Source organism: Salvia miltiorrhiza, chromosome 2, assembly GCF_028751815.1.
Source record: "Salvia miltiorrhiza cultivar Shanhuang (shh) chromosome 2, IMPLAD_Smil_shh, whole genome shotgun sequence".
NCBI lineage: Eukaryota > Viridiplantae > Streptophyta > Magnoliopsida > Lamiales > Lamiaceae > Salvia > Salvia miltiorrhiza.
In genome coordinates, this window is record NC_080388.1 from 23,023,284 (window position 1) to 23,159,371 (window position 136,088).

General features: G+C 39.0%; 9 protein-coding genes, 3 long non-coding RNA genes and 1 pseudogene across 13 annotated transcripts in view; 7 read left to right on the forward strand and 6 right to left on the reverse strand.

Moving 5' to 3' along the window:
• The window catches only part of LOC131011625 (rab GTPase-activating protein 22-like), a 3,162-nt gene extending 2,746 nt beyond the window's left edge, over nucleotides 1–416 (forward strand). Inside the window, exons 11-12 of the mRNA XM_057939399.1 lie at nucleotides 68–151; nucleotides 229–416. Coding sequence (XP_057795382.1) covers nucleotides 68–151; nucleotides 229–243 — 99 coding nt within the window. The 3' untranslated portion in view covers nucleotides 244–416. The remainder of the gene's footprint in view (nucleotides 1–67; nucleotides 152–228) is intronic.
• Nucleotides 417–1,280: 864 nt separating this feature from the next.
• Nucleotides 1,281–4,979, reverse strand: LOC131011626 (uncharacterized). Its single transcript, XR_009097053.1, has 4 exons — nucleotides 4,721–4,979; nucleotides 4,519–4,631; nucleotides 1,627–2,327; nucleotides 1,281–1,537 (listed from the first exon to the last, which is right to left on the reverse strand). It is a non-coding gene; the product is annotated as an uncharacterized LOC131011626 (long non-coding RNA).
• Nucleotides 4,980–5,269: 290 nt separating this feature from the next.
• LOC131008147 (uncharacterized) lies at nucleotides 5,270–6,708 on the reverse strand (annotated as a pseudogene).
• A 621-nt stretch (nucleotides 6,709–7,329) lies between these two features.
• On the forward strand, nucleotides 7,330–8,395 carry LOC131008148 (uncharacterized). The gene is made up of 3 exons (XM_057935042.1): nucleotides 7,330–7,536; nucleotides 7,701–7,986; nucleotides 8,304–8,395. The coding sequence occupies exons 1-3, from the start codon at nucleotides 7,330–7,332 to the stop codon at nucleotides 8,393–8,395; spliced, it is 585 nt and encodes a 194-aa protein (XP_057791025.1).
• A 17,784-nt stretch (nucleotides 8,396–26,179) lies between these two features.
• LOC131011627 (polyubiquitin) lies at nucleotides 26,180–28,461 on the forward strand. Its single transcript, XM_057939400.1, has 2 exons — nucleotides 26,180–26,339; nucleotides 26,901–28,461. The coding sequence occupies exon 2, from the start codon at nucleotides 26,901–26,903 to the stop codon at nucleotides 28,272–28,274; it is 1,374 nt and encodes a 457-aa protein (XP_057795383.1). The 5' UTR covers nucleotides 26,180–26,339; the 3' UTR covers nucleotides 28,275–28,461.
• A 22,486-nt stretch (nucleotides 28,462–50,947) lies between these two features.
• Nucleotides 50,948–51,286, forward strand: LOC131008149 (uncharacterized). Its single transcript, XM_057935043.1, has one exon. It carries the CDS (start codon nucleotides 50,948–50,950, stop codon nucleotides 51,284–51,286), a length of 339 nt encoding a protein of 112 aa, XP_057791026.1.
• Nucleotides 51,287–51,629: 343 nt separating this feature from the next.
• Nucleotides 51,630–54,027, reverse strand: LOC131011628 (uncharacterized). 2 transcript variants are annotated; one of them, XR_009097055.1, is made up of 3 exons: nucleotides 53,902–54,027; nucleotides 52,471–52,531; nucleotides 51,630–51,893 (listed from the first exon to the last, which is right to left on the reverse strand). It is a non-coding gene; the product is annotated as an uncharacterized LOC131011628 (long non-coding RNA). The 2 variants fall into 2 exon arrangements; XR_009097054.1 differs by lacking the exon at nucleotides 53,902–54,027 and having other exon boundaries at nucleotides 52,471–53,030.
• A 2,333-nt stretch (nucleotides 54,028–56,360) lies between these two features.
• On the reverse strand, nucleotides 56,361–59,355 carry LOC131008150 (uncharacterized). The gene is made up of 5 exons (XM_057935044.1): nucleotides 59,016–59,355; nucleotides 58,084–58,934; nucleotides 57,536–57,978; nucleotides 56,659–57,490; nucleotides 56,361–56,390 (listed from the first exon to the last, which is right to left on the reverse strand). Exons 1-5 carry the CDS (start codon nucleotides 59,353–59,355, stop codon nucleotides 56,361–56,363), a joined length of 2,496 nt encoding a protein of 831 aa, XP_057791027.1.
• Nucleotides 59,356–66,094: 6,739 nt separating this feature from the next.
• Nucleotides 66,095–68,881, reverse strand: LOC131011629 (uncharacterized). Its single transcript, XR_009097056.1, has 3 exons — nucleotides 68,568–68,881; nucleotides 66,936–66,996; nucleotides 66,095–66,358 (listed from the first exon to the last, which is right to left on the reverse strand). It is a non-coding gene; the product is annotated as an uncharacterized LOC131011629 (long non-coding RNA).
• Nucleotides 68,882–92,582: 23,701 nt separating this feature from the next.
• Nucleotides 92,583–93,740, reverse strand: LOC131008151 (uncharacterized). Its single transcript, XM_057935045.1, has 2 exons — nucleotides 92,765–93,740; nucleotides 92,583–92,690 (listed from the first exon to the last, which is right to left on the reverse strand). Exons 1-2 carry the CDS (start codon nucleotides 93,125–93,127, stop codon nucleotides 92,583–92,585), a joined length of 471 nt encoding a protein of 156 aa, XP_057791028.1. The 5' UTR covers nucleotides 93,128–93,740.
• A 2,562-nt stretch (nucleotides 93,741–96,302) lies between these two features.
• On the forward strand, nucleotides 96,303–99,146 carry LOC131011630 (uncharacterized). The gene is made up of 5 exons (XM_057939401.1): nucleotides 96,303–96,537; nucleotides 96,673–96,770; nucleotides 96,943–97,042; nucleotides 98,129–98,311; nucleotides 98,851–99,146. Exons 1-5 carry the CDS (start codon nucleotides 96,481–96,483, stop codon nucleotides 98,971–98,973), a joined length of 561 nt encoding a protein of 186 aa, XP_057795384.1. The 5' UTR covers nucleotides 96,303–96,480; the 3' UTR covers nucleotides 98,974–99,146.
• Nucleotides 99,147–102,674: 3,528 nt separating this feature from the next.
• Nucleotides 102,675–103,499, forward strand: LOC131008152 (uncharacterized). The gene has a single exon (XM_057935046.1). It carries the CDS (start codon nucleotides 102,675–102,677, stop codon nucleotides 103,497–103,499), a length of 825 nt encoding a protein of 274 aa, XP_057791029.1.
• Nucleotides 103,500–113,615: 10,116 nt separating this feature from the next.
• On the forward strand, nucleotides 113,616–114,556 carry LOC131011631 (protein NDR1-like). Its single transcript, XM_057939402.1, has one exon. It carries the CDS (start codon nucleotides 113,827–113,829, stop codon nucleotides 114,415–114,417), a length of 591 nt encoding a protein of 196 aa, XP_057795385.1. The 5' UTR covers nucleotides 113,616–113,826; the 3' UTR covers nucleotides 114,418–114,556.
• Nucleotides 114,557–136,088: the final 21,532 nt, after the last annotated feature.

The following is a 136,088-nucleotide window of genomic DNA, read 5'->3' on the forward strand; positions in this document are numbered from 1 at the left end:
TTCATTACCCACACTCACACATTATATTATACTTTTTCTTGCTAACATTACATTCATTCATTCTTAGATACTCAACGACATCACTGGCAACATCGATGCTAAGAAGGCGTGCGCGGGCGCCATGAAGCTTCACAAAAAGTACCTCAAGAAGGTACTTCATCAATATACTTACTTATTTTGATTCTATCAATAATATGTTTACTGAGATATGTATTGAATTTTTTGAAGGCGAAAACCGGGTAATGGAGTGCGAAAGTAACAGCTCGGAGGAACAGGGTAGCAGCATGAAATTTTATGTATACTAGCACCAACACTGATCCGCGAATATGTAGTTTCTATATCAAAAATGTTTGTTGTACAATTATCTAATACATATACATGTATAATATATGAAAACAAATCTTGGTCATATTCAACCTAAAGCATTTTCCAAGTACAAACATAAACTTCAATGTCAAAAGATTCAAAATATAAACAAACCTCTGGAATTTAACGGATTGAAGAAAACTCGAATCAATAGAAACTAGGAAAAGATATTTAAAATGCCCTTGTGATTTTCAACAATTAATTGGAAAAGTAGATTCAACATTGGACATGATGATTGTAGTAAAAGAAGGAGATACCATAGCACTATAGGTGTTGTTGGGAGAATTTAAGCTTACGATAAAAGTTGACTAATATAATTAACTTCCTATATATAGCAAATGTAATACAAATAAAAGTTTGATAGGACATTATGTTGATTTTTAATGTGTTAATACGTAAAATAATCACTTTTGATCACAATAAATTAAAAATGTTTATTCTATAATCTTACATATAAATTACTTAATATTATAATGCATAATGTTAGATTTAAACCCTCACTAGTTTCTATCATTTCATTAAAGACAGAATCAGATTGACCAGCAATTAAAGGCTGAAGATACCATTAAATAGCCCCCAAAGTGGTAAACTATTAATTACTACTCCCTTCGTCCAACTTCAATTGACACTTTTACTTTGGGCACGGAGATTAAGAATAAAGTTGAGTGTGTAAAGTGGGTTGGGGCATTTGTTTAATGTGTGTAGAGAAGGTAGGGACCACATGCTATTTTTGGAAAATTCCAATTAAAGTGGGACAAACAAAAAAGGCAAATGTGTCAATTGAAGTGGGACGGAGGGAGTATAAGACAATCAGGAAGGTCCTAGCCGCTTTTACAGTCCTCTTACTTTAGTTTGTATAACAACTTGCTCATGATTATCGACTTAAGTTATACAAAGTCAACTATTTGAGGATATCTTAAAGTGTGATTAAATCAATGGACTAAACATGGTTGAGGCTAGGTTCAACATGATTCCAGCGAGCATATATAACTATTCGGTGGACGGATAAAACTTTACTAAACAGGGATCTGAAGAAGAATAAATGAAATGCTATACAAACACACAACAATGGCAGTTCCAGCAATAAAATTTTGGAATAGCTTATGGTTGTCTTTTGTTGGAATAAAAGCAACCTTGAGCGTATTGTCAACTCAAAAAGTCGATAGGATATCTGCAGCAATAAAATAGTAAACCATGAAAAATCCATTTAACTTAAAAAAATATATTTAGAACATGTGAACAACAAAAAGGGTCACTCACCGAGATATAAATAGCGGTTGTCAGCATGAAGTTGAGCAAAGGATCCTAATGTTCCAGAAAGTTGAATTTTGTGGATTCCCATAATATTTATGGGATTTAGTCTAGAAGCAATCTTACAAACTCAACTAACAAATGTCATAGAACTAAACTTAGAGCATCCACAATGGACTTACTTGATAGCCTACTTGATAGTGGGTTGTGTTATTGATTAAGTAGTGCTGCATTGGGGTTACTTGATAGCCTACTTGATTTTTTTAGTTTTTAAAGAGAGAGAGATTTTTAAAGAGGAGAAGAGAATTAAAAAAAAAAAAAGGAAAATTACTCGTGCATACTCGAAGACTCGAGTAGCACTCGAGTAACCCACCCCTGCAACGCCCTACTCGAGTGCAACGCTCTACTCGAGTAGGCACTCGAGTAGGTGCGTTACTGATGCTCTTAATAATGTCTGAGAAACTCTCCTGAATAACATCAGTTTATATAAGGAAAAGTTGACAATAAATTATAGTAATAGCCAACTAAAAAGCCGGACACCATAAACTTAACAATCAAAAGTGATTGACATTATACAAATGCTAGATGTTGTAAGGCAGCAATCCAAATATATAAACATAAGGAACATGTGCATAAAAAGTTAGACCACGGACCTCAGCCATATATGAAACTAGGAGATGTAAGTTTCCAATGTAATTTTTCCAAGCCACCTGGTATATAAGAACAATTGATAGTATTAATGAACCAGTAATATTTATTCATATAAGTTTAGCAAAAAACAGAAATTAACGCCTCCAATCATAAACGCCTCCAATCAGCACTATAATGCAACAAGCATATCAAACTTCACTGAAAGAAATTAATAACAATTTAGAACATAGCAACCCAAAACTTCCAGTTCGGACGCATATGAAATATCATATCATAATGGCACATAAATATCACAAATTCCCAGCTAATTCAACCCGCAGCAAAATTAAATCCCTGAAAATTTTGTATATTGATAGCACCCGAAAACACCACTGTCTAAAATTCCAACAGCAAAAGCTAGTCAGTCAATTACATTTATTCCAAACAATTCAACTACACAAAACCTTATGATTTACGAAGGTCCCTCCGTCGCCACATCCCTCGTTGGGAAGAGTGATCCCTAATATTCCTCCTACTTCTGAAATTGGGCAATTAACAAATCTCAAGACAGCCCCACATGCCACCACTGCTTTGGCATTCTTTGTTTCGTCAAACTCACTCTCTCTCCCTTGATGTATTTTTCTCTTAATAGCTCAACCAAAAATACTAAAAATGCAATTAATGATAAGGTTTGAGTTTTATTAGGCTAAGTTGAAAAATTGTAGTCCACATAAAGAAAGGGCTTAAAAAGTAAAGCCGAAATGTAAAGGAAGCGAAGTAGATGTGGACCATTCTCTACCTTAAAATCGCAGTAAATACAGTGTTTGAATTGTGATAGTAAATCGCAGTAAGTACGTACACAAATTAATTAGCTAGCTTCAAAACATTTTCATATATTATACAAGAGCTACATGTACAAATTCTTGATTCCGAACAAACGAAAGGTATCATGAGTATCGGCATCTATCGAAATACTCCCTCCATCCCGCCGAGCTTGAGGCGTTTGTTTTGGGCACGAGAATTAAGAAGTTCCCGATTAGTGTTTTAAGTGTGTAGTATAAAAGTTATAAAGTAGGAGAGAGAAGTTAATAAGGGGTGCAATTAGTTTTGTAAATTAGTGCTTTAAATTATCTAATTTTTGCCAAAAAATGAAATGACTCAAACTCGACGGGACAGCTCGAAAAGGAATACGACTCAATCTTGGTGGGACGGAGGGAGTAATTAATAATGATCCCATTGATGTGGTTCTGTACTTGCAACTAATTAAATTCTGAAGCAAATTCAGCACTCCCATTTACCCGGGCTCTTGATAGTAGCCTGCAGGATGTTTTTATGCATTTAATCAATATGAGTTGAGCTGAACGTCATGTTACAGCTTATCATTAGATTCTTAAGAATTAATTAGGACAAATCTTGCACATTTTAGTTTACGTCTTTACCAGCCAAAATCTGTGCGTCACAAATTACTAGTTGCATAGAAATATTTGTTACAATTAATCCAACAAACATATCATCAAGAAGAATCAGAAAGTTTCAGATAACACACAAATTTATGCACGGATTCGCTAATCATAATCAACCTTATTAGTAAAAGGTAAAAAAAAAGAAAAAGAAATTTGAAACTGCAGAGGAGCTTAATTTGGATTTACATAAAAAGAAATGAGATTAGATAGGTACAAGATTAGATTAAAGATTTTTTTTAGAGCAAAATTAAGGATTGCTGGTGAAGGATTTTGTTGAACGCGTTGAGTAACTAGAAGATAAATCAATCCTCTCTATCTACGCCTTCGGAGTTGTTTTAGAATTGGTTATTGAGATTGAGGTTTTCATCGGACGGCAAAGCTGGTAGATCTGCGGCTTGGCCATGGAGATGGTGAGGCTGATTTGGAACAACTTAAAGTCATGGCAGCAGAGAGAGTATTATTTTTGGTCTTGTTTTCTTTAGAGCATTGCCACTGAACTCGCCACATCATATTCAAATTAGGTAAAATATAAATCATGGTGAAATTATGATGTGCTAAAGTTCATGTGTTTATCGAGTTATGGGGGCTTCTAAATCGATACAAATTGGAAAGTGAAAAAGAAAAAACCAAGACGGAGAAAGAGCGCACAGGCAAAACCCTCAAAATCAAAGGTAAAAAATGAGTCTTTTCGACACAAATCAGAGCCCTTTCTCAACAAAAATCAATTCTTCACCTCAAACCCTCGTGATTAATCGCAAATACAAAGAGAAAAGGTGCTCAAATTCAAGAAATTACCCTAAAAAATTACCTGTTTTTTCTTTTTCAGACGACCACTGTTATTTCTCCGCCCAACTCTGTTCGTGGTGGCTGATACAGTTACTTCCTCTTTTGAAGCCCTTCTCTCTCTAGGGCGATTAAGCTCTATCCAAACAACAAGTAAGAAGACAGCTCGGAAGAATTATGCAGAGACAAAGAGAGGGATTGTAAAAAATTTCATCTGAAACGCTCACCTCATCGCCGGCGACAGCAGAGGGCTTCAGATGACGGCACGACGGAGGGCTTGGTGGCGGAGGCGTCAGGTGGTGCGACGAGGAGGTGGAACGGCAGGTGGTGCAACGGTGAGTGAGACTTCGATGGCGGTGCGACGGTGGGTGAGAAGCCGGTGGCGGTGCGAAAGTGTTTACTCACGGTGCTGTAGAAATGTGGTCTTGTGAGAGAACGAAAATTTAGAGGAAACTCGGACTCCGAGCATCTCCAAGGGTTGCTCTATTTTAGAGGGCCATTCACTCTATTATAGAGTTGAAATATAGAGTTTTTAAATTTTCATCTCCAACAATCAACTCTACATTTTCCTCTATAATATAATATCCTTTTTTTATGCTCTTTATTATTAAATTATTTTATCAATTCAATTATTATATATCATATATATTTATAAATAAATATATTTATATTCAATTAAATGTAATTAAAATTAAAATTGAAATATAAAATAATTTAATTTTTTTTAGAAAAATTAATTAATAAAGTGCTATATTTAAATATTATAGAACGATTAATTTATTTCAACAACATAAAAACTAAAATTACATAATACTCTTAGAATTAAACATTACACAATACTTAACAAAGCATCAATTACATGATAAAACTAACTAATTTTCTAAATTAGAAAACTCATCCCATATATGATCGACTAATGCATCACGAAGCGCAAAGTGAGCCACTCTATCTTTGATTTTTTTATAGCGTCCAAGAAATTCTTGGAAATGGTTTGTTTCATTTGGCATTGTTTCAACATCTGGAATTGGCACTTCTCTTGCAATTTCAATTGGTGCAGACAGGTCACGTTCATCCTCAACAATCATATTGTGCATAATAATACACGCTTTCATTATATTATCCAAATGTTTCTTTTGCCAGTAGCGAGCTGGATTTGCAACAATTGCAAATCGACTTTGAAGAACTCCGAATGCACGCTCCGCATCTTTCCTACACGATTCATGTCTCATTGCAAAAAACTTTTTTTTCACAGAGCGAGGCTCATGAAAAGTTTGTACAAGTGTGGACCACTTGGGATATATACCATCTGCTAAATAATAGCCCACATTATACTCTTTTCCTTGTATGACATAATGTGCGGGTGGAGTGATACCTCTAGCAAGGTCACTGAAAATATGAGATCTTTCCAACACATTAATATCATTATTGGATCCTGGCATACCAAAGAATGCATGCCATATCCAAAGGTCATAATCAGCAACAATTTCAAGAATAATTGTTGGAGAGCCACTACGACCGGCATATGAGCCTGCCCAACCTGTTGGACAATTTTTCCACTTCCAATGCATACAATCAAGACTACCTAACATTCCTGGAAATCCACGTTGTTTACCAATATAAAGTAGTCTAGCAACATCACTAGCATTAGGAGATCTTAGTTATTGATCAGAAAATATTTCCACAATTGCACGACAGAATTTCTTGACACATTTAATTGCAGTGGACTCACCAATATTTATGTACTCGTCAGTAGCATCTGTTGGTACCCCGTATGCCAATATTCGAAAGGCAGCTGTTATTTTTTGCAGTGTGGACAAGCCCCATCTTCCTGTGCAATCCATGCGTTGCTCGAAAAAACATTTTTGACAGCATCAACAATACGGAGGAATAGACTTCGAGACATTCGAAAGCGTCTACGAAACATTCCTTCGTTGAATGTTGGATTTTCAGAAAAATAGTCGTTGAAAAGACAATGAGCTGATGCTTCTCGGTCACGATGGATTACCTTGTGACCAAGAACTGAACCGCCATGAATTTTTGTAGCATTTTGATATTCAGCCAGTTGAGCTACAATAAGATTGTTATTCAAAATATGTTGACCCATCAATTGATGTTCAACATCACACACGTTGATTAATTGTTCAAGCTCATCATCAGATGAGCTTGAACTTGAATGAGAAAGTAGTGAAGAAGAACCAATATTATGATGATTCATATTTTTTAATTTTCTATTTTATGAGTGGAAGAGAAGAAATAGGTGTGGTGGTTATTGAAATCGTGTGTATGTCTTAAATAATAAAAAATCTCCAATACTATCTTATCTGAAAATCTTAAATATTGAATCGCCACCGTCCATTCAGATTTCATCAAATCTTCATCATCCACCCTATCACTCCCCTACTATACGAAAGGATTGATTTGACAACACCAATCTACACATGTGATAAAGATAAAGTGCAGACACATGCATTTGGTCCTACATGATATCAAATAATGCAGCTTGTGTCCTACATATCAATCTACACTTGTGTCCTACATATCAATCTACACTTGTGTCATGCAGAAAAAGATAAAGCATCGATTCAATCAATCTCATGCAGAAAAAGACAAAGCATTTGGTCAAATAATCCAGCTTGTGTCCTACATATCAAATAATGCAGCTTCAATTCAATCACCATCGTCCAACCAGATTTCATTAAATCTACACCATTTATTATTTATACCTTATCAATAAATCATCCTCTATATATATGAGCTATTTTTTCTATTTTAGCACACAATAACCCTCTTCCTTCTTTTACCAACTTGTCTTTCTTTAGCTGTTATTTCATTTTCCATGGCTTCTTCTCGACAGCCTAATTACACAATTGATGAAGATAAACATCTTTGTCTTGTGTATTTGGAGATATCTCAAGATTCAAAAACGGGAATACACCAAAGAAAAGAAAATTTTTGGGATCATGTTAGGGAGGTTTACAACGAGGAGAAACTCAATCCAAATATGTATACTCGAAGTTCAAGATCACTTAAAACTCGCATGCAGGTTATTTTGAGTTCGGTTTCAAAACTCAAAGGGTGTATACAACAAGTGGAATATCTAAATCCAAGTGGTTGTTCTGAAAATGATATTGTAAGTAGTAGTTATCTATACATTTTTTATAATTATTATTTGTCTTACTCATTATAACATTTTTATTCATTATGCAGTTCACTCGTGCAAAAGAATTGATGATGCTAGACACAAAATATAAGAAAGTCTTCAAGTTCGAGCATGTGTGGTCTATTATGAAAGATTATCAAAAGATTGATTGTCCTTCACAAAACTCTCGACAACAAATGTCTGCATCTCAGTCAGATTCACTACCACAATCTCCTATCTCACCTGATGGATTGTCTAATTTTTCTATCAATTTAAGCGATGGTAGTGGCAGTGGTTCTGGATCGTCACACCGTCCAGATGGTGTGAAAAAGACCAAAAACAAAAGAAAAAAAGGTGAAGATATGTCTAATTTTTTGAAAGTAATTGAACAAGGAAATAAACGAATTGGAGATTTAATGGAAAACTCATCAACCACAAAAGGGCAAATTTTGCAACTACAAATGTAGAAGATTGAAGCAAAAAACAAAGCTACTGAAGCAAAAAAAAACAAGCTATTACATTCCAAATGTGGGAATCAGATAATAAAATTCTAATGATGGACAATATTTCTGATCCTGTTCGACGAGATTATTTCAAAAGTGAACAAGCAAAAATCATTTTTAAAAGACAACAACATTCAAGTCCATATGATGCTTTCAATATGTTTGTAGGAAATTTTCATGATTTTGGAGGATCAGGAAGCGACATTGGAGGATCTGGAAGCGATGTTGGAGGATCTGGAAGTGATCTTAGACCTTACTAGCATTTATTGTATTATTAGTTTAATGTTCTTGTATTTTTATGTGGTTGTAATTTTATGATATTGTGTTTTTATGTTGTAATTTATGTTTTCGTAATTTTATGTTAATATGCTTTTATATTATATTTCATGTTATTGTATTTATAAATTTTATATAATATATTTTAAATATTATACTTATTTATGTTAATTTAAAAATATAAATAATATAGAGATTATTAAATTATATTTTACAGATTAAATCAAGCAAAGACAAGCATTTTCTAAAGATAAAAGAAAAAATAAGTATAATAAAACAACAAAAAAGAAAATAAAAAATAATATATATATATATATATATATATATATATATATATATTGGATGAACAGTGCCCGCCATATGAAGTGGTGCACTGTTCACCAACTCTATTTTAAAGTAGCGGCCAGGAGACTGTTGGAGAATGCTGCCACGCCAAATTAAAGTTGAACGCCACAATAAAGTATCCCTTGGAGTTGCTCTTAGGAATGAAAATTGAGCGGGACTTAGCGTGAATCTTTTTTTATTATTATTATTATAGCGTGAATCTTTTCTTTTGTTTACTCAAATCTTCTTCTTTTTTTTTCTTTTGTTTCACTTTTAATATTAATTATTTTTTGGTATTTAGGTTTCTAATAATATATTTTCAGATTTTAATTTATGAGTTTTAAATTTTCAAAGTCTATATTTACAAATAGATTCAAATTTTAGAATAACCAATTTAGTTTTTATTTTTAAATATAATATAATATAATATAATACAAATTAAAAAAAAAAATATGTTTATACATAACAGATTTCAAAGCACTTATATATAACGGTTTTATAAATGACACACATATATAACGTTTTTCGTAACGTCGGAATAACCGTTATAAAAATATGATCATAGATAACGGTCGGCTTAACGGTTTTGTAATACCGTTATGTATGTAATTAATAGATAACACACCAACATAACGGTTTAGCTCAAGAAACAATAGGGCCGAATGGCCCTATTCAACATACAACATCAAATTTTGTCCACCATTTGAAAAAACATAAATTTTGGCCATTTTTTGTATGTCATGACATTTCTACCCTTCTCTTTCTATCCTCTCTCTTTCTCATCTCCCTCTCACTCTCTCTCCAACGGCTGCTCTCTCTTTCTCATCTCCCCCTCTCTCTCTCTCTCTCCAGCGGCAGCAGCGCCGAGCTTGGAGAATTCGTCGGAGCTCTCGCGGCTTGGGCAGAATTCGTCGGAGTAGAGGATGAGGCGGCGGCGGTGGAGGAGATTCGGTCCTCTGAAATCGGCGGCGTGGAGGAGGGACTGGTCAGGTGGCGGAGGATGAGGCGGCGACGACGGATCTGATCTGATAAGGCGGCGGTGGATCAGATTTGATGAAGCGGCGGCGGTGGATCTGATCTGATCGTTGCGCCGCCTCCTCCATCGGCAGACCTGATCTCCGTCTCCTTCGATTTCAGCCATCGACAGATCTGATCTGTATTTGTGTTGCACGTGTGCCATAAGTGCACACTTCCCCCTAGGGTTTAGATATTTCATTTAGGGTTTAGATTATCCATTTGGGGTTTAGATGTTCCATTTATGGTTTAGATTATCCATTTAGGGTTTAGATGTTCCATTTAGGGTTTAAATGATGTTGTTGTTTCTGTATTTGTGCTGCACGTATGGCACTTATGGCACTATTAGTGCCATAAATGCCCAAATGACCATTTTACTTAGTTTTATTTTGAATTTCTGTTGGCACTTATAGTGCCATAAGTGCCAAAATGATTATTTTACTTGGTTTTATTTTACTAATAGTGTCAAAAGTGCCAACGAAAATCCAAAATAAAACCAAAGTAAAATATTGGCACGTATGACACTAATAGTGCCATAAGTGCCTAACCCGACCCGGCACGCGACCCGCGTGCCTGATCCTACCCGGTCCGCCTCATTAAGGGTAAAAACGTCCAAATCAATAAAAATTGTCAAATTTTGTATTTTTTCAATGTGTGACCATAAATTGTGTTTTATACTTCATTTTGGCTACTTCAAAATTTTACTCTTAGCTCAAACGGTTATCTAAGCGTATGGACAACACTACATAGATAACGGTTTTTTGTCAAAACTGTTATCGTTTCCTAAAATTCGCTCATACATAACGGTTTTTTTTAAAAAATCGTTATGTATGAGGTGTTATGTATGTGCATTTTTGTAGTAGTTTTAAAACATTACAATGTTTTTTTATATCAATAATTATTATTTTTTTACTACAATAATTACTTGACCCAATAACTAAAAGTACAACATCTAATGAGAAAAAATAATTGACGTGAAAAATATAATATTAAAACATTACATTTATTTATATCAATGGTTACTTTTTCTTACAATGATAATTACTTGACCTTTTACTTCTCTTTATTTATATCAATGGTTACTTTTTTTTTACAATGATAATTACTTGACCTTTTAGAGCATCTCCAGTGGGGTGTGTCTTAGGGGGTGTCTTAGATGGTGGTCCCCACCTAAGACACACCCCTCTCCAGTGCATCGTGTCTTAAAGGGTGTCTTAGATCTCCATTTCCACAAAATTCATATTTCTACACTTTTATTTTTAAATTCTCAATTTCATTGAAAATAAAATTAAACATTACAATAATTAAAATAAAATTAAAACATAATTAAAATACGATAATAAAATAAAAAATAACAATAATTTCCTAATTTAAATAAGCCCTCGATGCTTGAGCACTTCTTGGACTAGGTGGTTGTGCAAGGTCAATTGTGTCTCCGTCATACCCGTCGTGTCCTTGTTCAAGAGCTTCATATCCATCTCCCCCCGTTTCATCTCGGCTTGCATTTTTTTGACCTCGGCGATTTCCCCCGTTTTGAGAGCATGCTCCCTCATGCTTTCGGCCACCTTCTCGAGGGCGTCGGAGAACGTCGAACCTCCTCCCGAAGACCCTTCTCCCTTCTTCGCCTTGCCCTTGTCTCGCTTTGCCGCTTTTTGGCCTTGGGGTCTCGTCGTGACACTCGGCTCCGAAGAAGTGGTGGTTGCTCCACCATCAGAGCCCTTCGACTTTTTTGCGGAGCGGACATCCCCGGCTTGCGACATGAATCTTTCGCATTCGCCAAGCACTTTCCAAGCTTTGACGTAGGAGAATTGCTTCTTGAAATTCGCCTCGAACATCGTCTGGGTGAAGTGGGACTTGAGATGATCCGGCTTTCGCGACGGCGCTCTCGACTCATTGAGCGCGTTGAACTTCTCCGCGATTGCTCCCCAATATTGGAGCAACTTTTGGGAGGTCTCCAAAATAGGATTGTGTCCGCCCACAAGATTGCCATGAGCTCGGACTCCTCGCTAGAATATGCAGCGCGAGTGCCCTTGGCTTTCGGCTTCACCGCCTCCGGCTCTTCTTGGACGTTGGCGTTCGCCGCCGGCGTGGGAAGATTTCCCGTAGCCAAGACATTGGAGGCTTGTGAAAATGGAGCAAACTCCATCATTGGAAGCCTCGAACCGCCTTGTTGCTCGAGGTATTCATCGAATTCACGATCCATTTTAAAATGTAGAAGAGAGAATTGTTGTTGGAAAAAATTTTAAAGAGAGAATTGTAGTTGAGAAAGTGGTGAATTTGATATTGTGTAATAGTGGTATTTATAGAAAGGAAAAAAGAAAAAAAAAATAGCCGTTCAAAAGCAACGGTCGATTTAAAAAATATATACTATATATTAAAGCAACGGTCATTTAAAAAAAAAACGATTTTCGATTTTTTTTTTAAATTGGGCGCGTCCGAAGGATGCGCTATACACCATCGCCGCTCGCCCCGGATCGCTGCTTCGACACGGCCTCGCATCAGGCCGCGTCTCCAGTGTGGCGCCCCCCTCCTCGACCCGCCTCGATCCAGCGCTGGAGGTGCTCTTACTTCTCATGAATAAAAATAACAATTTGTTTCCTTTTACTTCTCATGAATAAAAATAACGATTGTCATAAACAAATGTAATATTTTTTAAACATTACATTTCTTCTTATAAATAATTACTTTTTGCACAATAATTACTTGACAAAATAACTAAAAGTACACGTTCTCAGGAATAGAAATAACTATTGTCATAAACAAATTAAATATTTTAAAAAAATTAAATTTCTTAATATAAATAATTATTTTTTCTTAAGACAATAATTAGTTGACTTTGATGGATTTTTATGGATTTTAAATATCTGGGTGTATTTTCAAGACTTTTAAAAGTCTGCAGAAATCTGGGTGTATTCGTTCAAGACTTTTAAAAGTCCATATAAATGTGGGTATATTCGTTCAAGACTTTTCCATATAAATGTGGGTACATTCGTTCAAGACTTTTTAAAATTCATACAAATCTAGGTGTATTCGTTATTCCATTGACTTAAAATCTGGAATTACTTTCATCCAAAAAATATTGACTTAAAATCCGGAATGACTTTCATGGATTTCATCCAAAAAATACACACGACAAAATCCGGCCAAGAACCACGAGAATTGAAATCCATGAAGTTTTAAACCAGCGCTGAGTTCCAGCGCCCGCGGCCAAGAAGCCAGCGAGCGCTGGAACTCAGCAATAGTTGAGAGTGTCCAGCGAGCGCTGGGTGTGCGCGGGCGCTGGGTTCCCAGCGGCCGCTGGGTTGCCGCGATCGCTGGGCCCAGGCAGCCCAACCCACCCACGCTTTTTAAATAGCGCTCTTTGGTTTTCTTCGGTTTCCAGCGCTCGCTGGGTTTCCAGCGGGTGCTAGGACTCCGCAGGTGGTTTCATGGAATTTAATTTCAAAATTATCCCGTAAAGTCTTCGAAAATCAGTGAAAATCGGGATGAAATTTAACCACGAATTTTTTGAAAGTCGTCTGAAATCTATGTTAATTCCATGGAATTTAAATTCCATGGACTTTTTAAAGTACGTGAAAATCCACAACGAATACACCCCCTAAATATAGTCCAAGAAAATGCAGTAAAATTGAATAAACAATGAATTTCAGCAGCAAAAGTGAAGAAAGAAAGAGTGAAGTGCTGAAACACACATCGGTTTTGCCTTGCTTGAACAAAAATCTCAACACAACAACTTCATAAATTGAATGCCAACAAAGGTCATAGATCTTATTCGGGATACAATTAAAGATTACTGGATGTTGTTGGGGCTAAGCACGGTGGTTGCATAGAAGGGGCGGCGCCACGCGATGATTACCCCGTCGTTAAAAAGAGAAGAGGACGCGGCAGAAAACAGGGAGATGAGGGGAGTTCTCGCTGCACCCGTGCGCTTGACGGTGACCCGTGCGTCAGCTGTTCGCCGGACGAAATCAGACGAGAATCCCTGCGACAAGTTTCAAGAGTGGCGAATTTGAGAGATGGAAATCAGGGCTCAATTTGGGGTGTAATTTGGAGTGAGATTTTCATAGAAGAGAGGCGACGACCGCCTACCGGAATTTCAGAGGTGGCGGCGAATAATGGGCTCTGGCTTAATTTTTGAAAAATGAGTGTACCCTAGGGCAAGAAATTGAGAGAGAGAGAGAGATGAGGAGGAGGAAATACAGCTGTTTTTGAAATTAGGGTTTAGGATAGGAAGGGAACACGGCGGGTTAGGATGCTAGGTCGGGGTGCGGGCCAAACCCGTCTCATGAGTGAGACTGAATATAGAGGAAAATTTATGTATATTCAAATACTATCATAAACTATTCGTATTTTTCTTGGTCAAAAATAAAAGCTCAAATGCAATTCAAATTCAATTTTTCCTTTTATCCTTTAGCTCGATTTTTTCATTTTTTTCCACTTTTTTTCACAACTTTGATGTTGAGAATTAAACCCACCCCGCACACCCCACATACTAATTTGAATAATAAAATATAATTAATGTTATATACGTGAAGCTAATAATTACTAAGTTTACACAAACAAAATTCATTTATTTCTTCAACATTAAAATATAGATTTGGAAACATAGAGGAATGATATATATGGTAGTCATCTTTCATGAGCTTCGTCACGTTTCATCTATATAATAATAATTTTATTATTTTATCTATATATCTTGAATTTAATACATTATACATAATTAATAATTCGAAAAAGTTAAAAATTGCATAAAAATCAAAATTTCGAATTATTGTTGTGATTAATTTTAAATAAAAGAATTAAAAAACAATAAGCTTTGATTTAATGTAATTCATAAAAAAAAAAGTTATGATAATAATTACTTTTAATGTACTAAAATCAAAATAAATATATAAAATAAAAAAATTGTAAACAAATTATAAATAATGTTTACGAAAGATGCTTGAAGGATGGGTAACATATCATTTTTATGAGAATATTTATAATCAGATAGGTGGGCGTGGATTAGTTCCAAGTTGCTTATATTAAATTCCAACAAGCCGTGAATTCAACGGCCGAAAGTGATAATTTTGCAATTAATTTATGGTACCTGACAATTTTGTAGTAAAATTATCGGTCACCTAATTTTTGTTGGCCGTACGCAATTATTTTCCGTCTAGAGCCGTTGGATAAATCCCAACGCTCTTTGCGCGCGTTGCCATCAATCAGATTTTTTATCTTCTTTTCTTTTATAACAACTAAATAATTAAATTTAAAGTCTATACCACGATACACTCTCAAACCCAATCTCTTTGATCTTATATATTACTATTTTATCATTAGATTAATGTACACGCATATTTTTTTCATAAAATCGCCTGTACACCCGGGTCGTACCCGACCCGAATCCTGACCTGGATCTGACCCAACTGAACTATCTTACCCGAATGTCAAGTGTTAGTGTCATTTCGATATAATGTTAATGTCATTTACATGTAGTGTTAGTGTCATTTTAATATAGTGTTAGTGTCCTAGTATTGGATTAAAGAAAGATAAATAGAAAATACACAAAAACTTGCGTACACCCGGGTCGTACCCGACCCGAATCCTGACCCGGATCCGACCCAATTGGACTATCATATCCGAATGTCAAGTGTTAGTGTCATTTTTGAAATAGTGTTAGTGTTATTTTCGAAATATTGTTATTTGTAAAAAAAATAGTGTTAGTGTCAGTCTAAGATCGTGTTAGTATTAGTGTCATTCCGTGTTAGTGTTAATGTCATTTCAAGAAAAAATAGGTCAGGATAGTTCAATTGGGTCAGGATTCGAGTCAGGTACAACCTGGGTGTATGATACACCCGGGTGTACAGGAGGCCACCTCTATTTTTTTTTCTTCTTAAATATGATTTGTGTTGCTCCAAAATATTTTAAAAATACCCTTTCCCATAAACCGCAACATATTGATTCTTGTTGGGAACTTAATGAAATATCCTAGTCCTAGTTTTGATGATACCAATATCCTTAGGTTTCACTTGTAATAGATTAGAACTGCTCGAACTCAACTGTTAGAGTTCTTTTTCTAGTTTAGTTGATGTTCTGAAGATTGAAGCCGGAGGACTGAAGACCACACACTTCAGAAGTACAGCCGCATTAAATGCAGGGATTTTAAGGATCGTCCTTTCTCTGCAGAGCCTTCTTTTTTGGTGATTACCTTTTTAGAGACGTCGTATCTCCTGCTCTCAATGTAGCCGTTCTCACCAAATAAAGGAACCTCGAAGATTGAAGCCTCAGCAAAGTTCAAATCTATCTCCAACGGATGAATTCTTGAAGACCGTTTCAGCCAACGGATCTATTCAAGACCTCTCCTATAAATAGAGCTCGATGATCACTTCAATCTTCACCGATTCAACTACATAAGCTGAAACGCTGCCGAAATCGTCACTCAGCAATTCAAAGCCATTCCAAAGTTTGAATCGAAGAAGAGAATTACAAAGCCAAAAATCAGTCACTGCTGATTACATACATTCTTTTAGAACTTAGGAAAATATTGTATATCCAAAGCCTAGGTATAACTGATTAAAGAGAACTTGTTCTTTGTAATCTAGTTGGGAAGTTTTCGAACCTCTTTTCAACCGACCGAATCGAGAGCTTGAGCCGAGAGGAGTTCAGACCAGTGTTCTGACTCCAAGAGATCTTAGTCTTTGCTGAAAGGCATAGTTTTGTCTCAGTGAAGCTAAGAGTGAGAAATCCAACCCAGTGTGTTGGTACTGAAGATTGGATCTTCGATTGTTTAGGTTTGTTGTGCACCCATAAGCACAAGCCCAGTGAAGTTGTCAGTCTGATCAACTGACCGTGGATGTATGAAGTGTTTTCCAAACCACGTAAAAATTCCTTTGTTGTTTATCGCTTTCAGTATTTACTTTCCTTATCTGTGCACAAACGTTTTATCAACTGAAACTGATTGATAGAAAAATGAAACACAAACCTTGACAACTTGCTTAATCACAAAGGCTATTTCGAAAGAAAAGTTTTCCGCTGCCAGTTATATTAATCTAACTGATAAATCTTCGGATAGTCAATAAGATTCATATTACTCCTCTGTTTTACAAACTCGACTGAAGCCTAACGTGTATCAGTTAAAGTCTTTGACTTAACTGATATCTCTTTACTGAAGAGTGTTCAGTATCAGTCGCCAACCAAAGTTTTACTAATCTCTTTTAACTGAAAAAGGTTGTGTCAGTTTGTTTTCGTTTGAAAAATAGCCTATATGTGTATTCTCCCCGCCCCCCATACACCTATTCGAGACCCCAATGGACCTAAAAATTCTGAATCTAAACCATCGATTTATGATTTACGATTTATTCTGGAGGTAAACTTAAGTCAGCCATTGAATAGAAATAGGAGTGTTGGGATCGGGGCCAAGATCGACAGTTCAGATAAAGTTTGAATCACTTTTTTTTATTATTAAAAAATGAATTTAGTATTATACTTTGTACTAATGCTTTTCATTACATTTAAATTCCATTGTCAAAGATTATAAATACAATAAAATCAATCAACTATTAAAGTACTAACAAAATTTGGTAACAAAAGAAAAGTATTCCTATATTTTCAGTAATAAAATTAGTTAACTATTAAATACAAAATTTAATTGTTTAAGATTTTAAAGTTTTTGGAGGCTCTATTCTCAATCCCAGGTGGCATCTTCTCAATTCTCCAGTCTTAACTATTTTAACTGAACCAAAAATTATGGTTACCCAAACCTAAAATTTCATAAATTATACTAACCGAACCTAAACCCAAAATTTATTCTATTACCTAAATAACTGATTACCCGAATAACCGAAAAACAAAGACATCAGCCGCTTGGATCAAGTTTAGAACCCTAGTCCAGAGCTTATCAAGTGCGAGACTCATCAACAGGGCCGACCCTTATGTTAAATTGGTGGGGCAATGGACTAGGGCCCCCAATTTTTGGGGGCCCCAAAATTTAGGCCCACTTGTATTATATAGCCTACCATAAAAAAAATTATTTACCTACTTTCTAAAGGCAACAACGGACAGCAGCAGTAATTAAAAAAAAATTATTGAAGATCTCGTCTCTCTCTCATACTCTCACAACGGCTCTCTGCCTTTCTCACGCTCTCCCTCTCTCTCACTCACTCAGAACTCTCGTCTCTCTGCTCTCAGTCTCTCTGACTCTCTCTCTCTTTCCATCTCTCAACTCTCTCCTCCTCTATCTCTCACTCTCAACTCAACTGTATTGAACATCTGCTATGTTCTGCCGGCGCCAGGAAGCGGGGAAGGGAGTCTTGTTCTTCTCATGTCACTGTGCTCCAGCCTCCAGTGGTCGCCGGACACCGGTGCTCCGGCCTGCTGCAGTGCTGCTACGTCGCCGATTCTACAGCAGAAATAAGTCGGTGTGTTGTGCCAATTTTAAATTTAATTGCCTTGAGGTTTATGGTATTTTTGGTGGATTTGTGTTGGATTGTGAAATTGCGATTAAAATTTATTTGTTATAGTGGATATTGTTAATTGTTATTGTCTTATTGAGGTTGAAATTTATTGTGGTTATGTTGCCTAGAAAATATGCATCGGGTAGTCAAAAAAGAAATAAAAGAAAACGAATTGATGAGGTGATTAAAACTAAAAAATGGGCCATTCATAAGTTTCTTATACCTAATTCTAGTTCTTCGGTGAAAGAAGTTGATGTGATTGAAAATGAAGAGGTTGATGCTACTAATGATAATGATAATGAGAATGATAATGAGAATGAGGTTGAGAATGAGAATGAAAAATTGCATATAGAGAAAGGTCCCCTAAGAGAGTATAATCTCGCACTCCCCGTAGATGAACTTGGTAGACATTTTGCATATTCTCATTACACTAGAAAATTACCAAATGGTGAGAATCAAGATAGAAAATGGTTAGTGTATTCAAAAGATGTGAACAAAGTATATTGCTTTTGTTGTAAATTATTAAAATCATGTCAAAGTAAAAGTTTGTTAGCAAATGAAGGATTGAACGATTGGAAACATATATATGATAGACTCAAAACACATGAGAATGGAGCATGTTAATAATATGAGAACTTGGATTGATTTGCATATTAGATTGAAACGCAATCAAACAATTGATAAAGATTTACAAGTACACATTAAGAAAGAGAAAGAACATTGGAAACAAGTTTTAGTTAGAATTATTGTTGTTGTGAAATGTCTTGCTACACGTAATTTGGCTTTTCGTGGGGATAATGAGAAAATTTACCAAAATAATAATGGTAATTTTTTGGGTTTACTTGAATTAATTGCAGAATTTGATTTGGTAATGCAAGAGCACTTAAGACGTGTCCAAAATAAGGAAATTCACTATCATTACCTTAGTCATAAGATTCAAAAATGAGTTGATTTCTACATTAGCCTCTAAAGTTAAGAATGATATAGTAAAAAAACCAAAGAGGCTAAGTATTATTCAGTGATACTTGATTGCACTTCAGATATAAGTCATAATGAACAAATGTCTTTAGTAATTCGATGTGTTGATATGATTAGTTCTAGCATAATGATAAAGAAATATTTCATAGAATTTATAAGTGTGGATGATACATCGGGATTAGCTCTTTTCAATGAAATACAAGCTGCTTTAGAATCACTTGGGCTTGATATTTAAAATGTGAGGGGACAAGGTTATGACAATGGTTCCAATATGAAAGGGAAACATAAAGGTGTGCAAAAGAGATTTCTTGAAATTAATCCTAGAGCATTTTATATGTCATGTGCTTGTCATTCTCTTAATCTAACAATATGTGATATGGCTAGTTCTTGTGTTAAAGCGGTTTCTTTTTTTGGAGTTGTGCAACGTTTGTATACTTTATTTGCAAGTTCTACAAAAAGATGGAAAATTTTATAGTGTTGGGAACTTAATGAAATATCCTAATCCTAGTTTTGATGATACCAAAATCCTTAGGTTTCACTTGTAATAGACTAGAACTGTTCAAACTCAAGTGTTAGAGTTCTTTTTCTAGTTTAGTTGTTGTTCTGAAGACTGAAGCCAGAGGACTGAAGATTGAAAACTGAAGTTGCCGACTGATCTAACGATTAAGGCAAAGTCAAATACTGATATTTGACTAACCAGTCCAAGAATTAGTTACGGCAGATTATTTAATGCGAGCCACGTGGATTCAGCAGACTGATACTAAAGTCAAGTATCAGTTAAATATTCTTCCTCGGACTGAACCTCTAAAGTTTAAAGGAAGCCACACACTCCAGAAGTACAGCCGCATTAAATGCAGAGATCTCAGGATCGTCCTTTCTCTGCAGAGGCCTTTTCTTTTTGGTGATTACCTTTTCAGAGATGTCCTATCTCCTGCTCCTTAGTAGCCGTTCTCACCAAACAAAGGAACCTCGAAGGTTGAAGCCTCAGCCCAAGTTCAAATTACTCTCTAACGGAAGAATTCTTGAAGACCATTTTAGCCAACAGATCTATTCAAGACGTCTCCTATAAATAGAGCTCGAGGATCACTTCAATCTTCACCGATTCAACTACATAAGCTGAAACGCTGCCGAATTCGTTACTCAGCATTCAAAGCCATTCCAAAGTTTGAATCGAAGAAGAGAATCACAAAGCCAAAAATCAGTCACTGCTGATTACATACATTCTCTTAAAACTTAGGCAAATATTGTATATCCAAAGCCTAGGTATAACTGATTACAGAGAACTTGTTCTTTGTAATCTAGTTGGCAAGTTTTCGAACCTCTTTTCAATCAACCGAATTGAGAGTTTGAGTTGTAAGGAGTTCAGACCAGTGCTCTGTCTCCGAATAGATCTTAGTGCCCAGTGTGCGCTAAGAGCGAGAAATCCAACCAGGTGTGTTGGTACTGAAGATAGGATCTTCAGTTGTCCAGGTTTGCTGTGCACCCGTAAGCACACGCCCAGGTTTGCTGTACACTCGTAAGCACATGCCCAGTGAAGTTGTCGGTCTGATCAACTGACCGTGGATGTAGGAAGTGTTTTCCGAACCACGTAAAAATCTCTGTGTTGTTTACAACTTTCAGTTTTACATTCTTAATTGTGCACAAATCTTCTCCAACTGAAAACTGATTAACTGCAAAGAGAAACTTAATTTCTGACAACGTGATTAATCTCACAGGTTATTTCGAAACAAAAGTTTTCTGCTATGTGTATTATTAGTCTAACTGATTTATCTTCGGATAGTCAGTAAGATTCATAACATTTCTCTATTCAACAAACTCGACTGAAGCTTTACGTGTATCAGTTAAAGTCTCTAACTTAACTGATAACTCTTTACTGAAGAGTATTCAGTATCAGTCGTCAACCTTGTTTTGATAAAACTTTTTTAACTAAAAAAGGTTGAGTCAGTTTATGTTTCAAGTTTCATCTTTAAGAATAGCCTATAGGTGTATTCCCCTCCCCCCATACACCTATTCGAGACCCTCCAGACCTAACAATTGGTATCAGAGCAGGTTGTTTGCAAGAACAATTTTGCTTTGACCAAGTTCTACTGAACTAAATCCTACTCCTAAAAGGTCTCAAAATCTCTTTCCTTTTCAAAAAGTGTTTACTGTTTTTCTTATCTGTTATTTTCTGTCCTCTTTTCTATGTAAACTAACCACAGCAGAGTATCATCACTACCTATGTTTAGTATTGAAAAATACGACATATGAAAGTTCCGACTTAAGAGCTTCCTGGTGGACGTCGTTTTCCACCAAATAATTCATGCAGAATTATCAAAACAAATTAGTATAATGACAAGCAGGGTCGATCCCGCAGAGAGCAGGTAAAATCATTCAATTCCCTAATCCGTTTGCTCTCACAAACTCCTCTCGAGACGAACTATAACTTCTATTTGAGAACATATTTCCAAATTCGATCTCAAGATTCCTGTAAATTCCATCAAAGTTCGGGCAAATATCATATTTCACAAGATAAAGCAATATGCGCACAAAACAACTATCAAACACTCAATTTCCTATAAAAGTATCATCATATGAACATTAAAAACCATGGAAATATGAGTGTTATCAACTTGTTAGTTGTAAATCACAAAATTTAAATAGTTAAATTATTCATTTGTAATTATTCAAGCAATATAATATGTTTGATACATTGTAAGAAGTATATATTGCTTCATAACATATGCTATAATTATTACTATTTGATGCATCTGGTTAAGCTACATTGTAACTTATCTTCCTTCTTTCGTTTCTCAGTAGTTTGTCGTCTTGCCTTTACCTATTACATTAGAAAACAAAAAAAATGAGGGGCAAAAATTGATAATTTTGTTGTCTTTCTTTTACTAAAAACAAAATAAAATAAATATAAAAATTGGGGCATGATTTATTAAAAGAAAGACAACAAAAAAATTGAGTTTTGAAAAAATAACAGTAAAAAGTAGCGGTTAATGTTGCGTTTTCATATACTATTATATATGTATATATATTGATATATGTATTTTTGTTATAAAGAAATGAAAATAAATTGAGAAAACAGAAGAAACTAAATCAAATTAAAAAAACCAAAGTACGAAAGGAAATATAGCAAATAAAATAAACAAAATAAAACCACAAAATAAAAGGTAATATGCGAAAATAATAGGAGTCGGAAAAAAAATAGTTTGAGACTTTTAACTTCTGTAATATTTTTATTTTATATATTAAAATTCTTGTTATGATCTTTAATTGAATATACATATTGAATATTTCATCATTAGTCTAACTATACAAATTTTAGAAAAAGAAAAGAAAAGAAAAGAACATAAAGAAAATAACAAAAAAATAAAATCAAATAAATAATTTTGATCAATACAATTAATATGCAAATGGACTAGATAGAATTTTGATTGATTTTTAAGTCTTACATTGTGATGTTTAATGAAATTTCGAAAGATTTACATATAGCTCACTTATACTTATTTAGAAAATTGTTATACATAGTAAACAATCAAATTAAAAATTAAAAATATTAATTTTAAATTGAAAAGTAGTTTTTCTAGTGAACATTTTTTTTATTTAAGTATATAATTGTACTAATATTATTAATTAATAATGGGTTAATTGCCCCTAAATACACCACCTTTCCTTGAATTCTACAATTGCACATCACTTTTAAAATCCGCCCCTAAATACACCATATTTCCTTGAATTCTACAATTGCACATCATCTTTAAATCCGCCCCAAAATACATCACCTTTATATTTTTTCTGTTTTTGCACATGACTAAATAATCCTCAAGAAATAAATTAAAGTGTTAATTTATAAATTTAAATATCTTTTTAGCAGCGGAAATATAATAAAATAAAATTCTTTATAAAGTTTAAAATCATATATATACACACACATATATATATATATATAAGTATTTCCGCTGCTAAAAAGATATTTAAATTTATATTTAACACTTTAATTAGATTAGGGTGTTACCACTTTAAATGACGTGGCTTCCAGATTGGCAAAACTGTGTCGTTTTGAATGTTGTGAATCTTGTGATCGTATGTGTTGCCATTTTATTAACGTGGACAATAATTGCATGTTCCCACACTAAGTATACTATGTATGCTTATCCCATATTTAATATTTCAGGTAAATGACAGTGGAGGCACGTGGAGAGTCGAATGGGCGCGTCGAACCTCTTTAAAAAAAATATATATTTCTTTCAAACTCATTATATTATTCATGTGGTACTTTTGATTATTGTAACTCTAAATTCCAAATTATATCGAATTCGTGTGAAATTTATTAAAATAAAAGTTTCATTTTATTTTCTTAATGTCATGACTTGTTTATTTTTTTTAAAAATACTTATATATATATAAGTATTTTCGTAAAGAAATAAATTCTCTAATAAATTTTTAGAAAGAATATATATATATATATATATATATATATATATAAGTATTTTCGTAAAGAAATAAATTCTCTAATAAATTTTTAGAAATAACTTGAATTAAAAAAATAAACAAGTCATGACATTAAGAAAATAAAATGAAACTTTTATTTTAATAAATTTCACACGAATTCGATATAATTTGAAATTTAGAGTTACAATAATCAAAAGTACCACATGAATAATATAATGAGTTTGAAAGAAACATTTTTTTTTAAAGAGGTTCGACGCGCCCATTCGACTCTCCACGCGCCTCCACTGTCATTTACCTGAAATATTACATATGGGATAAGCATACATAGTATACTTAGTGTGGGAACATGCAATTATTGTCCACGTTAATAAAATGGTAACACATACGATCACAACATTCAAAACGACACAGTTTTGCCAATCTGGAAACCACGTCATTTAAAGTAGTAACACCCTAATCTAATTAAAGTGTTAAATATAAATTTAAATATCTTTTTAGCAGCGGAAATACTTATATATATATATATATATGATTTTAAACTTTATAAAGAATTTTATTTTATTATATTTCCGCTGCTAAAAAGATATTTAAATTTATAAATTAACACTTTAATTTATTTCTTGAGGATTTTTTAGTCATGTGCAAAAACAGAAAAAATATAAAGGTAATGTATTTTGGGGCGGATTTAAAGATGATGTGCAATTGTAGAATTCAAGGAAATGTGGTGCACTTAGGGGCAATTAACCCATTAATAATTCCGGTTAATTTATTAATTAAAAGGGTTAATAGCCAGAAAATACACGAAGTTTCACCAAATTTGCATTTTGCACATGACCTTTAAAATTAGCTCCATAATACACGAACTATTGATTTTATTGCAATTTGCACACGGCGAGAACTCCGACCATAATTACAGTTGACCGGCAATGACGTGGACTACACGCGTGGCATTTTTATTGTAGGTGGCAATACGCGTGGCATTTTAATTGATTTGGCAATACACATGTCATTTTTATTAATAAAGAAATAAAAAAAAAAAATCATCTCTCTCAAAAATCACAGCCGCATCCTCTCCTTCCTCAAGCTTCTCCACCACCGCCGGCCAGCTCTTCGACCAAAATTAGTCCCCCATCGCTTCAAAACAAAATCAGCCCACCTTTCCCTCTCTTCGGAAACTAAAAAACGGACCCATCTCTCCTCTCTCTCAAGGCAAGCACAAATTAGATAAAAAAGTATCAAAGGGTGATTCACGGTGGTACCTCCAACCGCCGCAAGGCTCAAAATTAAAGCCACCGATCACCGCTGCCAAAGCCTAACGACTCAGCAACCACCGTCTCTCGGATCGAACGCCGGCGTCGATCTCAAGCTTACGCCGCTACGACTTCACACTCCGCCGAAGCCCTAAGCTGTCTGGAGTCTCCGCTGTTGCCTCTCGTCCCAGCACACTCACGACCGGTGCTGTTCACCACTGCCAAAGATTGGCGAATCAGCCGCCGTCGGTTCGCTAATAGACCTCAGGCGCAACAACAAAACCCAACTCAATGGCGATGGATCTAGAACCCTCCGCAACTTCCTGGAAAAGGCGGCAAATCTGAAAACAAGGCTCTCTCTCTCTCTCTCTCACGTTTTTTGTTCCCGACCATCTGTCCACTGCACCACCGCCTCTCTCATTTTTACCTCTAACCTCGCGCCGGAGTTGCAGGAATCGAGAGAGGCGGTTGTCGCGCCGCCTCACCTCCACCATAACCATCACTACAGATCTCTAGATTTCCAAATAACCACCACCACCGTTCCTTTGAATCGAAGAAATCAAACATCAAAATCAAAGAAATCAAAGAAATCTCCAACGCTCATTCGAGCATCTGCCTCTCCATCGAAAATCTGAAAATTGTGCCCTAGCCCGAAAATCTAAAAATTGTGAAGTAAGAGAGGGTGGTGAATCTCGGCAGCGCGATTGGATGAGCGCGGTGGTCGTAGTACAGCAACCGGAGTAGTAGTGGTGGTAGAGTTGCTCGGCGTCGGAAATCAAGGTCGCGCCTTTCGCGGTTGGCTGGGGAAGAATGTGGCGTTGGAGTGATGAGAGAGGTGGGCGGAGAGGCGGTGCGCGGTGGTCGACGGACTAAGGCCGTTGTGGAAAAACTGGAACAAAATGATTTTTCCATTTTTATTTTTTTTAATTTAAAAGAGCTTGACAAAATGACGTCATTTTACTATATCGGAAAATCGTCCACGTCAACAAAATTTGACGACCACGTCACCACCTATCAAAGTGTTAGTCAACGCGGATGCAAATTGCGATTAAATTGAAAAGTCATGTATTGTGGGACTAATTTTAAAAGTCACTTGCAATATGCAAATCTCAAAATAGTTCGTGTATTTTTCAGCTATTAACCCCTAATTTAAAAGAGAAATAGCCGTTGGGCGATTAAAGCGCGTGGAGAGGTAGACCTCGTAATTATCTTGGGCCACTCAAATCAAAGGAAAAGCACAAGTTGGAAGTTGCCGTATCCTTCAAAAAGAGATTGGCGTATGGAAGCAGTGTGGTACACGTCATCGGGACAGGTGGTTTAATCTTATACGCTACCGCCCGAGGCATTTTTCTCCTTAAGTCGGCTACCTCCGCTATATAATCCCTCCTTTCCGCCTTAATCTTCATTACTCAATTCTCTCCAGCTACAATTTCTTTTCTCCAAATCTCTTCTTTCTACGATTCTCTTCGTTCCGTTTGGTCAAGGTGCGATTTCTGTTATTCTTCAGGGTTATGATTCGATTATATGAAAATTTGTGTATTTTGTTTTGTGTTGGTTCTGTTTCAATTATCCGATTAATTGTTAGGGTATAGGTTTTTTTCGGTTTCAATTAGAGCTGTGACTTGTTAGTTCTGTTTGGAGATTTGTTTTATTCCATTCGTCTTGAGATCTATTATTTTTGTTTTCAATTTTCGGATCTGCTATTATCTGTTTCTCTTTCTGGGGAATTTTATTTTTTGTTTTTACTTTTGGGATCTGCTATTATCTGTTTCCCTTTTTGGGGAATTTTTGGGTAATCAGATGTATTATTTGTCGGATTTAAAAATTTCTTCTCGTCAAGATAGGCTTTTTATGCGATCTGCCGATAGCTGGATTATGTTTAGGTTTCCGGTCGATAATGGTTGCTAATTAATCACTGGTTCATCGTATTATGCTACGTCGGAGTTTGGATTATTGTCAATAATTTTTCATTGATTATTTAGGGTTTTATGTAGATCTGTATATTTATGTTGGCTGTTTTCTGACACTATTGTTTGACAATACAGATGCAGATCTTTGTGAAAACCCTCACCGGCAAGACCATCACCCTCGAGGTGGAGAGCTCTGACACCATCGATAATGTCAAGGCTAAGATCCAGGATAAGGAAGGGATTCCCCCGGACCAGCAGAGACTGATCTTTGCCGGAAAGCAGCTCGAGGACGGCCGTACCCTTGCGGACTACAACATCCAGAAGGAGTCGACCCTCCACTTGGTCCTCCGTCTCCGTGGTGGTATGCAGATCTTCGTCAAGACCCTCACGGGCAAGACAATCACCCTTGAGGTGGAGAGCTCCGACACCATTGACAACGTCAAAGCCAAGATCCAAGACAAGGAGGGAATCCCTCCGGACCAGCAGAGGCTCATCTTCGCCGGAAAGCAGCTCGAGGACGGCCGTACCTTGGCTGACTACAACATTCAGAAGGAGTCGACCCTCCACTTGGTCCTCCGTCTCCGTGGTGGTATGCAGATCTTCGTTAAGACCCTCACGGGCAAGACAATCACCCTTGAGGTGGAGAGCTCTGACACCATCGACAACGTCAAAGCCAAGATCCAGGACAAGGAGGGAATTCCTCCGGACCAGCAGAGGCTCATCTTTGCCGGAACGCAGCTCGAGGATGGCCGCACGTTGGCCGACTACAACATCCAGAAGGAGTCGACCCTCCACTTGGTCCTCCGTCTCCGTGGTGGTATGCAGATCTTTGTGAAGACCCTTACCGGAAAGACCATTACCTTGGAGGTGGAGAGCTCCGACACCATTGACAATGTCAAAGCCAAGATCCAGGACAAGGAGGGTATTCCCCCAGACCAGCAGAGGTTGATCTTTGCCGGAAAGCAGCTTGAGGATGGCCGCACCTTGGCCGACTACAACATCCAGAAGGAGTCTACCCTGCACTTGGTGCTGAGGCTGAGGGGAGGAATGCAGATCTTTGTGAAGACCCTAACAGGAAAGACCATCACCTTGGAGGTGGAGAGCTCGGACACCATTGACAACGTCAAGGCCAAGATCCAGGACAAGGAGGGTATTCCCCCGGACCAGCAGAGGTTGATCTTTGCTGGAAAGCAGCTTGAGGATGGGCGTACACTGGCCGATTACAACATTCAGAAGGAGTCTACCCTGCACTTGGTGCTGAGGCTGAGAGGTGGAATGCAGATTTTCGTGAAGACCCTCACGGGGAAGACCATCACCTTGGAGGTGGAGAGCTCGGACACCATTGATAATGTGAAGGCGAAGATCCAAGACAAGGAGGGCATCCCACCTGACCAGCAGAGGTTGATCTTTGCTGGAAAGCAGTTGGAGGATGGAAGAACCCTGGCTGATTACAACATCCAGAAGGAGTCCACCCTTCACCTTGTCCTCCGTCTCCGTGGTGGCTTCTAAATGTTGTCTGGTTATCTGTTGCCTGTTGTTGTCGTGTCGTAGGTTGTGGTGTCGGTGTCCGGTCTTGTTTTATCTGCCGTTGTGAACGGCTTGTGTCAAGTTGATAATTTCATTTAAATTTCTGTCATCTATTGAACAATTAGGTGGGGGTTTCCCCCACCACCTAAATAATTTTGTCTTTCAGTAATAGCGCCTTTGATTCCGTTGATGTTTAAAGTAATTCAACCATCTTCTGTGTTTTCTCATCATAATGGATGTCTTCTTATATTTGTGATATGGTGTTAAATTTCTCATCATGGATGTCATTGGGAATTTCTTTGTATTGATCGTATCTTGGACACATTGCATCTCATATTGGCTTGGATTGTATGTTGGTACTCCTATTTTTGTGTCGTGGTTCTTTTATTTCTGAACATCGGAGATATGTTGTGCGTTGTTTGTAATGATGATCTTGCCGGAAAGAATTGTGAGAGTAGCAGCCTTACATTGGTGGCATCAACTTTGGTAACTAGTTTATGTTATTCAAGATGCATGGTTTTGATCTCTATTTCATCTTCTTCTCTTCATTCCTCTCTGTAGGGTTCATGCTCCTACCAATGTTGTGCCTGCTTTTTCATTTCATTCCTATCCTTATATAAGATGCCTCTTCAACATGATTTTCTTGCTCGAGTCTTGTTTGCTCCTTTGCTGTGCTGCACAAATTGCCACTGCAACTTGGTTTTCTACTTTTCTTGTGGTTTTTGACTCAAGTTGTAATTATAAGTGGTTTCAACATTGCTCTTATATCTTATTTGATATCACTTTACGTTTTAATTAATTAATACAAAGTATAAAAATCACTTTATAATGGGATTCCGCCATTAGAAATTATAAGTCATAATAAAGCACGACGATAAACCAAAATAATAAGGATCCACACCCCTTAAAATCTGTGTACTTGTACTCATTCTAAACATGATTAAAAATTAATTTTATTAATTGTTAGATTCTCAAACATGAATAACACCACTCGCTAATTACCTAAATATGTTTGTATTTATAAATGTAATTCTTAAAATAATTGGATATATGTTGCAATAACAACTCAATTATTTTTATACAAAAATTAATAATATATAGAATAAATACAAATTAGTTACGAATTTTAAAAAAAAGTTCGCATATGCATGTCGATTTTCCAAACTTGTATAGTAATACCCACTAATAACCTAAACTCATTTAATTTTTCTAAAATATCCAATTATTAAACATAAATTATTACAATAATTGGTTATCTATCTCAATAAATTTTTGAACATTACAATATAAACATTAGTAATACATAATATAAATACCCAATAATTAGCCATTCTCATCTGAAACCCATACTTGTTTGAATTCATAAAATAAAGTTGTTATAATAACTATTTATTTGTCTCAATAGACTCAAAATACTCGTACGAGATGAAGAACACTGAAGAATTCAAATGAAGTTGCTCTTTGTATTAGATGATAGCATAAAAAATACTATGAAGATGAATTTCCTATTTATAGGTAAGATACAACAGAGGTAAAGGGGTAAAATTCTACATCTTACGTACACTGCATGTCGTCGTCCAACTCCCTATCCTTTTTATTAACCATATTGGCAGTAACTAACTAACAACCTTTGTCGGGTATTATGTCGGATGTTCAGGCAACGTTGGTCTTTCGTGCTTTGACAGAGTTGATTCTCTACACATTATCTCTGGCTCAATATGGTAGTAACAGTAACTTGACAGGAGTTGACCCTCTTTATCAAGTTTATGGCGGCTCTAACTGTTTACCTCTGGCTCTCCTTGGCAAAAACCAGCTCCGATACTTTCTCACTTCTATTGTATTAATATCTTTGTAACTGTCTCCACTATTCTCCACTAAATTAATAATCTTTTGATGTCCGTCAATGCTGACATATTTCTGTTAATTCCCTGAATTATATCAGTTATGTTATATAACGTTTTGCTTTCCATTTGTTTATCTATTTGTTTTCTATCCAAATGAATATTTAAATAGGCGATCAACGCTGATGTAAGGTTTACTCCTCATCACATGTGATTCCAATTTATTTATAATCTTCAATTTGTGAAGTTTATTAAAACATCGATAATACTCCCTCTGTTCACAATTTCTTGACCTATTTGCTAATGACACGAGTTCTAAGAAATTGGTGTAGTATGTTGTGGGTGGAATGGGGGTTCCACCTTATTCTGAGTGAAAAAGTTACTAAAGTAGAATGGATCAAGAATTGGTGGACGGACGAAAATGGCAAAATGGGTCAAGATTTGGTGGACGGATAGAGTACTAATTAAGTTAAGGTTCAACCACCCACACTCATTTAGAATATGTATACATGTACCCATCCTAAATTAATTAAAAATGATTTATTACTACTATTATCTCAGACTGTACAATATACTCGTTAATTACCTGAATATATTTAAATTTATGAATATACGTTATTATACTAATTGATTACCCATCACTATAACAACCCGTGGTGATTTGAGAAACCAACACCTAAACTAGAAAAGCAATAAATGACACGGATTTACGTGGTTCGGTCGAGAAGACCTACGTCCACGGGGTGTTGGGGGTTTTTCCACTATACTTCGAGAGAATTACATTTTACAAGAGATGAATGAATAATGAGATGAGATCCCCTCCTAACCTACTACTAAGTCTCTATTTATAAGCATGTAAATAAGCCCTAGGGCCTCAGGCCCATTTACTAAGATAATTGGGCTTAAGCCCCTTTAATACATTGAAGGGTAAGATAGTAATTTCGGTTTTACGCGGGAGACCTCCCCGCGCTTTTAGTGACTCCTCTGGTGAAAATGTCTTCTCTGGCGAGGGCGTCATCTCTGGCGAGGATGACTTCTCTGATAAGCACGACTCCTCTGGCGAGGATGACCTCTCTGGCAGATACACCTCCTCTGGCGAGGATGACTTCTCTATCAGATGCGATTCCTCTGGCGAGGATGACTTCTCTGGTTTACACCATTTCCCTACTATGCACATATCACTCCTCATCAACCACTCCCCCCCTAGTCTGGTTGAACCGGGTATTCTTCGTGTTCAACCAGCGAAGTATCGTTAAAGCCAGCGCTGTGCTGTTTTCCTTAATCCCTGCAAATCATGAAGACATAAGAGTTTTAATATTATAAGAAAGCAAAGATAAGCATTTTTCCCTTGACTTTGGAATTGTAGTTCCAAGTTAGATTTCCTTCTTGTTTGTTGAATGTTGACAAAGATAAATAATTTCCATTTCTTTGGGCGCATAAGAAGACCAGCGCTGAGAATACCCCATATTGAATACTTTGCATAGATAATCAATATAAATGCTTTGTGTTGGATGAATCAGAAGACCGTTGCAAGAATACCCGAATAACATAGGAAAACCCATGTTGAAGTGAGAAATATGATACTCTGATCATGTGAAAAAACCCGTCATAAATATTTGTCGAGTCTGAACAATATACCCTGTTGTTGAGCGCGTAAAAAATCCAGCGCGTCAGAAGACCAATAGATAACATTGGCACGCCCAAGAGGCGGCTTACTTCTCGCTGAGCAGTGATTAGAATAGATCAAAACAACCCATAAAGCGGAGGCGCAAAATAGTGTAATCCGTAGAGTAGAACAGAGAAATACCCCAGCCCGATCAGAGCAGAGAAATGCCTAGCCCGGTCAGAGCAGAGAAATACCTATCAGATCAGAGAAATTCCCATCAGAGCAGCTCGGTCAGAGCAGAGAAATACATATCAGATCAGAGAAATGCCCGTCAGAGCAGAGAAATGTCTTTTCAGAGCAGAGAAATGTCCCTCAGAGCAGAGAACTGTCCCTCAGAGCAGAGAATTGTCCCTCAGAGCAGCCCGGTCAGAGCAGAGAAATGCCCTTTCAGAGCAGAGAACTGTCCTTCAGAGCAGAGAATTGTCCCTCAGAGCAGCCCGGTCAGAGCAGAGAAATGCCCTTTCAGAGCAGAGAACTGTCCCTCAGAGCATAGAATTGTCCCTCAGAGCAGCCCGGTCAGAGCAGAGAAATGCCCTTTCAGAGCAGAGAACTGTCCTTCAGAGCAGAGAATTGTCCCTCAGAGCAGCCCGGTCAGAGCAGAGAAATGCCCGTAGAGTAGAGCAGAACATTGAAGTCATGGTGGAGCATTGAAATCCCGACAGAGGATTGAAATCCAGGTAGAGCATTGAAATCCCGACAGAGGATTGAAATCCCGGAAGAGCATTGAAATCCCGACAGAGGATTGAGATCCCGGTAGAGCATTGAAATCCCGACAGAGGATTGAAATCCCGATAGAGCATTGAAATCCTGACAGAGGATTGAAATCCCGATAGAGTATTGGGATCACGGACGGTGGTTGAGCATTGGGATCACGGACGGTGGCTGAGCATTGGGGTCACTGCAGAGCAGTGAAATCACGGTAGGGTAGTGAAATCACGGCAGAGCAGTGAAATCACGGCGGAGCATTCCTCAGCTGCTTCCCTCATTTGCTGCTTCCCATCCAAGCTTGAACACTCTGCGCGGAGCATGGAAGACCCGGGGGGTGCAACCAACTTTCGCGGCTTATGATTAAATAGTAACCCTCTGCGCGGAGCAGGGATGCCCGGGGGGTGTATCCGACTTTCGCGGCTTACGATTAAGTAGTAACCCTCTGCGCGGAGCAGGGATGACCCGAGGGGTGCATCCGACTTTCGCGGCTTACGATTAAAAGAACACCCTGCACGGAGCTTGGCAGACCCAGGGGGTGCACACCACCTTCCATGGCTTATGGTTAAATGCAACCTCTGCGCGGAGCATGGAGGACCCGGGGGGTGTAACCAACTTTCGCGGCTTATGATTAAGTGCAATCTCTGCGCGGAGCATGGAGGGCCCGGGTGGCGCAACCAACTTTCGCGGCTTACGATTGAATTAGTAACTCCCTGCACGAAGCATGGAAGACCCGGGGGGTACTACCAGCTTTCATGGCTTATGGTTAAAGGATCACCCTGCACGGAGCTTGGTAAACCCGAGGGGTGCACACCTTTTTCCGTGGCTTACGGTTAAGTGATCACCCTGCACGGAGCTTGGCAGACCCGGGGGGTGCACACCACCTTCCTGTGGCTTACGGTTAAATGCAACCTCTGCGCGGAGCATGGAGGACCCGGGGGGTGTAACCAACTTTCGCGGCTTATGATTATGTGCAACCTCTGCGCGGAGCATGGAGGGCCCGGGTGGCGCAACCAACTTTCGCGGCTTACGATTGAATTAGTAACTCCCTGCACGAAGCATGGAAGACCCGGGGGGTACTACCAGCTTTCATGGCTTATGGTTAAAGGATCACCCTGCACGGAGCTTGGTAAACCCGAGGGGTGCACACCTTTTTCCGTGGCTTATGGTTAAGTGATCACCCTGCACGGAGCTTGGCAGACCCGGGGGGGTGCACACCACCTTCCTGTGGCTTACGGTTAAATGCAACCTCTGCACGGAGCATGGAGGACCCGGGGGGTGTAACCAACTTTCGCGGCTTATGATTATGTGCAACCTCTGCGCGGAGCATGGAGGGCCCGGGTGGCGCAACTAACTTTCGCGGCTTACGATTGAATTAGTAACTCCCTGCACGAAGCATGGAAGACCCGGGGGGTACTACCAGCTTTCATGGCTTATGGTTAAAGGATCACCCTGCACGGAGCTTGGTAAACCCGAGGGGTGCACACCTTTTTCCGTGGCTTATGGTTAAGTGATCACCCTGCACGGAGCTTGGCAGACCCGGGGGGGTGCACACCACCTTCCTGTGGCTTACGGTTAAATGCAACCTCTGCGCGGAGCATGGAGGACCCGGGGGGTGTAACCAACTTTCGCGGCTTATGATTATGTGCAACCTCTGCGCGGAGCATGGAGGGCCCGGGTGGCGCAACCAACTTTCGCGGCTTACGATTAACAGGAACACCCTGCACGGAGCATGGAGGACCCGGGGGGTGCCACCAACTTTCGTGGCTTACGGTTAAAACAACCTCTGCGCGGAGCATGGAAAACCCGGGGGGTGCAACCAACTTTCGCAGCTTATGATTAAGTGCTATCTCTGCGCGGAGCATGGAGGGCCCGGGTGGCGCAACCAACTTTCGCGGCTTACGATTGACAGGAACACCCTGCACGGAGCATGGAGGACCCGGGGGGTGCCACCAACTTTCGTGGCTTACGGTTAAAGCAACCTCTGCGCGGAGCATGGAAAACCCGGGGGGTGCAACCAACTTTCGCGGCTTACGATTACGTGCTATCTCTGCGCGGAGCATGGAGGGCCCGGGTGGCGCAACCAACTTTCGCGGCTTACGAGCGCTTCCCTCTGCTTTTCCCTTGACTTGCTTAAAAGCAATTTTGAATTTGAAAATTGGGGACTACGGGTATACACCCTACTCCCCCCTCTGGTGACATGTGCAATACTCTGTTATGAACATGTTAAGTGTGTGTGTGTTTGGTGCTCATGCTTGTGATGATTGTGAGAGAGTTAGCATAACTACAGTTCCCAAGTAACATAATTCAAGTTGCAGTTCAAGCCCTAGCACATATGCAGAAGGTGTGCAGCTTCGTGTATTTAGTCAATTCATAATCCAGCCCTAGGCACATATGCAGAAGGTGTGCAGCCTCCAAGACATAATTATTATTGCATAAATCCCAGCATAGATCATATAAGTCATGGTTTTGCCCAATTAAGGAAGTAGAATATTTCCCAAATCCCTATCATGCTTACATGTTCCCATAAAATACCCTAAGATCATAATTTTACGTAGTGATAAAGCATAATACTCCCCCAACATGCTCACATGCTTCCACGAGATAAAGTTCAGCGAAGTACCTGAATTACCACTTACAAGTGGTTTACCGTTTTCATGTTATGGCGGTTCCCATGTTTTGTTCAAAGCTTTCCCAAATTTAATTTCCCTGTGCTACAAGATCTCTTAGGCACAGACATTAGTATAAATATGAAAGCCCCTTTAAGACAGGGCTGCAAAGAGAATTCGAACCCTAGATTACATAATCCATTGCCACAACTTGATTCCCATATTCATATACCGATGAATTCATTCAAATTTTCAAATCCCATCAAAGATCATATAAATAATGATTTTGCCCAAGTGATAAAATATCACATATCCCAATCATGCTCCTCCCATTGATAGAGTTCAGCGAAATACCTGAATTACCACTTACTAGTGGGTTACCCTGTTTTACATTATGGTATTTACCATAATTGTTCAAATCATTCCCCAAATTTGCTTATCCTGTGCTACAAAAATTCTTAAGCACATATATTAATAAAATATGAAAGCCCCTTGAGACAGGGCTGTAAATCAATTAACAAGTAAAAAAGTGTACGCTTTGCTTTTCCCAAGCAACAGTGCCGCCCTAAACATTTATTCCACCGAATAAAAGTTGTGAGGATCCCCAAAAATGACACATAAATTAGAATATTTGTGTCCCAATGGCTGAAATTCACAATCCTGAAATCACGAATCTCAAAGAGAAAGTATAATGGATAAACAATAATTATTTGTCAGTGCATATGATATGAAACCACGAATTCAGTAATGTCTTTAACCCAAAAACCCATGTCCCGATTAATCTCTTTTTTGTGTTGGATGAAACCACGTGTTCAGCAGCCCTGTTTTAACGCTATAACATGCTCCAAAAGTTGAGCTTAGGACCCGAGCAAGTAACTAGCTGAGCTGTCATTTGTTCCCTTTTGTCAAGAGCTCCCATGAATAAACCATATTTGGCTCAGCTAGGCAATCGTGGTGTTCTCAACAGCGAGCAAATGTTGAAATACCCGTCTTGGTGGTCCTTAACTCATCATGCGAAATCAGGGCTAAGTTAGTCCAACAAAATGATATAATTAATCCCCAAAATCAGAGCAAAAATCATAGCTAAATCACTCCCAAGTTCAGAGTTATACTCAACAAGAATTTTTGGTCAACGAAAGTAATTAAGTAACAAAGAATAGTTGCCAGCAATTGCTTAATTAAAAGGTAAAGAGTAAAGTCATAAACTATGGCACCAATTACGTCTAGCTCAATGATCATATGCACGTTTTTCAGAATGAATCTCCTCATTACAGCCTATTTAAAATAATCACTTACAGCAATCATTTGGGTTATGGCCAACTGCCCAACACTTTTAGAGATTATTGAGTTTAGCAAATAAATATATGTAAATTGTGATTCATCCCACATAATTATGGCTCAGTTTTCTCAACAGTCGTGTTGACAGAAACTATTCGACTTCAAACGTTGCATATATCTCCCAACCTATTTCATAGGTAAAGCAACATATTCCCACAAACCACAGCCTCTAAGATCATAAATCAAACACATCTTCAAGGCCAAAGCAATAACATGTAATTTCCCCATGAATATTCCATCCTATGTTCAGATTGAAAATAATATGAGTTCATATCGCCACTGCCACAAAAGAAACATCAATTTCTGATGAAAACATATACATGAGCACCACATAATCCCCAAGTAACATGAACCAGACACAGGGCGCTAACTGTTCATTAGACTGCGCATAACAGATATGTATATAGGTCAAATTTCCCATTATAATTAAAGAAGACAGATTTGGACTTAGCTTATGGTGGATAAGGATCAGTTCCTTGTTCAGTAGGCCTGATGGAACAACGACGGTGAGCTCTTGTCGTCTCGCCAGAACCCGAGCATAACAGTGGCGATGTATCTTCTTCTGCTAAAACCCAAAAATCGGCGAAAGAAGACCCCATTCTTCATCATTTCCCAGATATCCCAACCGATAGTGATCCCCGCATCGCCGGAGCACTGCTAAAGCTACGACGACAATCGTCGTCGAGACCCAAGGCGCTGTCGACAGAAGTGGCATTGGAATTTTATTAATCGTTGACCCTCACGGCTTTGTTTCTGCGATTCCCAAATTTGCAAAGGATGCAAGCTCTGCAACCCTCAAGCACCGCCCAGAGTAGCTTTGATCCTAACAGAAATTTGCTGGGCAACACAGGAAAAGATAACAAATCATCAGGGTTTACCAAGATTTGCAATAGATCGTTGAAAAATTCATATTGAGTAAGAGATTTTGGGGGTTTTCCCCTCTGCCCCATGGCTTATGAGCCTTCACTGCTCATTGAATCGAGAAATTAGGGACCGCGCCGGCGAAGCGAGCCGGCCTGACTAAGCTACATCTTAGAAAGAGGAACGACGCCAGAAAAAGCTGGTCGTTGGCCTCGCCACACCGGAGACTGAGTGAGGCTGGGGATCCTTTGCGAACGGTGACAGAATCTGGAGCTTCGGCACGACCGCAACCATCTGGTTACTGGAATCCTTGAAGATAAACGAGAGATCGAGCTTAGCGAGCTGCGCTGGGCTCCAGCGCCGCCTCCCCTGGCGCCGCTTCCACCGGCGCGGCGAGGCGAAGTCAGTCCCCATCTGTGACTCCGAATCTTGTTCGTGGATTCGGTTGAAGATGAACAGTATCGGGGAATAGAAGTTCACCCCAATTCGAAAAACCCACCAATCCTAAGATCCATTCACTCCTCCCCAGTCGATCCTCCATTTCTCTCTGAAATTGAAACGATTTTTTTTTCTTCGATGATTCCTTTCCCTAAACCCCAATCACAAACCAGCTATCAACAGTCGCCCCTACCCAATTGGGGAAGAACCCATGATGAACAGTAACTTTTTTATTATTCGATGAACAGTAATCTGATTCCCCCAATTTCTCCCATTTTTTTAATGATGAACATTCACCCCTCCCGATGAACAGTAATCGGCGATGAACAGTAACTCTCCCATTTTTTTTTTGTAAGCTCGTCGGAACTCACGACATAGCTCCGATCGGTTCCCACAGACGGCGCCAGTTGGTGATTTGAGAAACCAACACCTAAACTAGAAAAGCAATAAATGACACGGATTTACGTGGTTCGGTCGAGAAGACCTACGTCCACGGGGTGTTGGGGGTTTTTCCACTATACTTCGAGAGAATTACATTTTACAAGAGATGAATGAATAATGAGATGAGATCCCCTCCTAACCTACTACTAAGTCTCTATTTATAAGCATGTAAATAAGCCCTAGGGCCTCAGGCCCATTTACTAAGATAATTGGGCTTAAGCCCCTTTAATACATTGAAGGGTAAGATAGTAATTTCGGTTTTACGCGGGAGACCTCCCCGCGCTTTTAGTGACTCCTCTGGTGAAAATGTCTTCTCTGGCGAGGGCGTCATCTCTGGCGAGGATGACTTCTCTGATAAGCACGACTCCTCTGGCGAGGATGACCTCTCTGGCAGATACACCTCCTCTGGCGAGGATGACTTCTCTGTCAGATGCGATTCCTCTGGCGAGGATGACTTCTCTGGTTTACACCATTTCCCTACTATGCACATATCACTCCTCATCAACCCGATATTGCAAAATAAACATTAATATCAAATAAATTAAATAACAAAGTATTAAAAGATAGATAAACTTCCATGTATGCTTGTTGATTAATGTTAGGACTCCTTTATAATTTATAGACTCATATAAAAAAAAAAAAAAAAAAAACGTATTAGTCACTTCTATCATTAATGGTAATTAAAAGTTCGTTATAGTTGTCAATATAATAATATTGTTTATTTAACTATGAAAACTTATATTATATGCATATAGGAAAGAGATCATGTAGTACACAAGTTTTAGGTAGTATATGTAGTACCAATTTTGAATCACACATTTTATTCATGTGGCACACTAAGAACGTGACACATGACAGATTTGATTCACATTGTCAAATTTTATTCATAAAAAGTATTCAATATACATCCTAAATTTGTGTTCGTGACAAGATCTTTAATATGGTATAAAAATCATCGAATATTGATAAATTATAAAATTTATAATATTTTATTTCCTATCCCTTCATTAAAAAAAATTATACATTATTTTTCTCTCATTCCTATTAATTTTTGTTTGAGTCAATATTGACTCTAACTATGTTGGATTGAATATTGATAACATTCAATTGTCAATATTTCAGGGAACCAACAAATATTCCAGAGTCAATCTTGAAACTGAACTTTGACTCTCCATTTAATAACTGTAAATATTTAATCTTTGCTTTTATTTCACGTTTTTAATAAGTGATAAGGTGATTAATCATGGTTCAAAGTAATGGACAGTTTGTTCTTATTTTTCACAAATGATTGAGATTAATACAATTTGAACTGCTTTGTCAATTAAATTTGACCAAATTTATTTAATTAAATACATAATTTAATTAATTTAATTTTTAAAAATAAATTGGTGTGATTAAGTAAATTTGTTTTTGCAATTTAACTAGCATTTTCACCCCGTTCAATGCACGAAAAATATTTTTATATTCTATATTTATATAAAATTAATACGAACTCAATTATCATATTTATAAATGTAATAAAAAATTAATTTTAAGTAAATATATTTGAGTTAAATATTAAAAGAATAAGAAAAATTCAAAATAATGAAAATTGATATTATGAAAAGTCAAAAAGATATAAGTTAAAAAATGAAAATAAAAATAGAAAAGAAATGAAAAATAGATTTATTTAAAAAAAGATGAGACGGGAGAGAGAATGTTTTAAAATTTTAATCTTTAAATAAATATAACTTTTACATTTTAAATCAAACATTTACATAAAATTTATGAAATTAAAGTTCTTATCGTTATCTTTAATTTGATATGCATATTAAATATTTTATAATTAGTCGAATTTCATAATTGTAGAAAGAAATGAAACAAAACAAAAAAGATAAAGAAAAGGAAAATATAGTTTACAAATAAACTTTCAATTTTATTATAATTACAAAATTGCCACTCAATTTTGAAATTAATTTTCAATTGAAAATTGCCTTTTTAATATAGTATAGATTTGGTAATAAAATAATATAATTTGTATACATTTAAAAAAATAAAATTTGGATTCAACATTGAAATTTTATGAAAAAATTTCAATTAAAATACTAAATAAATGAATACAAATTGAATCTCACATTAACTTCTTTAAGCTTCACACGAGATGATTTTCAGAACTTAGGGGGGCGTATTAGTTCAGACTTATGTAGATTTTAAAAGTCCGTGAATTTTAAAAGTCTATAGAATTTTCACGGATTCTTCATGATTTTGAATGAATTCTTGATCGGATTTTTAATGAATTAGCAAGAATTTGTCGTGATTTTCTCAGAGTTGAAATCCACAAAGCCAGCGGGCATGGAGACCTCGCGAGCGCTGCAGGCCCCGCGAGCACTGGGTTCACGCGAGCGTTTGAGACCCAGCGCTCGCTGAGGCCGAGCGACCGCTGGCTTCAAGGAAAAAGGGAGCAAAGGTAATCAATTTTCAAACAGTTGCTATATGATTTTTGATTTGACCCAATACAAGTATACATTATTCACTAATTAATAAATTTACTTGCATTTTTTATGTTCTGAGAAATTAAAGACTATGTAGCACGTCAATACATACAGCTGGAATCTCACTTATAATACATTACAGTGGTAGGCTCCTGCTTAAATAATTAACCTTGTTTAGTTACTGCACCATTTAAAAAAAAAAGACTCATATATGAAGTATAAAACATGACAGAGGGAGGAGGCCACTTTCGGATGTTATCGCTCAAGCTCAGCGACCGTGGCTCCCCAGCAAGCGTTGGCATCCTTGACAACGAGCAAACGCCTGTCAACGCCATTGTTAACAACCTACTTTCGGCTAGTCTTGTTCCAGGCTCTACTGATGCAGCAATGCAAACTCTCAAGCTTTTACTCGCTAAAAAACTCATGAGCATGGCTGGAGCGTCTAGCTCTAGGCCTGTAATCCTAGATCCGTCCGCCAATCCACTGGAGAAAGATCCTACAGAACAATTGACAGCCGATCGAAGCAAGAAAACTGGAACTATCCCGGCGAAAGGAGGGAACAAAGGCGGAAAACATCATGTGGTCCCTGGCACTCTCACTGACAGGGAGAAATTTCATATAGAGGACGAGGTGGAATCAACTCAGGAAGGATCCAGGGATCCACATCAAACAAACAGGGCTGAAGTAGGCTTGATGGCGCAATTGGAGGAGATGAAAAATCAGGTGCAAAGGCTTCAGACAACCTCGAAAGAGAAGGAAAAGTATACTGAATTGGAAAATTAGAAAGAACAGCTAGAAACTTTGGAGAGAGAATGGATTACACGCAAAGGATTTAAATCAATGAAAGAACGCCCTGCCAAGAGAGCCGTCATCGACACGACAAGAAGATCGCGAGGAAGGAGGAGCCCTTTTGCAAATGAGATCCTATCAGACGTATTACAAGCCTCAGGTTCATATGTCTCATTTTGAAACCCCGAAGACCCTGCATCAATATAGTGATGGTGTACGATGCAGACTTTTTTCTACAAGCCTGTCAGGGCTGGCCCAACAATGGTTCTGTACTCTGGAGCCCGAGTCTATCCACAGCTTCGATGAACTTTATGACGCATTCATGTACCAGTTTGCTAGCTCTAAAAGGGCGGGAAAGATAGCAATGTCATTGATGGACATACAACAAGAATCTCATGAATCTTTGAGATACTATGTAGCTCGATTCAACATGGCAGCTTTGGAGGTGCCTGAAGCAAAATCCATGATCAAGAGGTATGCTTTCATGCGAGGATAAAAGCCTAGACCTCTTTTTGATGCGTTACAGATCGCTCCACCACATGATTTCGATGACCTATTATCCCGATGACTGGGGTATATACAATTGGAAGAATCTAAGGCTGCAAGGAAGGTAGAGGTTGAGAAAGCAGGGTTAAGAAAGCAAACAAGACAGAGGAAATGAGCAAAAACAGATACCCAAAGAGGCCACGTGTCCGGTCACCTCCGCTATAGGGTTCGGCCACATACAACATCAATACCGATCGCGGTTTTGTGTCAAAAGTAGAAAAAAAATGGAGAGAAGAAGCGAAACCCCTCCTTACAGGGAGAAACAGGGTTGATGATCGAGAAGATGACGCTGATTACAAATTTTGGAAATTCAATCCTTTTACGCCCCTAAATGGGAGTCAAGAAGAGATTTTCCACACTATCAAGAACAACCATTAGTTTCATCCACCAAAATCATACCGGAAGGGAGGCCTACTGATAACACTCATGTTTCCATGGTTTTTTATGTTCTTTTGATATTAATTTTATAGGAAATTGAGTGTTTGATAGTTGTTTTGTGCTTAATTTGCTTTATCTTGTGAAATACGATTCTTACTCGAACTTTGAAGGAAATTTCAGGTTTAATGACTTCGAATTTGGAACAATGTTCTGAAATAGAAGTTTTAGATCGTCCCGATACGAGTTCGCGAGCGCAAACGGATCATCGATCGTAGTTTGGACGAGAAAGTTATGGCAAAAAAAAAACGTCGCGCGCAGCAGTCAAGTTGGTCGCCGAAAATGGGCATTTTGAAGAAGAAATTCGGCGACCTAAACGGCGACCGCCAAGTTGGTCGCCGAAATTTCTGTTTCAGATTTGCACTGCGAGTGTTAAATTCGGCGGGCGCCGAATTTGGTCAATTTTTAGCACAAAAACGGCGGTCAACTCGGCGACCGCCGAGTTTGACCGCCGAATTTGGCGGGTTTGCGAGATTTTCCGATTTTTAGAGTTCTTCTGGGTTCCAAACACTGTATTTTACCCTGATACTTTAAATAGGTCTTCTTTTGACTTATCTAGGGTTCCTTTTTCAGTCCAAAACTTTATTTTCTCAGTTTCATAGCTTTAGATTATTATTGCTTTCCAGTTTTTACAGCTTGGATTGGATTTCCACAAGATTGAAGATTCAAGCCGCTACAATTGTTTTATTCAGAGTTTTATTTAATTCAGTTCTTTCAATTGTGTTCTTTTTAATTATGTTTATGATTTATTTTAGTATGTTTGGCTAGTTCGTTAATCTGAACCTAGGATTTGTACATAGCTGATTAATTATGTGTGTATGATTTATTGATATCAATTTGCCCTCCAACTTGTGATTCATGATTCCTGGTGCTTAATTTCTTGTGAATTATTTGGCCAATAATTTACATGTCTAGTTGTTCAATTTGAAGACTTGAATGCGATAATTGTTCAGCCGATTCAGGAATGCATGTTATGGTAGTAGCCTTGACACTTGAATGGGATAGGTGAAACTATAGGGAGCTATTCTTTGTGTACGCTTGGGAGTTAATTTATTCATTGGAGTCTTGAATGTGAAGGGGGGTAAATTAATCTACTTTAATAGGTGTTCGTTAGAGAAGCTTGTGAATAGTTCTGTGATCTCTCATCAGGGTTGGATTAAATTGGTAATTGAATCAATAGATTAAATGCATGTAATTAATTAGTAAAAGTACATCCCTAGGGTCAGAGTCTTTTAATATTTGATTTATTTATCATTGTTTTTCTGCTGTTTAGATTTTTTTATTAAGTTTAGTATTTGATTCACCGTCTTTTTTATTTTGCCTGTCTACTGTGAGTGTCTGTTTAGGGAATAGCTAAAGTAATTTCGGTTTTACAGTCTCTGTGGATACGATACTCGATTGCTTATTATTTGTTACAATTGCCTGTGTTAGTTGCAGTTTTTGTTGCTAAGAAATTAGTGATCAACTTTTTTGGCGCCGTTGCCGGGGACTGATTAGAAGTTGCTTTAATATTTCCGATAGGACTAGGTAGTACTTTAGGCGTTTACTGTTTCTTTTTATTTTTATTTTTCTATTTCTCGTTTTTTCAGGCACTGCATACGATGGCAACTATTGAGCAAATTCAATTTCAAATGTTGGATATGATGCAGCAGATGTTAACAGAGATGTCTAGTATGAAGACAACTGTTAATACAAGAATGACCAATTTGGAGTCTCAAGTGGGTCATATTGAAAATAATTTCTCAGCACTGTCCAAGCAAGTGCAGATGTTGGAGACTCAAATTGGTCAGATTGCCAACTGATAAACACTCATTTTGCATGGTTTTTATGGTTTATATTCTGTAGTTTAAGTCGATTTTACACCCGTTTCATTATAGTTTGGAGTTCATTTACTATTATTTCGTGATTTCACGGTTGGGTGTAGTTTTGACTGTTTGGATACAGAATTGAGTGATATTGGAGCATGGAGTGTACGGAACATGTTGAAGAGAAGAGCTATGCGAGAATCGAGCCCAAAAATCGAGAAAAGACGAAGATTCTGGCGTCGGGACGGAAAAGGAGCAATTCGGCGGTCAAAGGGCGTTGACCGCCGAATTCTGGAGTTTTAAAGGCTAAAAACGGCGACTAGAACGGCGATCGCCGGCCAGGTCGCCGAAAACCCTGACTGAATTTTGGCCTTCGGAGAAAAAAACGGCGATCGCCGTTTTTGTGTAGAAAATGCCCTGAATTCGGCGACCAGTTCGGCGATCGCTGAACGGGTCGCCGTTTTTAGGCGTGTTTTATTTGCTTTCGCGTTTTTACGATTTTTCAAGTTATTTTCGGTTTAGAACTTGGTTTTTCACCCTAAGACTATAAATAGGTCCTCTTTAGACCTATCTAGGGTTCCGAGCTTTAGTTTTTCAGTTCCCAACATTCATATTTCAGTTTTATAGCTTTAGAATATTTTAGCTTTCCAGTTTTCAAGGCTTGGATCAAGATTGAAGATTCAAGCCGCTACAATCGTTTTAATTCGGTTTTTATACAAGTTGTTTTTACAATTGTGTTCAATTTAATTATGTTTATGTTTGATTTTATTATGTCTGGCTAGTTCTTTTAATCTGAACCTAGGGTTTGTACATAGCTGATTAATTATGTGTGTATGATTTATTGATATCAATTTGCCCTCCAACTTGTGATTCATGATTCCTGGTGCCTGTTCTCTTGTGAATTATATGATCAATGATTTACATGTCTAGCTGTTCAGTTTGAGTCTTGAATGCGATAATTGTTCAGCCGATTCAGGAATGCATGATATAGTGTTAGCCTTGAGTCTTGAATGCGATAGGTGAAGCTATAGGAAGCTATTCTTTATGTGCTATTTGGAGTTAATTTATTCCTTGGAGTCTTGAATGCGAAAAGGGATTAATTAATCTACGTTCATAGGTGGTCGTTAGAGACGCTTGTGATTAATATAGTGATCTTTCATCAGGGTTGGATTAAAATTGGTAATTGAATCAATAGGTTGAATACATGTAGTTGATTAGTGAAAGTACATCCCTAGGGTCAGAGCTTTCCTTATATTTGAGTTAATTATCATAGTTTACATGCTCTTTAGTTTTTATTTAGTTAATCTTAGTTCGTAATTCACCTTCAAATTTGTTTTACCTGTTTACTGTTAGAGTCTGTTTAGGAAATAGTTATAGCAATTTTGTTTTACAGTCTCTGTGGATACGATACTCTGCTTGCTATTTGCGTACTACGATTGCACTGTTTAGTTGCAGTTATTGTTGCTATAAAAATAGTGATCAACTTTTTGACGCCGTTGCCGGGGACTGTTAAGAAGTTGCTTTAATATTTTTGATAGGACTTTATAGTACTACAGGTTTTATTTGTTTTTATTTTTTCTGTTCTAATTTTTAAAGTGTGATTTTGTAGGTTTCGCATGAACACAAGATCTCACGGTAGCCCTCTTTTTAAGTTTGATCCTGAAATCAACGCTACTTTGCGCAATATCACCAAGCAAAAGAATCAAGCTGAGCAGGATACGATGGCCACTCCTGAACAAATGCAAATTCAAATGCGAGCTCTGCAAGAGCAAGTGAAGAAGTTACTTGATGAAAAGGCGGCTACAGAGGCTCAGAAGCCTCCAATTAATGAGGCATTCATTCCGCAATATATTTACCAGGAGCCTCCACGAGTGAATGTTAACAACTTTGAGCTGAAAACGGGTTTGATCACGATGGTCCAACAGAGCCAATATGGTGGACAAGCGATTGAAGACCCTAATGCGCATCTGGCGCATTTCCTGGAGCTGTGTAGCACGGTAAAGATGAATGGTGTTCCTGATGACATTATCCGTCTTCGTCTTTTTCCTTTCTCACTGCGGGATAAGGCGAAGTCGTGGTATCATACGCTACAGCTGGGAGATAATATCGTGTGGGAAGATTTAGCTCATGCGTTCCTACGCAAGTTTCATCCGCCTGGCCTTACGCTGAAATTGAAGATGGACATCGTGCAGTTTCAACAGTACGATGGAGAAAAGCTAGCGGAAACCTGGGAGCGATATCAGGAGAAGCTCAGAAAGTGCCCAGGCCATGGATTCGATGAGGGCACGCTTGTGATAATGTTCTACAATGCCTGTGGGGAGCGTACAAGGATGCACATGGATACAGCTGCAGGTGGCTCTCTACTCCAGAAAAGTAGTTCTGACGCATGGAACATTATTGACAGTATGGCTTCTACGAGTTACCAATGGCCATCTGAGCGAGTACAATTGAAGAAGGTAGCAGCTGCGTCAAGTTCTGATCCTATTGCAGCAATGGTTACTCAACAAGCAGCGATGGCTACACAACAAACAGCAATGGCTACACAGCTGGCAGAGTTGACTACAAAACTTGGTGAGTTGAATGTTGGACATCCTGAGCAAGCTGTGATAGATCCGTCAGTCATGGAAGATGTTAATTATGTGAATGGCAGAAATTATGGGAATTTCCAGCGAGGACAGCCAGGAATGTATGGCAGAAGTCAACAATTTCAGCAGGGTCAGCAGCAGTTCCAGCCAGGAGCACGCCCGCATCCTAACCTTTCTTACGGCAATCCGAATAATGCTTTGCAACCTCCACCTGGATTTTCTGTGTCTAGCGGAGGAGTTATAAATGAGCCGAAGAAGGTATCATTGGAGGATATGATGCAGCAAGTTTTAACAGAGGTGTCTAGCATGAAGGCAACTGTTAATTCAAGGATGACTAATTTGGAGTCTCAAGTGGGAAATATGGGGAATAATTTTTCATCACTGTCCAAGCAAGTGCAGATTTTGGAGACTCAAGTTGGTCAAATTGCCAACCAAGCAGCTGCGCAGCACACACCAGGAAAGTTTCCTATTAACACTGAGATCAATCCTAAAAACCAGTGTAATGCGATTCATCTAAGGAGCGGGACTCAGTATCAGAATCATCCAGAGCTGCAGGATGGAAAGGAAAAAGGTGTAGAGATCATTGAGGAGGATGATTTGGAGACGATTATTTGCGATTCGCCGCCTACTTCTAAGGCATCGAGTTCTGCTGCTGTGAAGGAGCCCAATCCTACTCCTACGTTTCCCAGGCCAGAATACAAGCCTGTAGCGCCTTTCCCGCGTCGCCTGGCAAAGCCAAAGATGGATGAGAAGTTAGCCAAGTTTATGGAGGTATTCTCAAAGCTTCACATCAATATTCCTTTACTTGACGCTTTGAGAGATATGCCAGGCTATGCCAAGTTCCTCAAGGATGTAGTCTCCAACAAGAAGAAGTTGGGAAAATATGAGACGATTAATCTTTCCGAGGAATGCAGTGCTGTGTTACAAAGAAAGCTACCATTGAAGCAGAAGGATCCTGGCAGCTTTACTATAGCTTGTGTGATTGGAGGGCAGAATTTCTCTCGCGTTTTATGTGATTTAGGGGCAAGCATCAATTTGATGCCTCTCTCTATTTTCAACCGGTTGGAGATTGAAGAAATCAAGCCTACCTCTATTGCATTGCAGATGGCAGACCGTTCCCTTACATATCCCAAGGGAGTTGTGGAGGATGTCCTAGTGCAGGTGGAGCAGTTTATTTTCCCTGCAGATTTCGTAGTGTTGGATATGCCGGAGGACAAAAATACTCCATTGATCTTGGGGCGTCCGTTTCTAGCTACGGGCCGCGCGTTGATAGACGTGCAAGAGGGAGATCTTACTTTCCGCGTCAATGATGAAAAGATGACGTTGTCTATCTATGATGCGATGAAGAAGCCAGCTGAGCCACAAGTTGATGATTGCAATTTAATTGATACTGTGGTGGATTTTCCTGCAGCTGTAGAGGATCCTTTGGAGGAGTGCATCACACAGTCTTTATATCCTTATTCCGATCTTGATGAGGCGTGTGATGAGATCTTAGATTATATTGCAGAGCTAGAGGCCGTAGAGAGCCATCCCATCGATCCTGTGCCTTACATGGATATTCACAAACCTGTTGATGGGGGAAGCAAGTCCACGAAAAAGGGAGCTGATTTTCCTGCGCCAGCTGCAGCTGCAGCTGCACCCAAACTTGAGCTAAAACCGCTTCCTGAGCACTTGAGGTACCAATTTTTGGGTGAGAATGAAACGTTTCCTGTTATTGTGTCTGCTTATTTATCTCCGTTGGAGTTGGAGAAGTTGATGCGAGTTTTGAGGAAATACAAGTCTGCTATAGGATGGTCTATTTCTGACATCAAAGGAATTAATCCTTCTATTTGCATGCATCGTATTTTATTGGAGAAGGAATACAAACCTAAGGTGCAGCCGCAGCGACGTTTGAATCCGGCGATGCAAGAAGTTGTGAGAAAGGAGGTGCTCAAGTGGTTAGATGCAGGAATCATATATGCCATCTCTGATAGTGAGTGGGTGAGCCCAACTCAAGTTGTCTCTAAGAAGGGAGGCATGACTGTGGTTAAGGATGAGAGAGATGAGCTTATAGCTACGAGGCTGGTCACAGGATGGCGCGTGTGCATTGATTATCGAGCTTTGAATGCAGCCACACGTAAGGATCATTTTCCTTTGCCATTTATTGATCAGATGCTTGACCGTTTGGCAGGATATGAGTACTACTGTTTCTTGGATGGGTACTCGGGCTACAATCAAATTATGATAGCCCCGGAGGATCAGCATAAGACCGCTTTTACTTGTCCCTATGGCATCTTTGCTTTTAGGAGGATTTCGTTTGGTCTCTGCAATGCTCCTGCCACTTTTCAACGCTGCATGATGGCGATTTTCCATGGGTTGATTGAGAACATTATGGAGCGTTGTGAGGAGACGGCACTAGTGCTAAATTGGGAAAAATGCCACTTCATGGTTCGTGAAGGCATTGTTTTGGGGCATAAGGTTTCTGCCCAAGGTTTGGAGGTGGATCCTGCTAAGATCGTGGCTATAGAGAAGTTGCCGCCTCCTACTTCTGTGAAATCGGTGCGGAGTTTTCTTGGGCATGCAGGATTTTATAGGCGCTTCATCAAAGACTTCTCCAAGCTGTCCAAGCCACTTTGTGCTTTGCTAGAAAAGGATGTGAAGTTTGTCTTCACCAATGAGTGCCTCGTCTCCTTTGAGAAGTTGAAAGCTGCACTGACCACTACGCCAGTTTTGATCATGCCGGATTGGAGTGCTCCGTTCGAGTTGATGTGCGATGCTAGCGATTGGGCCGTGGGAGCTGTGTTGGGGCAAAAGAGAGATAAATTGTTCAAGGTAATTTACTACACTAGTAAAACCTTGGATTCTGCGCAGATGAACTACACTACCACGGAGAAGGAGCTGCTAGCTGTGGTGTATGCCTTTGATAAGTTCCGTTCTTATTTGATTGGAACTCATTCAATTGTCTACACTGATCATGCCGCCATCCGCTACTTGTTTACGAAGAAGGACTCCAAGCCCCGCTTGATTCGTTGGATCTTATTGCTGCAAGAGTTTGATATGGAGATCCGAGATCGAAAGGGATGTGAGAATGTGGTAGCTGACCACTTGTCTCGATTGGAGAATCCGATCGAGGGGGATGATCCGAAGATGGCCATCAATGAGTCTTTTCCCGATGAGCAGATTTGGGCGGTGCTATTTAAGGATCCTTGGTCTGCCGATTATAGCAACTACTTGGTTATTGAAGCTCTTCCCGAGGGGTTATCGCACTATCAAAAGAAGAAGTTCCTCCATGATGTCAAGTTTTATTATTGGGAGGATCCTTACCCATACCGGAGGTGCGCCGATGGCTTTATTCGGCGATGTGTTAGGGAGCATGAATGGCCGAAGATCATTGAGGAGTGTCATAGCTCACCTAGTGGAGGTCACTTTGCTGCCAACCGCACTGCCATGAAGGTAAATCATAGTGGATTCTATTGGCCTTCAATTTTTGCAGATTGCCATGCTTTCGTAAAGTCTTGTGATCGATGCCAACGCATGGGCAACATTACCAAGCGGGATGAGATGCCACAGAACATCATTGTTGAGGTAGAGCTATTTGATGTTTGGGGAATTGACTTCATGGTTCCTTTCCCTCCTTCATGTGGTTTTTCCTATATATTGCTTGCGGTTGAGTATGTGTCTAGATGGGTGGAGGCGATCCCAACTGTCACCAATGATTCAAAGGTAGTCATTAAATTCTTGCAAAAGAATATCTTGACTCGATTCGGAGCACCGAGAGCGTTGCTTAGTGATGGGGGTTCGCACTTCAACAATAAGCTGCTAGCAAGTGTTTTGGCAAAGTATGGAGTAAAGCACAAGGTGACGACTCCATATCATCCTCAAGCTAATGGGCAGGCAGAGTTGGCAAATTGAGAAATCAAACAGATTTTGGAGAAGAGCGTCGCCAACAAGAAAGATTGGGCAAAGCAATTGGATGATGCTCTTTGGGCGTATCGCACTGCCTACAAGACTCCAATTGGTATGTCTCCCTATCAACTTGTTTTTGGCAAATCCTGTCATTTACCTGTTGAGATTGAGCACAAGGCATATTGGGCGACGAGGAGAATCAATTTGGAGTTCAAGGAGGCCGGTCATACAAGATGCGATATGTTGACGGAGTTGGATGAGTGGAGGAATGAAGCGTATGAGAGTTCCCGTATCTACAAGGAAAGGGCAAAGAAGTTTCATGATTTGAGCATTCGCACAAAGGAATTCAAGCCGGGACATGAGGTACTCTTGTATGATTCTAAGCTTCGTCTATTTTCTGGCAAGCTGCAGTCTAGATGGAGAGGTCCATATGTGGTTCACAAGAGCAATTGGAATGTGACTTATGAGTTGCTTGCATCGAATGGGTCCACTTTCACTGTTAATGGCCATCGCCTCAAACCGTACTTCAAAGCAGAGTTGGACCACGATGTGGAAGTGGTCAATTTCATTGATCCATGATTGGAGGTATCGTCAAGCTATAGACGTTAATTTTAGCACTTGTTGGGAGGTAACCCAATTTTTATTGCTTTATTAGTTCTTGCTTGTTTTTTTTTTCTTTTCGTTTGTCGTTGTTTTTCCTCTCGTTTTTGTTAGTTTTTACTTTGTGAGTTTATGCTCGTTTTTCATGTTTGTGCTAGTGTGTTTGTCGCAGCCCGATATAGCCAGTGATAGCGTATACCAAGTATCGTACGACTAATAAAAGAAATAGTGAAAGAAATAGGAATACATCTTGTTTTAGCGGAAGCAATTGCAAACCTTACTCATTTTAAAGAAGGATTTCAAGACCAAAATAATTACTAGCTTGGGTAAACATGATTAAGCCATTGAAACTTAGCAAGGGTCTGAGAAGTATTTCCCTTAAGGGATATTACAGACATAAGCAAATTAAATAAAGAGTTTCATCAGAGTTATGCAGCGAGATGCGTTACTATATGTGTGAAGACATATAGCAGGGAGTTCAAATTCTTATAGAGTCAAAGCTTATAAAGATAAATATGAGACATAGGAAAGACACAGCCAACTGACAATTCCAACAGCTTTCACCCATCCTCGCGCCAAGCCAGACCTGCATATTTAGAAATACATGCAGGGCTGAGTACCAAAAAGCACTCAGTGGACTCATGCCGGAAATAATTGAAATGTTGCTCTTAGAGCTATATGTCAATCTTGCCCTTTTCAATGCATCAACAGGATTTAACTGAGATTAAAAATACCTGTTCATATTTTTCTGTCATAAACTCATTTGCATCATCATAATAATATCATTAGTCTGCAGACATTAAATATTCACGGTATGTGCCAACTATGAGAACTCATATAATATATATATAAGGTGAAGAGAAGGAGGCCTCCTTCAAATCACCGTGACCGGCCGACTAGAGACGGCTCACGATCACCTCTGCGCACAAAACCTTTACTGTCATATAAATCAGTCAAAGGCCGATATCTTGCATCATGATCATAATCATGTCTTTCATAGAGGCAACATACCATATCTCATTCTCATCAATAATAAATATGGCAAGTTGACAATTTTCATAATACTCATCAATACTGCTTCAACATGCTTCATTTTCATAAGAATTTGCATTTGAACTTATTATCATGGTAGCTAGCCATAATAGAGTTAGAATAAAGCCCACCTGTCTCAGGGGTCGATGACGTAACGCTCAGAGTCGTACTAACGCCGGCCGTCACTCGAACCTTTGGTGGCGCACGTGGTTTAGATTGCCATGTGACAAAATAAACTCTAGTTAGAATTTCATCTAACTAATATCTCAATACTTATACTTGCATCAATGCTTAATCTCATCTTATAACTTCTCCACTATTTACCCAATTGGACCTCCCAATTTAATCGGATATCTTATCCAATTAAAAGACTCTCAATCCTAGGTAAATAGCATTCAAAAATCACTTAATCATTCATGCTTCAAATAAACAAATATTTCACATAATATAAATGAATTATCTCAATAGTCAAATGACTTAAAAGTCATTCTATGAACTTGAAATCTTTTTCCTTGAAGGGAAATTCTCAAATATTCATGTAAGCCTTGAAAAATATTTATAAAACTTTCTAGTAGCATTTTCATGCCATATCATGGTGTATAATTCCACCAAAGCTCTTTAAAAATTCTTAACACAAAATCAAGGTAAAATTTTCGGACACTACCAGTTTAACATTCTGTTCTGTCTCAACTTTAACGAATAAACTGCTTTAACTCAGGAACCTCCTGGTTTCGAGACTTATACCGATGAAAACCTCTTTGAGTCTAGTTTCGTTTAAAAAACAGTAGAGTGAAAAACTCCAAGTGGTTTAAGAGATATAGGTGTTTTCCCACAGTCTACCAGATTCGGCAGTTTTGCACGATTGGAAGCTAGGATTTTTGAAAAATAGTAAACGTTGGCTAAAGAGTTTGAAATTTTACATGAGTCTGTATGACACATGTATCGTTCTATCATACAAATGTTGGAGGCTGAATGTTTTTGAAAGTTACTGAAACGTGTGACTCTAGGGACTGCCTTTCTAAATTTCCGGCGGAAATGCGCAGTAAAACATTTATATTTTAAAAAGGTAGTAAACGAAGTCCAAATGACTTGAAATTTTACCAACGTCCTCAAGACACATATATCTAAACTCTGTAACATTTTGAAGATTTTTGGACGAGGGAAACCTCGTCGACTGATCAGTCCAGAACGTAAGAAAACTTCTCAAAATGGTTGAAATTATCACATATGCACATATCACCTTAGATCTATACTTTCATCACCATTCTCATGCATCTTCACACTAATAACTCATCATGCTTCACTTATCATAACATATAGCTCTCTCAAGGGTTTTCAAGAACTATCTTCCATTCTCATGCATCTACATGAAGAAGGGTATGAGCATATGAAAAGTAGTGAAAGTTTTGAAGGAGTTCATAACACTTTCTTTCACCAACATTTTCGAAAATCACAAGAGTAGAGAGGGGACTATCATGCTTCAATATGTTTCAATATACATGCCTATATATATCATGAAAAAATATATATATATAACATAAGAGGAGGATTGAGGTTGCTACCAACAAGATCAATGGAGGTGGAGTAGAGGATGATGCGTAGTATGCTTGGAGCTTGAGCTTGAAGATGAACATTTTAAGAAACCTTAGTTCTTACTATATTTGGTGGAACAAAAAAGAAAGTAAGGTGAAGTGAAGAGGGGAGGGGCTGCGAAAATAAAGAAGAAGAAGAGAGGGAGGGAAATGAGAGAGAGGTGTGCATGTGCTTGTGAGCTTAAAGTGTGTAGGAATGTGTTGGCTAGTAGATTAGCCTTTTAGGTGCATGTGATCTTCAATTATGGGAAAGAGAAGAATAATGTGGGAGAGTGGGGAGGGAGTGTTGATTATGGGAAAGAGAAGAATAATGTGGGAGAGTGGGGATGGAGTGTTGCGTGAGGGTGAGAGAGTGAGAGAGAAAGAGAGATACATCTATATCTATATATATATATATATATATATATATATATATATCTATCTATCTATCTATATATATATATATATACTTGAATAATTATAACCTTATTTAGTATGTGGGAAAATATATTTATTCATGTGAGGAAATTTTTTCTCAATTATGATATAACTAATATCATAATAACAATGCATCAATAAATCATATGTGAATATTCTACCAAGTAAAATATTTATATCACATAGACATTTTAATAAAAATATAGGGCGAAGATAGGTTTCTCAATAAGAGAATTTATAAGACTCGAGAAAATAATATCGCCTCCTATTAAACTCTAAAAATTTCTTATCTCATTTATTCGCCCACGTGCATAATTCCTCTAGCTACTATTTAAAACTCAATTTAAATTCAAGCTAGGGCACAAATAGCTTCTCAAAACACGGGGTGTTACATCCTTACCCCCTTAAAAAAAATTTCGTCCCGAAATTTGAAATCTCACATTCGAGAAACAATTCTGGATATTTTTCCTTCATTTTATCCTCCAATTCCCAAGTTGCTTCTTCTTGCCCGTGATGTCTCCATTGTATTTTGACCAAGACAAGTGACTTATTTCTCAATTGTTGGATCTTTCTATCCAACACAGCTTCGGGTCTTTCTTCATATTTCAGGTCTGGTTCAAGAGATATATCCTCTCGATGAATAACATGCTTCGGGTCAAACACGTATTTTCTCAACTGCGACACGTGAAAGACATTGTGAACATTCGCGAAATTTGGAGGTAACGCGAGTCTATAGGCAACAGGGCCTACTTTTTCCAATATGTCGTATGGGCCTATAAATCTAGGCTTGAGCTTTCCTTTTATACCAAATCGGTGAATCCCTCGAGAAGGGGAAACTTTCAAAAAGACTTTACTTCCCACTTCAAACTGAATCTCTGTGCGTCTAGTGTCGGCATAAGATTTTTGGCGATCTTGAGCTTCTTTAATTCGTTGCCGAATTTGTCTCACAGTTGTGATCATTTCTTCCACTGCGTCAGGACCTAACACTTTTCTTTCTCCTACTTCATCCCAATAAAGCGGAGATCTACATTTTCTTCCATAGAGGGCTTCATATGGTGCCATGTTAATAGTCGTTTGGAAACTATTATTGTAGGCAAATTCAATCAGGGGTAACACTTGTTCCCATTGAGCTCCTCTATCTAACACTACAGTCCGAATCATATCTTCCAAAACTTGTATAGTTCTTTCAGACTGTCCATCCGTCTGTGGATGAAAAGCTGTGCTAAAATTCAACTTAGTACCCAATTCCCTGTGTAAGCTCATCCAAAAACGTGAGGTGAATTTTGTATCTCTATCGGAGGTAATCGTCATTGGAACTCCGTGTAAACGTACTATCTCACGAATGTATATTTGAGCTAACTTTTCAGAACCACTTGTGACAGGAATCGGTATGAAGTGAGCACTTTTCGTCAATCTATCTATGATCACCCAAACGGCGGTATTCCCTCTATTCGACTTTGGCAAGGCAGTGACAAAGTCCATGGCAATGTGGTCCCATTTCCACTCTGGGATTTCTAACGGTTGTAATTTGCCATAAGGTCGTTGGTGTAATGCCTTCACTTGCTAACAAGCTAAACATCGTTCTACAAACGAAGCTATGTCTCGCTTCATGCCTTCCCACCAAAATCTTGCTTTTAAATCTTGGTACATCTTCGTACCTCCTGGATGTGCTGCGTAAGGCGTGTCATGAGCTTCGCTCATGATTTCATTTCTTAATTTCTCATCATTGGGTACACAGATTCTTCCCTCAAACATCAATGCATTATCTGCTGCTTCTTGGTATGACTCAAGCTTCTCGGTACGGATTTTCACTCGCAATCTTTCCAATTTCTCATCCTCTCTTTGCATACTAACAATCCTTGATCTTAGGTCGGGGGTAACACTGAGTGTCGCCATGATCAAATCTGTGGTTTGCGGTGGAAATACCACTTCCAACCTTAACCTTTCGAATTCCCTAACCAAGTCATTCTCCTTGGTTAGGATACATCCTAACTTGGCTCGTTCCATTCTGCTCAAGGCATCTGCCACGACGTTGGCTTTGCCTGGATGATAATTGATTCCACAATCGTAGTCCTTGACCAATTCTAGCCATCTTCTTTGTCTCATATTCAGATCCTTCTGTTCAAAGAAATATTTGAGACTCTTATGGTCGGTGTAAATTTCACACCTTACTCCATAAAGGTGATGTCTCCAAATTTTCAATGCGTGCACTACTGCTGCTAGCTCTAGGTCATGTGTCGGGTAATTTGCTTCGTGTGGCCTAAGCTGTCGCGAGGCATAAGCTATTACCTTTCCCTCTTGCATCAGTACACAACCTAGTCCTTTCTTTGATGCGTCCGTATAGATAGTGTATTCCTTGTTTGCTTCTGGAACGGCTAGTACTGGGGCAGTGGTCAACCTCTTCTTCAATTCTTGAAAACTTTGTTCGCATTCGTCTGTCCATAAGAATTTGACTTCTTTCTTGAGCATATGAGTTATAGGCTTGGCTATTTTGGAGAAATCTTGTATAAAACGACGGTAGTAGCCTGCTAATCCTAGGAAGCTACGAATCTCGTGAGGTGTCGTTGGTGATCTCCATTCTTGCACTGCTTGAACCTTGGCAGGGTCCACTTTGATTCCTGCAGCTGAAATGATGTGGCCTAAGAAATTGACTTCTCGTAGCCAAAACTCACATTTGCTATACTTAGCATAAAGCTTTTCAGCTCTTAGCTTCTCTAGCACAGTTCTAAGGTGCTCTTCATGATCCTTCTCATTCTTCGAGTAAATCAAGATGTCGTCTATGAATACCAACACGAATTGATCCAAATATTCGTGAAACACTCGATTCATGAGATCCATGAATACGGCGGGGGCATTTGTTAATCCAAAAGGCATCACTATGAACTCATAGTGTCCGTATCTCGTGCGGAATGCTGTCTTTGGAATATCCTCAGGTCGTATCCTCAATTGGTGATACCCTGTCCTTAAATCTATCTTTGAGAAAGCGCGTGCTCCTCGAAGTTGATCAAACAAATCGTCTATACGTGGCAAAGGATACTTGTTCTTTAGGGTCACCTTGTTTAATTCCCGGTAATCGATACACAATCTTAAACTTCCGTCTTTCTTTTTGACAAACAGGACCGATGCTCCCCAAGGCGAAACACTGGGTCGAATGAATCCCATGTCCAACAATTCTTGTAGTTGCAACTTCAGTTCTTGCAATTCTGCTGGTGCCATCCTATATGGTGCTTTGGATATTGGTGCTACTCCAGGTTCCAAGTCGATTGTGAATTCCAATTGTCGGTTCGGGGGTAGACCTGGTAGAATATCAGGGAAAACGTCTTGATACTCCCGCACTATAGGTACATCTTCAATCTTTATTTGTGCTTCCTCTTCTTGGCTCAAGTATACTAAATATGCTGTCGCGCCCTTTTCTTTTAGTATCTTGTTCGCTTGCACTGCAGAGATGATAGGTGTCTTCTTCCATTTCCTATTGATGGCATAAAAACATGTAGGTTCCAGGCCAGGTGGCTGGAATGATATCCGTCTCTGCTCGCATTGTATCACCGCATGGTGTTCTGCTAACCAGTCCATTCCCAAAATGATGTCTGTGGTCCACATGCGCAGAAGTCTCAACGTCTTAGCCTTAAGCTTAAGAGGTCCTAATTCGAATTCTAAGTTAGGACACACATGTGTCACGGTGGTGATCTTCCCTAAGGGAGTGGCTACCCTTAAGTGTAGCTGGGCTGGTTCTACATTCAGCTCTAACGTATCCACACAAGTATATGAGATGAAAGAATGTGATGCTCCAGTATCAAAGAGAATAACAATGGGTACACCTTTCAGTTCCCCAATACCTGTTAAGTTTCCTTGGTTCTTATCCTGATTCTTCTGATTGATAGCATACATCCTTTGATATTGCGGTGGTATTCCTGCTTGCGGTGCAGGTAGCTGCTTATGAGGCTGGTTTGGACGGCGAAAAGGTTGTTGCTGTAGTGGTTGAGGTAGAGGAAGAATTCCTTCCATTGCTCTGAGTTGTGGGGTTGGAAACTGATTGGGTCTTCCTCCACTCATCCCTTGCTGTCGGTTGGGGCACTGGCTCGAGTAATGCCCTGGTTTCCCACAAGTGAAACAATTTGGGTTTCCAGCTCTGCACACTCCTGTGTGTAACTTGTTGCACTTAGGACAAGGGGGTATCCCTTGGTGTCCGGGGTGTGAGGTCGCTGGTCCACCATAAAATAATTTATCGCCTTTCACGAATGGAGCCTGGACATTCTGACCTTGCCATGGCTTTTTACCCTCATTTCCACGATTTTCCCATTTGCGTTTTCCTTTCTGTCCTTGGTTAGAGTAGGGAGTGTTTGATACTTGCGTATATTGAGCTGATGGAGGCGTTGGTGTGTGTGTTGTTTTCTCTGGTTGCATTGCTAGCTCCATATCTAGAGCTCTGTTCAAGGCCTCGGCGTAGGAAAGTGCCGTTTGACTTGCCAATACAACTCTTATCTCTTGTCGCAGTCCGGCGCAAAACAACTCGGACATCTTCTCATCCGTATCCACTCTATACGGTGCATATCGGGCCAGATCGCAGAATAGTCGATCGTACTCCACTACAGTTTTATTCCCTTGCTTTAAGGTGGTAAACTCCATCTCCTTCTTTTTCCTATAGCTTCTGGGTATGAACTTCTCACACAGAGCAGTCTTAAAAAGCTCCCAAGTGAGTTCATCTAACTGCTCTGGGGCCATAGTTTTCTGCTTTGCTTCCCACCAATAGTCGGCGGTTCCTTTCAGCTGGTAAGACACGCACATAAGACGTTCTGCGTCGTTGCATCTCAAAAATCGAAAGATTCGTTCCATAGCACGAATCCATTCTTCCGTTTCAGCAGGGTCTCCCGTGCCTGCGAAAGTCGGTGGGTTCTGTCTTAAGAAAAGTTCTTCCACTCTCCTATCTTGAGGTGGAGACGGCGGTGTAGGTTCTCTGGGTTCTTCCTCATTCACGGGTACATTTCTGTACACTCTTCGTGGAGGCATTATGACAATCTACAAGTTTGGGTTAAAAGATAAGTTCCTCTATGTGACAAGGATCATCTTACTCTAGTCTTATAGCTGAGTAATTCACAACATACCATGCGTCTCATATATATATATATGTATATACATACATTATCACATAGAGTATACTCAATGCATCAAGTACTCGGTTCTCAATCAATGTATACAAATTGACAACTACATCATAACAATGCATCAAAACAAGTAATCACATTTCTCATTTAGTCAAAAATGGCCACTTTGGCCCATCATGTATATACCGTGAAAATTGCCTCAGCGAGGACTTCTTTTGTACAAAATGATCTATAAACTGCTATAGGTCAGTACAAAGTACTACTCTGTTAAAGACCTAGCTACTGCATCAATACTGCGTCTATGTACAAGCAGCCCTACAATTGGGTACAGATACTATCCGTTACCCGTGTACTATAGGGACCTAAAATAAGTACAAGACCTGGTCTGGGATGGAACTATCCATTACCAGCCAAATCTACGGGCTATCTAAACAAAGCTACCATATATATACATCTCTACTCAAATACCATCATATCAAAACCATATCCACCCATGACCTCTACCATCACCCCGGCTACTATCGTCACTCCCATCCTCCGTAGCATCATCACCGACATCTGCTCGAGCGTCACCCAATCGGGGCACATACGGCACACCATCCTCACTGTCAGAGTCGGCACGGTGAAAAGGGTCGAAGGCGGCTCTCTCTCGAATCGGATCTCCTCGAGGGACGTCCGTCTCGAAGGCCTGGCCCATGTTAGGAAGATCCAAGGGCTGTGAGATGAGAGTCCCAACAACCGGGACTGATCCTGTGTCGTCCTCCGTGTCTCTAGCTGTCCCCTGGGGTCGTGAAGGTCCTGGTGCGAATGGATCAACATCAGCCATAGCAATCTCGCCCTCTCCAACCGTAGGGGGGAAAGGAACAGGGAGGGTCTCACAGATGGGGTTCATCAGCTGCTCGGTGGTATCGATGGCCTCAGTGGTGTCTATGGTCATAGGGGTAACCAAGATATCAATAGGAGAAATCTCCTCCTCGGGCAGAGTGCCCTGAGGAAGTGAAGGAATAGGGTCATCAATCGGCTGGAAGCTAAGGAGGTCTAGTCCCAATGCCATAAAAGGATCCTCAGTCTCAGGAAGACCCTGAGGCTGACTCTCTGCCTCACCCTCTCGGGTGTCACTCTCTGTCAGGTAAAAGTAGGGTGCATACATCACGAACCGGCTCAACAGAATGGTTAGGTACTCCGGAAATCGCACCTCAAATCCTCCCGGTGCCAACGGGCTATAGAAGTCTGGGGCGATAAAATGACACCAAGCCTGCCAGTGGGGTGGCATCCTATGTGGTAGTATCTGCATGGCCTGCTGGGCCGTGACTCCATGCTCTACGGCGTCAATCCACCTGTGGTGGAAGCGTGCTAAGAACTCTCCAATAGTCTCGTGGTGCTCCAAAGTACAGTCATAGAAAGCCTGTACTATGTCGAATCCGTCTGCCATGCTAGAATAACAACTCGTGTTACTAAGTCAAGAATGACTTACTCGTTTATTACTCAATAACATACTCGTTTGTCGGTGTTCCTCTAGGATTCTCGTAGTGCATCGGTATCAATATTGATTCCAATAAAAATTTTCCACCATCTTACTTATCAAGTATTTCACAACCAGATATCAATAATATTGCATCATGTACTAATCATATTCAGATCCTTCTGTTCAAAGAAATATTTGAGACTCTTATGGTCGGTGTAAATTTCACACCTTACTCCATAAAGGTGATGTCTCCAAATTTTCAATGCGTGCACTACTGCTGCTAGCTCTAGGTCATGTGTCGGGTAATTTGCTTCGTGTGGCCTAAGCTGTCGCGAGGCATAAGCTATTACCTTTCCCTCTTGCATCAGTACACAACCTAGTCCTTTCTTTGATGCGTCCGTATAGATAGTGTATTCCTTGTTTGCTTCTGGAACGGCTAGTACTGGGGCAGTGGTCAACCTCTTCTTCAATTCTTGAAAACTTTGTTCGCATTCGTCTGTCCATAAGAATTTGACTTCTTTCTTGAGCATATGAGTTATAGGCTTGGCTATTTTGGAGAAATCTTGTATAAAACGACGGTAGTAGCCTGCTAATCCTAGGAAGCTACGAATCTCGTGAGGTGTCGTTGGTGATCTCCATTCTTGCACTGCTTGAACCTTGGCAGGGTCCACTTTGATTCCTGCAGCTGAAATGATGTGGCCTAAGAAATTGACTTCTCGTAGCCAAAACTCACATTTGCTATACTTAGCATAAAGCTTTTCAGCTCTTAGCTTCTCTAGCACAGTTCTAAGGTGCTCTTCATGATCCTTCTCATTCTTCGAGTAAATCAAGATGTCGTCTATGAATACCAACACGAATTGATCCAAATATTCGTGAAACACTCGATTCATGAGATCCATGAATACGGCGGGGGCATTTGTTAATCCAAAAGGCATCACTATGAACTCATAGTGTCCGTATCTCGTGCGGAATGCTGTCTTTGGAATATCCTCAGGTCGTATCCTCAATTGGTGATACCCTGTCCTTAAATCTATCTTTGAGAAAGCGCGTGCTCCTCGAAGTTGATCAAACAAATCGTCTATACGTGGCAAAGGATACTTGTTCTTTAGGGTCACCTTGTTTAATTCCCGGTAATCGATACACAATCTTAAACTTCCGTCTTTCTTTTTGACAAACAGGACCGATGCTCCCCAAGGCGAAACACTGGGTCGAATGAATCCCATGTCCAACAATTCTTGTAGTTGCAACTTCAGTTCTTGCAATTCTGCTGGTGCCATCCTATATGGTGCTTTGGATATTGGTGCTACTCCAGGTTCCAAGTCGATTGTGAATTCCAATTGTCGGTTCGGGGGTAGACCTGGTAGAATATCAGGGAAAACGTCTTGATACTCCCGCACTATAGGTACATCTTCAATCTTTATTTGTGCTTCCTCTTCTTGGCTCAAGTATACTAAATATGCTGTCGCGCCCTTTTCTTTTAGTATCTTGTTCGCTTGCACTGCAGAGATGATAGGTGTCTTCTTCCATTTCCTATTGATGGCATAAAAACATGTAGGTTCCAGGCCAGGTGGCTGGAATGATATCCGTCTCTGCTCGCATTGTATCACCGCATGGTGTTCTGCTAACCAGTCCATTCCCAAAATGATGTCTGTGGTCCACATGCGCAGAAGTCTCAACGTCTTAGCCTTAAGCTTAAGAGGTCCTAATTCGAATTCTAAGTTAGGACACACATGTGTCACGGTGGTGATCTTCCCTAAGGGAGTGGCTACCCTTAAGTGTAGCTGGGCTGGTTCTACATTCAGCTCTAACGTATCCACACAAGTATATGAGATGAAAGAATGTGATGCTCCAGTATCAAAGAGAATAACAATGGGTACACCTTTCAGTTCCCCAATACCTGTTAAGTTTCCTTGGTTCTTATCCTGATTCTTCTGATTGATAGCATACATCCTTTGATATTGCGGTGGTATTCCTGCTTGCGGTGCAGGTAGCTGCTTATGAGGCTGGTTTGGACGGCGAAAAGGTTGTTGCTGTAGTGGTTGAGGTAGAGGAAGAATTCCTTCCATTGCTCTGAGTTGTGGGGTTGGAAACTGATTGGGTCTTCCTCCACTCATCCCTTGCTGTCGGTTGGGGCACTGGCTCGAGTAATGCCCTGGTTTCCCACAAGTGAAACAATTTGGGTTTCCAGCTCTGCACACTCCTGTGTGTAACTTGTTGCACTTAGGACAAGGGGGTATCCCTTGGTGTCCGGGGTGTGAGGTCGCTGGTCCACCATAAAATAATTTATCGCCTTTCACGAATGGAGCCTGGACATTCTGACCTTGCCATGGCTTTTTACCCTCATTTCCACGATTTTCCCATTTGCGTTTTCCTTTCTGTCCTTGGTTAGAGTAGGGAGTGTTTGATACTTGCGTATATTGAGCTGATGGAGGCGTTGGTGTGTGTGTTGTTTTCTCTGGTTGCATTGCTAGCTCCATATCTAGAGCTCTGTTCAAGGCCTCGGCGTAGGAAAGTGCCGTTTGACTTGCCAATACAACTCTTATCTCTTGTCGCAGTCCGGCGCAAAACAACTCGGACATCTTCTCATCCGTATCCACTCTATACGGTGCATATCGGGCCAGATCGCAGAATAGTCGATCGTACTCCACTACAGTTTTATTCCCTTGCTTTAAGGTGGTAAACTCCATCTCCTTCTTTTTCCTATAGCTTCTGGGTATGAACTTCTCACACAGAGCAGTCTTAAAAAGCTCCCAAGTGAGTTCATCTAACTGCTCTGGGGCCATAGTTTTCTGCTTTGCTTCCCACCAATAGTCGGCGGTTCCTTTCAGCTGGTAAGACACGCACATAAGACGTTCTGCGTCGTTGCATCTCAAAAATCGAAAGATTCGTTCCATAGCACGAATCCATTCTTCCGTTTCAGCAGGGTCTCCCGTGCCTGCGAAAGTCGGTGGGTTCTGTCTTAAGAAAAGTTCTTCCACTCTCCTATCTTGAGGTGGAGACGGCGGTGTAGGTTCTCTGGGTTCTTCCTCATTCACGGGTACATTTCTGTACACTCTTCGTGGAGGCATTATGACAATCTACAAGTTTGGGTTAAAAGATAAGTTCCTCTATGTGACAAGGATCATCTTACTCTAGTCTTATAGCTGAGTAATTCACAACATACCATGCGTCTCATATATATATATATGTATATACATACATTATCACATAGAGTATACTCAATGCATCAAGTACTCGGTTCTCAATCAATGTATACAAATTGACAACTACATCATAACAATGCATCAAAACAAGTAATCACATTTCTCATTTAGTCAAAAATGGCCACTTTGGCCCATCATGTATATACCGTGAAAATTGCCTCAGCGAGGACTTCTTTTGTACAAAATGATCTATAAACTGCTATAGGTCAGTACAAAGTACTACTCTGTTAAAGACCTAGCTACTGCATCAATACTGCGTCTATGTACAAGCAGCCCTACAATTGGGTACAGATACTATCCGTTACCCGTGTACTATAGGGACCTAAAATAAGTACAAGCCCTGGTCTGGGATGGAACTATCCATTACCAGCCAAATCTACGGGCTATCTAAACAAAGCTACCATATATATACATCTCTACTCAAATACCATCATATCAAAACCATATCCACCCATGACCTCTACCATCACCCCGGCTACTATCGTCACTCCCATCCTCCGTAGCATCATCACCGACATCTGCTCGAGCGTCACCCAATCGGGGCACATACGGCACACCATCCTCACTGTCAGAGTCGGCACGGTGAAAAGGGTCGAAGGCGGCTCTCTCTCGAATCGGATCTCCTCGAGGGACGTCCGTCTCGAAGGCCTGGCCCATGTTAGGAAGATCCAAGGGCTGTGAGATGAGAGTCCCAACAACCGGGACTGATCCTGTGTCGTCCTCCGTGTCTCTAGCTGTCCCCTGGGGTCGTGAAGGTCCTGGTGCGAATAGATCAACATCAGCCATAGCAATCTCGCCCTCTCCAACCGTAGGGGGGAAAGGAACAGGGAGGGTCTCACAGATGGGGTTCATCAGCTGCTCGGTGGTATCGATGGCCTCAGTGGTGTCTATGGTCATAGGGGTAACCAAGATATCAATAGGAGAAATCTCCTCCTCGGGCAGAGTGCCCTGAGGAAGTGAAGGAATAGGGTCATCAATCGGCTGGAAGCTAAGGAGGTCTAGTCCCAATGCCATAAAAGGATCCTCAGTCTCAGGAAGACCCTGAGGCTGACTCTCTGCCTCACCCTCTCGGGTGTCACTCTCTGTCAGGTAAAAGTAGGGTGCATACATCACGAACCGGCTCAACAGAATGGTTAGGTACTCCGGAAATCGCACCTCAAATCCTCCCGGTGCCAACGGGCTATAGAAGTCTGGGGCGATAAAATGACACCAAGCCTGCCAGTGGGGTGGCATCCTATGTGGTAGTATCTGCATGGCCTGCTGGGCCGTGACTCCATGCTCTACGGCGTCAATCCACCTGTGGTGGAAGCGTGCTAAGAACTCTCCAATAGTCTCGTGGTGCTCCAAAGTACAGTCATAGAAAGCCTGTACTATGTCGAATCCGTCTGCCATGCTAGAATAACAACTCGTGTTACTAAGTCAAGAATGACTTACTCGTTTATTACTCAATAACATACTCGTTTGTCGGTGTTCCTCTAGGATTCTCGTAGTGCATCGGTATCAATATTGATTCCAATAAAAATTTTCCACCATATTACTTATCAAGTCAATCATAACCAGATATCAATAATATTGCATCATGTACTAATCATGCTTCTTTCTCAACTTATAAATATCATCAACTTATCAATTGCATATCTCATGCTCATAAGTAACTTTAAACTTTAACTTGCATACCTCGTCAAGCTGGCGGAGATGGGGTGTTGGCTCTTGTCAGTGACATAGCTCTTTTAGTCTAAGACTCTAGCTTAGACTCAATTAAGAAAAGACTCTATAAGAGATTATACTCAGAGCAGACGAGCTGCTCTGATACCACTCTGTCGCAGCCCGATATAGCCAGTGATAGCGTATACCAAGTATCGTACGACTAATAAAAGAAATAGTGAAAGAAATAGGAATACATCTTGTTTTAGCGGAAGCAATTGCAAACTTTACTCATTTTAAAGAAGGATTTCAAGACCAAAATAATTACTAGCTTGGGTAAACATGATTAAGCCATTGAAACTTAGCAAGGGTCTGAGAAGTATTTCCCTTAAGGGATATTACAGACATAAGCAAATTAAATAAAGAGTTTCATCAGAGTTATGCAGCGAGATGCGTTACTATATGTGTGAAGACATATAGCAGGGAGTTCAAATTCTTATAGAGTCAAAGCTTATAAAGATAAATATGAGACATAGGAAAGACACAGCCAACTGACAATTCCAACAGCTTTCACCCATCCTCGCGCCAAGCCAGACCTGCATATTTAGAAATACATGCAGGGCTGAGTACCAAAAAGCACTCAGTGGACTCATGCCGGAAATAATTGAAATGTTGCTCTTAGAGCTATATGTCAATCTTGCCCTTTTCAATGCATCAACAGGATTTAACTGAGATTAAAAATACCTGTTCATATTTTTCTGTCATAAACTCATTTGCATCATCATAATAATATCATTAGTCTGCAGACATTAAATATTCACGGTATGTGCCAACTATGAGAACTCATATAATATATATATAAGGTGAAGAGAAGGAGGCCTCCTTCAAATCACCGTGACCGGCCGACTAGAGACGGCTCACGATCACCTCTGCGCACAAAACCTTTACTGTCATATAAATCAGTCAAAGGCCGATATCTTGCATCATGATCATAATCATGTCTTTCATAGAGGCAACATACCATATCTCATTCTCATCAATAATAAATATGGCAAGTTGACAATTTTCATAATACTCATCAATACTGCTTCAACATGCTTCATTTTCATAAGAATTTGCATTTGAACTTATTATCATGGTAGCTAGCCATAATAGAGTTAGAATAAAGCCCACCTGTCTCAGGGGTCGATGACGTAACGCTCAGAGTCGTACTAACGCCGGCCGTCACTCGAACCTTTGGTGGCGCACGTGGTTTAGATTGCCATGTGACAAAATAAACTCTAGTTAGAATTTCATCTAACTAATATCTCAATACTTATACTTGCATCAATGCTTAATCTCATCTTATAACTTCTCCACTATTTATCCAATTGGACCTCCCAATTTAATCGGATATCTTATCCAATTAAAAGACTCTCAATCCTAGGTAAATAGCATTCAAAAATCACTTAATCATTCATGCTTCAAATAAACAAATATTTCACATAATATAAATGAATTATCTCAATAGTCAAATGACTTAAAAGTCATTCTATGAACTTGAAATCTTTTTCCTTGAAGGGAAATTCTCAAATATTCATGTAAGCCTTGAAAAATATTTATAAAACTTTCTAGTAGCATTTTCATGCCATATCATGGTGTATAATTCCACCAAAGCTCTTTCAAAATTCTTAACACAAAATCAAGGTAAAAGTTTCGGACACTACCAGTTTAACATTCTGTTCTGTCTCAACTTTAACGAATAAACTGCTTTAACTCAGGAACCTCCTGGATTCGAGACTTATACCGATGAAAACCTCTTTGAGTCTAGTTTCGTTTAAAAAAAAGTAGAGTGAAAAACGCCAAGTGGTTTAAGAGATATGGGTGTTTTCCCACAGTCTACCAGATTCGGCAGTTTTGCACGATTGGAAGCTAGGATTTTTGAAAAATAGTAAACGTTGGCTAAAGGGTTTGAAATTTTACATGAGTCTGTATGACACATGTATCGTTCTATCATAAAACTTTTGGAGGCTGAATGGTTTTGAAAGTTACTGAAACGTGTGACTCTAGGGACTGCCTTTCTAAATTTCCGGCGGAAATGCGCAGTAAAACATTTATATTTTAAAAAGGTAGTAAACGAAGTCCAAATGACTTGAAATTTTACCAGCGTCCTCAAGACACATATATCTAAACTCTGTAACATTTTGAAGATTTTTGGACGAGGGAAACCTCGTCGACTGATCAGTCCAGAACGTAAGAAAACTTCTCAAAATGGTTGAAATTATCACATATGCACATATCACCTTAGATCTACACTTTCATCACCATTCTCATGCATCTTCACACTAATAACTCATCATGCTTCACTTATCATAACATATAGCTCTCTCAAGGGTTTTCAAGAACTATCTTCCATTCTCATGCATCTACATGAAGAAGGGTATGAGCATATGAAAAGTAGTGAAAGTTTTGAAGGAGTTCATAACACTTTCTTTCACCAACATTTTCGAAAATCACAAGAGTAGAGACGGGACTATCATGCTTCAATATGCTTCAATATACATGCCTATATATATCATGAAAAAATATATATATATATAACATAAGAGGAGGATTGAGGTTGCTACCAACAGAGACGGATCTAGAGGCCGGGCAGCCTCGGCGGTCGCCCGGTCAATTTTTTTTTATTATTACCTATATATATGTATATATTTTGATGAAATCTCGGCGGTCGCCCGGTCTGTTTTCTTTACTAAAAATTCATTAAAAACATCCGATGAAATCTCGCCCAGTCCTAATTAAATTCTTAGATCCGTCCCTGGCTACCAACAAGATCAATGGAGGTGGAGTAGAGGATGATGCGTAGTATGCTTGGAGCTTGAGCTTGAAGATGAACACTTTAAGAAACCTTAGTTCTTACTATATTTGGTGGAACAAAAAAGAAAGTAAGGTGAAGTGAAGAGGGGAGGGACTGCGAAAATAAAGAAGAAGAAGAGAGGGAGGGAAATGAGAGAGAGGTGTGCATGTGCTTGTGAGCTTAAAGTGTGTAGGAATGTGTTGGCTAGTAGATTAGCCTTTTAGGTGCATGTGATCTTCAATTATGGGAAAGAGAAGAATAATGTGGGAGAGTGGGGAGGGAGTGTTGATTATGGGAAAGAGAAGAATAATGTGGGAGAGTGGGGAGGGAGTGTTGCGTGAGGGTGAGAGAGTGAGAGAGAAAGAGAGATACATCTATATCTATATATATATATATATATCTATCTATCTATCTATATATATATATATACTTGAATAATTATAACCTTATTTAGTATGTGGGAAAATATATTTATTCATGTGAGGAAATTTTTTCTCAATTATGACATAACTAATATCATAATAACAATGCATCAATAAATCATATGTGAATATTCTACCAAGTAAAATATTTATATCACATAGACATTTTAATAAAAATATAGGGCGAAGATAGGTTTCTCAATAAGAGAATTTATAAGACTCGAGAAAATAATATCGCCTCCTATTAAACTCTAAAAATTTCTTATCTCATTTATTCGCCCACGTGCATAATTCCTCTAGCTACTATTTAAAACTCAATTTAAATTCAAGCTAGGACACAAATAGCTTCTCAAAACACGGGGTGTTACAGTGTTTCGTTTTTACAGTAAAAAAAAATGGAAAAATCGGAAAACGGCGACTCGACTGGAAAAACGGCGACCAAGCCCTAATTTCGGCGATCATCTTGTCGATCACCGGGCCGGTCGCCGAAATCCCTGGATGGATTTTACACTACTTGCTGAAATTCGGCGATCGCCGAATTCATTCACAAAAATGCCGAAAAACGGTGACCAACTCGGCGATCGCCGAGTTGGTCGCCGAGTTGCCCCAGGTACGTTTTATACGCGAATTTTTCCCCTTATTTCATACTTTTCACCTAAAACACACACTCAGCACACCTAGTGACATTTTTTTCAAAACTTCATCTTTAAATTACTCCCAAACGGCCTTGAAGCTTCACAATTCCTTCCATACATCTACTACCCACATCATTAGCTTCCATTCCATCCGATTACTTCGGGTTTTCATCCACTACATCGGGAGATTCACGAATTTGGGGTTTTTGCTCAAGAACACTAGAATTTTCGAAAAACACTCCTAAATCTTCAAGGTATGTGCTTCTAACTCTTAATCTAGTGTTATTCCTATGCTACTTCTACGTTTCTTTGGTTTGATTGTGGAATTTGTGATGAGTTAGTAGAGCTAGGGTTTATGCTAGAACTTTTTGTGAGCTTAATTGTTCTAGGAGTTTGAATCGTATGCATTGTGTTGGTGTTTGAGCTTATTGATAGATACTTGTTGGTGTTGATGAAGTGGTTGAATTCACAATAGCATGCTCGTTATAGAATTGTTAAGTCTCAAGGGATTGTTATCTTTGCTTTGATATTGTTTGATCTTTATTTGATGATTATATGTGATGTTGATTGTGGCATTGATAATATTCATGAGGCTTTGTATATTTGGGGAGATTAAGCATGTTATGGGGGATTATGATAGACAAAGGAGGTTGGATTTGTCAAGAGAGATGGAAAGGGGGTGCTAGTTAGCTTGTTTTGAAATCTTGTGGATGATTACATGGTTTCTAACTAGCAATTAATCCAGGTACAATGGCCCCGAAGAAGCGTAGAACTACCGGTGCTTCAAGCTCCCGCCAACCGGGCGAATACACACGGGAGGACCCCGAGTTTCATGGGGTAGTCCTGATATCAGACGATGATAGGGTCCGGTTTAGAAAGCTTGCAAAGAAGGGGGTCGAAATCACACGGTATGCCGATCACGACCTTCTCCGGGAGATGGGAATTTATGAAGACGTGAGAGACCTGTTCTACCATGTGGGGTGGGTCCACATCTTCAACGGTGGATGGCCCACCTATGAACGAGCAACGTTGGAGATACTGAGCTCGTTGGATCAGTCGGTCTTCAAGGAAAACAGACCGAGAACCATCTCTTTCCAGCTCAACAATATTTGGGAGGCAGATATCGCGGTGACCGAGATCACCACGGCACTCAACTGCAGAGTAGGGGGCTACACCGTGCACACAATTGGTATAGAGTTCAATGCTGGAGCATTTTGGAGAGAAATAGCCCTGCCTAGCGCTGGTTCATTCGTGTCGGGGACATCGAATGCGGCGGACATCAGAAATCCTGTCCTAAGGATGGCACACCGCATCTTGGCCTATACGGTGCTTGCACGGAAGGACAATACCCATGTGACGCAGCAGGAGTTGTTCATCATTTGGGGGATGCTCACACGCACCCCAATGGATTTGACTCACATCCTCCTCAAGCAGATATTCAAGGCATCAAAGGCCACCGCAGGAGTGATTACAATTGGAGCGATGATTACACCCCTTGCACACCGTATTTGTCCCGCAGTTGCTCAATGGGATGCTTTGGCAGGCGATATGCTACTCAACGGTCGCCGGATGGTCCACATGAGATTCTTGACGAGCGCCCAGCCCCCATTCAAGCTGGTGCAAAGTGATGGAGACCACTTCCCCCTGCCGAACCGGCCTCTCACCCGTGTGACCGGGCGTTTCGAGACACAGAATTGGCTCATGAACACTGACGCCCATTTGAGGGTTATTGCAGGGGAGCGGGTTGGTGAGCAGGACCTTCAGCAGGAGCAGGTGCATGAGGAGGAAGAACAAGAGGAGCCCGCAGCAGAAGCAGCAGGAGAACAATGGGGACCGGGAGCCCATTTTGATGTGACTGACCTCACCGATCGGATGCAGCGGTTGCAGGCCTTCGCCGAGCAACAGGAGGCGCAACTCACGGTGATGCGCACTGACATCACATCGATTCGCCTGTAGCAACAAGCGATGGATGCATATCAGCGCGAGCAGTTTGCTCATTATGGCGCTTTTGAGACATACGCCCGGGAGGAGTTCAATCGGCAGGCGACCTTTGAGGCGTGGCAGCGGGCTCAGATAGAGAGGCAGCAGCAAGAATATGCGAGGCAGATGGCTATGCAGGAGGAACTCCTACGACAGTTTCAGGAGTTCCAAAGGAGACAGGGAAGACCGCCATCTTGAGGATTTGTAAGTATGCTCACCATAACTTTTATCTATTTTTTCCTCCAACCTTATTTTCGAGCATTCGCTCCTTAATAAGTTTGGGGGAGGGGGATGGAGATTAGTTATGGTTTGCATTTTTAGCCTAACATTTTTTTTTGAGCTTTTTGATGATTTGAGAAGATTTTCTTAGTAGTTCATTTGTGGGCCTGTAACTAAATTGATATATTCTCTCAGATACACTCTATAGTTTCTTTGCTATTTGAATGTTTGTTGCTCCATTTAGTTGATTGGTAAGGTGCCTATGACGATTTCTGCGAAAAAGAAGGTAATTCCCAATTTTTCTTGATATGGTGACATGATTTGAACTGATGTGTGTGATTGATGAGTTTATTTTGCCTTGACTTTTGACGTTGAACAAGCTAGTGAGGAATTGAGCCTTAACTGCCCATATTTGCAGTTTGTTCTTTGTTTTTGAGTGTTGTCATGCATGTAGTGCGCTTCTAGAACTTGCCATGAGTCTTGGTCGAGGTTGCTTGTTGTGTTCGAGAGTTTGAGATGATCTTAGGCCATTTTTCGTAAGCCACGTTATATCCCAAACACTTTCCTGAAAATATTATTCCTTTGTTAACCGTGTTTGAGCTTTTTGAGCTTTGATTCATTAACCGGATGATAGGGGGTGATGGAGTATATGGGGATCGTCGTGTGATATTGACTGTGGGTTGATTGAAATAAGGGTGAAACATGATTCTAGTCATTCTTATAAGCTCTAGAAAAAGAAAAAAAAAAATTGATGAAAGTTGATTGAGAAAGTCAAGTGATAATTGAAAAAATCCATGGATAGTCGACTTTGTTGTTATGAGAAAAATGAGAGCATAAAAGAATGTCTAGTTTGATTTATGATGATTATATCCCTTGGTTTGTGATGATTATGGAGATGTTGTTAGGTGGAAGATGAAATTTATTCCATGCTTGAATGGTGAAGTCATAAGGTTGGTGAGAGCAATTTAATTTGAGTCACTTAGCCAAATTTTCCCTACCTAATCCAATGTCCCTACATTAGAACCCAAATTTAAGACCTATTTGATCTTACCCTTGGCACACTTTTAGCGATGGAGATTTTGAGACAATTGGCAAGCGTATGGTAAGTAATCTGCATTTCATGAGTTTCGATGAGTGATACACGTCCTTTTTCCATCAATTGAGAGTTGAGTGAAACACTTTTATCTTGAGAGTCAATTGTTGGAATGTCGAGGTTGAATTTGCCATTGATTATGCTTGTTGGTGATTATTGTGTTCATGTGTTGAGAATTTGAGGGAATTCGAAAGGTTTTATTTTTCTGAGGCATCGATGATCCAATCATCTTACCCATTCGTGTTTATTGTTTTGTTCTTCTCGTTGTTCGAGGACGAGCAACATCTTAAGTTTGGGGGAGTTGATAAACACTCATTTTGCATGGTTTTTATGGTTTATATTCTGTAGTTTAAGTCGATTTTACACCCGTTTCATTATAGTTTGGAGTTCATTTACTATTATTTCGTGATTTCACGGTTGGGTGTAGTTTTGACTGTTTGGATGCAGAATTGAGTGATATTGGAGCATGGAGTGTAAGGAACATGTTGAAGAGAAGAGCTATGCGAGAATCGAGCCCAAAAATCGAGAAAAGACGAAGATTCTGGAGTCGGGACGGAAAAGGAGCAATTCGGCGGTCACCAACCAAGCAGCCGCGCAGCACAAGTCGAGCCAATTCCCGAGCAACACTACTGTCAATCCAAAGGGCAAATGCAATGCAATTTTCGATGACACTGTGTCTCCTGAAGATGAGGAAGCGATTGAATTTTTCCTGGCAAACTGTGAGGAGACGAGCAAGGAGCATGAATCTCTGATTGAGGAACCACATAAGGCTCCTGTTCCACTTAGGGAATACATTCCAAAGGGTCCACTTCCCCGTAGGCTGATGAAGAGGAAGGTGCTTGAAGAGCAATGTGCTGAGAAGCCGAGCAAAAAGTGTAACGCAATTCAAGTGAGAAGCGGGCCAGAGCAGCGAGATCGTACAGAGCAGAGGAATCACCATTCCTCTACAGAGCAGCGGGATCAGCCAGAGCAGCGGGATCGGCCAGAGCGGAGGAACGACAAGGATGCCAAGGAAATCAAGCTGGAGATCTCCCATTGCAAGAATGAGAGAAAAGTTGTAAATCCCGAGGAGACAGAGCATAGACGCATAGTGGATGAGCTAGAGAGGCTACTTGAAGAATCAGACCGGCGTGCAGAGCCTCAAGATAGCAGAGCAGCGAAGCAAAGTTCAGAACTCAACAGCCAGAGCAGAGAAATCAACCATTTCTCTGCCAATATCCGTTCCTCTGCCAATGATAAAGAAAAAAAGGCAGTCGTTCACACCAAGAAGATGGGTCATGAGGATAGGAAAATCTCGCAGGTGACAGCTGTGGGTACTGAGCTGCCAATGAAGCTACTTTCGAAGAAGAAAGATCCGAGTAGCTTCACCATTGAGTGCGAGATTGGAGGAGAGCTCTTTCCCAAGGCTCTTTGCGATTTAGGGGCTAGTGTCAATGTGATGCCCATCTCTGTTTTCAAGCGGTTGGGAATTGGAGATCTCAAGCCGACCTCAATGGAGATTCAGATGGCGGATAGATCAAGAGTGAAGCCGAGAGGAAAGCTTGACGACATCTTTGTGAAGGTTGACAAGCTCGTCTTCCCTACGAATTTCTTGGTCCTCGATATTCCTGAAGATACAAATCCGCCGTTGATTCTTGGTCGATCATTCTTAGCTATGGGGAGGGCTATGATAGATGTGCCCAATGGAAGCGTCGTCTTTCACGCAGCTGATGCGCATGGGTCTTCTACCTCTGTTCGTGTTAAGCGTTCTGTCACGCCCGCTGTGTTTGATGTTCATTGAGAACATGAGGTATCGTCGAGCTCTAGACGTTAAATTAAGCACTTGTTGGGAGGTAACCCAACTATTTTTCTTCTTTGTTTTGTTTTTTGTTCTTTTTGTTTCTTTTTGTTCCTTTGTTTTCTTTGTTTTGTTTGAGAGTTTAGTGTAGTGTTGAGCTTGGAAGATGAGGGAACTCGCGCTTTGTTCATACCACCACCATGGAGCATATTTTTCTGTGAGTAGTGACACACATATCATCATACCTCCAAACTTATTTTCGAACTTATGTTTTGTAATAAGTTTGGGGGAGGGGGGTGAGAGTAGATATGTGTATCACTTTTATTATTTTTGTTGGCTTTATTGTTTTATCCTGCTTGGTTGGTGGTGTGTGTTTGTGATTGTTTTTGAGATGATTATTGCTCCATTAGATTTCTGGTGAGATGCCAATGATGATTTCTGTGGAAAAAAAATTTTTGAGTTTGATTTTCTTTGATGATTTAAGCATAATTGGAACTAATTTGCATAATTCTAGAGTGATTTTGACCTTGACTTTTAGACGTTGAATAAACCTGTGAGATTTTGAGCCATAAGTGTTTATCATACACAGTTTATTCTTTGTTGTGAGTTTTGTCATGCATGTGGTGATCTTCTAGAACTTGCCATGGTTTCTGTGTCGAGGTTGCTGTTGTGCTCAGGATTATGAGATGATTTTAGGCCATCTTTTATTAGCCACATTATTATCCCAAACACTATCCTTGAAATTTTTTTTATCATTTGTTATCCTCTTTGAGCCTATTTAGCTTTTATTCTTTAGCCGGATGATAGGGGGTGATGAAGTATATGGGGATCTTCGTGTGGTGAATATTCATAGTGGGTTGTGAAAAAGAAGGGATGATATTGAGCTACTATTTACTCTTATAGGCTCTAGAAAAGTTGTGGAAAGAAAAGAAAAGAAAAAGTTGTTCAAGAAAAAAAAAAGAAAAAAAAGTGTGAAGTCGAGTGTTTATTGAGAAATTTGTTAGAAAATCGACTTTGTGTGTTGGAAATAAATGGAGAGCATAAAAGAGTGTTTAGTTCTGTTTTGTGATGATTAAATCCCTTAAGTTGTGTTGATTATGGTGATATAGTTGGGTGGAAGATGGAATTTATTCCATACTTGATTTGTGAAGCTATAAGGTTGGTGTTCTTAAATTATTTTGAGTCACTTAGCCTATATTTCCCTACCTTAACCAATGTCCCTACATTATAACCCAAAGAAAAAGACCTTTTTGATCTTAGTCTTGGCACACTTTTAGCGATGGAGATTGTAGACGATTGGCAAGCTTATGGTAAGTGATCTGCATTGCATTGAATTTCGATGAGAGTATACACGTCCTATTCCATCAAATTGAGAGTTGAGTGACACACATACCTTGTGCGATTCAATTGTTTGGAATGTCAATGTTGATTTTGCTATAGGTTGTGTTTATTGGTGAATTTTGTGCTTAATTATTGAGGATTTGAGAATTCTATCATTCTTTATTATTCGGAGGCATCGATGAGCTATATTTCTTACCCATTCGTGTTTTTGATTGTGTTCTTCTCATTATTCGAGGACGAACAATGGCTTAAGTTTGGGGGAGTTGATAACACTCATGTTTCCATGGTTTTTTATGTTCTTTTGATATTAATTTTACAGGAAATTGAGTGTTTGATAGTTGTTTTGTGCTTAATTTGCTTTATCTTGTGAAACACGATTCTTACTCGAACTTTGAAGGAAATTTCAGGTTTAATGACTTCGAATTTGGAACAATGTTCTGAAATAGAAGTTTTAGATCATCTCGATACGAGTTCTTGAACACAAACGGATCACCAATTGGAGTTTGGACGAGAAAGTTATGGCCGAAAAAAAAACGTCGCGCGCAGCAGTCAAGTTGGTCGCCGAAAATGGGCATTTTGAAGAAGAAATTCGGCGACCTAAACGGCGACCGCCGAGTTGGTCGCCGAAATTTCTGTTTCAGATTTGCACTGCGAGTGTTAAATTCGGCGGGCGCCGAATTTGGTCAATTTTTAGCACAAAAACGGCGGTCAACTCGGCGACCGCCGAGTTTGACCGCCGAATTTGGCGGGTTTGCGAGATTTTCCGATTTTTAGAGTTCTTCTGGGTTCCAAACACTGTATTTTACCCTGATACTTTAAATAGGTCTTCTTTTGACTTATCTAGGGTTCCTTTTTCAGTCCAAAACTTTATTTTCTCAGTTTCATAGCTTTAGATTATTATTGCTTTCCAGTTTTTACAGCTTGGATTGGATTTCCACAAGATTGAAGATTCAAGCCGCTACAATTGTTTTATTCAGAGTTTTATTTAATTCAGTTCTTTCAATTGTGTTCTTTTTAATTACGTTTATGATTTATTTTAGTATGTTTGGCTAGTTCGTTAATCTGAACCTAGGGTTTGTACATAGCTGATTAATTACGTGTGTATGATTTATTGATATCAATTTGTCCTCCAACTTGTGATTCATGATTCCTGGTGCTTAATTTCTTGTGAATTATTTGGCCAATAATTTACATGTCTAGTTGTTCGATTTGAAGACTTGAATGCGATAATTGTTCAGCCGATTCAGGAATGCATGTTATGGTAGTAGCCTTGACACTTGAATGGGATAGGTGAAACTATAGGGAGCTATTCTTTGTGTACGCTTGGGAGTTAGTTTATTCCTTGGAGTCTTGAATGTGAAGGGGGGTAAATTAATCTACTTTCATAGGTGTTCGTTAGAGAAGCTTGTGAATAGTTCTGTGATCTCTCATCAGGGTTGGATTAAATTGGTAATTGAATCAATAGATTAAATGCATGTAATTAATTAGTAAAAGTACATCCCTAGGGTCAGAGTCTTTTAATATTTGATTTATTTATCATTGTTTTTCTGCTGTTTAGATTTTTTTATTAAGTTTAGTATTTGATTCACCGTCTTTTTTATTTTGCCTGTCTACTGTGAGTGTCTGTTTAGGGAATAGCTAAAGTAATTTCGGTTTTACAGTCTCTGTGGATACGATACTCGATTGCTTATTATTTGCTACAATTGCCTGTGTTAGTTGCAGTTTTTGTTGCTAAGAAATTAGTGATCACCTACAACAGGAACCCAATGATTTTTTATGCGAGCTCCACAATGCCTTCGGACATACTACAGAAGGGTGTACACACCTTCGAAATAAGATAGAAGCAATGGTTAGAGGAGGTCGACTCGATCGATTCATTCGTAGGGACAGAGAAATAGAAAGGCGGAGTCCAACACCCCCACCGCCACCAAGGCTGCCCAACAGGGAAGTAAGAATGATTGTGGAAGGATAAATAAAGGGGATTTCTAACAGGGCACGAAAGGCTATGATCAGGACTGCTAAAGCTCGAGTAGGGCAAGTAATGGCCATTACTCGCACAAACAGGGATGCTGAAATCTCTTTCGGACCAAAGGATGAAAGACCATTAATAAGGCCCCGCAACGATGCCTTAGTATGCGCGGTAGAATTGGCAGAGTGCATAGTCCGCAGAGTTTTTGTGGATACATGAAGCTCAGTCAACATTCTATATGAGGAATGTCTCCAAGCCATGAACATAGGAGCTCAATTAAAGCAAGCACCGAAGCCTGTATATAGATTTTTAGGAGAAATGGTTGTCCCTGCAGGACGAGTTGAGCTACCCCTTACCTTGGGCAACCCTGCAGCCCAAAAGACTCACGTGTTAGATTTCTTGGTGATCAACCAAATGAAGCCTGCTTACAACATAATTTTGGGGCGGCCGACATTGGACACTTTCAAAGCAATAATTTCGATGTATTACTTAAAGATGAAATTTCTAATAGAAGACGGGATAGGAAAAGTGTATGGAAATTAGGTGGCAGCTAAAGAATGTTATGTTAGAATGGTAACCCAACCGGAGGATGAGGCAAAACAGGGTGAATTGGAGGCAAGAAAGAAAAGATGCAAAACAGGAACAGTCTCAGAAAATAGGGAGGAACTCGATGAAGTCAAAGAGCACTGCTACAATCCAGATCAGTCGTTGATTATGCCTGGAGGACATTACATGAGTATCGAACTCATACCAGGCAATACAAGGTTCACTACCAAGATCGGAACGGACATGCTTCCTGAGGTTCAAGAGGAGGTTATAAAATGTTTAAGGAGGAATACGAATGTGTTCGTATTTAGCACGAGGACCTTAAAGGAATCGATCGAGGATTGGCAGAACACAAGCTCAATGTGGACCCCAAAATCAAGCCTGTTAAACAAAAACTTCGGTCATTAGGAGCTGAAAATGAGGCTGCAATAAGAGAGCAAGTTCAAGCTTTGCTAAAAACGGGGCATATAGTGGAGGTACAGTACCCATCATGGATTTCTAATGTCGTGATGGTGGCCAAAAAAGAGAAGACATGGAAAATGTACATTGACTTCAGGGATCTCAACGAGGCATGCCCGAAGGACCATTACCCCTCCCGCGTATTGATCAACTAGTGGATGCGACCGCTGGATGTGAGCTGCTGTCCATGATGGACGTATATCAGGGTTATTACCAAATTAAGATGCACCCTGACGACATCGACAAGACCATTTTTGCAGTGTGTGAAGGGATTTTTGGATTCTCGAGCATGCCTTTTGGACTTAAGAATGCAGGAGCTACATACCAAAGAATGATGGACAAGATCTTCTAAAATAAAATAGGGAGAAACATGGTTGTTTATGTGGATGATATGCTAGTCAAAAGTCAAAAGGCGACATCACACCCCCGAGATCTAGAGGAAGTCTTCTCAGTTATCAGATAAAACTAGGGCTGTAAACGAGCCAAGCTACTCGTGAGCTATTCGACGTTCGACTCGATAAAAGCTCGTTCGATAATTTAATGAACAGCTCGTTTAGCTAAACAAGCCAAGCTTGAGCATGACGATGCTCGGCTCGTTAGCTCGTGAACAAGCTCGTGAAGTGATTTATCTTAAAAACATAAGATTATTCATTAAATGTCTTACTATATTTTATACTATATGTAGTAATATTTGGATTAAGTATCTAATTAACATCATTTATTTACAAGAAAATAGTAAATATATTATAGTTTTGTGAATAAAATAACTTATATATTTGAAAATTAACTTATGTATTAGGAAAATAACTAAAATTTTTAATAAAATTTTAAATTTAAAAAGCTCGATTAGGCTCGGCACTGTATTCGACTCGATTAAAGCTCGATCGATAATTAATCAAAAAACTCGATTAGCTAAACGAGCCAAGCTTGAACAAGACACTATTCGGCTTGGCTCGGCTCGATTACACCCCTAGATAAAACCATCTCATGCTCAACCCTGCTAAGTGTGCATTCGGAGTTAAAAAATGAAAGTTTCTGGGGTATCGGGTGACAACCCGAGAAATAGAAGTGAACGAGGATAAGGTTAAGGCCATACTGGATATGTCGCCTCCAAAGAACATCAACGAAATACAAAAACTCAACAGAAGAATAACAGCCATGAGCATGTTTATTTCTCGATCTGCCTGTCGGAGCCTCCCCTTCTTTAAAATCCTAAGGAAGGGAAAATAGTTTGCATGGGATGAAGAATGCCAACAAGCTTTTCAAAAATTGAAGGACTACCTGGCGACCCTACCAGTGCTTAAGAAGCCTGTCCCAGGAGAAACCCTATATCTATACATCGCCGTGGGAGAAAATTCTTTGAGTTTTGATAACACTCACTTTTCCATGGTTTTTAATATTATTATGATGTCAATTTTATGGGAAATTGAGTGTTTGATAATTGTTTTGTATTTAAATTGCTTTATCTTGTGAAATATGATACTTGCTCGTACTTTGATGAATTTTACAGAAATATGTAGTCTGAATTTAGACCGATAGTGTTAATAAAAGGTATTTCGTCTCGATACGAGTTCGTAGGCGCAAACGATTCATAAATCCGAGTTCAGACGAGAAAGATATTGCTAGAACAAGAAAGTCGCACGCAACAGTGAATAATGTCCTACGGGAATTTCCGAATTTTCGGAATTTATCAGTATTTTTGAGTTCTGTACTGTATTTATCTCCTATGCCTATATATAGGTCATTTTCATGACCTATTAGACACATTTCTTTACCTCTTTTCACCCCTTTTCTTACTCTTTTCATATTTTTTCAGTTTTAGAATTAGAATTCTATTTCTTTCATAGATTAGCTTTATTTTCCTGCAAGATTCAAGATCGTCATTCAACATTCATTCCGGATTTTATATAATTCAGTTTTTATTATTGCTTTCTTATTTATTATGCTTTTAATTTATTTTGCTATGTCTGGCTAAGTTCTTTATCTGATTCTAGGGTTTGTAAATAGTTAATTAGATTCATGTGATTAATTTGTTAATACCTTTTTGCCTTCTAGTTTATGATTCATAATTCATAGTGCTTGATTTCTTGTGAATTATCTGATCAATGGTTTGCATGTATAGCTATTCGGTTTGAGACCTGACGGAGATAACTGTTTAGCGGATTCAGGAATGTATGATATGATTTTAATCCTGAGACCTGTCGGAGATAGGTGGATCATAGGGAGCTATTCTTAAGAGCTATTGGGAGTTAGTAGATTATCTTGAGACTTGAAGGAGATAGATAATTTATTAATCTATGATCTTTGCTGCTTTGACGAGAGTATTTAATTATATGTGTGATCTCTCATCATAGCTGGATTAAACTGGTAATTAGGATTAATAAGTTGATTATGTGAATTTCATTTATGAATTTACATCCCTAGGATCAGTCGTTTTATTATCTGATTTTCTATTTGATTTTATTTGTTTCTTCTTGAGTTTAGTTTTATTTCATTCATCTTGGTGTTTTGCTTGGATATTGGTAGAGTCCTTGATAGGATTACTTAGAGTAATTTCATTTATCAGTCCTCGTGGATATGATACTCTACTTGCTATTTATGTGCTACAATTACACTGTTATAGTTGCAGTTTTGTCACTAATAAAATAGTGATCAAGTTCTGTCCTGGTCAGGGAGGAGGATGGGCAACAAAAGCCAATCTATTTCATCAGCAGGGTGATGCAAGGCCCAAAGTTGAACTACACAAAGGTGGAGAAATCCGCATTGTCCATTATGGTTACAGTGCGAAAGCTAAGACCTTATTTCTTGTCACATAAAGTGGTAGCCCGATCTGATAATGGAATGCAAATCACCAGCGCAAGGATGCAAGATTTCTGCCATTGTATGGACATAGAGCAATGCTTTGTGTCGGTAGCCCATCCACAGGCTAACAGACAAGTGGGAATGACAAATCAAACGATTTGCGATGGAATCAAGAAAAGGCTGAAAAAATGCAGAGGAAAGTGGGCTGAGGAGTTAGATACAGTCTTGTGGGCACACAGAACAAGCACGAAAACTGCCACATGGCAAACCCCATTTGCACTAGTATACGAGTCCAATGCAGTCGTCCCTGCTGAGGCTAGACTGACCTCCCATCGGATACAAACATACTCGGAAGAGCAGAACGAAGAAATGAGAAAGGCAGAGCTGGATATGATAGATCTAGAACAAGAGTTAGCCTAAATTAGGGCTGTTAAATACAAGAATATCATCAAGGCAGGATATGACAAACGGGTGAACTTAAGGAGGTTCGAAAAGGATGACTTGGTGCTGAAGAGAACAGACGCATTAAAGCCTATTGGAAAGTTCGAGCCCAATTGGGAGGGGCCCTACATTCAGGGGCGGTTCTGGGCCCTGCGCGGGGTGGTCGACCGCACAGGGCCCCGATAAAATAGGGGCCCCAAATATATAAATCCATACAAGTATTAGATATAAAATTTCCGACTCTTTCAATTACAAATATTTGTAGTATAGCTTAGTGGCAGAGAGTATTTTGAAATTTTGCTTCATCCCGGGTTCAAATCCTCGGTGCAGCGTTTTTGTCTTTTTAGGTTTAATGGTTTTTTATCTAATGCTTTTCTTTTTTAATTTTTGGCCAATAAGAGATAGCTTTTATATAAGCAATCAAACATTAGTCTTTTTTAAATTTCGAAGGTACCCTCAAAAGATGTATTCTGTTTTCTAAAATTTAACAAGCTTCTCTTATTAACAAAATTTAACAAGCTTAAAAAAAATTTAGTCTTTTTTAAAATTTCTTACTTTCAACTTCTCTTTTCTAAGTTTTTTCCAATGATTTTTAAAATTTAGAGTAAGTAGTTTCTTTAAAAAAAATAATTATATTTTGTAGTATTATTTATTTTTTGGTTTCATTAATTATTATTAAAAGCATGACTAAGTTTTTATATATTTATTAAATAATTTGACACAAAAATGTATTATTTAATCAAATATTTAGTTTATAATTTTTTTTAACTATAGGGCCCAAATTTAAGAATTCGCACAGGGCGTATGTTTTCTTAGCCCCGCCCCTGCCTACATTGTGACAGAAGTGTTGAAAGGAGGAGCATACAGACTCGCGGATGAAACAGGGTTAGTTCTACCGCGTCCATGGAACATCAACATGCTCAAAAAGTTCTTTGCATGATGAGCAGGGACTCATCAGGGTCCCTAAAGGCTGGATACTCGCAGGCCTGAATCACTTTACAGTTTTAATTTTTTTTATAGCGAGTTTGTATTAGACCGGACACTTTTTTTCCCACTGGGTTTTAATGAGGTCCGGGCCGAAGTATTCTTCTAATCAATAAAATACTCCGGTTTAAGAACGAAAGATCGAATCCTTCACAGTAACATACTTGTGAAACCACGCATATGTCACTAAGAAGAAGGGGAGAGTGGAAAGGATACCATTAACCCAGGCTGAACGAAAAGAATATTAAGGGAATTATCCTTGGCTAAATGAAAAACTTAAGAGAATCATCCCTGGCTGAACGAAAAACTTAAGGGAATCATCCCTAGTTGAACGAAAAACTTAAGGGAATCATCCCTGGCTGAACGAAAAACTTAAGGGAGTCATCCCTGACCAAATAAAGATTTAAAGAAAAATATAAAAGACTTGCAACGAACAATCAGAGCTCAGAAGGAAAGTAAGACACCCAACAAGCAAAAATAGAAAACACAGAAACAAGCATTCAATTACATAGAAGAAAATATCAAAATCCATTATAAACAAAGGAAAAAATCATTTACAAAAATAGGGAAACAGGAAGTCTGAAAGTTTTTACAAATCACCCAGCCAGATGATCAGAACTGAAAGATTGCAAGGTCGCCTATTCATCTGCCTCTACCAATTTAGCCACATCTACTTGTATTGAGCCTGATCCAGTGGGTGGAGCATTAAGAGAAGTTTCTTTCGCCGTCGTATCATCGTTCAAGTCCAGGTTATCAACTTCCTGAACAGGATGATCAGTCTCTTTTGGAAGCGTAGGCTTTGCAGAAGAAGGCTCCTGAATAGGTGCAGAAGCAGAAACTCCAGAGGTTGAGGTAAGATCAGGGGCAGCCTGCATGATCACTATAGAAACAGAAGCCCCAAAGGCCGAGGTAACATCAGGGGTAGCTTGCGTGATCACTGCAGTAGAAGAGGCAATAGGGAAATCTGGGAAAGAATCAGAGATAGGGATGTCAAAATAGGACGGTAAATCAAAAACAAAGAAAGACAAGAAAAATACCTAGGAAATGGCATATGGCTGCCAAGGAACTACCGTAAAAGCTAGGAGAAGTGCCAGCAAACCGAGGCAGAGATTGGTGAATAGAATCAAGGCAGGGTGTCTTGAAAACCAGGGCAGCAGGGAGAGGCACTGTTTCATCCCCATCCACGAATGCCCTGATGGCCCTATCCAGAATAGGGATAACCTATTCCTCTAAGTCCTTAGGAAGGGAGGGATCAACTCCTGCAGCCCGGTGTAGGCCTTCTCCATCCAGGGAATCGATCAATTTGTCCACATCCAGAGCAGCCCTCTGCTCCGGGCTGACCTCCACCATGTTCAAAGTTTTCCTGGCTATATCCCCAACCAGGAAAAGCACCCCGGCAGAAAAATCATCACCAAATTGTGGGGTCTGGCAATAGCCTTCCAACAGTCTGTGCACCAACTGGTCAAGGAACTGTTGCTTTTGCGGGGAGAGGAAAACCTCCCTCCTCTGGCTGGTGGCTCCAGAAATGAACCCCCTGTTGGATTTGTATACTGAAAGCAAGAACTTTTATGCTTGTATACAATGATTCCTGAGTTCACTATATAATCTCATATATGAATTCTTCATAATTGCATATGTATGTCCAATTATCTCTATATAAGTAGATTATATGGAGTGTTGTAGATCACAGAAGACCATATAATTGGAATAACCTTATGAGATAAAAAAAAATTGATCACAGCCGAGAGCACTCTAGGACGAGTTGTTGGTTTAGGCTGCAATACAGATGGAAGTAGTTTGTCTTGGCTACTTGTCTATACTGGTGCGTGTAAACGTATTGATAGGATCACAATGAGATGTATTCTTATGTCTGACCTAAGTGAAGAATCAAGATCTCGGTGACTTAATGAGACCTAAATCCTAATAAGATTTCAGGTGTCTATATAAATTTGTGTATCACTTTGATGTACTATGGGTGAGAGTTACATTTTAACTTGAGTACTCTGTATCTTGGGTGGTAGCAATTTATATATGACATTTGGTAATTTGTATTAGGTGACCATATCAGGTATAAGATGATAACATTCCCTTAAGGAGCTCAAAAGGTTTATTGCACTAAACCCTGCAGGTTGATTAAGTTCAGGTGCAATAATAAAGTTGAGTGGTACTACTTAAGGATTAATAAGAAATTAATTAATATAAGCTGTCAGAAGCTTTAATTAATTAATGGATGTTGGATATCTTAAATACGAGGTTCGATAAGTCTAAAATACAAGCCCCGACTCATCATCAGCAATAAAGGGGTAAGTCAATATTGATTCTCTAGTGGAATGAATTACTCCCTCCGTCCGCCAAAATTATGTAAAATTGCTTGGGCACGGGATTTAATAAAAATTAGTGATGATTTTGATGTAGTGGAAAAAGGGTCCCACCACTTTATGAGATGTGTGGTTGAGATTGAGTTTTGAGTGGGGTTTTTGTAAATAAAGAGTGTTAGTAAGGATAAAATATTAAAGAAGATGGTGGGACCATTGCCATAAAAGGAAAGTAACATAATCTTGGCGAACGCCAAATATAGTAATTTTTACATAATTTTGGCGGACGGAGGGAGTAATATTTATGAATTAATTGTGATCGAGGCTGATCATAAAAATTAATTCATGTGAGGCCCATCTTTATTCCTTTAATTTGATCTATGGGCTGGCCCAAAGACTCCTGATCCCAGTAGGAGAAAAATAGCCCAACTCATAAGTCTGGCCCATATCCTGTATTTATAATTATAAATACACAACAGCTCTCAGAACAGAAATAAGAATTACGTAATTTCATATTACAAGTTAGGTTTTCTGTGAGAGTTGAGCAGCGCCTGTTGAGTGGGTATTTTCTTCGGAGAATCCTCGAAGATCGTCGTCCATCCGACGTTGGGGATTGAACGAGACATAGTCTAGAAGATCAGAGCTGGAGTCAATTTTTCGCAGAAAATCAAGTTCTGGCATTTTCGGAAGAATGACCATAACTTTCTCTACAGAACTTCGATTGAGGTGAAACAGGCGATCACGGAAAGCTTTCTCAAAGACAGGAAAGTCGTATTTCTAGAAAAAAATATGATTGGAGGACGTTTAAGGCTTCAAACGAAGGGTTGAAGTTGGCTTACCTGTTCAACGATGAATTTATGAATTCTTAGGAATTCTTCAGGTATTTCTGAACTCCTCGGTGCAGTATTTAAATTAATAGGAGCATGCTAGGTTTAATCTATGTATGGTGAATTAAGATAATCCAAGAGACGATCATCAGACAAATCGAGTATTAATTAACTTTAATATTCCTACACCCCCTTCTCATTTCTTGTTGCACTATCAAAGCATGCTTCTCTGTCAAAGCTTGAAGACGTTGAGTGTGCTCGAGGCCTTGCTTGGCGAGACTCTCATATTTTTCTGCCCTCAGCCTGGTATTCTCAGCCTCTAATAGGGCAATTCAGGAGGCCATGTTAGATTCGTTGGCCTTGCGATTTTCTACCTCCATCTCCAGCGAACTGGGTCGCTCCCTGGTCCTTTTGCTGCAAATCGGCCTTGGTACGGCCAATTCAGCCATAAGATCATCCATTGCTTGACACCGAAGCACGATGTCATGAAATTGAGCTTCAACCTGCAAATGTACAGTGTAATTACCAAGGGGACGAACCACAAGAAATGCAGCATGAACACCAACTAAACATATCAATGACATGGAGAAAGATCAAATTTACAAAAAGAAAGTTTCTGACCGCATCCACACAAACTTTGTTGTTATCTTCAGTCTGAATCTTGGCCACGTCCGCTGCATGACCCCGATTCATGAATAAATGATAAAGTTCAGACCTTATCATGCTCAAGACAGGGCCAAATTTATTATCGTCATGCAGGCCGTTTACGCCCTTCCCTGTAGTTTTGGTGAGGCCTTTTAACTGGTACTTAGATCTCTTGATCTGTTGAGATCCCTTGGCTGCCTCAGTGGCCTTGCGTTTCCCCGCAACCTCAGCCGTTTCTTTAGCAGCCGGCTCATCATCCTCATCATGCAGCTTGAAGGAGATAAATGGACCCCCTACGAGACGAAAATAAAATGGCGGTAGGATCCCCATGAGGTGGAGCTTGTGGGGTTCTCTGTTCACATGTAGGAAGGGATGATAAAGGAAGTTGGGAGATATGAGAGGTCGGTATAGGGGAGTTCCCTACAAGTGATGTTGGCAACTCACCAGCTGTGCTGGATGCCCCAGCTCTCTCGAATTTTTCCTCAGAGGGAGTGGAGTCTGAAGTGGTGATGACAATTTCTTTTCTTGGGAAAGGGTTGTTTCAACTTGGTGCGTTCTTGCCACCTCACGTCTATAAAGAAGAAAATAAAAACACTAAGCCAATCAACCCTGATATACAGCATACGAGTTTATAGCAAGCAAATTACCAATCTCATCAGCAAGGAAAAGCTCAAACAACCCTGAGTCAGCAAGGGCTGAATTATCCTGATAAATACGCTTAATATCTAAGCCTTTGATTTGAGGAAGGAGTTCCATTACCCACTGCAAAGGAGTTGTATTAGTAGGAACGTAGACCTCTTTTTTCTGAGTGCCATCAGGTTTGGTAAAGGTTATATGTCTTAGCTCAATCCCCCTATTCAAAGTAACAAAGAAATATCTATTCTTCCAATCTCGGTCGTAGAAATCAAAGCAGTCCAGGAAATTAATGTTATACGAAGAGACAGAGGAAAAGTTATAAAAGATGTCAGACTTTTTCATTACTTGGGTCTCATAAAACACCCTAGCGGTGTTCTCCACCCTAAAATAAGCCAACATAATATGGAAGGCTAAGGCGCGCCTAATGGCCGAAAGGGAAATTTGAAAGACAGGGATATCGAAGAAGTTAGCAACCTTGATTAGAAATGGAGGAGGTAATCGTAGGCTGAAAGTGACCTGAGTTTCCCACATGGGAATGATTGTGGGTGGAAGGTCCTCATCATCGGGCTTCTCGAAAGCGGCGCTTTGAGTATGAAGAGTAAAATCTGGGTGAGGAAGGTGCAGAATTTCCCTTATCTTTTGGAGTTCAGATGCATGGACTGTGGAGGGTCCAAGTCTCGCGCAATTCATCTTAATATCAGGAGCCATAAATATATAGAATGAGGAAAAAGAAAAGAAGGTACCTGGAAGACTAAGGGTTCGCCGGGGAAGATGACTGAAAACGAGAAGAGAGGGTCGAAGAAAGATTGAGGAAGACGAAGACAGCAGGTAAAAGTGCGAAGTAAAAATTCAAAAAGAAGAAGTTAGGGTTTTTATTAAAACCGCGACAAAATGAATGGATAAAAAGGAGAGTAAGCCCGAATGTACGGTATTAAGCGCGTGAGAAAGCGAACGGTTCCTCACGCGCAGAAACGTGTCCGAACACGTGTCAGTTCAACAAAACACTGGAAGAAGCCTGCACGAGAACCCTGAAAATCATCCCCGTGTCAACAAAATCAACCCTGTAGTCGTGAAATTACCAGGTAAGAACGAGAAATAAAGCATTTACTTGATTTCAAATAGAGGACAAAGTTGGGATTTTGAAATGTCACCCTGCACGACTAGTTCTCTAGTCCAGCCAAGACATTGAAAGTCATGTCTTGACTAGACTAGGGGGAGGAGTTGATGAGGATAAAATATGCATTCCTTATTTCTTCAAACGATAACAGCTGAAACGGGCCTGATTTCGGTCGAGCATGGTTGATTTGGTCAATACAGGGTTGACTCAACCCTGAGTGTAGTAATCAACCCGGAGCAGGCCTATTCAGCCTGTAATTAGCCCTGAAATATGGAGATCACCTTATTCCTACCAGGATATGGAGAAGATTCCAATGCAAGAAGGATTCGCGCCTATGATCACGACAACATTTTGTGGATAAGTATGAAGGAACCTAGTTTGAGTAGAATTCGATTATAAAGTCAGTTTCCTATTAGGATTCTTAATAGTTTGCCTATAAATAAAGATGTATCTTCTCATTGTTAGATCACCTAGATTTCTGTTATAACTGTTATTTTTGGACGCAACAGTTAGTTATGATCTTACAAGTTCCAAATCATACAACCTCACAAGTCAACTTTGAATTTTAAAGCTTCAGATAGTGATGTTAAAAAAAATTGACGCATAAAAACTTAAACAACTTGTACAAAATGTAAACAACTTGAATTTTAAGGTCTAGACGAGATGATACTCATTTAGATGATGATATAATCTTATGGAGTTTAGATGAGATGATGCTCAAATGACAAATAAGGTCTTAACTTGAATCTTACTTGTCAATTTAAACAACTTGTACAAAATTAATTAAAATATTGTCTACATACAATTGACAACAAATGTGATACATCAATCCCTCCATCAAATTCAATTTTTTTTAAAAAAAACTTCAATCTTACATTGATCTCTTTTAAAATGTTACTATTAAATAAAAACTTATATAAAAAGACATATTTATTATTCTAACAAAAAGTTAACATTTAATTTAATTGAGAAATATGGTTGAGATTAATACAACTTGAATTATATTACTTCAACTTAAATAAATTTAAAAATAATTTATAAATAAGTAATTACATTATACATAAATAATATTATATAATTTAAATAACTATTTAAAATAATTCTCTGTGGATATTCAACAAGTTACACACTAGTTACTTTCAAAATAAATTGTAAAATCAAGAAAAACAATCTTTACTGATTGAGGTGGTCTCTTGTACACCCGGGTGTACTGTACACCCAGATTGTACCCGACCCGAATCCTGACCCAACTGAACTATCTTGACCCATTTTTTTCTTGAAATGACACTAACACTAACACTAGCACGAAATGACACTAACACGATCTTGGAATGACACTAATACTATATTGTTTTACAAATAACACTATTTCAAAAATAACACTAACATTATTTTGTTTTACAAATGACATTATTTGAAAAATGACAATAACACTACATGTAAATGACACTAACAATATATTAAAATGACACGAACACTACATGTTAATGACACTAACACTTGATATTCGGGTAGAATAGTCCAGTTGAATTAGATCCGGGTGAGGATTCGGGTCGGGTACGGTCCGGGTGTACATGAGATTTTGTATTACTAATTTGAGTTTCTTTTGGAAATATATAACCCAAACAATATGTAATACTCCATCCGTCCACAAAGACTGTGTGGTGGAGTGGAGGGCACAAATTTTAATAAAAGAAGTTGGGGTTAATTGCATAAAATGTCACCAAACTATGCTATTTGTATCAAATTTGTCACTAAACTTTAATTTGTTTCAAATTAAATACTAAACTTGTATTTTGTATCATCTAAGTGTTTAAATTCAAGTTTCCAAATAAACTTATTCCATGTGGCTATTAAAAGCCACGTAGTCATCTCCATGTAAGTCAATTAATTAAAAGATTTGCCATATCATTTTTTTTATATATAAAATAGAGTAAATAAAAGAAAAATAAAAAATTGGGGACAAGTTGAGAATAAATCCTCAGATCGAAAGGTGTAAACAACTGAGAGTACTTATGAAAAGCCAACTAAACTACTATTGATTGGTCCAACGTGAAATTATGTCAATTCCTATCAATTAAAATATGCATACTAGAGAGAACTCATTGTTTTGGATGCATTTACTGAACTAATAGGAATTTGACATTAAACTGTCATGAAAATACTTGACTTTCGTAGACATGCGCAGGCAGATCGCAAAACTATGTTAGAAAAACTACATGCTTTGAGAAAATTATATGCCTCTTCTAGTTGTTTCAATATCTCATTGTTGTACCTTTAATCTATTTTTGGTGAAGAAACTCATTGTTCTACTCATAAATGGCATCTGTTTAAATAAATGCTAAAGATAGAGTTCAAGTTTGCAAAGGCACAACATGTGTTTGATGAAATGTCAGAATGAAAGTTCAAGATCGTGAGAGCTCAAATGTGAGTCTCACAACCTAGCCACATGAAGTTTCTTTTAGCTCCTCCCTGAAATTTCACTTTTTTTTTCTTTCGTTTTTTTTTTTTTCGGTTTTTAATTTACAACTGATTAAAGAATTGTAGTAACACGAGTAATGTTTATTTACAGATGCAGATTAAAGTAATATCAGCAATATTTAACCCATTTTCTATAGTATATTTCAAAGTCTTACATTTGTCATTGATCACCTCAATGAATTCAATGAATTTCAAAGGCTTCTGTAGTTACATCTTGTAACTGTTGTCAATGAATGCAATTCTTTTTAAGTTTTAGTATGCTCTTTGCAGGAATTGAAAAATGTTATTTCTCTATATCCTTGGACCAACGACTAGCTGCAGAACAGGATTTGTGATTATGCACCTTCAGCAACTCCTCAAAAGGCTGAACAAACTAACACAGGTAGATTAACTTGCTCTCAGCATACTAATTTCTTTTACATTTGGCTAAGAAAGAGGAAGCAAAGCTTTGGCATGTAAAATACTAATCAACTAAAAGAAATAATAGAACATTTTTGCTGCATATCAATTCAACAATATAGAGCTTTATAATCTTATTCAAATCAAATACATGAATCAAATGATAAACAAATTAAAAAACTAAAGCTGGAGAATAACTTTTAAAGAAGTTAAAGAATATTTCAATGTGCAAAATCTTAACTTTGTTTTCACCATCAAATCCTCAAACTGACATAACACATAGAGTCAAAGAAAATAAAATAAAAAATCTAAACTAAGTTACTAAATTCATGACATTAAACATGTACTACCAACTCCATTATTTAAAGCTAGCATCTCCATAATTATGACCAGGTGGCACACATATCTTTCTCTTTCTAGCACTAGAATCCTCATGATTTGGTCTCCGTCCTCTTTCCACATTTTGAACTTGATTCATAAAGTTTGCTCCATCTTGCTCAGTTGTTCGAGATACAGGTACAGGCGAATCTTCTATGTTATTAATGCTTTTACAATTCATTGGAATTGTAGCATTTTCTAGGCTTGAAGTTAACATCTGCTAAGTATGAATAAGATTATATGATATTCAATATGCTAATAGAAAACAAAACAATATATATATATATATATATATATATATATATATATATATATATATATGGTTAACCTGAGAAAATGTTTCATCTGATGGAATCATATGATTCTCACGTGAATCAGTAACCTGAAATTGGTTTGATGGCATGCTCTCATTTGCACTAGAAATATTAGGGTACCTGGTTGTACCCTAAGATAAAAAAGAAAAAAAAGAACAAGAAAAGTTGAACATCAAAATGGGAAAGTAAGATAACAAAATTAAGTTATAAGTTCTCAAGTTTTGAACTTACGTCAGGCATCCACTGCATTGTATGTGGCATGGAAATAGAGTGTAACCCACCACTTTGTCCAACACTTTTATTCCTTCTCACCTACAGATAAAAAAAATATAAGAAATATTTTTTTTGAGATAAAGAAGGATCTAAAATACTTAAAACAAACTTACTGGTAATTTTTTTGGTATTGGTTGAGTAGCATCACTCCCTTGTTTCCCATGATATCTTTTATTATGCTCTGTCGACCCACATATTGAACAATGCATAACAGTACCCTTCTTAGAGACCTTTCCACTAACGATTCCGTTCTTGGTTCCATTTGAACCCTCACCAGGTTCCTTCTTTCGCATTATTTGTCTTCTACCTTTTTTTGGCTTTGGAACCTCATTTGGTATGATAGGAGGCATAATGCTTTTAGGCCACATATCTTTTCCATTAGTAGGATTTATCAAATGACTATAAGTCTTCAAGTATGTAGACACTTTATAGCAATTATCAATGTAGTCACAAGGGTTATCATTGTTGTAATACATAGCTGAAATTGCATGACAACATGGTATTCCTGTCAAATCCCACCTCCGACAACTACATGTCTTACCTCGTTTATCAACAACAAACTGCTCATCATGTCCAGTCACTTGGTATTTTTCTCCACCTGACCATTCAGTCTTATAAAACCAACTCAACTGTTTGTTCTTCTCTAACTTCTTCAAAATCTTTGGACAATAAACAGTTTAACATTTCTTCATCATATCTCTTTTTGTATGGATTCTTTTCATTAGCTTTGTTCGAATCATCTCACACATAGTAACCAACCCCTTAGTTCTAGCATCCAAAATCAAGCTATTAAATGATTCACACAAATTATTTAATAACATATCACATCTGGTGTTAGTAAAAAAATGTGACCTTGTCCAGTGATTAGGAGATATATTATTTAAATATTGATATGCCTCATTGTTCAACCTTGCTAGCTTGTCCATTTGTTTCTTGAAAGCATCTGGGTGACTGGCTCTTGCTGAACTCCATAGTAGATCTTTCACTTCTTTCCCTTGAAATCTTAACTTAAAGTTGGCCAAGATGTGTCGCACACAAAATCTGTGCTCACAATAAGGAAATAGTTGCTCGATTGCAGGTAACAGGCCCTATATTAAAACATGACATATTTAAGGAATTATAAGTTGATAAATAAATAACAAATAAATTTATATGAAATTCTTTAATGAATGTTAAATAATATAAGCAATTTTTTTGTACCTTTTGTCGATCACTCATGAAAGAACAAGGATTTCTCTCGTCTATCTCAGGATCTTCTGCCAAGATATCTAAAAACCACATCCAATTTTCTTTGTTCTCTCTTTGAATGGCAGCATAAGCTATTGGGTAAATACAATCATTTGCATCTATCCCAACTGCTGTCAACAATTGGCCACCATATATGCCTTTGAGAAAGCATCCATCCACCGAGATTAGTCGTCTGCATCCTTCTTTGAATCCAACTTTTAGTGCAGCCAAGCAAATATAAATTCCTTGATAAACTCCATTATCTAATTTAAATTTCACAGTCGATCCAGGATTACTCCGCAAAATCTCTAACATGTAATCATGTAACAGAGCAATTTGCTGCTTTTCATCACCATCTATCATCTTCACAGCGATATCCTTAGCCCTCCATGCAACTAGCCGGGAAATATCAACTTTTTGATTCTTCTTAACTGCTTGAATTATCCCATTTATTGACCATGTTGGATTAGCCCTAAAATTATCCATGTAGTTATTTGCAATCCAAATTGCATTTACATGTCTAATATGATGTGTCCTTGCGCAATCATGCTGTAAGATTTCAGATTTGATTTGCACTGTATTCTTATCATTTGACATCAAAGAAGCCCAAATGTAAAAAGGGCATCCTGCTCTCTTGCAATATGCTTTGCATCTCAGTTTGTTATTAGGATAAAACTTAATCTCCACTCTCTGCCTAATTGCATTTTCCTTTGCAGCTCTCTTAAACTGTTTAAAATTCTGAAACTTCATTCCAATCTCCAATTCTTGAATCTCTATATCTGTTCGTTCATTGAATTCAACATATCTAGGTTTTCTAGATATTATATGCTCTTCATCACTCTCAGAACAAGATAATAAAACATCAGAATCACCATTACTACCATCAAAGTCAGCTTCTCCATCAACATTTGTTGTCGCTTTAGCTATAATCATTTCATTCTCATTCGCAAAAACATTATCAGAATCATCATCTTCATTATCTTGTAGGTCATAGTCTGAGTCAATAAAGTCACCATCTTCGTTGTCACTTCTTTCGGTATCATATGTCTTTTTTGCAACATCTGTCATATTTTGAACTTCTATGCCTGTGTATTCATAAATTTCATCTCTAATGTACACATGCATAATTCTAGAAGCATCAACAAACATAGACATCTCAATGGCATCTGTATCACTTTTCAAAGATCTTAACCCATCACTTAACATCTTTCCTGGATGCAACCAAAAGAATGACTTACAATCCACTGCTTGAATTCCTATTTCTTCAGCCATGCTTTTTACCTCAAGCATTGATATCTTATCACTACTACAATAATCAACATGCCCAATCTTCCTCTCCTTAAAATCATTTGAAGCATTTTTTTCAAATTGATACATGTGTATACTGAAGTATTCAGATTCATTCCCTTGAACACAACAAAATTCAATTTCAAATTACGTATTCACAACAATGAAGAAGCTTTATTAAATAATTGATGTCTTATTTTGAAATTAAAATTACCATATTCAGGTCTGGTATCTCGCGGAAGCCTCAATCTCCAATCCATTGCCATAATTCTGCATGAAAAAAAAAAGAATTAGAATATATCACCTATATTATCTTCTCAATAAACAATTCATCAAGTATTGTATTAAGAGATTTTAAGTTTTTTTTTTTTATAAAAGTGTGATAATCAAATGATACTCATCTTGATGTCAGCGTACAATCAACAAGCCCAAAAATAAGACAAACTTGATAATTATTAAAACAATACTATTGTAGACTCTAAAGTATGAAAACATTAATATGAAGTATAAGGAAGAAATATTATAGCGAAAGAAAAGAGAGAAATAAACCTTGCGATCACAAGCACAGAAGAGAAGACAATTTAGCAAAAGAAAACTTCTGATATTTGGGAGAAGAAATTCGCTCTTGTTTCCACAACGTTAATCTGCTGTAGTGTGCTGTAGGAGCAGGAGTAGGAGTAGGAGTAAGAGTTTAAGTTTACGTAGGTTGAGATTAGGTTTTCTTTTATTTACTCTATTTTATATAAAAAAAATGATATGGCAAATCTTTTAATTAATTGACTTACATGGAGATGACTACGTGGCTTTTAATAGCCACATGGAATAAGTTTATTTGGAAACTTGAATTTAAACACTTAAATGATACAAAATACAAGTTTAGTATTTAATTTGAAACAAATTAAAGTTTAGTGACAAATTTGATACAAATAGCATAGTTTGGTGACATTTTATGCAATTAACCCAAAGAAATTGAAAGATTTGATTTTAGTGTTAAAGAGTAATATTGGGTCCACTAAAATATAAAAGTAAATAATGAATATTTTGTAAATATTGAGTGTGAATAAAGTTTATAGTACAAATAAAATTTCTAAAAAATGAAAACACACTATCTTTGTGCACGGACTAAAATAGTACTTCATAAACACGTATGTGGTGGAGTACAAAATATTTTTGAAGTGATAAAACAAGCCAAAATACATTCAGCTAAAGGGGGAAATACATAAGTTTCCCATAGACGGAGAATCAGTTCACAATCTCTTCGAAGATCTGAGTTTTGGAGATTCAATTTCACAAATCCCTTCAAGATCTCGCTCTCATGGCTCCCGCCGCTCCCAAGTCCGGTGATGTGATTTTCGCCAGTGTAGATCGCGTTGTAAGTGTTCTCTCCCCAGAAAATCAACGCTGTTTTCCTTTTTCCATTTTCTCCTGAATTCTTCAGTTTATTCAATATGATTGTTCTTTGTTCTGTTTCATGTATCACGGTTGATTGCGGGACTCTATTTGGTAGAACGCGGAGCTTTTTACTCTGACATACGGTGCTATCGTGCGCCAGCTGATTACCGATCTGGAGGAAGTGGAGGAGGTTAACAAGCAGCTCGATCAAATGTAAATGATTTCTCTCTCTCTTTCTCTCTACATTTTTTACTTCTTTCAGAATAGCTCTTTATACAATTGATGATTTTGCGTTAGTCTTCTTTTTCTCTTGATATTGTTTTTGCTTTTGAAGTTATCTTGGGTTACAGTTGAGTTTTTCATTACTTGAATTTTTCCATCTCAGGGGTTATAATATCGGGGTCCGTCTGGTTGATGAATTTCTTGCCAAATCAAGCGTGTCAAGGTGTGTCGATTTCAGGGAAACAGCTGAAGTCATTGCCAAGGTCTTATCTCGTATTCTCTTTTTCATACAGTTGTTTGTGCTATTGAATTGAAGAAATTGGTGCTTTTTGGGAGTTAAGGATTGCATCCATGATTTACCTTGAATCCTTTTGTTTTTGCTTAAATATATTCTAGGAAACGAAAATGGAATTTGTGCAGATTGAAGATATAATTTCACTGCTAGAGTAGTGGGAAATTATGTCACTAAGCACTTTCTGTGTTCTCTTATTTAAACCTACTAGGAAATAATGTCGATCAAATAGCCAGAATATTTTTATGCTCAAATGAATGTGTAATAAGAGCAAGCACATAGCGCATGCAATGTTTTTAACGTGGAAACAGTGCCCAGCATGTCAAGTAAAAGCCATAATACTATAGCAGTTCTCTAAAATAATCTTTGCTATGATCTAAATCAGGTATGCAAGTTCTAGCTGCTGCAGGTGATATCCATTTACTAAAACTGCAAATTATATAACACATGGCAAACAAGTAGCATCTGCAATGATGGAAAACTAGAGAGCTATCATCAAGTAGGACTTTAATGTCTAAAATCATCTTCTGGAGTCAGGTGTCTTCAAAATTTCTCTCATTATAGAGCTTTGTCCCAATTCCGGCACCACCCTCCTCAATCTAGCTCTTTTACAAAACACAACGTCTCTTCCACAAAGGCCAATGAAATGTATCTACTAAGGCTATCATTTTATCTCATCTGAAGTTCCCTTCTAAACTGCCACCAAGATGCAACTTCACAAACTAACCATCTTAGTCTGACCATTCATTCTAGAAATTCCATGCAGTGGCTGCACTCTTCACTTTGGAGACCATAGGGGTATATTCATTATAGTAAGGTTGATTGATGGGTAAATGTAGATGGCATCATTTTGTTATGAATTGTCCATTGCCATTGCCATGTGCTTACCTTCACATTGAACGATAAATCACTTTTAGCTTTATAATATAAGTGCTAGAGACTTATGCTATGCCATATCAGGAGTACAACTCATGAATTTCTTTGAAGCTCTCCACGTGAACTCATTGCTTTTACGTATATGTGTGATTGTTTCTGTTCTCAATATTTTCATCTACAGGTTGGATTCAAAATGTTCCTAGGAGTCACTGCATCTGTCACTAACTGGGATGCAGAGGGGACAACCTGTAGTCTCATTTTGGAAGACAATCCTTTGGTAGACTTTGTTGAGCTGCCTGATACCTGTCAAGGTCTTCATTACTGCAATATTTTAAGTGGAGTTGTCAGAGGGGCTCTCGAGATGGTGAGCATTCTACTCTCTATTACAACTCGTTTGCTTGCCTCTGTATTTTGCTTGTGTGCATCTTAGTTAATATATCAATTCAGCATCTAACACTTAAATTAGTTGTATGAGTTTAGTCCTCTTGAAGTATGACTAATAAGACTGTCTGGGTATTTATGCATACTCTTATGAGTGCTGCTATTAAGATATGAGCTGTTGAGTATTTGGGAAAATAAGTTGTGAGCTCATACTCAATTAATTCTCTACTAAAGCTCAGACAAGCAATTCTTAAACTATTTAAGCAACTAAGGTTTAAGAAGGGCAAATAAAGTAGAATGAACCATGATTACAATGCAGGAGGTTGGGTTAGTAGACAAGGATGATCTACCAGAACATTCTCTTTTCCCTTTTCATTTTCCTCTTTGCGTTCTTTTTTCTTTCTCCCGCCCTCTTGTTGTGGGTTATGTTTAGATGAAGTATCAACAGCATGTGAGATGAGTAGAGTCATGACCACAAATTTTTAAGTGTGTTACAATTATCATCTCTATTTTTTTGTTTAGGTCTCAATGAAAACCGAGGTCACATGGCTGCGCGACATGCTGAGAGGAGATGATGTATTCGAGTTGCAAGTCAAACTTCTGAAGCAAGTTCCTGAGGAGTACCCATACAAAGATGACGAGTGACTTACTTCTTTTGCTCTTAAGTGGATATAGTCTATATTATCCTTGTAACTTCACTCTTCATTTGGATATTTCGCACACCCTTTTGGTGTAGCAACATTTCCTTGCAAGTAATATTACGTGGAACGACATTGCCCATAATTAAAAAAGCAAATGAAGAAAAGGAATTAATTAAATGACTAGTGTTTGCTCTTGCATCTCCAAGTGGTTAGATATTTGTTGTGCTTATTTTTGGTTCTGCTCTCACTCTCACAGATGCCTTAGCAATACCAGGTACATGTGTCTTGGTTGGCGCCTAGATTATGATGTTTCCCCTACCCATTTTTAAGTCACCTGATTTATCTAAAACACTTCATAAATGATTATATATTTTTCATCAATACTCCATTTGCCTCCAATTTTATGTCCCTTTTGTCATTTTAGTTTGTCCCTCAATTATATGCTTATTTCTATTTTTGGTAAAATTATTTCATACAACCTTATAAAAGTGAGACCCATATTTTTATTTTAATCATTTGAAACTATGATAAATGTGAGACTCTTATTCTATTCATAACACAATCATTTTATTAAAATTCATGAAATTAAGTAAAATTTGTTTCTTTGTCGGTCTGTGATAATTAGATCGCGTAAAAAATGAAAAACAATAGGAAGTGTTTACTTTTAACTTTTAAGGATCGGTCTTAATAAATAAAAATAGTAAAATTAGATAAATAAAAATAGTATCTAGTGTTTAATAAGAGAATGGATACAAGTGACTTTGGAGTGATTACATGTTTTCAAGGTTAGACAATTAAGTTTTGACTTAATAGTATGAGGGGCTGTTTGATATGGGTTTATAGGTAGGATAAATTAAATTAATACAGATTAGTGTGATGTTTGATATCATGTTATATTAATGTGGTCAACTCCTACTTAATCCCACTTCTACGTACTATTTTGTGGGGATAACCCATACTACTAACCCCCCCCCAATCCGAAGTTACTGCGAAGTTGGATAAAAATTCTGCTATCCTTCCTCACGCATATCGATGCAAATGCCCAAACCCTAGTTCCTCACCCCATTTTCACACTTCCATTTTCGTCTATGCCCCTCGCGACTCCTTCCTGCAAATTGAAGCAATTTTGAACTCTTCTGCCGATTTCCATCTCTGCCGATTTTGGAGGCGACGGCGGCAGGCTTAGCTCGTCGCCGGCAACGGATTGGTTAGAAATTTGGGCCGCCGACCTCCTGGTCGTCGTTGTGGGCTCGTCAAGCATCTTCTATTTTCAGGTGAGAACATTTTCTGCCATTTAAATCTTCCATTACAAATCGAATTTCGTTTTATTTTCTACCATTGAAATTTTAGTTTTCGATCAACCTTTGAAAAATTTCAACTCTTTTGTCGATTTCTCTCTCCGCCGCTTTTCGTGGCGGCGACAGCAGGCTTAGATCGTCCACTGCAACGGATTGGTGAGAAATTTGGACCGCCGGCAACCTGCTCGTCGTTGTGGGCTCGTGAAGCATCTTCTTTTTTCAGGTGAGCAACATTTGCTGCGCTTGCCGATTTCGCCATTACAATTTCAATTTCGTTTTTTTCTACCTTCGAAATTTTAGAACTGGAGCAACCTTTTAAAATTTTAGGGTTCCCATTTCATAATTTACAGCCAGGCGACACTGAACTTTAAGAAATTTTGGTTCACACCTCCTGTTCTGTAAAATAGAGAATCTGATAATCTGCCACTCTGATTCTGTGGCAGCTAATTGAAACAAATCGCATTGCTACGATTCATATTTGGTAGGGGACACCAAAAGAGGACCTTTTTCACAAACCACTGAACAGCTAAGGTGAGTTGTGATTTATGCTTAATTGTTCTAATTTTAGGGGTTTGCATGAGCATGTTTTGAGTTAAATCTTCTAGAAATTAGTGCGTTTTATGGTTTATTTTATGCTTTGCAGGAGATTTAGGTTTTATTGAGGGAAGAGTGCAATTTTGGAGAATTTGGATGAATTTGGCATTTTTTGGGTGTTCTGGTGTGCAGAGCTGAGCGACGAGCCCAGCACTGTAATGCAGAGCTGATCAGCGAGCCCAGCACCGTACCGCAAAGCTGAGCTGCGAGCCCAGCACTGTAATGCAGAGCTGAGTTGTGAGCCCAGCACCGTATCGCCAGAGCTGAGCTGCGAGCATAGCCCTGTCGCCAGAGCTGAGCTGACTTGCAAAGTAGAGCCGAAATTTCCAGAGCTGAACTTCCCTGTGCATAGCTAAAATCTGCAGAGCAGAGCTGAATTCGTTAGAGCCGACTTCCAGCTCTGTCATGCTGTTCCAGAGCTGACTTCCAGCTCTGACTACCTTTCCCGAGCTGACGCACCAGAGTTCGCCTTCCAGTGCATAGTTACTCTCGCCAGAGCTAAATTTCCAGAGCTGACTTCCAGCTCTGCCATGACCGCCAGAGCTGACTTCCAGCTCTGCCATGATCGCCAAAGTAAATTTGACAGAGCAGAGCTAAGGATCGACAGAGTCAACTTATGCAGAGCTGACTTTTCAGCTCTGCACTTTTTCAGAGCTCGCTAATACAGAGCTGACTTTCAGCTCTGCACTTCCCTTTTCAGAGCTGAACGTGCTGAATTGATGATTCTCGCCAGGATGAGATTTCTTGAAGAACACGCCAGCTAGAGTTACCTTATCTTGCATGATTCTATTGCCTTTAGGAGTCCAGCTTTGGATGGCAACTTTGAGGACAAGTCTATAAATAGGGCTTTGTTTTGCATTGAAAAACGTCTTTTGCCCTAATTTTGAGTTCACGCCTAGTTAGCCAAAGTTAGGTTTTTATTGCTTTCTTAGTTAGTTTCGATTTATGTTCTTTCAATTCATGTTTTAGATTAGTTTTCGTTTAGAGTTGTGATTACGTGACAGATTACTTCTCGAGACGAATTTATAGTATTTCTTTAATGAAGTTTATTTATTTGCTTTTACTTATGCTTTCTCTAAATTTTGCAAATTTAGTTTATGCGTTTTTATTATGCACTTTAAATTCTGAAATTTCGTTTCTGCCTAGTTAGATTAGATTATAAGATTTTAATTAAAGTTATTTAAATTTAATTTGCCTAGTCAATTCTTTACTTTAAGTTCATTTAATTCTTGCCTAGGGTTTAATAGTTTCACGCCTAGATAATTTTAAGATTAAGTTTATAGTTAAGTTTAAATTACAAGCATTAGTTAATAATTCCTTTTCGCCTAGTTAAGTTTAATTCACGTAAATTTACTTTCCATGCTTTAGTTTAATAATCTCCATTTTACAGTTTTTCTCGTGACATAATTAAAAACCCTTAAAAATCTTCCTTGAGAGATGACATTGGGTCAACTTACCATCGCTAGGATGTTCTTGTTCTATTGCAAGTCATACTAGAGGTGTTTCTAGGTTGAGTCAAATTTTAGCGCCGTTGCCGGGGAAAGTTTTAGGCGTTTTAGTTGTGTCGCTTTTCTTTCTGCTTTTACTTGTTTTATTTAATTTTCAGTTTTTTCTCGTTTTTGTTATTTTTTTTTTCTCTCCCGCCGGTGCGTTTGATCCGTTTGTTAGTGTTGTGCATAGTTCAGCCCTGCCGAGTCCAGCGCTGACGAGTCCAGAGCTGGAAAGTCCAGCACTGACAAGTCCAGTTCAGACAAGTCTGTGGAAGAAGAGCCAGCCATCCGCCATCATGCTTCGAGCTTAAGATAGGAATTCTATGGCAGAATATTTTGATATTTGTGTGTACATGAGCCGTTTGGAGGAAGCAATTCCCAAGTATGGAGTTACGCAGATCCAATACCATGAAGTCATACGAACGTTGGCGAAATTGCCCAAACTTTTTAAGGTTGGGCATAACTCGCAAATACATTTGCGTGATTCTGATCCTGACAGCACCATTCAAGCCTTCATACACGCGATCATGTCAGTCATTCAATCGGCACAACAGGATGTTGAGTGTGTTGACGCAACAGTGAAATGTTTTGAGACTCACGTCCTTCAAGTTGTTAGTTGGTTGAGAGAAATGGTACGCCAGTGCAAGGGAGAAAATCCAGCACTGCAGACTCCAGCCCTGCAAGGACCAGCTCTACCCAGACCAGCGCTGCCCAGTCCAGCCCTGCAAGGTCCAGCTCTACCCAGACCAGCGCTGCCCAGTCCAGCCCTGCAAGGCCCAGCTCTACCTAGTCCAGCGCTGCCCAATGCAGCACTGCAGAATTCAGCTGTGCAAAATCCAGCTATGCATAATCTAGCTCTGCAGAATTCGGCCTTGCCAAATCCAGCCCTGCAGAATCCAGCCATGCAGAATGCAGCACTGCAGAATTCAGCCCTGCAAAGTCCAGTCTTGCCGAGCCCAGCTCTGACCAGTCCAGCACTGCCGAGCCCAACTCTGACCAGTCCAGCTCTGACAAGCCCCTGCCAGGAAGAGAAGGCAGCGCAGCAGATAGAAAGAGAGTTGGAGAAAGAGGAGGTTCTTGTGTCTTTGTTGGATGGTGATGATTTAATCGAGTTGGTGGATGAGTATATGATAGAGTTTGAATGCTAGGCAAATTTAGAGGAAGATTCTACCGAGATGTTGGAAGAGCCTGAATTGGCCTTTGCCAAGACACTAAGCGATGCCAAGCAAAACAAAATTTCTACACCCTCTATTTCTTTGGTTGTTCATTATTGTTATATCATTGCCTCTGACACGTTTTTCTCCAATAATTTTATGCAGGGACGTGACGATGATGCAAAGGAGGTGAACTCCACATGTCTAAAAGGGACGAGCATGACTCCATCAATTTTATCTTTTGGATCGGTAGATGCGGTGGATGATGAAGATGAAATGGTCCGAATAATGGAGTGGTTCAAGCTTGAGTCTGATTTCGGATAACACTTGCTAAGTCGGGCTGGCGACTTTAAAACTAGCGCTTGGTGGGAGGCAATCCACCGTTGGTTTAGTTTTTGTTTTTGTTTGTCTTGTTCTTTGTTTTTTCTATTTTTGTTTCGTTCCTTGTCTTTGGTTGCTTGTGCGCATACTTTGATTTTTGGGTGTTAATGACTTTGTTTTCAGCACTGCAATTTCTGCTCTGACCTTGCTGCCAGCGCTGAAGGCTGCCAGCGCTGCCCAGATCCCGCACTGAAGAATGCCAGCGCCAAAAAGTTGATCACTAATTTATTAGCAACAAAATACCGCAACTAACACAGTGCAATTGTAGCAAAAATTGGTAACCGAGTATCGTATCCACATGGACTGATAAACAAAATTACTCTAACTATTCCCTAAACAGACACTGACAGTAGACAGGCAAAGCAAATAAGACGGTGAATCAAATACTCAACTTAATAAAATAAAATCTAAACAGCAGAAAAACAATGATAAATAAATCAAATATTAAAAGACTCTGACCCTAGGGATGTACTTTTACTAATTAACTACATGCATTTAATCTATTGATTCAATTACCAATTTAATCCAACCTTGATGAGAGATCACAGAACTATTCACAAGCTTCTCTAACGAACACCTATGAAAGTAGATTAATTTACCCCTCTTCACATTCAAGACTCCAAGGAATAAATTAACTCCCAAGCGTACACAAAGAATAGCTCCCTATAGTTTCACCTATCCCATTCAAGTGTCAAGGCTACTACTATAACATGCATTCTTGAATCGGCTGAACAATTATCGTATTCAAGTCTTCAAATCGAACAACTAGACATATAAATTATTGGCCAAATAATTCACAAGAAATTAAGCACCATGAATCATGAATCACAAGTTGGAAGGCAAATTGATATCAATAAATCATACACACATAATTAATCAGCTTATGTACAAACCCTAGGTTCAGATTAAAGAACTAGCCAGACATCGCAAAAGAAAACATAAACATAATAAATAAGAAAGCAATTGTAAAAAACTAAATTATATAAAACCGAAAGTAGAACAATTGTAGCAGCTTGAATCTTCAATCTTGAGGAAATCCAATCCAAGCAGTAAATACTGGAAAGAAATAAATTCTAAAGCTATGAAATTGAAAAATAAAAGTTGGGAACTGAAAAAGGAACCCTAAATAGGTCAAAAGAGGACCTATATATAGGCACAGAGGATAAATACAGTATAGAGCTCGAAAATACTGATAAAATCCGAAAATCCCGCAAAATCCCGAAAATTCGGAAATTCCCGTCGGGCACTATTAACTGCTGCGCGCGACTTTCTTGTTTCGGCCATATCTTTCTCGTCCGAACTCGGATTTGCGAACCGTTTGCGCCTACGAACTCATATCGAGACGAACTACAACTTTCATTAAGATCAACAGTCCAAATTCGAACTTCATATTTCTGTAAAATTCATCAAAGTACGAGCAAGTAACATATTTCACAATATAAAGCAATTTAAGCACAAAACAATCATCAAACACTCAATTTCCTATAAAATTAACATCATAAGAATATTAAAAACCATGGAAACATGAGTGTTATCAACTCCCCCAAAATTAATCCATTGTTCGTCCTCGAATAATGAGAAGAACGCAATCAATAAAGCGAATGAGTAAGAACTCTAGCTCTCCGAAAAATAAAAGATAATGGAATTCTCAAATCTTCAATAATTAAGCACAAAAATTTACCAATAAGCACAACCTATAGTAAAATCAACCTTGACATTCCAAACAATTGAATCTCACAAGGTATGTATATCACTCAACTCTCAATTTGATGGAATATATATGACGTGTATGCTCTCATCGAATTCAATGCAATGCAGATCACTTACCATAAGCTTGCCAATCGTCTACAATCTCCATCGCTAATAGTGTGCCAGGACTAAGATGAAAAAGGTCTTTTTCTTTGGGTTATACTGTAGGGACATTGGTTAAGGTAGGGAAATATAGGCTAAGTGATTCAAAATAATTTAAGAACACCAACCTTATAGCTTCACAAATCAAGTATGGAATAAATTTCATCTTCCTCCCAACTATGCCACCATAATTAACACAACTCAAGGGATTTAATCATCACAAAACAGAACTAAACACTCTTTTATGCTCTCCATTTATTTCCAACAAACAAAGTCGATTTTCTAACAAATTTATCAATAAACACTCGACTTTATATTTTTTTTTCTTTTTCTTTTTTTTTCTTTTATTTTTTTTTTTCTTTTTTTTCAACAATTTTTTTTTCTTTTTTTTTTCTTTTTTCTCACAACCTTCTAGAGCTTATAAGAGTAAATAGTAGCACAATATCATCCCTTCTTTTCACAACCCACTATGAATATTCACCATACAAAGATTCCCATATACTACATCACCCCCTATCATCCGGCTAAAGAATAAAAGCTAAATAGGCTCAAAGTGGATAACAAAGGATAATTTTTTCGTTAAGGACAGTGTTTGGGAAAATAATGAGGCTAACAAAAGATGGTCTAAAATCATCTCTTAATCCTTGGCACAACAACAACCTCAACACAGAAACCATGGCAAGCTCTAGAAGATCACCACATGCATGACAAAACTCACAACAAAGAATAAACTGTGTATGATAAACAGTTATGGCTCAAAATCTCACAGGTTTATTCAACGTCTAAAAGTCAAGGTCAAAATCACTCTAGATTTATGCAAATTAGTTCCAATTATGCTCAAATCATCAAAGAAAAATCAAACTCAATTTTTTTTTTCCACAGAAATCATCATTGGCATCTCACCAGAAATCTAATGGAGCATAAATCATCTAAAAAAAACAAAACAAACACACACCACCAACCAAGCAGGATAAAACAATAAAGCCAACAAAAAGATAAAAGTGATACACATATCTAATCTCACCCCCTCCCCCAAACTTATTACAGAACATAAGTTCGAAAGTAAGTTTGGAGGGATGATGATATGTGTGTCACTACTCACAGAAAATACATGCTCCACGGTGGTAGTATGGACAAGGCGCGAGTTCCCGCATCTTCCAAGCTCAACACTGCACTAAACTCTCAAACAAAACAAAGAAAACAAAGAAACAAAAAGAAACTAAAAGAAAGAAAATAAAACAACGAAAACGGTTGGGTTACCTCCCAACAAGTGCTTAATTTAACGTCTAGAGCTCGACGATACCTCATGACGCATCCTATCCCCACACGCTGGAAAACAAAGAGGGGCATCAAAAGAATGCAAACCTCTAAATCCCAAAACACCTCTGAAAAGGTAAGCCAAGCAATCACACAAGCAACGATAAAGCAATCGGGATCATTATGCTTCAAAGATATCTCCAAGAACTTGACTATCTTTTCATCTGAATTTGGCTTGGCCAAGCAGCGGGGGATTGGAGCAGCAAGCTTGTAGTTGGACATGGGAGGAGCAGGAATAGAAACATGCTCAATAGCAGCAGAAATATGAGGGATGCTAAAATCCTCATTTGGAATAAAGGGCTCATCAACTGCTATTTTCTCAATCTCCTCATCTTTCTCCTCGGCATCCTGCAGCTTTGAATATGACTGATGTTGTGCACGCCTGTCCGATTCTTCGAGCAGTCTTTCCAGATCTTCCACTATACGCCTATACTCTGAGGGACACATCAGTCAAACATCAGGAGCAATGAAATTAAAAAAAAATAAAAATAAAAGCCTGAAATAATGTCTAAGTCCTATCAGGAATATTAAAGTAAATTCTACACAGTCCCCGGCAACGGCGCCAAAAAATTGATCACTAATTTATTAGCAACAAAATACCGCAACTAACACAGTGCAATTGTAGTAAATATTGGTAACCGAGTATCGTATCCACAGGGACTGATAAACGAAATTACTCTAACTATTCCCTAAACAGACACTGACAGTAGACAAGCAAAGCAAATAAGACGGTGAATCAAATACTCAACTTAATAAAATAAAATCTAAACAGCAGAAAAACAATGATAAATAAATCAAATATTAAAAGAATCTGACCCTAGGGATGTACTTTTACTAATTAACTACATGCATTTAATCTATTGATTCAATTACCAATTTAATCCAACCCTGATGAGAGATCACAGAACTATTCACAAGCTTCTCTAACGAACACCTATGAAAGTAGATTAATTTACCCCTCTTCACATTCAAGACTCCAAGGAATAAATTAACTCCCAAGCGTACACAAAGAATAGCTCCCTATAGTTTCACCTATCCCATTCAAGTGTCAAGGCTACTACTATAACATGCATTCTTGAATCGGCTGAACAATTATCGTATTCAAGTCTTCAAATCGAACAACTAGACATATAAATTATTGGCCAAATAATTCACAAGAAATTAAGCACCATGAATCATGAATCACAAGTTGGAAGGCAAATTGATATCAATAAATCATACACACATAATTAATCAGCTTATGTACAAACCCTAGGTTCAGATTAAAGAACTAGTCAGACATCGCAAAAGAAAACATAAACATAATAAATAAGAAAGCAATTGTAAAAAACTAAATTATATAAAACCGAAAGTAGAACAATTGTAGCAGCTTGAATCTTCAATCTTGAGGAAATTCAATCCAAACAGTAAATACTGGAAAGAAATAAATTCTAAAGCTATGAAATTGAAAAATAAATTGGGAACTGAAAAAGGAACCCTAGATAGGTCAAAAGAGGACCTATATATAGGCACAGAGGATAAATACAGTATAGAGCTCGAAAATACTGATAAAATCCGAAAATCCCGCAAAATCCCGAAAATTCGGAAATTCCCGTCGGGCACTATTAACTGCTGCGCGCGACTTTCTTGTTTCGGCCATATCTTTCTCGTACGAACTCGGATTTGCGAACCGTTTGCGCCTACGAACTCGTATCGAGACAAACTACAACTTTCATTAAGATCAACAGTCCAAATGCGAACTACATATTTCTGTAAAATTCATCAAAGTACGAGCAAGTAACATATTTCACAATATAAAGCAATTTAAGCACAAAACAATCATCAAACACTCAATTTCCTATAAAATTAACATCATAAGAACATTAAAAACCATGGAAACATGAGTGTTATCAGCTGCCCAGATCCAGAGCTGCCTTCTCTATTCTGCAAAAGGCCGCAAATCTCACTTTTCACCGCCTCTCACAATGGTTTAGCTTTTCAATGCCGATAATCAGGGATGTTTTCTATCTCTTTTTCTTTTGCCCTGAGGACATGGCATGCTTTAAGTGTGGGGGGAGGGGTGTTTTGTTGTGTTTATGCTTTCAATTGGGCGAGATTAGACTACTTTTTATGCTTAGTTTTTGGTCTCAAATCTTGCTAATTTTTATGAATTTGTGGAAGAGAAGATGGTTTTCGATGTGATTTTCGGGTTTTGTGAATGAATGGTGGTTATTCTTATTTTACTTTTGATATATGTTTCTTGTTTGTGCAATGAATTATGAGTTTTGTTGCAACACGATTGTAAGTAAGTAAAACGTGATTTGTCCGGTAGATGCTAGAAGGAGTTTTGTCATTGTGATTGCCTACGATCGTATCTTATCTGTGAAAAAAAGCGCTGAAAATCAGCTCTAATTTTGCCAGCTCTGAAACATCTGGCCTGTTCTGAAACGTGACAGCTCTGAGTCTCTGCTCCTCTAGTCTAACTATGAGCATGGGAAACCACGTGAAAAGACTTTGGATTACATCCAAATGATTTTTATTTCATGAATTATGGCTCAACTGTCGAAATCTTAAGCACACAAAGTGAAAAAAAAATGGTGATATTGATTATAAAGGCGATCACATTAGGGAATTCACTTCTAGCGGAGAATTGGGTCTGATCGAATTGCTTACATTACTGTTTTGTTGCTTCTTAAACTTTGAGTTACTTGCATGATCGAGAGATGTGTGTTAATTGTAAAATTTTGAATTGACTTTGTGAATGTTTGGATGGAAATTAGCATTGTTGAAATCAATCTCTTCCTAGGATTCATACGGATTTTGCTTGAGAAAAAGCAAAAGGCTAAGTGTGGGGGGTTGATTTATGCTTAATTGTTTTAATTTTAGGGGTTTGCATGAGCATGTTTTGAGTTAAATCTTCTAGAAATTGGTGCGTTTTATGGTTTATTTTATGCTTTGCAGGATATTTAGGTTTTATTGAGGGAAGAGTGCAATTTTGGAGAATTTGGATGAATTTGGCATTTTTTGGGTGTTCTGGTGTGCAGAGCTGAGCTGCGAGCCCAGCACTGTAATGCAGAGCTGATCTGCGAGCCCAGCACCGTACCGCAAAGCTGAGCTGCGAGCCCAGCACTGTAATGCAGAGCTGAGCTGTGAGCCCAGCACCGTATCGCCAGAGCTGAGCTGCGAGCATAGCCCTGTCGCCAGAGCTGAGCTGACTTGCAAAGTAGAGCCGAAATTTTCAGAGCTGAACTTCCCTGTGCATAGCTAAAATCTGCAGAGCAGAGCTGAATTCGTCAGAGCTGACTTCCAGCTCTGTCATGCTGTTCCAGAGCTGACTTCCGCTCTGACTACCTTTCCCGAGCTGACGCACCAGAGTTCGCCTTCCAGAGCAGAGTTACTCTCGCCAGAGCTAAATTTCCAGAGTTGACTTCCAGCTCTGTCATGACCGCCAGAGCTGACTTCCAGCTCTGCCATGACCGTCAGAGTTGTCCAGCCCAGCTCTGCCATGACCTCCAGAGCTGACTTCCAGCTCTGCCATGATCGCCAAAGTAAATTTGACAGAGCAGAGCTAAGGATCGACAGAGTCAACTTATGCAGAGCTGACTTCAGCTCTGCACTTTTTCAGAGCTCGCTAATACAGAGCTGACTTTCAGCTCTGCACTTCCCTTTCAGAGCTGAACGTGCTGAATTGATGATTCTCGCCAGGATGAGATTTCTTGAAGAACACGCCAACTGGAGTTACCTTATCTTGCATGATTCTATTGCCTTTAGGAGTCCAGCTTTGGATGGCAACTTTGAGGAGAAGTCTATAAATAGGGCTTTGTTTTGCATTGAAAAACGTCTTTTGCCCTAATTTTGAGTTCACGCCTAGTTAGCCAAAGTTAGGTTTTTATTGCTTTCTTAGTTAGTTTCGATTTATGTTCTTTCAATTCATGTTTTAGATTAGTTTTCGTTTAGAGTTGTGATTACGTGACAGATTATTTCTCGAGACGAATTTACAGTATTTCTTTAATGAAGTTTATTTATTTGCTTTTACTTATGCTTTCTCTAAATTCTGCAAATTTAGTTTATGCGTTTTTATTATGCACTTTAAATTCTGCAATTTCGTTTCTGCCTAGTTAGATTAGATTATAAGATTTTAATTAAAGTTATTTAAATTTAATTTGCCTAGTTAATTCTTTACTTTAAGTTCATTTAATTCTTGCCTAGGGTTTAATAGTTTCACGCCTAGATAATTTTAAGATTAAGTTTTTAGTTAAGTTTAAATTACAAGCATTAGTTAATAATTCCTTTTCGCATAGTTAAGTTTAATTCACGTAAATTTACTTTCCATGTTTTAGTTTAATAATCCCCAGTTTACAGTTTTTCTCGTGACATAATTAAAAGCCCTTAAAAATCTTCCTTGAGAGATGACATTGGGTCAACTTACCATCGCTAGGATGTCCTTGTTCTATTGCAAGTCAAACTAGAGGTGTTTCTAGGTTGGGTCACGTTTTCACCACTCTCAATTATAACACATTTTATAATTTTCAATACTAATTATAGCAGTTTTTCACCACTTTCAATACACTCAACAATTTTGTCTTCAAACTAGTGCCCCTCCCTCCAAGGAAGTTATTTGGGAGATGAAGAGAGTATACGATTATAAAAAAAAATAAGTTGGAGTAAATGAACTTATTTTTTGGTAGCTTATAAACACTTGAAAATTACTTTTAGAGTTTATAAATTGTTTGGAACTTATTTTACCAAATATTATGAAAGAGCTTATAAACTTTTACACAATTTATATTGTAAGCTCCCACACAATTTATATTGTTATAAAAAGCTTATATGCTCAGTCAAACACCATCTTTATCCACTACCACAACCAATTTGAGGATTTATTCAACTGAAGAAGAATTTGAGTGAAGATGTTGATTTGGGTTAGAGACCGGATGAGCTAAGAAGTTAAATTCAATAATTATTGTTCTTTGAGGGGGTAAATTCAATAATATTTATTCCACTTGGTGTTATGTATATCTTGGTAGATCTAGGACTCGTTTCCTTAATAATATAGCATAAAGTTTGATATGCATATTCAAATATAGGATTAATTGCACCAAATATAACGAACTTTGACTTAATTTTTTTTTATATATAATTTTAAGAAAAAAAATTTAATCATGAATTGAATTAATTGTTCAATTTTTTCCCTTCAGATCGAAGTCGATGTGGCACTGATGTGGCTCGGCGGCACACGCCATACATATTCCACTCTGGTGATTGAAACGTTGCGTTTCATTATTGTTATTAAACTCTAATTTTCTTACATATTAGCCATGGCTAGGGCTGTAGCGAGCCAAGCTACTCATGAGCTATTCGATGTTCGACTCGATAAAAGCTCGATCGTTAACTTAATGAATAGCTCGTTTAGCTAAACAAGTCAAGCTTGAGCATGACGCTACTCGGCTCGTTAGCTCATGAACAAACTCGTTAAGTGATTTATTTTAAAAATATAAGATTATTCATTAAATGTCTTATTATATTTTATACTATAATTAGTAATATTTGAATTAAGTATCTAATTTACATAATTTATTTACAAGAAAATAGTAAATATATTACTCCCTCCGTCCCACTTCAATTGATACTTTTACTTTGGGCACGGAGATTAAGAATAAAGGGTTGGGTGTGTAAAGTGGGTGGGGACCATTTGTTTAATGTGTGTAGAGAAGGTAGGGACCACATACTATTTTTGGAAAGTGTCAATGGAAGTGGGACAAATAAAAAAGACAAGTGTGTCAATTGAAGTGGGACGGCAGGAGTATATTTTTGTGAATAAAATAATTTATATATTTGAAAATTAACTTATGTATTAGAAAAATAACTAAAATTTTAAATAAAAAAATAAATTTAAAAAGCTCGATTAGGCTCGGTACTGTATTCGACTCGATTAAAGCTCGATCGATAATTAAGCAAACAACTCGATTAGCTAAACGAGTCAAGCTTGAGCAAGACACTATTTGGCTCAACTCGGCTCGATTACACCCCCATGGCAGACAATAGGAAGTAATTAGGCAAATTGGTGAAGGAACCTTGAAGACAAAATTCAGGCGAACTCAGAGAAATTCTGGCAACAGCGACGCGACGACAACCCACAGCCCACAGTGGCGCGACTTTGCTAGGGATTAGGGATTAATAATGGGGGATGGATGAGGGAAGAAGTGGCGCGACGACAGCCCACAACGGCATGATAGGTAGTGCCCCGACGACTGCGGGTGGCGGCGAGATGGGTGGCGGCCGACTACGGTGGGTAGAACACGAATTGGGATGGAAGAATGAAGAAGAACGCGGTTTTTCGTTAAGATAAGAACTATGGATTTTTGTCTAATTTTCTGAACAAGTATTAGGGCTTTTTTTTGTCTAATTTTATTATTATTTAATATTATTTGGGTAATTTTAAATTAATATATATTCCTTGTCAATGTTACGTGTAAACGTAAATCAACATCACTGTTATGTCAATTATACGGTCATCGGAGTTAAAAATCGTGGCAAAATTAAACAACTAATTCAACTCGTGATACAAAAATGAAAAAAATAAATTTCGGACAAAATTCGTGATATTTGATGCAATTAACCCTTAAATATATTAAATCAGCTGCAATATATATGAAATATGATGGGAGGATGAAACTATATATGAGAATTTTAATTTAGTACTAACAAACTAGTAGTAATAATTAGTGGTACTATTGCTCCCACTTGATAGATGCTCTCTCTTCCTCACCGCAGACAGTTGTTTTCTTTGTGAATGATGGCGGACGACGGCGGCTGCGGGCGGTGTTGCTTCAGCTTCGTCCTGACCTCCGGCCTGAGTGCCCTGTTCCTGTGGCTGAGCCTCCGCACCTACAAACCCAGCCTCTTCATCCAGGATTTGTACGTCCCCGGCCTCAATTCAAGAAACAACCACACCATCTTCTTCCAACTCACGCTCCGCAACCAGATGAAAGACAAGGGCGTGGGCTACGCTAACATCAGCCTCAGCTTCCTCTACAACTCCACGCTCCTCGTCGCCAACCACACGCTGCCCGCCTTCTACCAGGGCCACGCTAAGACTGCCCACCGGAAAGACTCGGTCAACGCTGCCGCCCTTCCCTGGCCGCCCTCCAACGGCACCGTCAGCTTTAGGGTGAGGGCGGCGACGAGGGTGAGGTCCAAGATTATGCTGTGGTTCACCAAGAGCCACGCGCTCGTCGTCGCCGCCGACGTCGAGGTGGGCGCCTCCGGCGAGAAGGTGAAGAAGAAGTCGATCAAGTTGAAGTCCGGCGTGGCGGATCCCGGGAGTCGGTGGCTCAGAATGGGGGTTGCTAATGCTATGCTTTTCGCTGTCTTCATCTTCTAAACATTTTACTGTTATTATTATTATTGTTTTTACTAGACTTATTTGCAATTTAATGCCCAAAGATTGGGGTCAGTTGTAATTTAGTTCTAACGATTTGGGGGCTCGAAATGGGGTGGGTGTCCTACCCACAAATTGCGTATACCCGACCCCAAAACTTCCAAAATTATCTTACCCGTATTGCATTAGTGGCGGGTACAACTGATCACATTTATAGTTGAAGTATGCTTTACAAGATCTTGAACAATCGAAGCCTGTAATAAATTATACTCCCTTCGTCCCATTAAAGTTGGCCACATTCTTTTCGGCACGGAGATTAAGAAAGAGATAGTTAGTAGAGATTAACTGGTCCAACAAAACTAAAGAGATAATTAAGTCTTTCCTTAATCTAAATCTGTATCTTCTTCTCCATTTTCTGGCCGACGGCGACGCCGGCAATTGCGACGCCGCCGCCAACGACAATTGCCCAAAATTTTCTGGGTATGTGAGTTCGTCTGTCACCAAAAAAACCAAAAGATCAAAAACCAAAACCAAATCAGACCCCAATCAAAACCAAATGGCGCCGGCAGTCCTTCCACCGCCGCTAACCCTCCCTAACTTTGATGTTCAACGGCCCCATGTTTCAATTTTCCGCCGCTCGCTCCAACTGGAGCCCTAGGCCCCCAAATCGCGGCCAGGCTTAGATTTTCAACCCTATTTCTCGCCCCAAAACCAGACGCTGCCGCCGCCGCGTACTCCCTTCTGAACCACCGCCTACTCCCTTCCGGCTCCAGCCCTTGCTCCTGACCCCTCTTCCAACGATTTTGCCTGAGCTGAGAGAACTAGAGCTCAGTTCTCTGCCAACGATGGTGTCTGCACTGGGATTTAGAGATTCATTTGTTTGTGAAGGTGAATCGGCCCCGATTTCGAGTTTCCATCCCCGATTTCCGGTTAATCAGGGGTGCTGGTGCGGAGAGGGTGAGGTTAGAACGGCGGAAACTCCCCGAAAATACAGAGGCTAGGGCTCAGATCAGCTGATCTGAAGCGGCGTGGTGACGGGGAGGAAGAGAGAGGGTAGAGTTTTGGGGGTGATGGAGAGGGAGGGGGAGGCTGAGAGAGAGAGAGAGAGCATGGGGGTCGCGAGGAGGAGAAAGCAGGCTGGTGTTGTGGTCGTCCGACGAGGTAAGGCGGCGGGCGACGGGGGTCAGGGGGTGGGCGGCGGGGGTGGGGGTGGGAGGGAGGCTAAGTGTGTGTTTTGTATGTGTTTTTTTGGTGTGTGTACCTTTATTTAATTAGGGTTTAAGTTTATTTAGAAATTTTAATTAGATTAATTAATTAGGCTTAATTAAAGTAAATATTTCTATTTTTAGAAAGTGACAAATTTTAGTGGGACAAACCAAAATGGAAATGTGGCAAACTTTAATGGGACGGAGGGAATACGTTTTTTTTTTAATAATAAATTATACAAGTAAATAAAGAAATTTAAAAATTGCACGATGATGAATTCGAACTCAGGACATTAAGCTTGGACATTAACCACCTACCGCTATGCCAATACACCCAAAAGAAAATAATAATGGTCCAATTTTTTTTTTTTTTGTGCATGTATTGGCCTAACGGTGAGAGATTAATGTCAATATCTAAGGTTTCGGGTTCGAGTCCTCCGTTGCACGGTTTTTAAATTTCTTTATTTACTTATTTAATTTATAAAATAAAATAAAAAAGACATTTATAATACATCAATGAATAAACTAATCCCAACCGTCTCATGTCAGTCGTGTTTTTACATATTGTTCATATTAGGAGAAATCTCATGTAGTTCCATGTCATGGAATGGTAACTTAGCAGAAAATAACATGTTTTACTTCATTCATGATGTTGTTTTAATTTATTTTTAAATATTAAATTATTTAATATGAAACTAATACACCCTAATACAAAAAAAAAGTCTATATATATATATATATATATATATATATATATATATATATATATATATGGGAGGGCTACAGTAAAAACACTTCTTAAAATATAAATATAAACGTTTTTTAATGTACGAATTTTATCCAATAGGGTTACGAATTCATCCAACAGAGTTACGAATTGCGAAAAATAAATTTTTGCTGCCTTTGGGATTCGAACCCAGGACCACGAATTCATCCAACAGGGTTACGAATCAACCGTAGATCTTGATGATCTAAGGGCTGAAAATCATTTATATTTTATACACTTAAAAGTGTTTTTATTCTAGCCCTCCCCTATATATATATATATCAAATTTTCCCGTAAATCCATGGACTATACCCAATACCCATAATTTTATCACAATTCATACTCACATAGGGCGCTCATATTGATTTTAGAGGGTATCATGTTGAGTGAGGGACAACGCGATACCCTCAATCCGTTTCGACATCCCCATAACACTCAAACCTAGTAATAAAGATCCAATTTTTATATTTTTTTCAATTTAAATTTATCTATTATTTTGTTTTACATGAATTATAAATTGAGATTTAGCTGTTGAAATAGAAATTTTATTAAAAAAAAGGGGAAAAAAATGAAACATGACCAACAAACTCATGAGAGCACAGACGCAAACTAAGGGCCTGATCACAAGGAATCCGTGGAAAGGGGAAAAAACAAAAAACACCCAAAAGAAACCACGGGTAAACGAAAACAAACAAAACAAGACTATGAGGAAATATTTAAAATGTCATCCTCGTCCAAAGTATTTTCATTGTCCATCATATCCCCCCATCTTTGAGAAGCCACAGCAGACATAGAGCGAGCCATGTCAGAAGAAGAATGAATCACAAAATTTTGCAGAACCGCACCTCCAGCTTGAGCCTGTTGCACTTTATTAAAAAAAACCTCCAGAATGCGCTGATCAAGTGCCGTCGTCCGGGATGCAATTTCCTGTCGTAATTGATCCATATTCGTCTGCGCTGAGGGATCGTACTCAAGACTGACGGATCCATCAACTGAATATTTAAAAGAGACATAGTGTGGCTTGGCGAGGCCATCTTTCCCACGCTCCGGATGGCGAGTCGGGTCGGGAAGGGACTGACCTCCCTTATGAAGAGGCCGAGGAAGTTTGTCTTGTGAGGTAGCAAAAGATTTATCAAGCCTCAGATGGCCCTGTAGGCACACGAATTTTAAAGAAAATAAAAATATTTTATTGATTTTATATCTTTGTTTATTTTGAAATTTTATGAAATTCAAAATTAAATATGATATATTATTAATAAAGATATTACCATATTTCAAAGATAAAGATCAATTTCTTGGCAACTAGTCAAATCTAATATTTATATATATCAATCTTCAAGAGCTAATAGGATCGTGCCACGTCAGCCCTAAGCCCATAATCATGTGGACTCTGGGCCAAAGCCTGCCTCTTCCTACAAGTATAAATAAGGGTCTCCACATCAGTTCTAAACACACCAAAAATTATATTCAAGAGCTCAAGACTTGAAGAGACATTCTCTACGAATTCTCTCCAACATTCAAGGCATTCTTCGAGGTGTCCAGACGAAGTTCTTCGGTGAAATCTTCTTAAAGTTGGCATTCGATCCGAAAACAAGGTGCAAGTCATCCACGTAGGCGTTATAAAGCTCGACACATACTTTGGAAGCAAGGCAAAGCCCTCCACATCGGCGTATACTTTGGAAGCAAGGCGAAGTCCTCTACACAGACATATACTTTGGAAGCAAGGCGTAAGTCCTCCACGTCGGCATATACTTTGGAAACAAGGCGAGAGTCATCCACATAGGCGTTATAAAGCTTGAAGCTCGACGCATACTTTGGAAGCAAGGCGAAGCCCTCCACATCGGCGTATACTTTGGAAGCAAGGTGTAAGTCCTCCACGTCAGCATATACTTTGGAATCAAAGATCAAGTCAAGCTCAACATATACTTGGGAAACAAGACGAAGTCCTCCACGTCAACGTTATAAAGTTTGAAACTCAACGTATACAAGACAAAGTCTTCCATGTCAATGTTATAAAGCTTGAAGATCAAGTCCAAGAAGATCGGGGGCATATTTCTCCGACAAATCTCAAGGACTACTCAAAGACCATCCAAGAATCAACTTGAAGAGAAGAATCAGAGGATCAAACAGAGATAGCAACCCGCACAAATACATTTGATCTACAAATATTAAAATTGTATGCAATTTTGTATTTATTAAATTAAATACATAAATTTCTGTTTACAGGCCCGAACAACTGTGTCCAGCGACCGAATGCAAAAATTCCACGCTGGAGCCGTCATGACTACGAGTAGCAGCAACAGTAAAGGGTGAGGGAGAGCTCGAGATCTCGGTAGGTCTCACTAGATTAGGCCGAGCCAACTATGAGAGAGGTCAGCCGAAAGGGCGGGGGGCCTCGCTGAATAAGATCGGGCAAACTCATGAGAGCCCACACCATCAGCCTGATGCGGAATCGAATTGCTCGTCAGCTGGGAGCTATCCGCAGGAAGAGAGGGCCGGTCCTTTTTAGTACCAACCATAACCGAGCCATCGACAGGCTGAGTTGCAGGAGTCCTCGCCAAGGTCAGCTCCCAGGAGGCATTGCTAATAACTGCCGGGGATGGATCGTGAATGTCCACAGAGGTAGAGGAGCCCGGAGAAGGTTTGGATCGATCATGTTGCGTGATCACATAGGTTGCAGAACTTAGTGGGGGCATGGGCGGCTTGGGCGTGACTATCTCCATATCCTCTGTTCCTTCCCCCAAATCAACACCCATAGAAACATCAGCCGCCAGGGTGGAGAATGAATTAGTCATTGAAGCACCAACGACCGGGTGGTCGAAGGCAAGCCGTGTTGGGACCTGGGCTGGCCCCCATTAGAAGAGTCCTTAAGATCATGACCAAGCTGCTCACAAGAAGAAGTAGCATTTTCTTAGTATCTTTGGGGACCTGACGCCAAATATCAACCGAACGTCCCCTATTTCTCCTGCCTTTCTTGTTCCTTCTGTTGGTTTTTTGTTTGGTTGCCAAATGATCCTTGGCCGGAGAAGAGGGCTCAATCTCAACACGATTCTTCCTGCAATCGTTAGTAACATGTCCAACAATAGAGCAAATCCAACAGAAATAAAGCAAATTCTCATAACTAAATTCAATTTCAAACACATTATCGCCACATTTCACATCAAAAAACTCAGGCACTCAGAAGCAACATTCATCTCAACAAGAACTCTAGCAAAGTAACCAACCAAAGCTCTAGCAGAAATACCATCAATGATAATCGGGGTGCCCACATGTTTGGCAATACCAGAAAGAACCTCAGGGTGTCAATACTCATGAGGAAGATTAAAAATATGAATCCAAACTTGTGCGATAGTTGATGCAGCCTTATTAGGGTTTAGGTTCGGCACCCAAGCTTGGAGGTGAAGAATGCCAACACGCAAACGCCATGAAGCTTTGGAGAAGGCTATTACGAGTTAGGGAGAGAGAGTGTTTTGTTTTTCATTAAAGTATGTTTTATTAGGCATTTAATTAGTGCTTTAATTAAGATTAACTATCCCTTATTATTTCCTAAAATGGAAATGAGTCATTATTGGTGGGACAACTTAAAATGGAATACGTGCCATGAATAGCAGGACGGAGGGAGTAATATTCAATAGAGCCACAATGTAAAAAAATGCAAAATATATTTCAATAATAAATAAAAATTTCATATACTTAACATAAACAAAAAGTTGTAAAAGTAATAGAGAGATAAAATAATATATTTTAAATTTAAAATTTTCATAATTTATTTGTTTTAATTTTATTTTTGATGATTTTTATACCATATTAAAGATCTTTTCACGAACTTAAATTTAAGATGAATATTGAATATATTTTCATGAATCAAATCTAACGATATTTAGAAAAAAAATTAATAAAAGAGGAGAGAGAGAAAAAAAATTGGTGGAAGAAGAGAGAGAAAAAAAAGAGGGAAGAAATGGAGGGAAAAACTCCTCTTTTATGTACTCCATCCGTCCACAAAAAATAGTCCTAAAGGTAGACGACACGAGTTTTAATAAAATAGTTATTGTATTATGAATAGACAAAAGGTCTCACTTAGAAAGTAGTGTTTATAATAATAATTAATTTTTTTGTGAGTGAAAAATAGGGTTCACCATGTGATGGATAGTTTCTAAATATGGAAATGGACTAATTTCTGTGGACTTCATAAAATGACAAAAAGTAACTATTTCTTATAGACGGAGAGAGTATTATATAGATTATATTTTATATATCATATCTAACTTATAAATAATCCCAAACATTGGGTCTTAAATTGCTAATAACACTTATTTCTATCATTAATAGAGATGTCAAAAAAGCCCGAAATCGACGGGTCGACCCGAATAGACCGGTAAAAAAGGAGGGTTAGGGCTAACAATTTTTAGCCCGAAAAAAATTTAGCCCGAATGGACCGAATCGAAAATAGCCTGAGCCCGATAGTAGGGGTGAGCAAAATATTCAAAATTCGAATATCCAATTCGATCCAATCCGAAATTTAAACTTTGGTTCGAATTAATCGGATCTTCGAATCGGATCGGATCGAATTTTAAGTAATTTTTGGATTTTAGGATCGGATCGGTACTTTTAAAATCCGAAATTCGAATTGTATTTATAATATATTTAAATTTCAAAATTTTAAATTTAAATATATATATATATATATTATTTATTTTTTTAATTTGAAATTTTGAATTATTTAATTTTGTAAATTGTCTAATTTGTTAGGTGTATGTATTTCGGATTTTTTTTGTCTTTTTGGATTTTCGAATTCGGATCTACGGATTATATGGTTCGGATTGGATTTTATTTTCTTCAAACTTTGGATTTTCGGATCGGATATCGGATTAGGCAAAAATTCGATCCGTAATCCGAATGCTCACCCCTACCCGATAGGATTGCCCGAAAACCGAGTGGGTTGGCCCGATTAACCGAACACTTTCTTAATAATTGATTTTTAAAATTTAATACTTTATTTTTTAATTCGATAATAACATTTTTATGCTTGTAGAATATGTTTTGATTTTTTCCTACGATTAATAACAAACATCTATGATATAAAAGTCAAAGAAAGATAGTCATTTATGTTAAATCTATATACAATTTTTATTGGAAACGAAGTTAAAGTTAGATATTATGTAAATTTACGTTAAAATATGTAACAACCCGCTCTTTTATTATATTTAAACCCAGTAATTATTTATTATTTAAATTCAACTTATGACACTGGATTATATTCTAATTAAGCAGGATTATTATTTTATTACCAAGTCAGTAGCTTCGCGTTAATAAAACCGCGATGAGAATTATTGAGTAAGCCAATAATTATTTATTTCAGATTCATAACTGACTTAGTTGAGTCATGTTATTTATTAATCACAATAGAATTATTTTTCTATTATTATTTCTTGAGTCGTGATTTATTCCGGTTTATGAAGAATTAAATCTACGGATTTAATTTAGAATTTATTCTAGCTAAGAAAGGAAGCAGATATCGAGTAGTTTCATAAACACGCGATATTAACAAAACCCAGTAGTTGGATTTTTTTTAAAAAAAAAATTGCAATACAATATTACAGATATAGAAATTCCAAGACAAGAATTATTGCTTCTGTTTATACTTCACTTTACAAACCCCTATTTTTCTATCTATCTACCAACACTTAAAAAAAAAAAAAAAAGGGAATAGTGTATGTGTGTGAAAGAAATCTGCAGCAATCCCTTAAGCGCATGCTCAGCCATATTTTTGACTCCAGCTCCACGCCTGTGTAATATTCTTCTTTGACTCCAGCTCCAGCAGCATATTTGCAAAATTTTCACACCCGAACACCTTCATTTGGTTTCAGATTTCAGCAGCTATTAATCCTCATCTCATACCCATTCCACACTTAAACGTTTTCATCATTCTCTGCCAAAGAAATTTTCAAGTATTAGTTAATTCTTGCTTCATTCAACACCAACGAGCAGTTCATTCAACAACCAACACAAACATTCAAGGTATTGATTCTATCTCAAATATCCATTCCAGTAAAGCATTCATACCAAAGCATGATCAGTTTCACAATGATAGAAAACCATTGTAGGCATAATGAACTTAGCAAAGTTACACTCCTTATAATGCAAACACCAACAATTCTTAGGCAGAGCAAGAACAGACTGCACTCTTTCACACTAGGAAAATAAGAATTTTAGAAGATGTACCCCTAGACTGCCTTTGTTCGTATGTTGCTAAGACAAATACAGTAAAACCCCAAACTCCAAATCATACGCCATTTTCTTAATAACGAAGAGACAAGACAAGAACTTAGCTTTAGACGACGAAGGACGCTGCCCAGTTCAGTCGGGCTAAGAGACGTCGAGTGGGCGGCGACTACTGCCAGCTCTGAATTGAGGATGACGGCGCACCGAACCAAAGCTGTGGCGACTTCGCCGATTTCCGAAATCTGCCAGTGGTGGCGAATGAAACCCAGATACGGCAGTCTCGCCGGAAATCGCACGCCGAGGCGACGGACGGAGACACAGCATCCTTCACGCGGAGGCGTCGAACAGAGGGAGGCGATTTTCTGATTTTTGGAAAGCTAGGGCTTTTACTCCATTCTTCATTTGGGGATTTCGATTGAGAGGCAAATCGAGAGAGGGGGGAAGCCTGAGGAGGCAGGTGAACGCCGGCCATGCCGGCAACAGGTCGCTGGACTGCAGGAGACCGCGGCGGCAGCAGAAGCCTCGGCGTCGGCTGGAGGCGGAGCAAGAGGGAGACGAGTTTGAGAGAGAGCAGATCGCTTGAGAGAAGAGGAAGAAAGAAGGGCGCACGGATGGGCGCGAAGGCAGCCAGCGCCGGATTCCGGAGCCACGGCGGCGGAACTCCTCGGCGACGGCTGGATCGAGCGAGAGAGAGAGATGATGAACAGTGTTCTTTTTCTTGTTTGAGAGAGAGAGCCGAGCACTTGTGAGAAGGAGAAAGAGATGTTGCAGCATTTCTGTTTTAATAATTGAGAGAGAGAGAATGTTAAGCTTTAAAAAAAAAAGGGAACCCATAATTATAATGAGAAAAAAAAAAAAGCATTTACTTTAATAAAGATAGAGAGAAAGAGACGTGAGGGATAGGCGTGAATGGTGATAGAAAATAGAGAGGGACCGAGATTGAGGGAAAGGGATCGAGATGTTGAATTTTGTTGGGCCAATCCTTGGCTAAAGCTTATTTTTATTGTTTTGGACTTTCTTTTGGGCTCCCATTATTTATTTAATAGGCTTCAAATTTATATAAATGGGCTTCTATTATTGGTTAATAATGGGTTTCGAAAATTTATATTACTTGGGCTCCTACGATTTAATTGATTAAGTCCAATGAAATTTATTTATTTAACCCAATAAGAATTATTATTTTAGGCCTCTTTATTAATCCTAATTATTTTAATTAGTGATTAATATTAAAATTTATTAATTATTTTAAGGGTGATGATGGGCTCACTTATTGGGCTTCATGATTTTATTATCTTGGGCCTCATTTGTTGGGCTCTAGAAATTAATTGATGTTGGGCCTAATATTATTGGGCTTCGAATTTATTCATTTGGGCTCGAATTAATTCCTATCGGGCCATCATAATTATTCTATTAAGTTTAATTAGAGAAAATTTTAAGACTTACTAATCATTAATTAGTAAGTAAATTAGATTATTTTAAGATGAGTAGATTATTAAAGATTAATAATCCGTCCTCATAAGACGAGCTTTAATTCCTTAAATAGGATTAGCATCTCATAATTTAATTAAAGGAATATGAGTCATGCATAATCATTTCACGCATCCTCATTTATTGAGATTTTTCGAGAATTAGAATCTTATTTTATTTTCTCGAATTAAAGGTCAAGCACCAGAGTTAGAGCTAAACCGTGAGTCTGCTATTCAGGTGGGCTTTCTACGTATAAACTAAAATTATATATTAGAATTGTTAAGACTTTATGCTTATGAATTTAAATGATATTGTCAATGCCTAAATGCTTTATGTTTTATTATTAATTGCCTATCTGATGTTAATCGAATTCGGATTCTGGATGGGACCGCAAATCCCTTCGGAATTAGTGTACACCCTTGTGATCGTGAGTCATCTAGCGGGTTGGCCGATCATAGTGTCCGTAGAGGGAGGCCTCCCTCTCGGCACGAGTTACTGATATGGTGATTAATGATATAAAATACCTGCGCGGGTTATTGATGAAAGAAATGATATTATGTTTGGTAAATACGAGATCTTTAAAGGAAAACCCTCGTATATTACTACTGTTGAAAGGCTTGACAATAAAATATTATGCATGTATGTAAATTTCGGCAAGTGTCCACTAAGTACTTCTGTACTTAGCCCTGCATGTATTTTAAATGTGCAGGTTGAGCTGTGATCGAGGATGTAGTGTGCAAGCGGAGCTTCTGTCAATCTAGGATGAGTACCTCAGAGTAGAGTATATGTCTTCATACATATACTCAAATTATTATTATTCCGCTGCGAACACTGATTTTACTAAAGACATTATGTTATCTTGTCAAAACAATATGTATTATTTAATAATGTACTCAAACTCGTTGAGTACCTCTTTTGGATAATATTATGTACGGTTCCTTTTGACCTTCGTTAAATTCTAGTTAATTTCAATTGTTTTCCTTATACAAGTCGAGTCATCAAGAAACCGAATATGCCCTTTTCTAATCCCGCTCCTAATTCCCCTCCCCTAGTCGCGGTTTTCCCGAATTTGCTATCCTTAGCAAGTGCGGTCGTGACAGAATGGTATCAGAGCATTTCTTTTGCTCTGAGTACTACTCATTCCTTCTAAGTTGAGTCTAGATTAAGTAAGTAAATACACTTTGAACTAGTTGACAAAAGCTTGGCACTACATCTCGTCACGCTCAACGGAGGTTATGGTAAGTACTTTCAAGTTTTAATTAAGTTAATTTCTTGAAATGTATGAAGCATGAATAAGTATGACTATAGGTATGAATCACAAGAACTTAGAACTGTTAAGTTATATATGCTCACTCTCACGACGGAACATAGAAGAGAACCTAGGGAGATGCCTTAATTTTTTTTTCATGTTACGATGACATCGACAATGATGGTCGAAATAGAGAAAGAAGAATTACACGAAGGGTCGCATGATGAAACCACGAGTATGAAGATCGAGCAGCGTAACGAACGCCAATAGTACGTTGATGGCATGGGCATAACCTAAATATTCGAGTGTTTTTCTACGATGAGATCTCGAATTAGCTTGGCCTTTTGAACTTTATTTTGTTGAAACTTTTAGTGCTCGTTGCTAGATTTAAGAAAATATCATCATCACATAACAAGCCCTAAGTTCGGTAAACAACGACACTAGAACTATATGATAGTCGAATTAGGTAATCTGTAATTAAGTATTAAGAACCTGTATGGCTTGTGTAAATGCTAGATTTAGATGATGAGGTGTTTTTGCACGTTATGATTATTGAACCGAACTTGTTTTCCGATTTTAGATATTTAGAACCTTATCGCCTAAGTTACTTGTCGTGTGCTACTTTTGACGATAGAACTTCCTTTGTTAGATGGCGAGGACTGTTTTCACCCGACGACGACCACTGCCCTCATGGGCTAGTCCAAAGGAGGTCGAGCGGTCCTTCCGCACCTATGCTCCATGTCACGGGGATAACCTCGGACAGTTCCTCGCAGGTTTTCACAGACACTGGGTCTAGGCGAGTGCACATGGAGTATCAGGATATGACGGTATCCAGAGGTTGATCTTACTGTTACCTTCCGAGTGGCAGGGATGGGCTAGGCAGATCTCTGCCCACTACATCTTTCGCCGAGAAGATTACCACGACCTCATGGGAGACTTCCCTAGCTTTATTGCGGAGCTTCAGATCTGTTTCACTTTGTGGGGCCGTGCTCCTCTAGGGCCCTACATCCTTCCGGGAGACTACGTACAGGTGGGGACGCCTTTGCCAGCGGAAGCACCCACTACTACTCCCGAGCCCTCGATGGCCTTGCCCCGAGATCCTCCACCACGAGCCTCAGTTCTAGGGCGCCGTGGTAGGCACGATGACGAGGCAGGCCCTTCTCGTCCACGGGCCCGCAGGGATTTCCCATCGCCTCCTGACTCATCAGCCCGGGCTGCTACTCCTCCACCACCAATGATACCTACGGCAGAAGCAAGGCTTTCGACTGCCATGGCCAACGCTGACAGGGTCATGTCCAACCTGAGGGAGTTCATAGATAGGGGCAAAGCCCCTATGCAGGAGGATGATGGTACAGTACCGTATGGTACGATGAGGAGTACTCATCCCGAGCCCGTGCCACCTCCAGCTCCGATCAAGCCTCGCACCACGGTCAGGATCAGTACCAGAGATGATCCGATCCGTGAGATGGTGGACGACATCTTCCGCTCAGCCCAGATCATGCGGGAGACAGGCGAGGGCCAGGGAGAGACTCTGTTGCCCAGCTGGGAGCCGGGCGAGGATGAGGAGGGAGACCCCGAGGAGGATGAGGAGAAGGACCCCGAGGAGGATGAGGAGGAAGACCCCGAGGAGGATCCAGAAGAGGACCCCCTGGCGTCACCAAGGAACAGTCGTACCGCGACTCAGAGTTCACAAATTTGATAGTTTTTAGCTTGTGGATGTACTCCGGAAACGATAATTCGTTCCAATGACTATGTTTTTATTTATGTTGTTTCTAGCTAGCATTAGTACGGAAATGTTGGTCTCTAGGACGTTCCGTGAATAAAAACCCTTTTGTGATTGCTTAACTAGTAAGCCGATACATCATAGGGAGTACTAGATAGACTTTACTTACATTTTTGGGTTGACGATGTAAAAGCCCTCGATGAGAAAATTTTCCATGAGATATAAATGACCCTAGCATGGGTTTTCTACGACGATCTCGTGTATGTTTTATGTTTCTCTACGGGTTTTATTCTTCACGAGTCAGTTAAGAATGTAGTAACTTCGAATAATGTGACTTGTACATGCAACGGTTCCTGTTATATTTTAGTTTTGGAGTTATGATAAGTTAAATTTGACAAACAGTTCTTTATTAATTGCCTTAGAGATTCCTGTATAGAATGTATAAAAAAAAGGTGTTTGTAATTTGCAGAATGCCGCCTAAACGAGGTCGCCCCCCTAGGAGAAACGTTAACAATGATGGAAATCGCGATGAAATACCTGAAGGACGACGAAACGACAGGGAACCTACCCCACCCCCTCCACCCCCTGCTAGAAGGACTGAAGAACTGTTTCTTCGACAGAATCCGCCTACATTCACTGGGACAGGCGACCCAGCCGAGGCCGAAGCTTGGATACGCGCCTTGGAGCGTATCTTCACCTTCCTACACTGCACAGAAGAAGAGCGACTCTCGTGTATGTCTTTCCAACTAGCCGGATCGGCTGACTTTTGGTGGGAAGCCCGCCGAAAGACTCTGACTCCCGAACAATGGGCAGCATACACTTGGGAAGACTTTAAGACGGGATTATATGATAAGTATATTCCCAAAAGCTACAGAAAGAAGAAGGAGGCTGAGTTCTATAGCCTGAAACAGGGGAAGAAGACGGTGACAGAGTATGACAGAGAGTTCTGCGATCTATCGCGTTATGCTCCACAACAGGTGGATACTGATGAGAAAATGGCGGAGAAATTTTGTGCCGGTCTGAGGCACGAGATTCGGATGACTCTAGCTAGTCATGGTGGACTCTCATACACGGAATCTTTGAACAGGGCACTGGACATCGAAGCTGCGATGCCAGTAGAAAGGTTGGCTCCGCCACAGACCTCAGCGCCAGCCAACCCACCTGCACGCCCTCAGAACTTTAAAGGGAAGCGCAACTGGAACGACCATAGAGGAAATGAAAACCAGACTAACAAGAGGCCATGGCAAGGAAATGCGCCGTTGGGACAATATCAGCAACAAGGACAAGGGAAGCAACAGGGTCCTGCCCCGGCTGGAGGCAGTCAAAGACAAAATGAAGTTCCCCTTTGTCCAAAATGCCACAAACCACATCGTGGTGTCTGTAAGGCTGGAACTGACAGTTGCTACACGTGTGGCCAGAAGGGCCACTACTCCTCACAATGCCCCAACAAACAGCAGGGCGCGGCAATCAGGGCCACTTATGCCCAGCCCCTGCAAGCAGTTCAAGGGCAATACCAGCCCCGCCAACAACAGCCATACCAACAGCAATACCAACACCAGCCCCGCCAACAACAGCCATACCAGCAGCAATACCAACACAAGCACCAACAGCGCCAACAGCAACAGAGGCGGCAGCAACCATTGCCGCAGCAGGCGAGAGCCTTTGCTCTCACCCAAAACCAGCCCGAGAAAAACCAGGGAAACCTGGCAGGTATGGGCAAGCTTAAAGGTTTTTCCATAATGATTCTGTTCGATACTGGTGCCTCGCATTCTTTTATATCTGCCCCTTGCGTAGATACCTTAGAAATCGAATCAGAACAAGCTAAGTGTGCCTTAAGAATCACTACACCCTCAGGAGGAAAATCTACCACCACACATGTTTGCTCGAACGTAGAATTTGAAATAGGAGAACTTAAGATGGTAGCGAACAATCTTAATATTCTGCTCATGTGGGACGTAGATATGATCTTAGGAATGGACTGGCTAGCTGAGAATCACGCCACCATCCTTTGTAGTGAACGAAAAATTTCTCTTCGACCACCTGGAAAGGAACCGACGGAATTTCACGGCATAGGTATGAAGAAACGAGTACCAGTAATATCCGCATTACAAGCCAGAAAAGAGATGATGAAGGAAGGAAGCACAGCTTATCTCGTCTACCTAAACGGGGAAGCTAGTGAAGACAAGAAGGTGGAAGATGTGGCAATAGTACGAGACTTTCCAGAAGTTTTTCCTGAAATATTGCCAGGACTACCTCCAGACAGGCAACTAGATTTCACCATTGATCTAGAACCTGGATCTGCCCCAGTATCAAAGGCACCGTACAGGATGGCCCCAAAGGAACTACAAGAATTAAAGGTGCAACTACAGGAACTCTTGGACTTGGGTTTCATCAGACCCAGTGTCTCGCCTTGGGGAGCACCTGTACTCTTTGTCAAGAAGAAAGATGGAACCATGAGAATGTGCATTGATTATCGAGAGTTGAACAAACTGACGCTTAAAAACAAATACCCTCTTCCAAGGATAGATGATTTGTTCGATCAACTCAAAGGAGCCAGTGTATTCTCAAAAATAGATTTAAGGTCTGGTTATCATCAACTGAAGATCAGACCAGAGGATATATCTAAGACCGCTTTCCGCACAAGATATGGTCACTATGAATTCATTGTCATGCCATTTGGTCTAACCAATGCACCGGCAGTATTCATGGACCTCATGAATCGAGTTTTCCATCCATACTTAGACAAATTTGTCTTAGTGTTTATAGATGATATCCTCATCTATTCTAAGAATGACCAAGAGCATGAAAATCATTTAAGAATCATCCTGGAGACATTAAAGACGGAGAAGTTGTTCGCCAAATTCAGCAAGTGCGAATTTTGGTTGAAAGAAGTAATGTTTCTAGGGCACATCGTATCAGCAGATGGAATTAAGGTGGACCCCGCCAAGGTGCAAGCAGTGCGCGAGTGGAAATCACCAACCACACCTAATGAAATCCGAAGTTTCTTAGGTTTGGCGGGATATTACCGGAGATTCATCGAAGGATTCTCTAAAATAGCGAGACCAATGACGCAATTACTTCGCAAAGGAATCAAGTATAAGTGGAACGAAGAATGTGAAGCCAGCTTCCAAGAGCTGAAGAAGAAATTGACAACTGCACCAGTGCTAGCAGTTCCAGCAGCCGATAAAGAATACGTGATCTTCACGGACGCGTCCAAAAATGGGCTAGGTTGTGTGTTGATGCAAGAAGGAAAGGTCATTGCCTACGCCTCGCGACAACTAAGGCCACATGAATTGAACTACCCTACTCATGATCTGGAACTGGCAGCAATTGTGCATGCTTTGAAAATTTGGAGACACCATCTATACGGAGTTAGATGTGAAATCTTCACTGATCACAAAAGCCTTAAGTACTTTTTCGAGCAGAAAGACTTGAATATGAGACAGAGGAGATGGCTCGAGCTCGTAAAGGATTACGACTGCGGTATCAACTACCACCCGGGAAAAGCTAATGTAGTAGCTGATGCTTTAAGTCGTAAAACTCAATCCGAGTTAGGACTTCTTCTCACTCAAGAGGACACGCTTGTAAGGGATTTTGACAAATTGAAGATAGAAGTGGTTCAGCCACCGGCAACGACAAGAGCAATTATTGCAACTCTAGTAGCCGTCCCAGACCTCAGAGAAAGGATCGTCAGTGCCCAGAGAATGGATGAGAGCTTGGAAAAAGTTCGTCTCAAGATCCGAACAGGCACGCCAGGAGGCTACCAAGAGGCAACGGATAACGCAGTTCTTTTTGAAGGAAGATTGTGTGTTCCCCATAACGAGGAACTGAGAAACGAGATCATGAGTGAAGCTCATGACACGCCCTATACCGCTCATCCCGGAAGTACCAAAATGTACCAAGATCTAAAACAGAAATTTTGGTGGGACGGGATGAAACGAGATATAGCCTCATTTGTAGAGCGTTGCCTTGCATGCCAGCAAGTGAAAGCTTTACATCAACGACCATATGGGAAATTGCAGCCATTGGAAATCCCAGAATGGAAGTGGGAGCACATAGCGATGGATTTCGTGACGGGTTTACCCAAGACAAATAGGGGCAACACAGCTATTTGGGTAATAGTAGACCGTCTCACAAAGAGCGCTCATTTTATACCGATTCCAATTACCCATGGATCGGAGAAACTAGCCCAACTGTACATTCGTGAGATTGTACGGCTACATGGAATACCAATATCCATTACTTCAGATAGAGATTCAAAATTTACTTCTAGATTTTGGATCAGTTTGCAGAAAGAGTTGGGAACGAGATTAAACTTTAGCACCGCCTTTCACCCTCAAACAGATGGACAATCAGAAAGGACAATTCAGACCCTTGAAGATATGTTGAGGACAGTGGTGCTAGACCGAGGAGGAAGTTGGGAATCAGTGCTGCCATTGATCGAATTCGCCTACAACAATAGTTACCAGGCAACCATTGATATGGCACCTTATGAGGCGCTGTATGGAAGGAAGTGTAGATCACCACTTTACTGGGATGAAGTGGGTGAAAGAAAAATCCTTGGGCCAGATGCAGTAAGCGAGATGATCGAGACCATCCGCCAGATTAGAGCAAGAATTAAAGAGGCCCAGGACAGACAGAAGTCTTATGCTGATACCCGACGAACTGAACTACAATTTCAGATTGGAGACAAGGTTTTCCTTAAAATATCACCCTCGAAAGGGATCGTTAGATTCGGTGTTAAGGGTAAGTTGAGACCCCGTTTTGTAGGACCTTATGAGATCCTAGAAAGAATAGGTCCCGTAGCGTATAGGTTGGCGCTGCCACCTAGCTTTGGAAACGTCCACAATGTGTTCCACGTGTCACAGCTGAGACGGTACGTGTTTGACCCCAAACACGCGATTCACCAAGATGAAATGATTCTTAACCCAGATTTGACGTACGAAGAAAAACCTGAAGCCATTTTGGACCGAAAGGTGCAAGAGTTGAGGAATAAATCAATCGCGTCAGTCAAAATACTGTGGAGACACCATGGACCGGAAGAAGCAACGTGGGAACTTGAGGACCAGATGAAAGAAAAATACCCAGAAATTTTCACATAGGTATGCAAATTTCGGGACGAAATTTTTGTTAAGAGGGGTAGTATGTAACAACCCGCTCTTTTATTATATTTAAACCCAGTAATTATTTATTATTTAAATTCAACTTATGACACTGGATTATATTCTAATTAAGCAGGATTATTATTTTATTACCAAGTCAGTAGCTTCGCGTAAATAAAACCGCGATGAGAATTATTGAGTAAGCCAATAATTATTTATTTCAGATTCATAACTGACTTAGTTAAGTCATGTTATTTATTAATCACAATAGAATTAATTTTCTATTATTATTTCTTGAGTCGTGATTTATTCCGGTTTATGAAGAATTAAATCTACGGATTATATTTAAAATTTATTCTAACTAAGAAAGGAAGCAGATATCGAGTAGTTTCATAAACACGCGATATTAACAAAACCCAGTAGTTGGATTTTTTTTAAAAAAAAAATGCAATACAATATTACAGATATAGAAATTCCAAGACAAGAATTATTGCTTCTATTTATACTTCACTTTACAAACCCCTATTTTTCTATCTATCTACCATCACTTAAAAAAAAAAAGGAATAGTGTATGTGTGTGAAAGAAATCTGCAGCTATCCCTTAAGCGCATGCTCAGCCATATTTTTTACTCCAGCTCCACGCCTTTGAAATATTCTTCTTTGACTCCAGCTCCAGCAGCATATTTGCAAAATTTTCACACCCGAACACCTTCATGTGGTTTCAGATTTCAGCAGCTATTAATCCTCATCTCATACCCATTCCATACTTAAACGTTTTCATCATTCTCTGCCAAAGAAATTTTCAAGTATCAGTTAATTCTTGCTTCATTCAACTGCAACCTTCAACCAAAGCAAACATTAAGGTATTCTGTTTCTTTTCAATTTACTTCCTCCTGTTACATGATGCACACCCACAGAAATCATATTCATTAGATTGAAATGCATCATACGAAGGGAGTAGCATAACTAGTTACTTCTATAGAATCAAACCACACATGTTGTCATCATGCTATAACATTAAAATTTAGATCCACAGCAAGAGGCATGTAAGTATCATACTTTTAAGCAGAACCACGGACCTCACACGTTGATTATGAAATGTTTAAGAGATGGAATGAATCATATGCACACATCAATGGACTTAGTATATAGCTCTACTATATCACTTGAACAAATTTTTAAAGAAAACCAAGGTTACGGTAGAGTAGTTTAGACTTAGCTTCGAACGGGCTGGACACCAGGAGCGAAACGACGACGGCGAGAACTTCGTCGACAAAACAGAACGGCTACATCGCGCTAGCTGGCAACTCACAGATGACGGCGAACCATGGAGGACGACGAGGCAGAACCCTGCTTCCTGTCGGAGCTCGACGGAGCAGGAAAAGAGAGGCCGAACACCGAAGAGGCAGCGGCGGTTTCAGGCGAGAAGCTCGCCTTGGTGCTCCACGAACAGCAGCAGCCGCGACTCCGGGCGAGCAGCAGCAGCCTGCAGCAACTCCAGGCCGCGACTCCGGGCAAGCCAACGGCGGCGGGAACTCCGAGCGAGACGAACGACTGAAGGCCAGATCCGTCGACCTCAGGCGAACAGCAGCAGCCCACTGACCGCTCGTAGCTAAAGCAGGCGGAGGCCCAAGGCGAACGGCTGTTGGCTGGTAGGAGGCGAGGCGGCGTGACCCGAAGCGATGCGAGACGCCGTCGCACGGGGTGGCGCTACCGAAGGCCAAGCGCCGCTAGCCACTGCGAGAACGGAGCAGCAGCAGCAAGCGCTCGTCCGCTGCCGGAAACGTGATGGAAAGAGAGGGCAGATGGGAGGCGGCGAGCGTGTGAGGATGAGAGAGAGAGATAGAGGAGAAGAGGGAGCAGGCGGCGTGGTCGCACCTGCCTCACGCCGGCCTCGCTGACGACCGGAACGGCCAGGACGCGGGGAGGAGATGGCTGGATCGAGCGAGAGAGAGAGATGATGAACAGTGTCCGATTCTTGAGAATTTAGAGAGATGATGAATAGTGTGTGAGTGTGTTGTGAGAAAGAGAAAGAGATGTGCAGCGTTTCTTTCTTAATAATTGAGAGAGAGGGAGTGTATGCTTTTAATAAAAAAAAAAAAGAAGGGGAGAGATGCAGCGTGAGTTTTGAATTAAGAGAGAAGAATGTTTTGCTTTAATTAAGAGATGGTGGGTTCTGCTTTTAAAAAAAAAAAGGGGAAGAACCGATGATGATGGTGATTTGTGAGAGATAGGAAAAGTGTTATGTTTATAATAAAAGGATAGAGAAAAAAATCGACAACTTTAAAAAAAAAAAAGGGGGATTTGTTGATTAATTAAAAAAGAGTGTGTTAGTGATTGATTTTGAAAGAAAAGGGAGCCGGGTTTGGGCCGATTAAAGTGTCTATTGGACTAAGATTAATTCTTTCCAGTCCACATTAATTATTACTTGGACTCCTATTATTTATTAATAATGGGTCTCGAATTTATATTACTTGGGCTCCTACGATTTAATTGATTAAGTCCAATGAAATTATTTATTTAACCCAATAAGAATTATTATTTTAGGCCTCTTCATTAATCCTAATTATTTTAATTAGTGATTAATATTAAAATTACTAATTATTTTTAAGGGTGATGATGGGCTCACTTATTGGGCTTCATGATTTTATTATCTTGGGCCTCATTTGTTGGGCTCTAGAATTTAATTGATGTTGGGCCTAATATTATGGGCTTCGAATTTATTCATTTGGGCTCGAATTAAATTCCTATCGGGCCATCATAATTATTCTATTAAGTTTAATTAGAGAAAATTTTAAGACTTACTAATTATTAATTAGTAAGTGAATTAGATTATTTTTAAGATGAGTAGATTATTAAATATTAATAATTCGACCTCATAAGACGAGCTTTATTTCCTTAAATAGGATTAGCATCTCATAATTTAATTAAAGGAATATGAGTCATGCATAATCATTTCACGCATCCTCATTTATTGAGATTTTTTCGAGAATTAGAATCTTATTTTACTTTCTCGAATTAAAGGTCAAGCACCAGAGTTAGAGCTAAACCGTGAGTCTGCTATTCAGGTGGGCTTTCTACGTATAAACTAAAATTACATATTAGAATTGTTAAGACTTTATGCTTATGAATTTAAATGATATTGTCAATGCCTAAATGCTTTATGTTTTATTATTAATTGCCTATCTGATGTTAATCGAATTCGGATTCTGGATGGGACCGCAAATCCCTTCGGAATTAGTGTACACCCTTGTGATCGTGAGTCATCTAGCGGGTTGGCCGATCATAGTGTCCGTAGAGGGAGGCCTCCCTCTCGGCACGAGTTACTGATATGGTGATTAATGATATAAAATACCTGCGCGGGTTATTGATGAAAGAAATGATATTATGTTTGGTAAATACGAGACTTTAAAAGAAAACCCTCGTATATTACTACTGTTGAAAGGCTTGACAATAAAATATTATGCATGTATGTAAATTTCGGTAAGTGTCCACTAAGTACTTTTGTACTTAGCCCTGCATGTATTTTTAAATGTGCAGGTTGAGCTGTGATCGAGGATGTAGTGTGCAAGCGGAGCTTCTGTCAATCTAGGATGAGTACCTCAGAGTAGAGTATATGTCTTCATACATATACTCAAATTATTATTATTCCGCTGCGAACACTGATTTTACTAAAGACATTATGTTATCTTGTCAAAACAATATGTATTATTTAATAATGTACTCAAACTCGTTGAGTACCTCTTTTGGATAATATTATGTACGGTTCCTTTTGACCTTCGTTAAATTCTAGTTAATTTCAATTGTTTTCCTTATACAAGTCGAGTCATCAAGAAACCGAATATGCCCTTTTCTAATCCCGCTCCTAATTCCCCTCCCCTAGTCGCGGTTTTCCCGAATTTGCTATCCTTAGCAAGTGCGGTCGTGACAATTTTAGCAT

Bases quoted from the DNA above. Each gene is read 5' to 3' on its own strand.
- LOC131008148 (XM_057935042.1), top strand. From the start codon at position 7,330: ATGGCTTCTTCTCGACAGCCTAATTACACAATTGATGAAGATAAACAT. The intron at 7,537-7,700 runs GTTATTTTGAGT...TTCATTATGCAG, and splicing joins CACTTAAAACTCGCATGCAG to TTCACTCGTGCAAAAGAATT. The intron at 7,987-8,303 runs GTGAAGATATGT...ATATGTTTGTAG, and splicing joins CAAAAACAAAAGAAAAAAAG to GAAATTTTCATGATTTTGGA.
- LOC131008152 (XM_057935046.1), top strand. From the start codon at position 102,675: ATGGCAGAATATTTTGATATTTGTGTGTACATGAGCCGTTTGGAGGAA.
- LOC131011631 (XM_057939402.1), top strand. From the start codon at position 113,827: ATGATGGCGGACGACGGCGGCTGCGGGCGGTGTTGCTTCAGCTTCGTC.
- LOC131008150 (XM_057935044.1), bottom strand. From the start codon at position 59,355: ATGCCTCCACGAAGAGTGTACAGAAATGTACCCGTGAATGAGGAAGAA. The intron at 57,979-58,083 runs GTAGAACCAGCC...GGACCTCTTAAG, and splicing joins TGGATACGTTAGAGCTGAAT to CTTAAGGCTAAGACGTTGAG. The intron at 56,391-56,658 runs GTACTGATGCAA...ATTATCATCCAG, and splicing joins CAAAGAAAGGACTAGGTTGT to GCAAAGCCAACGTCGTGGCA.
- LOC131008151 (XM_057935045.1), bottom strand. From the start codon at position 93,127: ATGTATTACAACAATGATAACCCTTGTGACTACATTGATAATTGCTAT. The intron at 92,691-92,764 runs GTAAGTTTGTTT...TTTTATCTGTAG, and splicing joins CAATACCAAAAAAATTACCA to GTGAGAAGGAATAAAAGTGT.
- LOC131011630 (XM_057939401.1), top strand. From the start codon at position 96,481: ATGGCTCCCGCCGCTCCCAAGTCCGGTGATGTGATTTTCGCCAGTGTA. The intron at 96,771-96,942 runs GTAAATGATTTC...TTTCCATCTCAG, and splicing joins AACAAGCAGCTCGATCAAAT to GGGTTATAATATCGGGGTCC. The intron at 98,312-98,850 runs GTGAGCATTCTA...TTTTTTGTTTAG, and splicing joins TCAGAGGGGCTCTCGAGATG to GTCTCAATGAAAACCGAGGT.
- LOC131011627 (XM_057939400.1), top strand. From the start codon at position 26,901: ATGCAGATCTTTGTGAAAACCCTCACCGGCAAGACCATCACCCTCGAG.
- LOC131008149 (XM_057935043.1), top strand. From the start codon at position 50,948: ATGTTGACGGAGTTGGATGAGTGGAGGAATGAAGCGTATGAGAGTTCC.